Below are 144179 nucleotides of genomic sequence, written 5' to 3' on the forward strand. Positions count from 1 at the left end.
AAGAATTGGCCAAAGGGATAATAGAAGACCAGTTCTCAACAAAACGTTCGCCATTTTCACGAAATAATATACAATACCGTCCTTTAAACTTCCTTCTCGAAAGCATACGTTAAGTTATCAGTGAAAGTTGCACTCTCTTAACCTTATGACGGCAAATCACAAATTTATGGGGAAGTGAAAGTTTGGAGCAAAACTAGGACCTGCGAGTTTTCATTTTTCACCCTTAACTTGCAACTTACAGTCGCAAAAGTCAATTTCATCAGCCGAAGACACCATGGATACAACATGCAAAGCAGTGCTTCTCATTGTAAGCATTCAACTTCTGGGTTGTAGTGAAAGGGCCCTCTTTCCTGTTTACGTACATATCTACGCAATAAATGTGGACAACATAAAAGTAGAGCATTATGGGAAAGGTAACACTTTGAAACGGGCTAAATGTACAATAATCAATTTTACACATTCCCACTTATTTGCTTATTCTAGAGATATAACAGAAGGAAAATAAAAATATATATATATATATATATATATATATATATATATATATATATATATATATATATATAAACATCATATTTACATACAAAAATAATTATGTTATATATCCGCAGGTATACATAAGATTCACACGTCAAATACCAACTGAGCTAACGGATCAGTTCAAGTTGGTTTAACGTTCGTCTTCCTGTTAGCCTTTTTCTCTTCCTCGAAAGAGACCTCTGATTTCCACTGGTTATTCTCTCGAAGGAGTTGTTTTAAGGAACCGTAAATATATAACTAGAAACGTGTTTTGTAATATGGCAGGTTCCCCAGTGTTGTGTAGCGTGGAAATGTAATGTAGAAACTAATGAGAAAATCACACAACTACATCTGTGTCTCTACACTGCAAAATGTTTGGAGCTTGAAAAAATGACCCATGTAGGACTTGAACTGAATTCTTGGGATGTGAGTTCAAGTCCTATATGGGTCATTTTGTCAGGCCCCAGTTCACCCATTGTTGAGCGCTAACAGTTTATGATGAAACTATTTCGCAACAAAGCTTGATTGTGCGGACTCATCGAAGAGCCATTCTAAATAGATGTGTCTTTTTACCATGATCGTCCCTACTCTGAATCTATGCAAAAAAGAATCGAGCAGACCTTGAAAGTATCTGCCAGTAAACCCCTCCTGGACACACACAGTAGTATGTGATGTTTTCTGAAATCGATGCTTTACAAAATCTACCATTCATACACGGCATACTATTGCACACAGTCACTTCTTGAGAACAGTTTTGACCAGTCAAACCATCGTTGCATTCACAAACTTTGATATCATCTTTTTGGTGACAGACTCCGTTATTGCTACACCCATCGTCATCACAGCTAATGAGCGTAAATGCTGTATGCGACAAATATGAGACTGTGTTAAATAAAAGCCAGCTTACAACTCTCATAGGCAAATTGACATTGTGAAACTTCACGTGCGATTCTCTGCGATATTCTGCGAACACGGTTAAAAAGAGTCGATTTCTCACGAATACGTTGGTTGATTTTGCTTGGCGATCGTCATGTAAATAAATAGGACATCGAACTACCTTCACAGTGTTTAAGATTATCATTTAAACTCATAAAATACTCTACTTGTAGTGATATAAATGGCAAAAATTAGTAGAGATTCTGACGCGAAATACCGTCAATGTAGTCCTGCTCTTACGTCGCTTTTAGCTTTGAATTCATGACACTGTGTCACCGTTGCACTATCTGTCAGTCGTACATTCCATACCAAATATTCCATCGTTACCCTTCCCAAATTAAGATTCCTGTAATTCTTCATTCTGTCCTCACCGTCGAATCATGGTAATGTAAGAAAATTTCTTGATGATCAAGAGAATGTTCAAACATTAATACTTTTTTTAAAATAACGATTTTTTTGGTGTTAAATCTGTCTGTAACAGTGTTCATTAGTTCGCCATTATATTCGACTACTATAAAAATGCTGTGCATTCGGTGATTGAAAGCCTCCATAAAATTAGAGACTATACATTATCATAGATAAGACTTTCCCTTTAAAGGCATGGTTCAGGCGTCAGATTGTCTTGCCAGGAAATTTACTTAGTATAATACTAGATTACAATTTCAATGGGAAAAAAAGGTTATCACATCTCCATAATCCTTTTACATACTAGAACAAGGGCGATCCCAGGGATCGTCAAAAGTGCTTTTAAATATTAACAGAATCGTCCAGGTTTACACATGAAATACTGAATGTGATTCACAATTTCAAAATCGCACCAAGCCGCGCTACCCCTCTGTCAACAATAAGTGGCTTTGAAGATTTTCATCGCAGCTCGTGGCAGATGTAGAGGAAATCTTCCTTTAAAGCCCGGGCATCTTAAACAGGCTGATCTTCGGTCACGTGATCGTTAAACAACAAGCACTACAATAAGAGGATAACCAGACTATCCCACGGCACAAATTTAACATTAAAAGTTTGTGCGGAATTAGTATCACTGAAATCAGTCAAAATCAGATTCGTAAAACATAAACAACTACTATTAAAGGAGAAGTTACAGGACCGTGGGCGCACCATGGGGGATTACTGATGGCGAGGCTATTTGTTTACACTGGGAGGGAGCTTTTGAATTCTCATAGCATCGCTTTGACCGTATGATAAATTTGAATAATCACATGAGCACTTTCGTGACATATGCAAAGAGGGTCAAATGGTCGTATAGAGAACACATTTAGAAACATATGCATTCTCCGACAAAGAAACGGAACTTTTTTCGGTTTATTTTCGCCTCAAGTTTAGTCACCATATATTCACTGACATCATATGCAAGATTCAATGACAATGAACACCTGAAACATGGCAATATTATGGAACTTTTAGAAAAACACGGCACGTCCAATCAGTAGCGTTGCTTTGTTCTATTTGCATAGATTTACAATAATCCGGCTTTTATAGTGGAATATTTTTTTTTTAAGGACAACCAGAATATCTCATGACAAAATTTAACATGAAACAGTTTGTGTAGAATAAGGTCGCTGAAATCAGTCAAAATCAGATTCATATTAGATGTAGGTTTAGTCACTTATGTTGTAATTTTTTGACTGAGCACATGTAGAAAAACCTCAATATCATTTCATAACTGAAAAAGCTATCCAAGTGTAGCATGTTGTGCACATGTCGGTGACGTAAGAATTATAAAATTTTCTGTGAGCAGTCAGTGTCAGCAGTAAATACCTAATAAGAATGCTTGAAGAAGACATTGGAGGAACTATGCTTTCATACAATTTATTAGACTGGAAGATCCGTCGCTCGAGGGCGCTCTCTAGCATCCCCCCCCCTCGGGGAGCGTAGAGAGCGCCCTCGAGTGACGCATCTTCCAATCTAACTATTTACCAGATCACGGTACATATTCAGGGAAATAATTCACTTTGGAAATTCATCAAAATTGTCAAAGCAGCCAACGAATTAAGTATTGAAAAGTTAAGCGTCAGTGATTTCTTAGCGCTGTGGGATGGCATACGTTTTACCTGTTTCAGTGAGCGGAGAGGACATTTTAAAAATTATTTGCGGAAAGGAAACTGTTCCTTCATTCGGACGGCGACAGATATACAGATTATTATTGTGTGTGTCAGGAGAAGGGAGAGTGAGATATATGGCTGGGAGCCGACATTGGTGGGCTTCAGTACTACATGAAAGAAAGCATCAGGGAACTTTTCAAATGGGAATGTACTGTAACGTGTAAGAGCGTGGTAACTACACGTTGGCACAGGGATACAGGATAGAAAATATTTACACAAGCATGTTGATTTTAACTTCACCAATTTATTACAAAAGTTGAATAAAGTTTGATGTACACACAGACACGTCTCTTGACTCGGAAGCAAGTATCATGGGCTACGAGTAATTATATTAAGCTTATGTGTACCATACGTCAGAACGTCGGGTGAAAATTATTTTTTCGGAAATGAAGCCGAGCTATCATCTTAGTCAAAAAGCAAAAACGATGACAGAAATCATGAAACTAAACTATATTTGACTGAAGTAGTGTTCACTTGAATAAATTCGGTTTAGCGATAAAGTTCAGTCAGTAGGAAACTCAGCGTTATTATCGACGATGATCCAAAGATGGCGCTGTTATCCCGCTCATTCTACCAAACCAAGTCGACATTCCGATTTCACCATCTTCTGGGTCATCTCCATCTGACGCCGCTTTTCAATTTCTTCTGGAGTCCAAGGTCGGTAATTCTTCTCCCATTCTTCTTGCGGGAAGAGTCTCTCGAAATGGTCACCGCGCCCGATACCAATCTGAAAGAATTATTGAAGACGATTAGAATGTTGCTCAACAAATATTGAACATAATTGAGTTACGGGGATTGAATATCATGGACAATAGGCATTAACATATAAGTGTTTTATCTCATCATTAAAGCTGGACTGTGATTGGATGTATCTCAAACTTAACTGATGATACATTCAACTCATATGGGTAAACAAAGTACCGGATTTTTCTGAGAGTACGCCCAGGGCCGTTAAACAGAAAATGGCTACATTGTCTGCTTCACACCTGTAGCTAAATAACGGCCCAGGGCCGTAATTCGGTAAAAATTTACCGCCAATTATTTTATCACTGTTGATCACAAAACCAAAAATAAATGACGGTAGAACGCTGCAAAACATCCACTCATTTTTTTCTCGAGAGTTTTGTTTTCTTTTTCGTCATTGTGCGCTACAAATTCTAACAGATCCATCTTCAACAAAAAGGACACAATGTTGCAATTTTCTGATGCATCATACAATAACATAAACTGAACTCATGCACTCATTCACGCACGCATAAAACTAAACTGAACCCAAGATACGATCAAGATTTCTTTATTTGTATATCAACACAAATTGCAATAATAATTATACACATCTCTTTGGAAAATAAATCACACATGGAAAAATAAATTACGAGTCAGGTAAAAATAACGCATGGATAATCTACGCACAACCGTGACAACAAAAGGTCCCGTTTAGCTGTGGGTCCATAGCTGTGGTGTTTTCAGACGGGATTCATGCCTTTTACGGGCTGGTTTTGACTTTTACGATTTTAACCCCGCCACCACAGCTATGGGATATTCCATAGACTAGCGTCCATGTTCCGCCGCAAGCACCCTTTGCGGAAGTTTGCTCGACGATATCTCGAAATATTTTCCATCCAAATTACAAATTGCCAACACTCATCGACAGCTTGGTTATTAGGGACTAACCAGACCAGAAGTCCGCTCAAAATTCACTGAAATATCGCCTTTTTTCTAAGTTTGCCCGACATGACTACACGGAGACCGCCATTTTGCTAGCGTAAAACTGTTGGTCGAGGATCCCTGCAGTACGTCACTACAGTGACGTAGCGGTGACCTCTCAACTTCTAAAACAAACTGAGAGATTCTTCTTCGTGTGATATCGATGACCATCGTTCGTCTTATGGACATTCCCAGTCTCACAAAACTGAAACCAAACTTTTACTTGGGGGGGTGGGGGAAAGTTCAGTCCTAGGATCTATGATTATTCGTGGCGCGCGGATGCTGGCCGTAATCTCTTGGTTCGTGTTCAGAAGTTGAGAGGTCACCGCCTACGTCACTGTAGTGACGTACTGCAGGGATCCTCGACCAACAGTTTTACGCTAGATTTTACTTGCCAATAACAAAAAGGAAAAAACTTTTTAAATTTTTATATAGACATTTTTTTTTATATATGCCTCCATGGTTTGTCGAACGCATTCAAATTTAAGCGAAGAAAATCATTGATCAGATTTTGACGTGTGCACGTGTTCTGAGGTTGACCTAGTTTAGCCGTGCGTACGATGCTGTGTGTTCCGCTACAGCTAATAGCCCCGCTAGTTTGTAAGTAGTGGAACTTGTGAAAATAGATACAGTGTTTCACATTCGTTGCACGCAAAGAGGTCAATAATCGTAAACAATTGTGGATCATACCATTTCTACTAGGGATTACTACTACTGTTACGTTTGTGAATGCAACAAATTTACACGAAGAAAATCATCAGATTTTTGTATCAAAGCGAAAAAAAACCTGAAAAATAATGATGTACATTAAATAAAAAAAATAATGAAACAGAGTTATTTTTATGATAGTCATTTTATTTATTTCATGATCCCCATCGTGCAGAATGGAAAATTCCTGGCTCCTGCTTCATCTGTCAATCATTGTCGGCATTGTGTGGCAAACTCTAACGTTGACTTTGCGTTCTTCTGGATCATTCCACCTGCATTTTAGTAGCATAAATAGGGGGATACGGACATATATCGCCGAAGTAATTATCTTAGAAGTGTAACTTATTTTATTTTGTACGCTATATAAAACTTTTTGACCTTTGCGTAGGTAATTTTTTTCAAGGGGAGTCAAGTTGAAATGCCGTAGACAAAGGTTGAGATGAAATTTAAAATTCTTAATAACGGCCCACCCCCCAAATAACGCCCATGGGCGGTTTTTTCGAGTGGCGTACTCTCAGAAAAATCCGGTAATAGTCAGCGAGTAAAAATGGGAAAAAACTAGGATTGATTACTGCTGCTTTTAAATGTTTGTTATTGCATTGACAGCATAAGTAAATTTTGCGCGATCTGTGAGTGAAATATCCTGGAATTATAGTTCGTAGGAAAGCACGATGTACGTCGACTTGACTTAGAAGGACAGTTCTCAATCCCTGGTTCTCGCAGTCTTCGTTGTTGACATTGACTATTTGTGTGATTGTAGTCCTTTGTTCTCCTTTGAAAGTTATGCACAGTTAGTCAATTTGCACAGAGATAAAGCTGATAAAAAGGTGCCCCTTTAAAAGACACGTATAAGGAACGGTAGACTTTTGTCGAGTGACCTTTACTGATGACAACATACCTGTCTATGAAGTAAATTCTTGATTTTGTTGGTGAATCTGTTTGGATTGTTATCGCCTTCAAAGATCTTCTTGTCAGCTCTGACCACCAAAGATCCGCCGACATGCAGCTTTTCCTGAAGCACGCCACGTTTGTAGGAGTAGTAAACACCCTGGGGAAACGCCGTGCATTTGCAGTCACGTGGGTTCATGTCACCTGGTTTGAAGAACTCGGTCACACTCATCTTGGGAAATCTGCAAACATACAATAAAAACATTTACAATTAAAACCCATGTAAAGCAAAGGGCATAATAGAGAATTTTTGAGATATTTAAGCGTTTCCTGTCACCATCGACTGAACCAGTTCAACTTATTACAAAAAAGTAGTTAGAATAGCAAATCTCTATTTCGCACATATCGAATTATGGAGGTTAAAGAATATATTATTTTGATGTAAGACAATTGGCAAGACTGTAACAAGGTTTTTCAATTCTCCAAAAGGTTGCTAGCTTAACTAGCTTCTCTTTACACTCGTCTGGCCAAAGGATTTAGTGGTCCCTATACGTAATGATATTAACACGATTGTACATGATAATTTCCAAAATTCGCCGATTTAGGTTATCGATCAATATCATGAACACTTACCGATGGTGATTGTCCTCTATGGTAACAATTAACAAATTCTCCTGGCTCATGAAATAATCATTCTTCAAAACCCATTCACGTGGCAGTTCATAATAATATTCCGCTCTTCCCGCCATCTTCTCATCGCCGCCTGAAAAGTAAGGACCATGAAGCTATAATTAGTTTGATTTCACAGCCAAGCTGTGCATTGTCGCGCGTCCAGAATACCACAATATATTACTAGCATTGCAATATACAATCTTCTATATGTGTATCGTTAAAATTTGTTTCTTGTCGGTCATTATAGGGAAAATGTTCAGTCAGGCCACTTGTATCTAAGGAAGTTCTGCGATAAAGACTTAGCGGGAGAATTCACCACAGAGGGATCATGGAGGTAGAAGGAGGTCTCTCCTTCTACCTCCATGGTCTCCTTCTACCTCCATGGTGGGATCGGGTAACTTACTTGATTGACTTATTGCATCCGGTCTGAGTACCATGACGTCACACAGGTATCCCTGTCCCATCTGGTACAAGGCTGATGTTGTACTCACGCGTTCTGAAATGAAAATCCAATGAAACTAGGTCAAATGAAATTGACACCCCTTGTTTAGGTAATCACAGATGGTTTAATTGATATTACAGTAAGCTTGTCAATATCATAACAGGGTGAATTGAAGGAGTAACCGGCAGATGTCTGTCGTGTTGATGATTGGGTAATCGCGAATTTGAGGGATTAAAACTTCAGAAAACTTTCGAGAGCGTACATGGTTGGTTGAAACATGGAGGTAGTACCTCCATGGTTGAAAGCAAATGAAGTAGAAGCCAAGGTGAAAGCGAACCCAACGCTTAGATCGAGCCAGTAACTAAAGCGAATGACCGTGAAATACCACGTTTCAAGTGGCAAGTCCAGATATACCAGGAAGGACTTACACGAGATTCAGGGAATCGTTGACGTGTTTTGAGGTTCTAAGTTTTCATCTTTATCATGGTCAGGTTTACTATGCAAGTACTTACCTAGCATAAACTTTGAAAGTTCTTCAGCGTCGAGTGACTGGAACGTCTTCCTAGGCAACTGATCGTCGTCGTAGCGGGCGCCAAGCATGTGGCTGAGAGTGCGGACGTTGTAGCGGAATCCGTGGATGAAGCCCGAAGCGGCCCGTCTGTCACGTGACTGCATGACAGTGCCGATGAAGTAGAGATCAGGAACCGTTGACTGCCAGTGTTCATCAAGAACAACATATTTTCCTTCAGTGTGAGTTTCTGAAATTGAAAAGCAAAAAATGGACAAGGTTATACACTAGGCACACACGAAAATGGACCACCAAAGACATGATTAAATTCGTCAATGTTATGAATGGTACTACCCATGCATTATTTTGTAAACACTCACGTACCTGGTTTACAAGTTTCATCAAACATGTCAATGTTGATGAACTTCCATCCTGTGGCCAGAATAACTTTGTCATATCCTTTGCTGGTGAAAGTCGCAGTGCCTGGTGGATTCCAGTGTGGCAATTCCATCTCAAAGGTCTGTGTGATGGTACCGTCGGCTTCTCTGACGAACTTCTTGGTGTCGCACTGACGGAGAGCGTGTAAGGATTTCAGATGATACATGTCGAGGACGTTGTTGTTGACGGCTCGTAGATGTCCGACGAAGTGAGAGTCCCATGCCAGCTTGACAGGTGTACGCGTACACATGTGTATCATGGCTGCACTGCCGGCTAAGTGGTCGGCACACTGTTGTAAAACAAAAAAATTACGTATCTATAATGAATAGGTAAAATACAGAAAACTGGTGGATGTCCATGACGAATAATACAATAATATTATACTTGACTTTCCACAAATCATTTAGTTTGCTTTCAATCTCGGCAAGAATGTTCACAAAAAACGTGAAGGCGAGCCGAGGGAGCATTGGTTGCTGCGATTCTTGTAAAATTGACAGTACCGCTGCCAACGAAGAGGTGGCCTGGATAGCCCCGGAAAAAAAACCAAACAGTGTTTGTCACCTATTGTCTTACCTCAAAGGCGCTGTTTCCGCCTCCAAGAATTAACACCTTCTTATTTTCGTATTCTTTCAAATCCAGACTGTGTTCTTGATAAGTGTCGGCTACTTCGATACCCTCGATATCCGGATTATGCGGCAGGACAGGACCAGTACCGACTACCAGAACTTTACAGGTGAATACTTTCCCACTCTGGTCGGTGATGGTGAACCGGGACGGATGTCTTCTGTCGAGGACTGCCTCACGGTGTACTTTGACGATGTTGGTGTTGAGCCGCACTTTCAAGTTGAACTTCTTACTGAAGTCACTTAAATAACTGAAAATTAGTTTGAAAAGAAATGTTATTCATCAATTGTATAATCACCACAAAAGGAAAATTGAGAATGGTCGAGTTACTGTGCTTGGAGGGATTTTGTGTTTACCAATAATGAAACATGAAGGGAGCATGGATATAAAAAGAGCGAGTCCGTACTTGGTGTAACCACGGTTCCTCCACAAAAGAGGGACTGTGGTGTAACCATGGAGCTTGCTACCCCATGGTGTAGCGTTATTGTCAACATTTCTACAGCGAGGTTTGGAAATGCATTGAAATCCAAAAATGCAAAGTTCAGAATGACGATAGACATCTTATTGGTTCGCTGCAATACGTATTTCGTTTCCGTGTCTTTAGTCGAATAACTCGTTGCAAAACAACTTAAATTTTCAAAACAAGATGACAAAATCATGCTTACTCTACTAGAAGGCCTGCGTTCGGGAACAAATCGTCTGAATAATTGAAGAATGACATGTCATCTTCATCACAGAGCAGAGAGTTCCAGTCATGACGAAGATTGAACTCTTTCTCCTTGAAGTAGTTGTGTTTCTTGTTGATGGAGATCAGAGTACGATGACGTGGGTATTTCTGGTAGAAGGAGCCAACACGGTCGTTTCTCTCGAGTACGATGTAATCTTTGCCAGCCTTCTCCATGCAGTAGGCCATCTGAACACCGGCAGGACCGGCTCCGATAACGATGTATTCATAATCTATGGATAGTAGATACCAGGACAAAACAAAATTAGAACAGTTGATTTAACTCTTTGAAATTCTAAGCGAAATATTTGTTTTCATGGGCCATCGCGGGGCCGAATCATTTAGGGTTTGTGTGCAAGAGTCAAAATGCCACTGTTGGAAACGTTGGAATAACTATCGCTCAGCTTACCTGTTTTATCCATGATAGTTTTCAGTGTCCGCAGACTCAGAAAGCACTGGTAAAATCGATCCTGAGGAAATGAACACACAGAAATGTCTGACTGATGATTCACCTCACACTGTGAGGAAAACGCATGAAACTTTTTATGGAGCATGTTTCAACCACGGTCCTGGGCCGTGTTTCAACACAGGTCAAGTCACGCAAGAAATATATAAGAGAGCGGACGACATTAATACATGGCTCTCTCCATGGAAGTATCACAGATGCTCACACTTACCTGTAACTAGGAAGATTGATACGTCAGTGTGAACGATCACACAGGAGATGTAGTGAAGAAGCGAGACTGAAACCATTATATACATACCTGAAGTCTAAATGTCACATTTACATAATCAGATTATTTTACAAATCTAGAACAAGATAGATTAGATTTTTCTGAGATCACGCGTCATGATCGGGAATATCACATCTGTCAATCAAAAGTTAATCCTCAAGATGCATTTTGGGATAGCATCATAACACAAAGCTGTGACAAGCTGTCGATCCAACGTCTGCAATTTACCATGGTACGAGTGGCTGTATAATTTCACACGGTGGCCGCAAACATACTCGGCAGCAAAGAGTGATACTTATCGACTTTGAGGTAGCTCTCTGTGCGAACTCAATGTTGACAAGGAGGCAGGCAGAGAAAACCAAGAAATAACGACGAGCTGTGAATGTATAAAATGACAGAAGAGCGAAGAAGCAAAATCCAAATGACTTCCGCCAGTAGCTAGAAATCATTGCCATAAATTATATTTTGTTAAAGTATATGAATATGAATCTTCTGAAATAAACATCTACAATCACCGTCCCTCCACAAAATAACATATTTTTGATGTGGAAATGTTTCATGTTAATGAATGTATTTTGAAGCAATACAGGCATTTACCTTTAAAAAATGTAATATTTCGATGTTTTTATACAGTGGATAAACAATGAAAGTACAGACTCAGTTTGTTTTTGCAAGGAAAGCCAACCGATCGTTACACTTCTACGCCCATGGTTTAGAATGTCGCCAGCCAGTTTTCGAACTATACATCAGTGCGGTACGGTACGGTACGGAACAGCGATACTGTAGATTTGAAAAGAGCCTTGTTTCAATGTGAAGAGGAGAAGCTGGGTGTGAACATGAGAAAAAAGTACATCTGCTGTAAAGCTCTGTTAAGAAAGAGCTTTAGTATTTGTTGGATGGTGAGGCAAGTTGTATCCCAGCAACAATTACAACAATAACTGCTGATACAAAAAACTTTTTGTTCCATCTGGAAAAAAATGCCGAGATGCGGCCTCCTTGAGGCGATTTTCTTTCACGCTTGAAAATTAATTTACGAATCTGGCATTGTAAAAATACCCAGTTTCCAAATGGCTGGAGAGCTCTACATCTTTTGATTACACACCACTTTTCTATAAGTCATTACGAGCTATGGCCAATATTTGCCGATTTAACATTTTTTCATTTACAATCTGCACGAAATAGATTCTTTACATGAAATGTCTGCACGAAATACATTCTAAGATCGAGGCCGGGTCTAGATGGCTTGTACGAAATACATTCTGTACATATAATACATTTAATACATTTTTTTACGTTTATTTCACGATAGATCTACACGCAAATCGGGACCGAGTCTAGATGGGCTTGCACGAAATACAGTCTTTATATTTAATACATTTTTTACATTTTTCACATGAAAAGACTGCACGATATACACTCTAAGTTCGAGGCCGGATCTAGATGCGCTTGCAATACATTCCGAAGTTACATTTAATACATTCTTACATGTTTTAATCGTGTACATGAAAGGTCTGCATTATAAGTTCGAGGTAGGGTCTAGATGGGCTTGCAAAAGTTCTAAATGGGCGAAAACTGGAGATAGGTGCGGAATTGTCTTTTTCTCAAAGCCATTTCTAAATTACGTGTATTTCGTATGGAAGCTAAACTGGCTAAAAACGATGAATACGGCAAAAACCCCTGACAGTTATCGCTTTCTATATGGCGTTCTAACTTTACAAATTATCTATAGTTTAGAAAGTCGGGCCTCGGATGAAATTTTTTTCCAAGAATGCATCGGATAAAAACGATAATTATCAATTTCTAAATAGCGTTCTAATTTGGAAAATAGCTGTAGTTTAGAAAGTCGGGCCTCAGGTGAAAACACTTTTCCAAGGATACATCGGATAAAAACGTTAATTATCGCTTTCTAATTAGCGTTCTAAATTTAGAAATTAGCTGTAGTTTAGAAAGTTGGGCTTTTCGTTCAAAAACAATATCCAAGAATATGTCGGAAAAAACGTTGGTACACCATTTCTGTTGTCATCTGTATATTCCCAAGTGTTTTATGGGAAAAGTGAGCTTGTAGGAGCTTTCTTTTAGAACCCGGAAAATATAGGCCACTTTGGTCTCATGTTCCTCGCACTCTTTAACGTAGACATTTTAGACGATATTATCCGATAATAAAGAAAAAGCCTATGTCGCGCCTTCATGTGACTTGTCCAATAGACCAAAACAGTAACCATACTGTCTATGGTTTTAATGACCAAGGTGTGTTCCATGACGATCGCATCCATTTGTGCAGATATAGTGATGCAAATTAATGCTAATGAGGCTTTGATAAGGCTATTAGCATTAATTTGCACCACAATGGACGCGATTGTCGTGGAACTGAGATATTCTATACCTTATCTGTGTCTGAACACACCTTGGTCATTTGAATTGTGGCAGTATGGTTATTTACATTCGTCTTCACGTCACACATCTGGTTTATTTGTCATAAACACTAGCGGTGGCTATTCGACAGTCTTTTGTTTTTGACGGTCAAAAAATAAACATTCACCATTTTTCGTCATCAAAATATTGTTTTAATGCTTATTCAATGCCACATTTCTCTACTTCATGACATTCAATTCTTGCCAATTGTAATAGTCAATTCAATACGAGGTACTTTTCTCGTGGGTCTATGGAAATAGTCACATTTGAGCTTTGGATTTACCGCTTGGGAAAACTGATATAGTATTTTGCTGGTTCTATCCGATATATCTATCCTTTGAAAACTTTTTTCATTAAAGCCCGACTTTCTAAACTACACCTAATTTCTAAATTTAGTAGGCTATTTAGAAAGTGATAATTATCGTTTTTATCCGATATATCATCTGAAAAATTTTTTTGAATTCAAGACCGACTTTCTAAACTTCAGCTAATTTCTAAATTTAGAACTCTATTTATAAAGTGATAATTATCGTTTCTGGCTAAACTTTCTAAGTTTACATTTAGATTTAGACAATTCTAATTTAGCTTTCTAAACTTCTAGCTAAACTTAAATTTCTAAAAACGATAAAAACACAATTCCGCACCTTAATGGAAAACTGTTCAAGTACAACGTACATTACCGCTGAGCGATGGTTGGAACAAGTTTAACACGACGAAGTGTTACTTAATCTAAAATTAAATAATAATTAATAAATTGTTATTCAGCACGAAGTCCAGATTGTTAAACCATGGAGGTATTTCTAACGTGCATTTCGTGCGGAGATTTTTATGAAAAAAATATGTATTAATTGTAGAGGATATATTTCATGCAAGGCCTGCCCAGACTCCCGACTCCCGATCGTCCCTCCCGACCAATTCCTAATAGTTGAGTGTATTTCATGCGGACATTTAATGAAAAAATGTAAAGAATATGATTCGTGCAGACCTTTCATGTAATAAATGTAAAGAATGTATCATGTAAAGAATGTATTTCGTCCAAAGTCCCGATAGTTAGGTGTATTTCATCCGAACATTAATTGAAAAAAGATATTAAATGTAAAGAATGTATATCGTGGAGAACTTTCATGTAATAAATGTATTAAATGTACAGAATGTATTTCGTGCAAGGATAAATGCAATAATGTAAAACGTGCAGAATTCTTGACCACTGGCCATGGATGGTCATTACGATATTCCATTCTCACTTCATAAAGGTAGAATGCCCTTTCCTGGAAACCCACCACCTATCATATATTTCTAATGATTAGCTTCAGCCATAGAATTCAAGTTAGATATATTGTTTTTTTTTTTTCTTTTAAATAAAATATTCTTTATTTCTCCATCATTCTAAATATAACATATCACTCTTACATTTCATTTCATTAGATATATTGCTATAATCTTCCTGATTTGCTATATTTCAAAACGTTCTCACCAACAACATATATTTGACCCAATGGAGAATTTACTGAATTTGCCAAGGAAAATCTCAGTAATTGTGTGAACACACACGTGTTGAGAGTTTCACTGGTACAATAATATTTCCTGAAAATATTCTGTACCTTTCTTGAAACATATGAATGGTGACGGTACAACACAAGACTTTCTGCGTACTGCGAAAACACATCAATTAGTATTTCATTTATCGGTTGATATATTTCTTTACTTTTGTGCAAAACAAGACAATAGCTAGAATGAACACCAATTAGCATTGCAGGTGTCAGGGCGTTTTCTTTTTTTTTCTTTTCCAGGTAGGATTTCGACGCATAATACTCAAATAAGACATCCATCAACAGTAGTTTGATTAGGATATCGACAGTATTGTTTACCGTGTATTCAAAATGAGGCCTCACGCGACTGCGTGCGTCTTCACACGTGGCATTTCTTTATCTGTTGTGTCTATTTAGATAAGGGGCGGTGTTTTAATGACTTGTATCTAGTTTCAACTTTGGTGGAGGGACTTTGTGTGTTTCAACATTACCTTTTTAATCTGACTGAATTTTTCTGGATTTTATCAATCAACATGGCCGTCAAACACTCTCCTCAGTTATCTATGATCTTGCTTCTACCACGGTCCCTCCATCACTGGTTTGGAAACTGTATGGTTTCTTTATGGCAGAGCTTGATATAAATAAACATCATTAGTTGATGAGGTGCATGTTATCATGGATGTATTCACATTTTCACGCTGTCCTTCGTGCTGTTGGTACACAATCTCGCAAAACTTGAAACCGTGTTACTTTCAACATACTTCAAACTATGAACATTTTAAAGTTTTGATAACTGCACTAACATGTAATAAGTAAAGGGGTGACAAATTGTTTCGTGTGGAATCAAACTGGAAATGAGAGTGTTCCCTGGCATTTTTGACGCACATTCATTACATTTTTAAAACCATAAATCACTAATTTATCCAAGGTTGGCAAGTTCTTCACACACATTCCATATCACGCCTTGGCAGCAGTTTGGAAAATTCACAACGGGCGTTTCGAGACAAGTAATAGGAGGTCTGTACTTCTACAAGATGGTTCTACCGTGGCAGTCTCGCCTATACCTCCAACGTTATTTCAATACATATTCTGACGAAGTAACAATGTTTATTTCACATGACACATAGAACGCGCCTCAGGGACAGATAGTAGAACTCTCAAATTTCTACAATTCTTTTCTGATCTACCACTTGTGGGGGCTCATTTCAAAGCTCTTGGAGAAAGAAAGACTTTCACAGGCTTAGGTATTCGAAAATTCAAAATTTAATTTTCCCCATAGAGTTAACACAGGAATGGCGGCTATTCTGAATTTGAAATATCGCAAAATTTTGAATACCTTGTTTCACTAGTTCCAAACTTTGCACGATGACCTCTGATTTTTATTGTTGATATGATAAGAGAATGGTCAAAAGTTTCATTCAGGAAAGTTTGAACAAACGTTTAAGTTTTTCACTTTCGAGGCGCATACCTAAACTTGAACGAGTTTGGAATGGCGCTAATTATCATCTTTTATATTCTATTATCCTTAGTAAAAGTTTTCACCCAGTACGGAAGGCTATATGACCGTGAGTTAGAAATTCAAAACTTAACCACGGTCCCTCCACAATATCGATTTAACATGATAATTCCTCAGTTCCAAACTTTGAGAGTTCGATTTGAAATTTTTAATCCTTTTCAACAAAATTCAATGCACGAAATCAAGGAACTCTTACGATGACCTTGTTTTTGCAAGGTGCTCCCGTCGACCGTGCGTCGACCAATTGAGAGTTGGCGTTATGGTAATAGTACAACTTTTTTCGCCCCTTTTTTTCTCCTTTATCGATCGTTCAGAGGTGTCAAGTGCGTCCCTATCGATCGTTCAGTCTTCTAAAAAGTAGGCAATCAGGTTCATGACGGAATCTGTTCTTTCTTATAGACACAAATTACTGCCGAACCCAATGTTTTGATTTTGTCGACCTTTCGAATTCTCAGACCGCCAAATTTAATCTAGAAACCCTACAAGTGTCGCGACGTTTTGGTGACATGACGTCCCCAAGCCTGGGTGCCCAACTCTCCGCCATGGATTTTCCTGATTGAGGATCAAGTGAGATACAAATCATGTCGTGTATGGGTTTCGTATGTTACCCACGAGAGACCGTGGTCAGCCCCTCGATGGGTATTTATATACAAACTGATTGTATCGGTTGCTACACTGTGGACATTGGAAGACCACGCAAGGCTTAGGTTTTGCAGCAATACGTGTCGACGCAGGATTTTTATCTTCCAAAATGAAGTCCCAATCAACATGGGAGTCGTCAAAATTGACGAAATCGTCTCCGAACTTGTACATAGTTCACGCTGCGTGACTCCACGATGATCTCTCTTGGAAGACAGGCAGGCAGATGTAAACAAACTTTGACTTTAGACGCATGCGCAGACAATAATCAGAATGCATTCTGGGAGAATTAAGTTTCTGCTTACGATAATTTTATGCACGTAACTGTTAACACCTTCCGCCGCGTGAGTGATAATCCGGGATTATCCCCATCAGTAAAATCAACAGAAAGCCCAATCGAAACCCGGACTATAACAAAAGAAACTGGTGGCGTTTCTTGACCGTTTTGTGGAGGGACCGTGATTTAAGGTAGTGACTCAGTTTGGTTGACACATATTTTCAATCAAAAGTTTCACATAGAAAACAGGGTCTCACACCCAACATGTGGTACATTTTCTAATAGGTCTATATTTGAAGAAGGTAAAAATTTTGTTTAGTTGTCAAAACATGCATTGGTATGTTTGTTTAAGTCAAAAACATGTGATTTTGAATTTTTTCACTTAAAAGAGTATAAGTAAGAATTGGCAGCACCCCTAAGTGATCTGTTAACGGCACTAGACAGCTGGATATACAGGGGGAAAAACTGTGTTTTGGATTTTTGAAATTCGCTTTTGTTTCTGCACAGTGAGCCTTCGAAGTGTGAACTGTCGGATTTTCGCATAAATTATCGGCTTTTGTTCACGTTTGTCAAGTTATCGTCACTTCAGGGGGGTTTATCAAAAATCTAAGACACGGTTTTTCAGGTCTATTCATGAAGTGTTAGCATGCGAAGAATCGGGGAAATCCGCCCACGCGTCGCCGACTTACACTCATTTGAAGGTGCGGATACATAGCAAAAATCGGAACTGAGAAAATCGACGATTTGTGTAAACGTCCCATTTTTCACACAAAATCGCCGAAAAAAGTCGGATTTTTGTGCGTTTCAAAAAAAATTATTCGATCTGGGTCTAGGTTAAATATTGGGCATCAGGTTAGAGAATTTCTGACAAGTCCTAAAACATTAGTTCGCCTAAAAATGATGAAAATTGTGCTTAGAAACGTGAGGCTGGTCAGCGTAAGCGGTGGGTACTATTTACACGATAAACACTAGAGAGATAATTCAGGGCATAATCTGTTTGTCAAATACGTATCTAGCTTATAATTATATTAACTGTACACTGTTTGGTAACGGTTAGAGTCTGGTTAGAAGACGAGAAAAGTTTTAAAAAATCATACAGCCGGAATGGTTACAGGTCTGCGTTCTGCCGACGACGCGCGCTCGCTCTCTCGCTAGCGCTCGACTTCCGGTCTCACAGCCCGTAATTTATGCACGTACCAAGTGTGAAATGGTTGCCCAGTTCATTTTAGTGCCGATTTTTGTGCCTATAGCTATAGTACAAGCACGGTCCCTCCACAAAAGAGACCGTGGTACAAGACGTCACTTGCTTGCTTGCTTGCTTTCGGAGATGAGACGACCAACTCTCGATGCTCTAAAAAATTCTGTAGTTGAGAAGTTCAAGGAATGCGGGAAAGTCGCACTTGTTTTTGTGGTTTTCACATGTGATCTGCTGCAGTCCTTTTGCTCACCATAAAAAATGACCGGGTTTTCGTGCGCTATTTCGCTTTCCACTGTGACATGTACTATTATGGCCTCGGGTATAGTATGAAACCAAAATCAACTTCAGTTACACGTAAAAGCGATTCTTCATGACTTAAAATAAACGACTGAGGCGATACTCGACAGATTCACTCATTGTAAAATTGAAACGGCGACATATCGCGACACCCAGCGACACTCTCTTGACCACAGATAGAAATTGACAGGCAACGATCGTGAAGCGACGTTTCGCGTACGTTGCTGTGCTCTAGACCGACATAACAGTGTCGGATTGACAAATTGGACAAACCATGCTTCCTACATCCATGGACAAACTAAGTCCAAGACAGGTGCAGCCAACGGAGCTATTCATCGAAAAAGCTATTCCAGGAGCAATTTTTGAGGGCAGGGGAAATTTTAATTTTGCTAGGGCAGGGGACATGTTTTTAGGTGGTAGGGGAGCAATTTTTTTTTTTGTAGGGCAGGGCGGATATCGGTTGATTGTCCTGGGGACAGGGCTTGGCGAAAAATATTTTGAGGGGAATTGTTTCCAGGGCAGGGGAAATTGGCAATTTTTTTTTCGCCACAGGGCGAGGGAGCTTCAAAAATTCACAGTGGGAAGGGGAAACAGGCAAAAATAAGTGGGGAGAGGGTAAAAATGAAGTTTGAGAGTGGGAGAGTAAGTCGAAAAATTTCTGTGGGAGGGCAAATTATGAACAGCTAATTAATTACCCTCTTGACTTAAATTTAGTCAGTTCACATTATTTGTCATGCACAATGTATTTATCATAGTAAGGACCTTTTTAAAACTGCGTTGTTCGTTGGCTGCACCTGTCCAAGATATGGGCTGCTTTTATAGAACCATATTTTCCAGTGAAGATTAAATAGATTCTCTTTGGACGGCAGTGTAATCTATAGCCCGGCGTACGATGCTATGTGTTCCGCTACAGCTAATCGCCTCGCTCACCACAACCCTGCAAAGACCCGTACGTAGGGTCGGTGACTTCAAATCCATTTTGGGACTTGACGTAAAAAGCCAAATTACTGTCGAAATTCAGCGTTCTTGGGCCCAAGTCGTATCCCTGCCGACCTCAGCTACTCGATCGCTTCCAAAAATGCCAGTCTTTTATTCACTTTTCGTAAATAACCGTCGATGTCGGCAACTCTCTCGCTAGCCCTGTGTACGATGCTGTGTGTTAGCTGTAGCGGCCAACACACAACATCGCGTTCATCAGCTTTCCATTTTGCTTCTTCGGCCCCCGTTTGCGTTTTCTACACTGCTTATACTGCCGGGTTATACTGCCGGCAGTCATCAGCCATGTTGGATAGCGTCTCTTATGAAGACGTGCGCGCATGCGCAACATCTTGCGTAAAAATTTACATAATCTGCTCAAGGTATAACGATAACGCTGACAGTAATCCGGACCGTTAAAACAAAAAGAAAATAATAACTCGCGCAGTGGTTAGAAGGCCGTGTTTCACTAAATTTAAGACATTTTCCAGTACAATGTTACCTCACAGTTTTCTCTAATAAAAAGATCATATTTCAGGGGTTCAGAATATGAAATAATCACAAAATCGCTAAAATTTACAAAGGAACCCCAGTCACTACCTTAATTTAAAGCGTTTAGCAGCACAGGCAGCACAGGAAAAATATATTTAAGAATAAAACGCCTGCACAAGTACCTAACTCGGTCTTTAAGCTTATGGTTGTGGAAATGCACAGGACCTTGGGAACCAGAGAATACGGTGGCAGCGTGCAGATCGCTTCAAATCGGCACCTTACATGTATGGCACCTGTCTCACTTCCCATGCGGTACCTGTGAGCGGTACCTGTTTAGATTCGGAATTGTGTCTTTTGCTCAAAGTCATTTCTAAAGTACGTGTATTTCCTATAGCAGCTAAACTAACTAAAAACGATAAACACGACCGAAAAACCCCCGATAATTATCGCTTTCTAAATAGCGTTCTTAATTTAGAAATTAGCTGTAGTTTAGAAAGACGGACTTGAAGCGAAAAACGTTTTCCAGGGATAATTCGGATAATGTACATCATTTCTGTTGTTATCAGCTTTTTCCTAAATGATTCAAAGTAAAAAGTGTGAGCTTGTAGGAGCAGTCTTGTAGAACCAGGAAAATACTATCAATTTCCCCAAGAGGTAAGTTTTAAAATCCAAAGCTCAAATGTGACTTGTCCCATAGACCCCCGAGAACAGTACCTCGTATATAATTGGCTATTGCAACGGGTAAGAAGTTGAAAGTCACGAAGTAGAGAAATGTTGCGGTGAGTAATTTGAAAAATTTGATTTTTTTTTTGACCGTCAAAAACAAAGACTTTCATATAGCCAACACTAGTGTTTATAACAAATAAATCATATGTGTGACGTGAAGACGAATGTAAATAAAATGTAACCATACTGCCACAGTTCAAATGACCAAGGTGTGTTAAGATTATCTGTTTCACGACGATAGCGTGCATTTGTACAGATTAAGCAGTGGTGTAAATTAATGTTAATGGCCTTATCAAACGTGTTGCCGGCCAGGCTGCCACCTCCCAGCTGCCTGCCAGCGATAATTATCGTTTTTATCCTATATACCCTTGGAAAACATTTTTCACGCTCGTCCCGACTTTCTAAACTTCAGCTAATTTATAAATTTAGAACGCTATTTAGAAAGCGATAATTATCGTTTTTATCCGATATATCATCATGAAAGAAAATGTAACCCAGCGAACAACGTTCTAAACTTCAGATTTTTTAGAAAGTTTGGAACGATATTTAGATCAAGCTCGATGTAGCTAAATTTTCTAAGTTTAGATTTAGGTTTAGACAATTCTAATTTAGCTTTCTAAACTTCTCGCTAAACTTTCTAAAAACCATAAAACACAATTCCGCTCCTTCTATGCAACTGTACAGAGTGAAGTTTCACACTATATTTGCTCTTTTTTATGATTAATTCGCATCCATGGCAAGAAGTCAAGAATTCTAATCATGCATAAAATACATTTTTTTAATTTAATATTTATTTGCATGTTTTACATTTTACCACTGCACGATATACATTTTACGTTCCGACATAGTTTGGGCCATAGTTTGGAGGGGCGACGTATGAATTCAGTCAGATTCAATATGTTCCTAATAAAGGCATGTGACTGTTGGTATATGAATTAATGAAAAGAAACTGCAAAGAGCATTTTAAAGTGGCATCTATTATTGGCCTCATTGTGTTGTGAATTCCAAGGCGTAAGTTCATGAGGGACCGTGGTAATGTGAGAGATTTTACGAATCTCAATTTTACAGAAATTCTAAGGGACAAATCTAGAGCAACTAGCATTTTTTTACCTCCATGGCCTATCTAAACAACGAATGTATTTCGAATAGATTCCCATTTCTTTTTATAATGTTGCCGAATGTAATGCTTAAGATAGATCGCGCCTCAGGAACAGATATTCGGACTCTCAAACTTTTACAAATATTTTCTGATCTACCACATGTGGGGGTTCATTTTGAAATTTTTGGAGAAAGAAATTTAAAAACTTTCAACGGCTTAGTTTTTCGAAAATCGAAAATTTTACTTTATTTTTTCTCTATAGATGGTGGCCATTTTTGATTTCAAATATCGGTAAATCTTGGGTAATTTGTTTCTCTGGTACTAAAATTTGCATGGTGACCCCTGATTTTTATTATTTCTTTGAAAACGAACGGTTGAATGATTCCGTAAGGAAAGTTTGAGATGGAAAGTTTATGCAAATGTTTAAGTCTTTCACTTTCGAGGTACATACAACCTTAAATGTAATGCCCTTCAAAATTATTTTTATGTCGGTAACCGTGATGAAATTGAATGTTCCGGTAACTTAGAGTTATTCACAAGCAGTGTGCAATCCCATGAATCGGGATTGCAGCTTTCGAATGCCGTGACTTTTATTACAACACTGTCGACCTCACGTGTGTTGAGATACTATGTAACAAATAAATACTGACTGTCCTGAGACGCAAATTTAGTGTATATCTTGTTTTCTCCTCCTGTGATTTCGTGTCGTCTACAATCTATCGTAACGTTTGTAAGTTTTTCTTATCACGAAAACCTACTAAAGTCGCAGTATAGTGTAATCCCTGGCCTTCCATACTATTAAAACTCGGAGTCTGTAGCATTAATCCATCCCATTCACACTGCAACAATAATGAGACCACCGAATGGCCTTGATTAGTCTCCGGGATAAGCCACCCGAAGTCTATCCGGTTGACAAGCCTAGTGTAAATGGGTCGATTGTTTATCCAATAGCTTTCCACCACCAGCGATAGCTTGAAAATGTAAGGAAGGAATAAACAAGGACCTCACGATGGAGTCCCCATCGTGAAAAGTGTTTCATGCAGACGTATTTGTAAAAAATGTACTTCCAAAGGCTTTCCTAGAAGCTAGCCCATGACGGATTGCATCTCGACGAAGTCCAATCGTAAAATGTATTTCGTTATTAAATAGAATACATCGTATTTCATACACAGCCCCTCCACACACTGGAGGGACTGTGGCTTCATACAAGGCTTTTCCTGAACTCCGAGCGATGTCCGATCGGCCCTGCCGACGGATTTATGTTAGAGAATGTATTTCGTGCAGGCTGAATTTCAAAACTGTCTAATATGTCTAATATACTTCGTGTAAGGCTCTCAACTACGAAGTAACGATTTTGAACAGCATATAAATTTAAAAAATCTAAAGATTGTAAACAAATTGTAAAACGTAAAAAATTATTTCGTGCAAGCCCTTCAGACCTGCAGCCCGATGCAAATCTTAAATACTGAATGTAAAAACTGTATTAAAATGTATTAAAATTTATTAAATATAAAGAATGTATTTCGTGCAAGCCCCTGCACATCCAGCCCCGATAGCATGTATTTTGAGAAAACCTTAAATGTAAAAAATGCAAAAAACAAAAAACAAACAAACAAAAAAAAACCCGAAAAAACGAAAACGTGTTTTAAAAGGTAAAAAATTTATTCCATGCGATTTCCTCCAGACCTAGCCCTGACCTTGAAAAGGATTTCGTAAAAACTGTACATGGTTCGTGCAAGACCCTCCAACCCTAGCCCACTGTGTATGGTATCATCCATTGTCTAGGTTAAAATTTTATACTAGAAGGGTAGAAGTTGCAGAAGGCCAAAAGTTCCGTTTTTTCACAAAATATCCGAATATAGGCTAAATCGATAATATTGCTTTTCTCTTCAGGTAGAAGAGAGGAGGGTTGTATCCCGTGATCGAAATCGATATATATCGTCTGACTTTTAAGTTTGAGTCAAATATTAGAATGGGTTTTTGTTACATGCCCGACATGTGTTTGTCGGATAATATCTGATGATAAATTCGATAAAATAATCTAACTTCTAAGTTAAAGCCTAATCTTAGAAGGGGTTGGCGGTAAATGCCCGGAACATCTCCTTCAGTCTATAATATCAGACTGTCACTCAGAAGTTAGACTGTATATTCGAATATACTTTTCAGATAATGAGACTCTTACTTTTAAAGCTCGAGTCTGACATTAGAAAGGCATTTCGGTACGTGACACTGATGGTGTTCTATCGGAAAACACTAGGTTCAAGTCGGTGTATTTTAAAAAAATAAAAGCATTTGTAATAGCTTCTCTTGTGTCTCTCCTATTTCATACTAAGCTATTCGGAATTTGGCAGCCCAGGCCTGATTTTCCTATCGACTGAACGCGTTACCTTCAATTAATTTAAACACTGAGTTAGTTTCTGCCGGATTCACAGCCGGGTGAAACTCCCCTGTAAAGCGTTCACCCAACTCACGCGTTTCACATGAAAACAGAACACAAATGATCGCGTTCACCCGACTAAAAAGACTTGAACCAAGTCTACCTGTAACTTCTAGTTTGGAATGTAATATTAGAAGAGGGAGATGATGGCAGAAGCTCGATATGCTATTTTATTTATCAGTGTTAGTGTGAATTAGCGCACAATTATTACGAAATTGTCTGATGCTGATGTCGCGCCTTCGTGTTTCGAATAAAATCGTCTTGAGGTGAACGCTATACAACCGAGTTATGACATATGGTGGATTTAGGCACGGTCGCTCCATCACATACAGGTAAACCTACCTGTATCGCACTCAGCGTACTGCGCCGACTCCGCTGAATCATCGATATTTGTTTAATGTTTTCTAGTATACTTGGTTGCTGGCAATTTTATTAGATGTTCTGATCTGTACATGCCGTCTATGATGTCACAGAAGATAACGTTGAATATCGGCTAGTCTCCTGACAATGTCGCACATCAAAATATCATGAAGACCTCGTTATGTCTCCATAGTATCAGACACTGTATCGGATATTTTTTTACAGATATTTTGTAATAATCGATATTTTCTAAGAGGCCTTTCCTAAGACAAATCACATAGTATGAATTACTTTGATATTAGACGAGATAAACCCGATACTGCCCGTATGTGAAATGTCGCTCCTTGATTGACATTATCTGACAGTCAACAATTGTTCAAGCATGGATGAATACACCATGGAGGTAAAACTGAGCTCCATGATAACTGTCTACAAAAGTTCATCGGAGCCCCTTTCTAGTTGAATTATATATTGTTCTCCCGTTTGACCATGGAGGATACTTCCATGGTTTTTCCCATTGAGGTAAAAACTTTTACCACCGTGATTTGATATACCCATGCAGGTCTTTCTTTCTACCTCCATGATACACCGTAGACCACAGTCCCTCTATCCGCAGAGGGACTGTGCGTAGACAGTTGAGCGGAAGACGCTCCGCCGTCGATGGACTAACAACACTAGCGTATAGTTGCTAGAATAGGAAGTATATTTTTTGTTTTAACTTGTTTGTAATGATAGCAAGTTGCTGTATGAAAGAAAGTGACAAGGCTATATTCTTACTGAGTATACGTAAGTTACAAGCATGCAGAGTGTTCAAATTGCATGGTTGAGACTAGAGTATCGTAGGAAATAAAAGAATGTGGTAAAAGAGTGGAAAATACATTTCTGTACTCAAAGTTACGGGCAAAGCTATACATGACTAATCATTGTACATATGTCAAAGGTGAATGTCTCGATTTTAAAGGTCACAATTAACATATTCGTCATCCGTCGCGTCGCTTTCTTTCACGATCACGCTGCCAGCGAAAGGTTCCCTGAATGACAAGATAGAAAAGCTCTGCGCTGATTGGTCGAAAGCGCTGAAGTAAACATTTCGCAACTCCGCCTATCCAAGGATTACTACCATTCGTACAACTCCTAATGTGTTAAACTCCGCCCACTCTGGCTTAGGAAAATCCTATTTAAACCCCAAGTTTCTCTACACTCCACCATTCGCCTTTGGAACATTCACCTGTGCTACAGAAGCTTCTCATTCGCAACTTCTCTCAGACTTACCGGCGACATAGTCATCGTTTCTTTCATAGGTAAGTTTTTACAGATCCGTCCGCTTGGATTTACTTCCATTCACTAACTTCTCAAATTCATCAGATTGGCAATGTGCACGATTACATATGATTCTTCACTACCTTTCTCCTTTTTAACAGGACTTTTTGGTGTTTTCGGTTTCCTGAGAAATGGCTGACAAGACAGGTAAGTTGTGTAACTTTTTACCTATTTTACTGAAGTTCGCCAGCGGCGATTTCTATTGATTCGCGTTTAGCGAAACCGTGCTCAGGCGACGAACCGCGAGATAGATAAGGGAAAGTTCCCTCCTTTGGCTGTTTCAGACCGTACAGATTGTACATTAGCTAACGCTTATAAAACTTGGCGATTCAAAGTAAAACCGTTCATTCCCCCGTATAAGAGTCCCTCTAAATGCCACATTACAAGTTGATTTCAAAGGAAAGTGAAGTATAGTATGACCAAGATTCTTCAACCTAAACCTGAATGCGACGAACAGACGCAATTGACTCGGAACTGAAATTTTTCATCGGCTGTGTTGTCACTTTCTGTGCCTTGCATTACATAGAAAATCATCTTGCATCGGCTCATTATTCTTTACAGATTTTGAGTACATCGTTGTTGGCGCTGGCCCTGCCGGTGTACAGATGGCTTATTACATGGAGAAGTACAAGATGGATTATCTGGTGGTTGAGAGAGCCGACGGACCTGGTTCCTTCTATCGTAAATATCCCCGCCATCGTAAACTCATTTCCATCAACAAAAAATACAACGTCTTTCCTGAGCCTGAGTTCAACATGCGACACGACTGGAACTCATTGCTATGCGACGAAGAGGACCCGCTACTGTTCACTGATTACTCGGAGGATCTGTTTCCCAATGCTGGACTTCTCGTCAAGTAAGTATATGCATTCAATAGTTCAAACCTCGCTAACACTTTGATATCTCAATTTCAAATTTCCTCTTCTTGTGATGATATCATGTTTGTGAGGATTCATTGATTCGTCATCAAAATTTATCAGTATTTCCAGCTATACGTAAAATGCGACACCTGTAGCTTGAAGGAAGGGCAACTGTCCCCTGTTCTCATTACTCGCACCATAGACTCTCGAAAACGTTATTTCGAGGGTCTATGCTCGCAAAACATGTCCATCCCCATGAGAATAATGACTTTCTGTCGCTCTTTTTTCAGATACATTGAAGACTTTTGCAAGAAATACAAAACCAACATCCGTTACAACACTAACATCACCAACGTGCACAGAGATGAAAAGAGCGATGGCCACAAGTCCAAATCTAGGTTTACCTTGACCGATGAAAAGGGTAACAAGTTCACGTGTCGTGTTCTGATGATTGGTACTGGTCCCATTCTACCTCACGAACCAAAGATTCAAGGCGTTGAACTCATCGATTCCTACCAAGATCACTCCTTGGATTTGGAGGAATACAAGAACAAGAAAGTGTGTATTCTCGGAGGAGGCAACAGCGCTTTTGAGGTTTGTACTAGAGAGCGATTAACATATGCTGTTTGTATTTTTGTACTTCATTCGTTCATTCATTCGCAATATTGAGGTTTAGTGATTTTTGACTGACTTGTTTGGTTATCACTTTATCACAGGTTGCTGATCATCTAGCTGGTTCTGCTGGTTTAATTCACATGTTTAACCGACATCCCGTCAAGTTCGCCTGGGACACTCACTTCGTAGGTCATCTCCGAGCCGTCAACAACAATGTCCTCGACATGTATCATCTGAAATCCCTCCACGCCCTACGCAAGTGTGAAGCTACCAGAGTGTGGAAGACTGAAGACGGTAAATTCAGCATCGAATACGACATGCACCTTCCCAACTGGGATCCACCAGGCACTGGCCGCTTCGTCACCAGTGGATACGACAAAATCATCTCCTGTACTGGCTGGAAGTTCATCAATATGGGAATGTTCGATGACTCGTGTAAACCAGGTATGTTTTCCATCAAAAAGATTTTGTGAAGTTCGCTCACTATTTTGCAATTTAAATTTACTGCAGGAAACACAACTGTGAATGTAATATTCCCCTGCTTTGTCAATTCAAAATTTTCAGAAACCCACACAGAAGGCAAATACCCAGTACTGGATGAACACTGGCAGTCCACGGTACCTGACTTGTATTTGATCGGTACCCCTATGCAAGGACGGGACAGAAGAGCTGCCTCCGGTTTCATCCATGGCTTCCGCTACAACGTGCGCACTCTCACTAATATGCTACGAAATACCTATGATGGGAAGGAACTCAACAAGGAAGTCTTCAGTCCTATCGACCAGGATGAAATCTGTAACTGGGTTGTCAGTAAGTAGTACTTTTCTTGACTATATCAATGGAAAGAATTTTTCATGTTATCTGTTTCTTTATAAGCCTTTCTTGTCTCGACTTGATGTCAAACAGAAGCTGTTATACTTTGTCTTCCAAAATTAAAAATCTGACGTCACCTACTTTGTTATCCACTATCATGGAGGTGCTCTCTACTATCTACATGCTATAACGAATGACGTTACGTATTTGATCGCTTTGCAGAACACATCAGCGTTGTCTCAGCTCTCTATCAAATGGGTCAAGGTTATCTCTGTGACGTCATGCTCGTTGACAAGAAGGGAGACTCCAAGACGGAGACATCCACAGCCGGAAAGATAGAATACTTGCGGGAGCTTCCACAGGCCTGGGTGAAGAAACAAGATTGGTTCAGGGATGCTAAGCTGGCTATCATTGTCACTATAGAAGATACTATCAGCAAGTAAGTTTTTCTGTAACTTGTTTGCTAATGAAGAATTGCAGAGATTTCGTAACCTTACTCGGTACATGCACAGGTTTCATTACAGTACATGTAAACAAACCATAAAAAGCATTGCCTACGACTTTCATCTACAAAACATCCGGGCGAAAAACTTTTTTTAAGCTCTATGCTCATATTAATAGCATTGTGAGCAAAAAAGAGTAAATGTTTTAATCCTTGAAGAGTAAATACCTGTTATGCTTAGGAATATGGGAAATATTGGTTCGGGGTCATATTGGTTTTATAACTTTGCAGCAGGCTTTAAGTTGAATTTCTTAGTGGCAGGAACAACCAGCAAATAATTCTTCATGTTACTCTTTACAGATATCCGAACTTGAGCGCCACAGAATTTTTCACACCTGGCGATGTCAACGTCACCAACAGCAAGTGTTCTCCCTTCCCACAAGCTGTGTTCAGAGTTTACAAGAACGGCGAAATGGCGGAAGAGCTTTACATCGGTGGCTCGCTGGTTGTACGTGCAGACACTAGAAATTTCGACGGTGATACCAACCCTGAGAGATACGTCAACAAAGTCAAGAACCTCTTCCATCGCCATGTAAGTAGCATTGTTTACTAATGTAGGCATTTCCATTAGACTAAAATCTCTTAATGCTTTTGACGCCGATTAATTCTAAGTTTACTTGAATGACACACTGAGATTTGGAACTAACTTATTTGGACATCCTTTCGTTGCTAACATTATGGCAGTCAATCCACAGAATGTTTAGTCGATGAATTATTCATACATGCAACTATTCCAACAAATTTGGCAGGTATATGAAGATACACGGTATTCTAGTCACTAATTGCATTGAAGTGTTTAAGTGTTTTCTAACACGAATCTCTGCGACAATGACCATTACGCAAACTATCACACGGAAAACTTCGCAGATTGGGCTGACATGTTTTGATTTGTCTCTTTTTCCAGACTGGTATCGGCAAGGACGGATTCTATGAGCAGTTATTCACACCAGACATGTGGCCTAAAGTATATCGTCCATGGACGCAGGAGGAAATCGCTGAACAGACAAAGATGGAGATGGATAAATTGAAGAAAGCGTCGCAATACGAATGCAGTATCTCAATCCTCAAACCAACAGTTGATGTCAGCGATATGTAAACAGTCATCGCCAATCATCGAAACCTTTACGGACTAGCATTGGCTGCAAATTTTACTTTTGCTATGACGGGACACTTTCATTTACAAACCTACTTACTCTTGTAACTTTCTATCAAACGGCACTTCGAATAATTGTGTTCTGAATATCAGTACGGGGTTTTCCTTTTTTGTGAATCCCGAGGCAATGAAAACAGCTCAATGGCAGTTATTTCTGCATTCAAACTTATCCGATGTTGTTAATGAAATAGTAGTTCTAATAAATGTTTTAAACGTATATATCGATCTTTTTGTTGTTATTAAATGGTGGTATGATAGTTGCATTTTGACAGGTATATACTCTAAGACTCTAATCTTCCCCCCCCGCCCCTCCCTTATGAGTCAACGATTTTTTTCGTAGTTTGTGTGACCATAATAAAAGCCCTCTTTCCTGCACAATTCTCTCAGCATAACCAACACACTGACTGGCTTTTATTGAAAATTTACTTTACAACAAAACAATGCATTTGGTTTTCGTCTGCAGTATGATAAACATTATCTTTGTAGAAAAAAAGATAGCACAATAATATATACTTGAAAATATTGTCTCCCGAAACCATCTTAACGTTCACAATTTTTTAAAATTAACCATTTTACAATTTTGGTATAGTAACCATACTATATGGAACAATCTTTGCTCTCAGTGAGTCGTGCATGTAACAGCAAAGGTTGAGAAAGACTCTAATGTATTGGGAATTTTCAGTGACTAAAACCTTATACAAGTCGGCTCAAACACCATTGGTTAGGGTCACCATGAGCATTAATTATCATATTTTGAGTGACCGCGATCTGGCATATAGTAGCTACCGCAAATGTCCATGAAATGTGTATTTCGAATATTCCAAACAAGTTCTGATTTTCATGCGTTTTTACAACAAAATTACATGTAATATTGAATAATAAAGTACACCCAGCGACGGTATACCACGAGATTTTGACCAGTCCACGACATATGTGCACAAGCGATAGCGAGTGCATATATGAAGTGAACTGGTCAAAATCATAACAGTATATTGAAATTCTGGTATTGAACGTCAAAAACGGATTTTTGCTCAAGCTGAGAGCTCGCGCGTGTGCCAGCCTTGGTATATCGCCAGCATATACGGTTCTTTTCGCGTCTCGACCAATCAGGTCGCTGTATTTGCGCCATCAATATACTGGTATGATATAATACTTGACAATGAACAATTATGCTGGTGGTAAGTTTGTCAGAAATTGGTGTGTTGTCATCATCCATACGGTGTACACAGGTGCAGACTAACCACGAACGGATTTATATGAACTCCCTTTTATTGATATTAGACAACCAGAAACAATGACGTTACTATACTCACACTCCCCCCGACAGTAGTCAGTGGACTTGAAAATTATTTCCCGTCAGCGTACACCATACACAGCCCCTTCAAATTTGACATTATTTTGTCATGTTGGATAGTGAAATGATTCGGTTTGGTATTTTCAAAGGAAAAGGTTAATTATCTAAATTTAACATATTTTGAACTGTTATAATACGACTGGCCAATATTTTGCAGCAATGCCCGAAAAGGATAAAAAGTCACTTTGCTATGGTGGGTTTCTGAAAAAGCTTGCATTTCGATAGGCAATCGTGACGTTCTAGAGATTTGATCTTCGTGAATAAGCTGTGTGAAATTGCTAGAAAGAGACAAAGCTGCTTTGATAAGTGATAGAAGTAGATTCTGGAATACCCTATAAGTGACGATTTAGTTCAGCAACTCGGAAACTCATGCCCTGAATTCCTTTACGGTTACTGAAAAATGTTGCTGTCTACAATCTTGGCAAAAAAAACCTTTGTGAAATATATCATCGGTAAAAGGGAAAGAAAACTATGCTTGTAACTTTTTGACACAACTTCGTTCATTTCAGAATAGCATGTTCGTCGCTTGAGAGACCGGAGAAAAGAGTCCACAGCATCATCAATGTTCGTTTCTCCATGTAGCCTACAATTTTGAAGTTAATTTGTGATGAAAGTGGCACATTTCGAACACTTGTTTATATCTCCATCTATTAGAAATACATTGCGGAAACGTTAGACTTTGTTCAAACTTTACAACCAATGAAGGTTAAACCCGATTCTTTATTTGGCTAGAAGAAAAATATAAGGGATCCCCGATTACATTTCGATACAAGAGAAATAAATTACATAAACGTTACCCACGTTGGGAATTCAAAGTGCCATCATGTAAAATAAGAAGTTTTCGTTACGCCCTCTAAAACGGGTAATTACGCGATCGATTGTCCCATTTACGATTTCAAAGGACTGACGCCGCTCAACGGCAAAAAACCAACCCCAGCGTTTTGAACACTTCATGCAGAAGAGCAGAAACTGGAAGACATGGCAATTCTGCCTATATTGCACTTCTGCAAAGTCATGTTAATTATCAATGTTGTCGCGTGCCACTGAAAGAATAAAGGGATTGCCAGGGCTTGCCGACTTTGATACTCATCTTGTTATTTATCTTAATGTATAAATCCATATACTGCCCCGTGGTAATAATGGAAATTATCATAAATTTGGGGAGAGCATAGAGTATATAAAGTGACCCAGGAAAAAGGACAACTCTAGATCTACCAAAATGTCACTAGTTCAAATCTGTACCTATACATCACTTGCATCGTTCTGTGTAAGTGGAAATAAACAGCTGTTTACAATACACACGTCTACTATTTATTAAATTTTGTGTATAAGTGACAACTGGTAAATATTCCTTTCCGAGCTGACTGATCTGGGGAGTGCTGTACTCCTGATCCCTCAGAGTTCCTTTCCTTCAGGCTGTCATAATAGTACAGAGCCGGAAGAATACATGTTTAATGCTGTAGTGGACAGATGATAGTGCAGTAGTCTAATAGAAGTGAAGTGATGTTGTAGTTGTCAAAGTCAGTAAACTTACTTGTATATAGCTGTTTTTCTTCAAGTCAGTAGGCTAGGCGTATAGTTAACTCTTTCTTAAGATTTTCAGGACAGGCGTCATGTTCAGTTTTGTTATCTGAAACAGAACTTGTGTTTCTCAATGAAATTGTTGCATTTTCATATTTTGAAATACTCGTTTGTTTTTGTTTCTTGCTTTTAAAACTAGTTTGGCAATAGACAGTAGAGGGTGGAAGACCTCTATCGTCTATGGTTTGACCTAGTTTATGCCGGCATGTGTTTTGAAATTTTCACTATTTAGGCTACAGAGCAAATAATGTGTGACAGCTTTAATCATATAGCAAAAAACTTAGAAATATGTCAACCAGTCTGAGAGTCTATCATTGTAACGAAAACGTTTTGTATAATGAAATTCAAGATCGGACTTTTATAAATGCTGAGAAAAAAAATCATAGGACTTGCCGCAGACCTCATAGAGAAAAACTAGCCTGCGCGCCTCCAGAAAAAAATATCGGATTTTCCAGTTTGCTGATTTCCAGAACATTGGCGACAGTTTTTTTTTTCTTTTTTCTCTTAGAACATTTTTCCTAAGCCATTAGAGGATCAAATTAGTCTATTTTTGTTTCTCCTACACCTCAGTGCTGATTCCCCTCCCCCCAATCATCCACTCCCACTACCCGAAGTGGTTCTCCCCTGAGGAGGGATCTCAGTAGGCCTATTCTTGCGCGTCTGAAACACATGCAGGCGGCCCCCTTGCACCTGTGGTCTGACACTGCGGCGTTTCTGACTCCGAAAGTGGCTGTTGCTCCGCATTTGGCAGGAAGGCCGTGATGTGATGTGTGTGGCGCAGACCTGTCAGGGTCTCCGATGAAAGATTTACAATTCGATAGTACCTTCACGGATCATTTAGAGGCGCGACGCGACGGCCGCGCTGCGCTGCAAGCTCTCTGTAGCTAGCTGTGTATGTGACGCGCTGAGACCTACTCATTTGAGATATCGTAAGATCTCGCGCGATTTTGAATAACATGCGAGAGAAGAATGAAAACCTTGGCGGGACGACCCATTTTTGTATGGGTACGGTAACTGTATTTTTCCAGTACATTGCACACATATTACACACTGGGAGACGTAATTTTCAATTACTTTTATTGTTATTATCACTGCCAGGTGAAATAAATCAATCTAATTCGATATTACATCGAAACAAGGAAAACACGTGAGATATTTTATCATTGGGGAACCTTACCACCCCTGTACAATTATACATAGTACCAGAGTGAGACTAACTTCTGATCCGCCATTTTGACAAGAAGATTCCTCGAAATATTTATATTTAGAAGGTATGTAGCAACGGTTACGTATTTGCTGTCATCATTCGCTTATGACATTACGTTTTGACTGGGTTTTTAACCCCAGTTGTGCAGCATATTCGTGTTTTACTGAATTTTATACATTTGTGTGTCTTTGTTCTCATTGGTCGCGCGGGTTGTTGTCTGATTGGTGCAGACAACGCCATTTTCTAATTGGTCCAGCTTGAAGAGCATCCCAGGTCACTGAATTCAAAACCTTTCAGCCCACCTAGAACACGTGAAATCTACCCAGAAGACGGTCTTAATTCTTCGCTAAGCGATTGAGGATGAGACTTGTTCTATTCCGCAAGAAACACTGCCGAGACAGACTACATAAGTACGCCATTTTGTTGGCAGAGAGCGACCAACAAAGGAATGCTAACGCAATTCAATATGCCGTTTGAACAGTGGGTTTCCATTCTTGCTCTCACAATGTTACATCGTATCGGACCAAATTTTGGTAATAGTGAAAAATCAAAAACTGAATTTCTTGCTATCAGTCATTCTTAACCTTAGAAACTGAGCAAAATGTGTAGAATTTCCATGATATTTGCAAATTGTCCCTCGTCACAGATGCATGTTGACAGAAGCCATATTTATTCTCTGATTTATTGGCTGTGTTGTTGCGCACAGCTTGCCAACGGACTTACGTATGAAATATGCCACTACCTCCATGATGGTGACAAAAGCAGACGCTGTGTGCTTTAAAATGTACACTCATGACTCAGTCAAGGTTTGCAAGTACTCGTAGAATCACATTAATTAAAATATAGACCAAAGGAAGTTTGACCTGCTAGTTTCAATTGTTGAAAAGGCCTTTTCTGCATAATGTTAGGGAAATTGTCAACCAGCGGCCAACGTTTCGACACAGAGAAGACATTTCAAACTTGATTTGCTTTACCTTTAATTTATTTGTTTAGGAGATGATGATGATAACAACAACCATAATAATAATAATAATGATAATAATAATAATAATAATAATGATTTGCTATTGATTTAATAGTATGACAAATATTTTGTCCCAGAAATATATTTTATAAATAATAATCGGTCATGATTTTGAAATTATATTAAAAGTCATGTATAGTTTACATCTGACTTTGAAATGTCTACATCGATCATGTTATAAAGAGGTAAATTTCACAATTTGCATAGTGTCTGGTATGTTGACTTTGATGACTTTAAAGATGCACAACATTTGTGGATAAATTCTCCCAGGTAATGGGCAATGATTAATGCCAGACACAGAAATTTTGAATTTCTTCCTAATGAGTAATTCACATTTGTCAGTAATTTATTCTGTCAGACATAAGGACCATAGTTGTTTTAATAGTTTAATAACTAATAATATCATTGTATATGGTCAGTGATATTATATTTGTTCTGTACAATAAAAGCACTTTCTTATTTTCTCCTGATAAAGTAGTTTAATGACAAAGTATTATTTTTGATGACATGATGCATTGTGTACAAAATGTAGTATTAATAATTCCTTATCTTGCCAAGTTCATGTGCCCCATCAGGTCAAATTGATTAAAATTAGTGAGGCACAACCAAATCCCACATGATGCATTTGAACAAAGTCTGGAATATCTTGAAGGCCCTGAAAAAATTGTCTGTAAATCTTATTCTTACCGACCATACCTGTTGCACAGGTAACATACAATTCCAAGTAGGCGCTGTTATGTGGATTTGGTTCAACACTGCTTTTTACTGACATGGCAAACAGGGGAAGTGATACTGTTTTACAGGAGTGGGTTCAAATATTAACTCTTGTCAGAACTTGAGCTCAGATTTCAAAAGTACAGCATTGCCACATTACATTACAAGCTGTATTAAAAATTACATCAAACCTATGAGTGGGAATTTGGAATGGACAAAGTGGCTATCTCATGTGTGTGTCATGAAGTGCACTCTGAAAATAGATGTGAACATAGACAGTGTTAATTGTCCATGATAGAAGTTGCAGGTTGCAGTACATTCTGTATTTAACACAATTGGAACTAATTTGGGATAATTGGATGTTCATATTTTTCAAATTTCTCAAAAGTGTAATGTGCCCTATAGCCGATTGTTGCACTATTACAAATTACTCATAAAGACAAGTGTATAACTTAAAAAGAAAAGCAGATGAGCGTACGTTTGCAGACTAAACCGACATTAATTCACCAACCAATTATCCCAAATTAGTTCCAATCGTGTTATTTTATCAATTTGGTAGTGTTGTATCAGAACACATTGCAAATTACAATGTAGTGGTACATTTCCCAAATCATACGATACCAATACAATCACGTAAACCACATATCATTTTCACAGATACTGCATCAGGTAGAAGATGTCCGAGGCAAGTTTCCAGGCTAACCCCACAACAACCACAGATGGAACTAGCAGCCAGGAGGTGCAGGCGCAGCTTGCAAGTTTTTGGCAGAAACAGATGGAGGAAATCAAGGTTATGAAATCAGTAAGTTGCGCTGCAGTAGGCTTCCCATCATCCAATGCTTTACCAGGGTTTCCTCTCGACTGCACGATTGCACCAATTGCGCATTTCGAGCCATTGTCTGCCCTGCAAAAGTTACTGACAGAGCTGAAATTGCTCACGAAACAAAGCAAGCATAGACATCCCGGTGTATGAGGGTGATGCAAGCGCATAGTGTAGCAACCTGTGAATTTGCTGGGTTTTTTTCCTAGTGATACTCCCTCGGAAAAGACAAATATCACCTGTCATTCAGCTTTGGTGACATGCATTACGTGGAGAGTATGCATCGAAAGGAAGAGCCAACGACGTAGACGGTTGCGGTTCACTCTCCATGGATTCTAATGCAATTTTATGTTAATGTTTTGATAGCTGCGGTAAAGTTTGAAAACAGAACCTGAAACTCTGTATCAATGATTGAATTATTGAAAATTCCAACTTTAGCATTGCATTGTGTAGGCACGCTGCAGTGACGATGGACATCGATCGCAATAATGAAACACAATCGTTTTCATGGATTTAAACCCCCAAAGTCAGACCAAATTGTTTGCAAGGTAACAAATACGTCAAAGTCTGAGTCGCGGAAATCTGTGGTTGACAAATTGACAGAAGATGAAGAACTGCTGCACATCACAAACTGACAGATATTATGATGTTAGTATGGATGCTGCATATGACATAGACGACGAAACTGAACTGGGTGACGATCGATATCGGAAGGATATTGAGAAACGCTTCCTAGGAAGGCAAAATCAACATCAACAGTGACTGCCCCTAAAATGTCAAGTTTGCCCATAATTTCGATGAATGGGGCACAGATTGCCCCTTTCAATGAATATGCAGAGAAAACACTGCTTTACCCCATTTTCCTGTGCAGAAGTCCAGCTTTGCCAATGAAAACATTTGGAGTGGGCCAAAACATGATGGCAAAAGGGTAAAAAACCCTTGTGTAATACTTTGAAGATTTTGCTGAATGCACGTTCGTGCAGTAATTTTTCTCTTTCATAATCTACGCACCTTTGCCAGCACAACGTCAACATGTGAACAACTACTTTGCACTCCGTGTGGCTGTTGTATATGTGCAATCCCAGAATTTTAATCAAATTAGGGCAACATGTTTGAGAAATTTACCATAATATTCAAGGTCATATAAAATTTCCACCAAAGTGATGACAGTATTTCAATATTTCGAGGTCACTGAACGATTTTTTCAAATATTTATCTTTGATGCATCAGGGAAAGAAACTGTCAAAGACCTTTATCATTGCATCAATTATTACTTGGACTAAAGGGTAACTTGCTGTGATTGGATTGTTCTGGGAAGTGGTGTAGATGATTGGTACTTTCTGTGATTAAGGTAGCGGTAAAGGCTATTTTTGCACCAATTCTTTTCTCAGAGTTAATGTCAAGTTTCAAGTGTTAGAATCAAGATATTTAGTTCAAATTTTCAGGATAACTCCCTTAGTTAATACTTTCTCCAAAGAATATAAAAATTGTATATTTGTAGCCATGATTTTGAAATATGACACCAATCAATATTAAAATTTAATTTTTCATATTTTTTTACATCTTTAAATTTAATAATAAATTAATATTACCAAATTAGTTATAAATATGTTGACACTATTAATTGTAAGATTTGTACGGCAGGATTTGTAAATAAAATTTGTTTTTATGATTTTACAGTGGTTTACATATCAAAAAATTATTAAAAATTCTTTCAAATTTCAAAATGTGATTTTTCAAAAAGTACTTCAAATACAGGAAAATTGTGCCGTACAAATCTTATCTGTAACCTTGTTAATAGGCTGTAAAAATTCCATGTCCATATCTCATTTCAAAGGTTGGATTTAATTGGTATAAAATTATGTAGGAAAACTGTTATTCTGTCAAAATTGTTGAAAACAAGCCATATTTGCACCCCTCTTTTGAAGTCAAAGAGCAGTCTTTTTGGTTAATCTCACTTTTGACACCTCTTTGACACTCAAAGAATCTAAAAATGCATTTATAATAGCAGTCACGCATTCTGAATGCAAGCACTGCCTTGTCAAACTTTCCTAAAAAACAGTAAAAAATGACTTTCCTTTCAAACATTTTTTTAAAAGCTAGGGGACCTCTACCATAGTTAATACACTAAGGACTCCCCAACTTCCTCTTATTTGGTCAGTTTTTCAGAAGTTTCAATGGGCTATAACTCTGCAATGCTTATGACCCCAAATGTCTAGTTTTTTTTATTCCACAGAGAATGTTGACTTCTTTCATGTTTTAATAGTTTTATTGAAGTTTATAACTGACGCTCTAGCCTTTACCGCTACCTTAATACAAGTATCCTTGTTTTCCACTGGGAGGGGATGGTTCGGGACAACAGGGGGAAATTGACTGCAAATTGTGTCCAGGGACAGGGAAATTTGATCAAGATGATCTTATTAATCCTAAATTATTTACATGTAGCCTCCCCTTTTCCCCCACTTTCTGGTATTTCACATTTGTTGTATTTTATCAAAGTTGCATTTGTAAATTCATGATTGACATTTTGTTTATTCACAGGATGATTTCAAGCAGCAGGAATTACCACTGGCTAGGATAAAGAAAATTATGAAAATGGATGAAGATGTTAAGGTAAAATTACTTTCTCTATACACTCAAACTTTAACTCTGTCTTTTTGGTCTTCTGCTTGTGTTCACCCATTTTGCAGTGTGTGGAGTAAATAAAAGTTTTCAGTCTCAATTTTGTTAAAATCTATAGTACTGTTTTCTCAACAGGTTATAGCATATATTTAGAATTTCAGTATTGATAAATATCAGATAATTTGTTTCTCCAATTCCCCAAAAAGCCTGGTGACGCTGATTTTTATTCTTGATTATGAAAGAGAATGGTGTAAAATTTCCTTGCAGACAGTTTGAGACAAATGTTTCGTTTCTGTTTTATGGCGGGCATTAAGGTGATTTAATATCAAATGATGTGCTATTTCCCTTCTTGCTTTGTAGAATATGGCACAGAAAAAAAATAAAGATGCAAATTTCTGATTGTCAACAAAGTTGGAAATGTGACTGTCTTCTATATGCTGGAAGTGTGACATGATATTGGTATTAATTAATGGACAGTGAATGAATACATTATGTACTTAAATTAAAACTGACCCATTATCAATTGTGCATATTCAAACAACATAAAGTGCACATCATATTATAAAAAGATTATAAGAATTCAGTTATTTCATCGTAGATTGTAGCCCAAATTGATGCAAAGGTGGTAGAGATGTTTTGTTATCATGAAAAATACCGTGCTGACATATTGTACTTTCAGATGATCAGTGCTGAAGCACCAGTGTTGTTTTCAAAAGCTGCAGAGATCTTTATAAGTGAGCTGTCTCTCAGGGCATGGATCCACACCGAGGATAATAAACGTAGAACTCTACAGGTATGTGATTTACATTGGTTCTGTCATGTATGAGGAAACAAGACATGTGAAAGCATAGTGCAATAGATATCACTATATTCTCTTCTGCTTTGCCACTATAATGATGAGTTCTTATATAGCACACGTATTCACAAGTACTTGTGATCAAGGTGCTTTACAATTATTATTAGCCCTGGTCACTGGACCTTTGATACCACTCAACTCCGTGGGGAGCAAACAACAGCTCACATGTGTAGCCAATCTGTGCAGCAGAGCTAAACACACACATTACAACCACTGTCCTACCAGGTACCCATCACTCCTGGATGGGGAGAAGCAATGAGGAATAAAGTGCCTTGCTCAAGGACACAACACCATAGCCATGCCGGGGCTCGAACTCACCATCCGGAGATTGCGTCCACAGCTCTAGCCACTGGCCCATGATGCCCATGTACATATAACTATTGTAACTCAAACAGATGTCCACTGATTCACAAGAATCATTACTTTGGTAAATGAACACTGAGATTGTACAATAAAGCATGGTAGTAAACACAAGTAGACTCTCTCTCAATAGATAATCTTTTCTGTTTTGTTTCAGAGAAATGACATTGCCATGGCAATAACTAAATTTGATCAGTTTGACTTTCTGATTGACATTGTGCCTAGAGATGAATTGAAACCTCCAAAGAGACAGGTGAGTTTGCTGTAAATGGCTTCTACCAGGTATAAGATAGGTATTTGTATTATTCTATGGTCGTATCAGTGCATATTATAACACACTTTATTCGCTGTCTGTGTTCTAATTGCTGATTGAAATGATAGTCAAGAAATTTCTAGGTTTATTCCACTTTCTGATGGTTTCCATCAAGGACTTGAAACAGACAAAAACGATAATCAAAGGTGCATTGACATTTTGCAGAAGTATTGCAATCCTGTTGGGAAAAACTTTCTTGCTGAACCACTCCAACATATTACATGCTACAAGTTTTGTGTATGGTATATTCTTATGCATGATTGCGTATGAGGTGTGCTATAAAACACAAATTGACTGGCCATGAGGGCAACAGCATACGTCTTTAACCCCTCGGTCCTGTGAGTCACCGAAAAAAACAGACTCTTTCCCTTGGCCTTCGGCCTCGGGAAACAGTCTATTTTTGGGGGTGACTCACAGTCCCTCGGGTACAGACGTATGCTGTTGCCCTCATGGCCAGTCAATATGTGTATACTGTCATATATACAAGACAAGACTAGCTCTTTGTATAGGGGTACAAAAGAGACCCAAAGGTTATTAAGGCCAATGAAAAAAAATTGTGTTTCTGGTAACCAAGCCAACCCCAGAAAACCTGCCAATCCTAGATATGTTTTTAACATTTTCAAAAAATTTTGAGTAAATTCTCAAAATTTTACTGTAATTTATTAGTGTCAGCATACAAAAAAATTCCTCTGACCTGCCTACCCTAATTTTCGTAGGCATGTTACTGGAAACATAAAATTGTTTTTTTGTCCTGAAGGTGTTTTGCTTTCCTTTTCATTCTCTCTTTTTTTGAATTTTTTGAATTTTGCTGTTTTTTTATCTTTGGCTTACACTGCAGTCACTTTTCAGGGAGGTTTATGTTGTTCACTGTTTTGCTTGACTTGTCATGTAGATGTACATGTCCATGCCAATGCACTTGAACTTGGTACGATACAATTCACCCTCTGTCACACTTGAAGCCCCACAAATACAGCCCTGTTGAACAAATAGGGCTGTATGAGAGGGGTTTCCAGGGTAATGGGGAGGGAGTGCAGTACGCCTTTCTGTATCTTGTATGTCTTTGCTGCTGTGCATGTCAGAGGTGGGGGCAAGGAGTGATAGGGGTGTGAGTTATGCAAGGAAGCAAACGTCACAAACTAGAGCATGTTAGGCAAAGAAGAAAATAAGTGATTAAATTTATTAAAGCAAGTGTAAGAGAAAAGGGATGGCACACAGAATTATGTGCAAATAATGTTATGTGTCCATGGTGAATGACTTGGCGTCAAGTAGAATCTGAAGGAAGATTGTAAGGTGCATAAAATGAGCAGAGAAAGTAAAACAAAGATGCTATTAGATCATAGATGTGAGAGAGAAACAAAGGACAACATACAAAATTAGGTTTATAACTTTATCTTTCTTGAGCACCGGTGCTGATTGTGTAATCTCCTTTGAATGGAAATTGCAATCACGGTAGACCGAGTGATATGTGTCATCTTATAGCTGACACAGAAGCAGACAAATGCAATGGTGATTGAGACCAACAACTAGAACTTTCAGGACATGGTTCCCAAAAATGAAAACGGTACAGTTGGTGAAGTCAAGATTTTACATGAACGTAATACCTGAGAGACAATTTCGACAAATCCAAGATGTCTGGACAATTCTTGCAAGTTGATGCAAATCAGTAATAAAGCATAAGAGATGTGAACAATTTATATTTTCCAAGTTAGTGTAGGAAAAACATTGTTCTGGCTTCTGGTTTTGATAGCCTTTTATAATCTTGGGTGACGAGCCATGCAAGGTTCCCCAGACTTGAAAATGTCTGCATCTCCCAATAGTACTGGTATTCAATTATGTGCAATGACTAAGCATTCAATTCAAGGCATGCTGTGTAAAAATGATCTTTTATCCACTCCTTGCAGGATGACCAAGTCAGACAGACTGCCATGATGCCAGACCAAGTACAGTACTACTTCCAGCTGGCACAGCACCATGCTGGACAAATGCAGCAACAACAACAAGCCACCACGCAGGCATCGGCACCGCAGCAGCAGCAGCAACAACCAGCAGCAGCAGCGACGACCACAACCACTCAAGCAGTACAGACAGTCCAGGGACCAATAATAACAGGGCAGCCGGGCCAGGTGAGTGCTTTACTTACTTTCAAAAGAATTCAGAAGACATCTTACCACATCAGAAAATGTTTCGATTCATAAACTGTTCTAGGGATAATTTCAAAACTCTCTTCTGCCTGCTGTCAGCTTACAATACAGCATGTTGTCTGGAGCAGAAGATCCATTTATTGAGGCAGGGCTGTACCCTTGCAATAGGAAGGGTACAGCCCTGCCTCAAGCGACAGATCTTCCAGTTTCCATGTTGTCTGACTGTGAAAGAGATGATTTCTACTTTTTGAAACCCAGTGAAAGAGATGATTTCTGCTTTTTGAAACCCAGGCTGCGGCAATAAGGTTAAATACCTGCAATATCAGTTACTGCCACAATGATACATAATTACCAACAAATAAATTGAACACTATGTGTGAGTACATGTGTTTCTCATGGATACAGGCCAATAGCTAGCCATCCACCAGATCTACTGATAGGCATTCAATTCTGTTAGAATGAAAGATATGCGGAACTACTGTTTTCCCACCAAACCAATCAAAATCAGTCTTGATGGTTGCCAGGCTAGAACCGCATTTTCAAAATTGATAATAATTTAAAATGAGATTAATCGATTTTGAGAAATATGGCAAAATTTGATTTTTGAAGTTTTTGGAAGCGTGTTTCTGACGGAATTTACAAGAAGAAGTGAAAGCAGATTGTTTCAGTGAGTTAAAAAATCATTAGAAAACAGCATGTTTATGTTAGATATTGATATTTGTATAACAGTAGACGTATCAGGCCAAGACAAGTGAAGATTACTGTAGTAGACAGTGTTTTGCATCAATCATCAGTAAATTTAGCGATCAGTGTTAACCTTATCCTGCCAAGTGTATATGTCACCATCAGGCCATGTTGGATACTATCAATGAGGCATAACAGGTTTCGTATACTGTATTGTAACAAAACTTCAACATTTTAAGTGTGAAACCTAGATACTGTAATGTGATTTTTAGTGACAAAACCTGCCATAACATACCATGTCAAGTAGGTGAAAATACATATAGATTTTACTCAATACTGCTTACTGCCTTGGCAGATAGGGAAGTTATACTGTCTGGCAGCATTACAGTGAATCGATAGGGTACATTTTATAGTTAGAGACCCTCCATGGAGAACCTCTAAAATTTGTATCCAAAGTTTTGTGTCCTCTGTTCTCAACTTGTACTGACATCAAGGAACATGTAGCTTTAAAAATTTCTCTAGGGGATAATATTGTTTTGATTTTTTCAGATCATTACACTGGGGCAGGGAGGCCAGATACAGTTCATTCAAGCACAACCAGGGCAGCAGATCCAAGGAGTTCAACAAATCCAAGTGACACAGGCCCAGACCACTCCGATCACAGTGGTAAGTGGTGGAAATACATGCCCGTATATCAGCATTTTTCATTTTCTCATAAACAAAGTGAATTAGCCCAGTGGTTACAGACAAGATCTGTAAATGGGAAAACAATTGGCACTTCCATTTTATTTTGGTGGTACATGTATGTTTCTCTCTTGCCTCTTAGGTCTTGTAGATTAGGGCATACATACATGCATCCATACATGAAGAAAGTGAGTGGTTAGACAGTCTGCTGTCTTCATTCATGCATTAAGCTTCAAAGGGAGGGAGTCATTCTGTCCGCTGCTGTGCGTAAGGTACATATACAATGGGTCTGTTGCTATGCTCAATGTATCCCAACATTCTGTGTGCATATCCGAATTATTAAAATGGCAACTGTACCGAAACTGGTGACTACGGCGACGAAGCATTTTCATGTAAACAAAGGGACCAGCCAAAGTTTATTTGGCAAAGTTTTGCATTGATTTGAAAGTGATAAAACTATAAACATGCATTAAATGCTGACTTTGCTTTACATTTGCTGGATATTCATCACCTATTTCTGGGAAGCGGCAATGTTTATCAAGAAAGTGGCACAGCTGTAGATGGGAACCCCTCTCCCTGCAGCTATTAGCAGTCAAGCTCCTACCTACATAAAATTGCAAATTGAGGAAATATGATGTCTGTTTTTATATTAACTTGAATGCTTAATGACAAAATCACCATAAACAAGTTGAATGGCTTCAGTATTTTTACACCATACATGATTATTACACTTTAGTAATACATTTTATGTGAATTTTTTTTATAAATAGTGCTTTTTATTACCTTCTCGTGTCTATTTATAGACAGAGAAGGTATTAGAGTTGAAAACCAATATGCTGCTGTCAAGAACTTCCGTCTGTCAAGACTTCCGTCTGTCAAGATCCGTTGACGTCATGCCATTGTGATGGGTCATATCATAAACTGGTGGGGGTGTTCATGGCTCAGGTTGAGGTGTGGGAGATACGATTTGAGCTATGACAAAAATCAAAAGGGACTTAGCGGCATAGCCACAGTGTTAAGCCTTTCTCCAAGTTCTTAGTTGACTACAATCTATTACAGACTACTGAGCTGACGTTAGGGGTACTCACTTTGTGTTTGCTCACTCTGTGAGCGCTAGTGTTTGGTACTGAGTTGCGTGGATATCCCCTCATGGCCTCACGTGATCTGGGCCTGTTGCATAATCTGCAGAGATGATCATATGCCTCCGAGTCTGAAAACTGTCATTGTGTAAGCCTGTCGGCATTTTCCTTGCATTTTTTCTCATTTAATTTTGCAAAATATCGGCGAGTACCTCAATATTTCAAGATAACCCTTTCTTCCCAATTGTTTCCTGGAGTTTCAGAGTCATATGAACGAAAATGAGTGAAAGTTTTAGACAGGAAAATCGGACGTCGGCCATGTTCAATGTTTACAGTACAATCAGAAGTTTACGTGGAGGAATTAACCAACAAACACAGGAGTGTTCATGATGCCCGCCCTCTAGAGGCAGACCCTCCTATATGAAGTACCACATTTGATGCTTGTGGAAAGCTTGACCACATAATGGAGCATTTAAACTTTTAGAAAATGACAAACTGAATAAAAAGGTATTCAGAAAATGTCAAATACTGAGGAAAAATGCGCAAATATTCAAAATAAACAGGTTAACTGATTGGTCAGCTATAAAAAACAATGAAAATGTTTATGATCAAAAGTTTTTGAGATGCGCACATTTTAACAAATACAGAAATTATTAACATTATAAATATAAGACCAAACTATTTTTTCAGGGATGGACAGGTGGGAAATGAGGAGTGAGAGACAAAGGCACACCTATTGCTGCATGTGGATGCAGCCACACCATTTCATTTACAGCATACTTATTCACTGTGTTGTGTTCAAGTTCCATATTGTACTGACTGTCATACAAGGATAACATAAGCAAATCAAATCAAATTAGAAAAGGATCAATGCTGTTGTGTGGATTTTGCTGAACATGGCTGATATTTCGCCCTATATATTTGGTATCCAGCAAAGGCATATTTTGATGTAAAGTCAAAATTAACACTACATTGCTGACAATATATTTTACCGTTTCTGCATGAACTTTTCTTTTTTAAATTATAGTACATTAGTACTTCAAACAGATTAACAGTTATCGTGATGTCAACCCATAATTTTACATCACAAAGACTGTAATTCTGCCAATTTTTTTTGTTTTTCAGTCATTTTATAAATTTTGCACTGCACAAGATGATTGAACAAATTGCAATGTTTGAATTTGTAAACTCAAAGAATAAAAATCCTTTGGTCACAAATTAAATTATTTTTTGAAAAGAAATGTACTCTTAAACACTTTTAGCATATATTCTTTACACGGTCATGTATTTCAAGGAAATATGCCTATTGAAAACAGTAATTTCTTCACTTTCAATTTTTTTTCAATACTATGACAATTATCAGCCATGAGGTTATACAAACACAAGACCAGATAAGCGTTTTTCATCATTTCCACAGGACTCTTTGGAAAATCCATTAAAAACAGTTAAAAGTGACTGGAAATGATCACTTGGTATACATTTAATTTACAGATGCCAGGTTGTGTATTTCACATGCACTCAGGTCAGTAAGGAAGTGCGTCATTACTATTTTGGACTGTTAATTCTTATTTCTGAATTGTTTAACTTTTTTCCACATTGAACTATCTTTAGGCAGTTTATACTGTAGCTTAGAATTTTTTTGATTGATGTATTTAATCATCTTTTGGGTTCTTTGGTCCATATCCCACCTCATGCCCCTACATCATCAACTATTTACCAACAACTCCATGCCAACAACCAATTACCTGACCTGGCCACACATTAGAGAAGGTACAGCGTCATTGACGGTATTTTTTTAACTTTCCCTCAGACTGTCACGCCTGTGACCAAATGTAAGACACAAAATGTCTTAGTTGTCATACGGTATCACTTGCCTGTATTGTATATGTCATGTTGTTTACACCATTTAACCCTTTCACCACCATGGTTATCCCAAATCCATTGTTTTCTATGGTAAAGTTGGACCTGTATACAGGGAACTGGGGGTGAAAGGGTTAATGTTTGGATTGAATGAAATTGATGAACATGGTTTCTTCACTGAAGAACAGTGAAAATCTCTCTTTGAATGGGTTGTTTTGATGGTACACATTATATCATCAGTCAGAGTTAATTCTAGGACGCACCATTGCGCAATTCGCGCAATAAAATCTGGAATGGCCCTCATTTCTACGTTTGATGCGCCACTAAGGGCGCAACATAATGTGAATGGGTTGATCACGCAGAGTTCACGCAGTTCATACATTCGCGTAGCTCCCCGAAGGTCATTACCTCAGTCATAGTGTGAAATGTAAAACGATTCAGTTACCCATCGACCTTTGCAATTAAATACCCACTACAGCATATATGGTGGTGCATAGGAAGCTGGGTAGAAAGGACCGATGTAGGGGCAATGGTCTATTGGAGCCGTACGCATGTGGCATGGCCTATGAATGTAAACAACGGTACTGGCCGCTGCGTAATGGTGAAAAGCTAGTCGCCACTCGGATTTTTAACGCCGGTAAAGTTGATGAACCCAGAATGATCGGGCAGTCCCTTAAATTGAAGCGTTTGCAACGTCTACCGTCCATACATACAAAACGTTGAACACTGCAAGGAAAGCATCCGTGCTTGGCCGGCCAGATGATCGTTTTGAAGAGCAACAATACATCAAATATGTTTTAGGTCGGACATACATGTATCTCGATTTCCAGAGTAGCCAGGTCTATGCATAGAACAACACCGCTGTGTAAAACCCTTTGGTCAGAACCAATGATCGTAAATTTGCTAATACATACAAGTTATGTTTAAAAGTTGATGTATCGATCACTTTATTTAGGTCGTACGGGTTACACTCTCGTGCTGTATCAGTGTATGAGTAATTGTCGATGCGTGCAAATCGAGGGCCACTCTCGGAGAAATCCTACCGGTGCGCTAAGCTTTGATCATGATCGTTTCCACAGTCAAAATCACAGTCCTTAGCAATTTGTACAGTTGTTCAAGTCCGACATATCAATAATTCATCACATAAGTCACGTAAACAATTGAATCAAACTAAACGGTTAGTTTGCTGTTGCCATAAGTCACGTAAACAATTGAATCAACTAAACGGTTAGTTTGCTGTTGCCATTGTTGGGCCTGTTGCGTAAGTACGGGTAGCTGCTACCTCCATGGTACGGGGGACAACTTTGCAGTACACTTGGTTGGTAACAAGGGCCCGATCTCAATATTCTCCCTTTCTTGACTTGATAGACTATAGTATTTTCTGCAGAAAATTCAAGGTTTTTACATGTGTGATAATGATGGCCCCCGATTTTCTAAAATGGCCCTTGGGACAGGAGTTGGGGCCCACAGTGGCCCCTTGTTTTTACATCCTAGAATGAACACTCATCAGTGATGATGTGTCTCTGTATTGAATGTAGAGTACTACAGTGGGCAGTGGAACTGACACACAGCAGACCACGCAGCTTGTTCAAACTCAGGCAGGACAGGTCCAACTGCAAACAGGACAACAGGGAATACAACAAATAGTGACAAATACTGGAGAGGTTCAACAGCTTCCTGTGAGTATCAACCTTACATGATAATATTTTCAAAGATAGCGTTTCTTCTTATCTCTGTGTGCTGTAGGAACCATTAAGTGTCTCTTTTTGACTTTTAACACGCCCATTTTATTGAGTATTTTTAAAATTGTATAAAATTTTCAATTGTAAGAATTCAACCTGTCTGTACTAGCTGTATAGACTCTGGTTGCAAAAGATTAGTAAATGAATAATATTGTGTAGAGTGAGTACTCACATACCTGAGGCTGATGATATTGAGTGGTGTACATACTAGCTTACCTGAGGTTTATAATACTTTGTCATGTGAGTACTACTAGCACACCTTAGGCTGATAATATTGTGCCGTGTCTGATAATATTGTGAAGTGTATCCTGAGTGGGTGGAATTTGGACAAAAAACACTTCTTCAGACCATGGAAAAATGCATCTAGCTAGTAACAGCTGAATGGAGTTTGACTGCCTGCCACCAACGTTAATTTAGATCTCAGTGAATGTTTGGTGCTGAAGTTAATATTTTTAAGAAGGCAAAGTGCACATGCATGATAAACACTTGAAGTTTGATGCCGTTTTCCTGTCATACAATATCTTTGCTTATGAATATAACTTGGATTTTCTGATTTCTAGAATGATTATGATTGACAAGAAGAACAAACAGAATATTTATTGCAATACACACACACTGCTCTTAGCACAGGCAAAAATTAAACATTTATACAACAAAATAAATGACCCTTGCAGTTTAGTCATATTGCTCCAGGCCACTATTGTACATGTAGGTTGTATTGTGTGTTAGATTTTTTTGCCCGACCATAAAAGCATTAAGCAAAGATTTGTCTCGGAAAATTTCAAAATGTTCTTGTTGCCTTTTGACTTATCTCCCAGTATTATGGTGATTTATTCTTGTAAATTGTTATATGAAAATTTTTGTCATTATGGAAATGCTCTTTGTGTTAGCATTAACCTCCCATGCCAGTTTGATGGGGCCTGTTTTAGCACTGATCGTATTACTATTTTACCACAGCCAGTAGATACACCAATACAATGTTATATTTGTTTTTAATACGTTCTCAGTTTAATCAGGCCCAGATCCAGTATATACAGCAGCAACAGCGAGGTCAGCAGGGGCAGGTACAGACGGTTCAGCTAGCGCAGCCGGCACAGCAACAAACGGGACAACAAGGGGAATTCATTTCACAGATAGCACCTGGACAGGTAGGGTATCAGTTGATGAGAGGTTGCTGTTAGCTCTCTTGGTATATCGTAAAGTTATTGGTACTCAATTGCCACACCGGGCACTGTTTTAGCTACCAAATTCATCACCAGGTCTATGTTTTCGTACAAGTGTATGAAATTGTGTAGCTTGTTATCAGAATATAACATTTTTCTTTAAAAAAATAATGACTTGTACAGTTTTCAACCTGAAGCTGCAGCTGAGCCTTGATATAAATCATGAATCAAGTAGATCATGACTGTACAAGCCAATATATCATGTACGTACAGTTCAACAGCATGTTGCTCTCTTGTTTGATGTACATGTAGTGTTGTGTTGTATGTTGCAATAGCGGTTCATGTCAACTTTGACAAGTTAGCCAGTGCCCTGTAATGATCATGTTTGTTTATTGAACAAGCCTCTCAATCAAAATTTGCCATAAAACTGACTATGAGATTGATTCCTATTCACATGACAGTTCTATCTTTAATAGGTGTTCAAAAAAATTGACACGACTTTCAGAAACTATTGAAAGAAAGGCAGAATTGCTACATTTTTACTGCTGATCATATGATTGTCACTGTAAAAATCATGTGTCAAAGGATCTGACCACTAGATCGAGTGATGAAGGCAGATGCACAGAGACAAAATTTGTCCAAATTTCTGTCGGCAGCAGCAAAATATCACGGAATGTTTTATGTAGTAACATATCCACATTTACAGTCAGTGCCATTCCTATTGTCATCTAGGCAATCAAATACTCCATCATCACCCCCTGCCTTTACTGTTTAACTTGACACTCACTCATAGGACTCTCTGTGTCTTTTCCCAGGCTATTTATCAAATTCAGCAGGGAGTGCAGCCACAGATTCTAATACAGCAGCAACAGCAGGTTGCGGGTACGACAGAGCAAGATGCACAGCAACAACAGACAGTCACAGAGCAACAAACCCAGTAGGGTCCACAGGTCTTATCTCTTCTACAGTTCTCTACAGAGTATACAGTAAAGCAGTATTATTCACCTTTGACCTTTCAGGAGTTATGACCATATAAGGAATTTGGCATAAATATCGCCAGAAAATTATTCTTTTTTACTGTTGTTGGAAAGTAGTTTATGTCATGTTAGTTTTTTGTCATATGCAATGAGTGATGAGTATCTTGACCAGTTCAACCCTATTCTCTGTAAACAGGTCCACCATCAACTATCAATAACAATGGGTTTGGGCCAAAATCATGGTGGCTAAAATATTGAGATTTCAAAAAAGTGCACAGCGCCCTCATAGTCATTTGGAGAACAACGTACAGCTCACATTCATACTTCTGAAAACAGATTAGTCTCAGTTACCCAGATTGCTCTGTTGTGCTCTCATCTGGCTGCTCCTACACAGTCTAGGGAAATCGCATTCAAAAATCTGCCAGCAAGATGGCGCGATGTGGACGAGTGATGTATCCAGGGAGCAATTGATCTACGGTGTAATTGTAATGTTGTCATGTCTGATTGTTCTCAAATTCTAGAACTTATTGTTTTCTTTTGTAGTTGCCTACTCTTTGCTTAGCCCATCTACCACCATAGTTTGCCCTAAAGCCATTGTCATCATTGGTGAGAGTGGACCTGTTTACAAAAAGCGGGGATGAACAGATTAAGGAAACTTGAAAACCGTCCCTTTCATAATCATAAGTGATTATCAGGGATTAATATGTAATCTTTTTGGATTAAAATATACACATACCTATATTTGAAATTCAAAATTGCCCCCAACCCTTTATTAACGTCATTGGAATATTGACTTTCACAAAAACAAGACTGAAAGTTTAATTTGCTTCACGAACTTCAAAGTTGGTCCTCGCAAGCTGAGAACTGGCAAAATATTGTGAACATGTGAGAGTCAGAATGTCACTACCTGTGGCACATTCATTGTGACAGAAAATAATAATTCCATTTTATTCAAAGAGAGTTCTCAAATATGGGTTTACTCCTCTCATGTGAATTCATAAAAAACAACAAAAGATACTGCTTATTATTTTAGAAATAGATGCTTCATGTCAATTTTTTGCCATAAAATTGTTTTCTTCACAGGCCTGTTTACTAGATCAAATACCGACTGATTTTTTTCCAAATTAATAACTGCCATATTTTTAGCTGCTTAATGTTGCCTTTATTTTATTCAACACATTTTGCAAAACTTTATGACCAGATGATCTTACTTACAAAAAAAATATCAAGTGTCATATTGAAAATTTATACTTCGTTCAAAACTATTTATGTACGATAACACGCGATGAATTTATGTAATCGTTTAAACTCTGAAACCTACTTAGCAGTTAAAATTTTGCCACTTTTGGAATATTGTGAGTTGCGCTTGTTAGTGTTCTTTCATAGACACTTGAGCTGAAGTTCTTTTTTCGCCAAAATTATAACACGCTTTAGAAATTTTTCTTTGTCGGATTTTTGATTCTTCAATAGTTCAAGGTTTAGTCTGCTTGAATGACATTTGCTTGAATGAAATTCAAAAGTATTTTATGTGTGTATTTCTTCTATTCATATAGTATGTCATCCCAAAAAGGGGACAAAACAAGAATATTCGAGAATATCAGTGATGGAGCTTTTGGGAAATTAGTACCTTAAAAAACTGAGCAGAAATTACTGAAAGGTTTGGCATGTTTCAACAATGTGTAGTCTGATTTTGACGTTGCCATGTATGATAAAGAGAAACGATATGTGTTATGTTTCAGACAAAAAGCCGGGAGAATTTGAACCAATCACACACTTTTGTTAGAGTTAGCTCACGCCTCAAAATTGAAAGACTTAACTTTTGGCCAAAACTATTCTCAAAGGACTTTCAACCATTCTCTTTCAAAATCAAAAATTTAAATCAGGGTTCACCATGCAAAATTTGGTACTAGAGAAAAAAAATTCCAATTGCTATCACTTGAAATTCAAAATTGCCACAATCGTAGTGTTAACAATATGGGGGGAAAAAACCAAATTTTTGATTTTCAAAAGACTAAGAATGTGAAATCACTACTTACTACAAGGGCTTCAAAACGAACTTCCACAAATGGTAGATCAGAAAAGTAGTGGCAAAAGTTGAGAGAGTCTGAAATATCTGTCTCCAGGGTGCCTTCTTCCTGAAGATTACACTCCCAACATGATGTTACTCCCAGTAACTGTATGAGGTAAAACCCTATTCAAATAAAAAAACACACAGCTTTAATTATAACCATTGTGCAAAATGGAGACAAGAAGCAGTGATGAACTTGTATGAAGATAATACCCGAACACACACGCTGTAAAATTTCACATCACTCAAGACAATCAAAGTTTTGAATGTGCCGAATTGAATAACGGCCCTAATTCTTCCATGACATTTTAATTTACAAGCCAAGTGAAATTTTGTCACTGTGAAGAATTTATACTTTTCAAAGCAAGGGGTCACATATTTATGGGTATCTGAGGAAACCATGGATATTTTATACATAGTTCCCTTTTTTCATCGAGTTAATAGTATGTTGCTTCTTTGTAATTTATAACAGCTAGCACATACGGTAGTGTGCACCTCAAAAATAAAAGGCTTAACCTTTCGCTCAAACTTGCCTCAATGAACTTTCAAACCTTCTCTTTCAAAATAAGGAATAAAAATTAGGGGTCAGTGTCCAAATTAGCCAATATTTACAGATCTTTATATTTCAAAATGACCACCATCCCTGTGTTATCTCTATGGGGCAAAATAAAATTCACATAGTTGAATGGATTAGTTGTAGTGTAAAAACTAAGTTTAATTTTGCCAATAACGTCACTGTATACCAGAATTTTTTTATTGGTGAATCACAGTTGTTGCAGCTGATAATAGAAACAGCAACCAACGCTGCAATGATCGCCATGTTCACCAGTTATTCAAGACCCTTGAAAGTTATAGCCCCCTTGTAAAAGATTTTAAAGTATGTGACTCTCTGGCCAAAGCGTACAAAATTTTGTCATTTCTTCATAGACCATTTTCTCTAGGGTCTCTGTTTTCTGCAACCCTATTTCAATAAATAGGAAGTTTGTAATTGAAAACATCAGGGCTCACAAAACTTTTGTTGGTCTAAAGATTGAGAACCATGCCATGCATTGTATTTCTGTCATTAATATCAGCAAAACTTGAAGTGAAAATTGCCGAATAGCTATCAGTATTTATGAGGAAGTGACATGCCAATTAATCACATTAATAAATTAATCCTTCCTGCTATTATTCCCAGTGATACCATCTATGGACAGAGATATCTATGATATGATATCAGACAATATCAAAAGTTTATTTGATTAATGTAACTCATGTAGTGTGTACATTATTCACCTCATATTACTCCCCAATATGACCTATGAACCAGCGCCCTCTATCAGTGTAATGGACAGCAGTTTCTGCATGTCTTGTTCTCTGCCCAAGGGAACACTGGGTAATATGATACAATTTAGAGTTCTTACCATAAGGGCTTTTGCTTTTGCTTAATCGCATTTCTAACCAAAGCCTTTCAGAGTTGCTCAGGAAATGGTCCAAGTTGTTTATTTGAAGATTCCGATTGCTGAAATCATGGCATAGTGTAAACCCAGGGTAGATTTCCCAAGTGAGTAAAATGTTCAGCTGTTTGAAACTACAGCATCTTAGGAAGTCTTTTGCCATCCATCCACTGTCACCGTAAGACAGGCATGTTACCATTAGAAATGCTTGATCCTTTACTATATGTATGTAACACGTTTACTAAAACCCATTTAAATCCTGGAGAGAACCATAGTCTCTGTGGGAAAACTGAATCTCAGTTTCTGAATTTCAGTCATGTAGCTCTCTGTAGCAAATGTAAGATCAAATACCAGGTTAATGTGTATAAAGTATTCATGATGACATTAACTATTGTCAGTCTTAAAAAAAATATGAATGCAAGCTATTGATAAATAAAACACTACTGTACAGCTGTTGATCCAACTGACAAGAAACAGCCCTGCGTTTGTCAGTGTTCAAGTTCATAATTGTATTCCCTGCTCAAAGATACAGAACATGAAAACAAGTGAATTGATTCATAGTTCATATATGCAGTCCAATATTTGTATTATCAGTTTTTTTACTGTATTGTGCTCCAATAAGGCAAATGTAGATGTATATTAGCCCTGCCATAACTGCCATATATTTTGCTAGTCATCATATCCACATTGAATTTATTAAATATTATAGAAATTGCTCATTATTTCATCACACTCTTGGAGGAATCTTTCATACTTACTGTTCTGGACCCGTCATTGCTATCTTCGATTTCTCCGCTACTTACAGGATTCTTCATTTTAATAAGCAGGAAAAAGTAGTGCCGTATTCAACTGTCATATTTTTTATATTTTAAAAGTGGAATCTACTCATAATTGACAATAAAATATATGCCATAATTGTGGCTTGATCAAATGACATTGATGTGTACACGGTGTTACTGTTGTTTCTGAATCCACATTGTTATCCATTATGTTGTTATGTCGACATACAACACAGGCAAACACTACTTCAAAAATTATTATGAAAGTCCCTTAGCTCAACTTTTCAACAGCCTGTCCCTGTATGATGTCGATTGATATTGCTGGCCTATTCACAAACAATGTTGGCATTTTTACATCTGTTGTCATCGATGTTAGACATCATATTTGTTTTTTTGTGGTACATGGTCTCTTATCTAATTTTTCAATTACATGTATTTTGTTTTCTTTTGTGTATTCATTCTTTCATCTATATCACATGTAGTTGCGAAATTTTTCTTTAAAGTGATAATTTTGTTTACAAATACCCTCAGTTTATTTAATGGCTTTTAAAACAAAGAATGCAACTGTTATGGACTTGACTTCTTTTTGAGTCTATGACATAGCAAGTAAAACAGGCACCTCTCCCTTTCTGCACGACTGGTTTCACATTTGCTTGCACCCCAGTCTCTAATGTAATGTACCCCATAATGCATCATCAAAGCCTGATGTGGTAATCTTATCAGAGGATGTCATTGATGTGTCAACAGCACGCGAGATAGCAAGGCAACATTTTGGTACTGTTTGCAATAGAAAGAGAAACTACAGTATCTCTATTGCAGAAGAAGGATAAGACTTTGAATTGAGCTCTACGTTTTCAAGAAGGCCTCCAAGACGTCAAGTAATATCTGGGTGACAGAAATAGTAGACGGTGTCCTTACACACAAAAATATGCAAACTCAGAAATCAACATAAATTTTAAAACAGTTCCAGTGTTGTTCATGCGATCTATGCACACCACGTGACTATCGAAAAACCAGGCCCACATGAAAGGGACCGTGCAGAGTTCTCATATAGTGGAAATTTAAATTTGTAGGCAGAAATAGAGATCTGATATTGTTTTAAATCACGAATTGATTTTGTGGAATTTCAGTGAATTGTCTAACGTTTCAATCGATTCATAATCAAATGCTGTCATAGATTATGTGTTTGAATAACATCAGATATTTTTAAAATGATGATAAAAGATAGCCACATATGAATGACGTCATTTAAATAATGCGCACCTATTTTGCGCAGGACAAATTGTCGTCTGCAGATGTTCGTTGCATAGTAGGTAGCACAGTGTGACGACTGCACAGCGCAATGTAAGGGACCGTCTCAGATTGTCGCAGAAGTTCAAAAAGCGAAATTCATTCGTTTAGGGGGGGAGGGGATTTGACCTCCATTCAATTAGTGAACTTCACTTTCGCACTTTTATTTTGTGATCACAAGTTTTCGTGTGTTTATTTTAAATTAAAGACAAAAATGCACACTCGTGCCAACAACTTTGTAACTGTTTCCATCTCGTTCGTTCCCCAAACACAATTTACCGATAGTAACATTGTATCCTAAACCTTTCATTCATCAAATTATTCAAAGACAAAAAGTATTATTTTTTAAAATGTGCTATTTATAAGCGTCTGCTCTAAACTAGATGTCTTTATTCTCACTTGTTATGCACCTGGTCATAGTCGTTTTAATATGATTGAACACGCCTGGGCCCCCATGTCAAAGTTTCTCGCCGGAGTGACTCTAGCTATATGTCTACCTGGTGAGGAAAAACCACCATGTAAACAGACTCAGATATAACCGAAGCCATATTCGCTGTAAGGAATCAAAGCAAGTGTCTGCGACAATGCAATCAAAGAGTCAATGTATACTGGAACGGCCAGAACTGGACAGGGTTTCCTATAACAAGTGAGGGATATCCGTATATGGGTAAATCGCCTGAACCGTATGACGATTACTCAGATGTTACTGCATTTGCAAGTGCTGGCATTAGGGCATTGCAGACCAAGCCTCGGTTTCTTTAACGTTGTAATGTGGCAAGGGGAATACGTCTTTAGTAGCTATAGCAAAATGCAACATTGTACTCTCAGGCAGACATGAACATTTCGCACTTTTGAAGTTTCGTTTAGGGGGAGGGGGGAGGGGGTTTTGATCTAAACGAAGAAATTTCGTTTCTTGAACTTCTGCGACAATCTGAGACGGTCCCTAACGACGTTGGAATCAGATAAGGTGAGTCTTTCAAAATTCAGAAGTGGAAAATATACACAATTTAGCTGACGAGAACATCAATGGTAGAAAACTGCAAGGACTTTACCGACAAAGTTTACCCAGCCCCATACCCCGTCACAAAATCACTGTTAGGCCAAAATAAGGTCTTTTTTTCTCATCTACAACCGCGTTTGATATAGATTGGCAAAATAGTTTTCTTTTTCGTTCCCTGGGAGAAGTGTCCTAAATTTTTAAATGAAAATGCGCTAAGCAAGGCAAAAAATATTAGTATCTGTAAAATTACTTGAACGTACTGTGCAGTTTTGGACAGATGAAAATTATTGTCGTCATTTTGCTCCGTGTCAGATTTACTGCTGCAGCCGTGGCTGGTTTTGGTATTTTCATGCCTGTACATAGCTAGACTTGGTTCAAGTCGGTGAATTTCAAAAAAACAAAATCATTTAAAATAGTTTCTCTTGTCTCTCCTATTTCGTACAAATTAAACCTATTCCGAATTTGGCAGCCCTTGCCAGGTTTTCCTAGCGATATAGGCCTAATGCGTTACTTTTGAGTCTGCGCAGTAGTGAGTTAGTTTCTGCCGGATTCTTGTGATTCCGGGTGAAACTCCCCTGAATAGCGTCCACTCCACTCACGCGTTTCACATGAAAATAAAACAAATCGTCGCGTTCACTCCACTCAAACATTCACAAATCACAGACTTTAACCAAGTCTAGCCTGTAGCTAGAGCTCAAGAATACAATAAAGGTAAAACAATCGCGTTTTGTAAGGTAATTAGAATCAGAAACACACCCTATGTCTTGGACTTCATGTAAACTACAGAGAATTCGCCACTCTTTTTGGTACGGCCTCAAGGTAGGATATTGTGACACATGCAACAGAGGATGGTATATCATGCAGAGATCTATTATAGTAACTTCTAGTGTTAAACTATAGAAATGGGCGACGATAGAAGACTTTGGCAGACTCACATGCCAACTATGAAATAATTCTGAGCACAATATCAATTTTCATCCAACACAGGTTCCGCGAAATTGAGCCAATTATTTGACATTTCTGATACAAAGTAAGGTCTGCCCACGCGTACTTGATCTTACAGAAATTACCCCATCCTTTGGATATGAAGTGTCTGTGATGTTGATTTCCACCTAATGATATGCAACATGTAGACTCGTCAAGCTCTGCAAGGCAAACCGGACACTCGATCGAATTCCACTGTACAGGCATTCTTTTCCAATTTTGCTGGTAAAAATGCGTCGGGAACTTCGGGAGTATGACTTTTCCTGAAAGCATTTAACGATATAACATTCTGCGCAATGGCCATGCCACCATGCAAGCCCATTGTAGTACAATTTCTACTCAGAAACAAGCTCTATAATGTAGCCACAAGTTCTCCGACTTTATCAACTTATCAACTCTCTCGAGTCAGAAATTTTCTTTCTCTACTTTCAGGCGAGCAATGCCGTGACGTGGTGATAGGTATGACCGACGAAAGAAAGCGCAATTCCAATAAACATAATTGGCAGTTTAATTAATATCATAAATTCTCTCAAGTAGACAAAACAACGTTATAGTGTATCTAATACCTCTGGTGGGGAAAAACGTACCGATTTCTTTCATTGTTTCACAGAGCAATAGTTCCAATAATAATTCTGATCGTGATATATTTCTATCTATCATGATATCTAAACACTTCTGATAGAGTATCTAGCGGAAAACAGATGACTTCAATCTAATAGCGAAAAACTCTTCAAATGTGTCAGTGTGCGTTGCAAAGAATTTGGAACTAGAAAGACCGGAACAATATCGCAAACGACAATAAATAGGCCCGTGCCCTTGGTAACCCCTTAAAAATATTACATAACTTCACAACAGTGAACACAAATGTTATTTTCTCGGTAAAGACATTCATAAAGGCAAACCCATTCTGTACATCGAGGCATATTCAAACAGAGTAGTGTTTATTCACTGCACTCCGCAGTGAGTGACCGTATACGTAGTTGACTCTTGCTGTTTCATTCTGTGACGTCAGACTATTTTTCGTGATGTAGACATATATATATATATATATATATATATATATATATATATATATATATATACACATATATTTTATATATATATACATACATATCTTATGTATGTATCAGTGTGTCTCTGTCTGTCTGTCTGTCTGTCTGTCTGTGTCTGTCTGTGTTTGCGATGTGTGCCTGTCTTTCTCGTTTATCATGTGTCTGTCTGTGTCTGTGTGTGCGTCTGTCTATCTGTGACTGTCTACTATTACCCGTATCTTACTCTTACGTTATTTCTGCCAATGTGAGGTTAACGATCACCAGAGAGAACAGTCACGTGGGTCTGGCAACATTGTTACCATTATTACATCATGCTAACACCGAATGTTCCTGGGTTTATATTTTGGAAAGTTGTGAAAAGGCAAATTTAGGCCTAAATCTTAGAAGGATTTTAGATGAGTATTTGAAATTACATTGATTGATAAATGGTTTCTATTCGTCCGAATATTAGCCTACAGTCTTGATTCTGTTCGAGAAAGCTGCGGCTTTACCCGAAGACGAAGCAACAGGTGGTTTCGTCACAATCCAATCATTAATGCCATACATATATTAAACTTTGTTCATGTTTGATTGATCTGATTTTTCTCCTCGAACGCGCCGTGTTTATTTTTTATATTGCTGAATTTCAAGGTATTTGAAAGTATCAAAATCATCTTTGTTATTCAAGTCATTTTTGTATTATTCGGCTCTACTCATGTAAGGTACGCCGACCGAGTCAAAATAGAGGGCGCCACTCTGTGAACATGAGTACTTGTGCCATACGCGTACGTGAGACCGTGGTATCGTGAGGAGATCGCACAAACGAGTATGTTAACACTGGTTAAAGTTCATTTACCGTACAGCGTGGCCGGTAGCAGGACACGTTTATCGATGTTCTATCGGTGATCCTTCATCGATTTACCCTTGTATCGAGGAGCCCGCATTCTGTGAGTACTCGGTGAGTATTATGCAATTCTCACTTCCTACCATTCGATATCATAGGTGCGCTGTATATGATTGTGTACAATGCAATCGTTTAAATACAAATGTTCAATATCAGCTTGTGTCGAGCAAAAAATCTATATCTGGCATAAGCTGTTACTGGGTAATACCTGACTATGTTTATTAATAATTAGTCTGATATCAGAGTGCAGGGATAAAGTACGTTTCGTCCTTCAGAACGGTAGCCATTTTAAGTTCTGACCCGTTCACAGACAATCGTTGACAGATCCTGTGACAGCCGTTTGCATGGAGTTAAGCAGCTGTGGCAGCAGATATATGAGTATTTCACCGTCATTTCCCCCATCCTCTCTCCGCCCAAGGGCTACTACACTGTCCCCATTCATAGCAAACATCAAACTTGCCATGGCTGGCCACCCCGGGGTCGCGTGCGGCGTCTGTGTCCGGGATGTGTGCACACACTTCATGTGGAGTCGGTTTCTACCTTTCTGAATGTGCAGATTTTTCGTGTCACACACGCATCGAAACACACAATTATTATTCTTAAAAGTCATTATAATGAGGTCGTGTTTCCTAATGCTTGCAGTATGACCCCTCCCGAGGAGTTATCTCAGGGAATCAATACCCTTAAAGTCCTGAGACAATGTGATATTTCAGTACGAGGTTAGATGCCAGGCCTCTGTCTTCTTTGTCATTCCAATGAGCCTCTTTGTTTGCACTTTCAAGAGCATTTGTGTTCAACGGTACTGTGTGTGTAGTTGGTTCGGATTGTGGATGGTTTCCCACGGTCTTCCACAGCTGTTTGGACTCGCATGTCCCTATCTAGATTCTGGTCTCTAGGTTTATATTTCCCTGAATTCAGTTGATTTCCACTCATTGAAATTAGTTTATTCTATGCCTGTGTACACATGCACAGGTAAACAAGCGAAACTACAGTCGACCACCGCAACACCGTGGTGGCATGTCGATGGCCAGTGTATCCGTCGATATCGAAGTTATATTTATGTAAAGTCCCTAGAGATTAAGCTGTACTGACCAGCTGAGCTACTCAACGTCCCGACCTCTCCGGCATAGTGTATAAAAGCTGGGAGTCTGAGGGGTCAGTTGAAATGTGCCAGACGTGATCGCTGGCAAACACATCGAACAACGCTACGATTGAGTCTCGGATCACAAAAGTGCGTTTCTGACAACGACGACATAATTGATGTGTTGTTTGAATCGGGCGAACAGTCGGATGTGAACCGGCGTCGCTGTGGAAATATCTGTGGACAAACAATTGTCCAATTGTAACATAGGGGCTCGACCTCTCTGGTAAAACTAGGACTTTCAGTCTACCTTCACACAACTTTATTTACAAGCAGACGTCGTAAGCATACAATACTTGTGGCTACAAGGCAATGGCTACAATCGATTTCTTCCGCATAATCTCTTGTAAACAGGCGATGTTACTCCAATAGTTGTTTTAAGAAATAATGACCCTTGAAAATAACTGACAACAAATCGATGCAGTAACGGAGGGGAGGGAGGGGCATTATGTAAGGCCATTCTGTAAAGAGCACGCTCAGCAATAATCGAAGTTTTATCATCATCTCTACTGTCTATGGTTTTATATATAACAATGGAGGTAGGAAAGAACTGCATCCGGGTCCGCGATATGAAAAATTTGCTGGTCTAGGAAAAACTGGTTTAAAACTGTTAAATCTAGATTTGTTATTTATAAGGAAAGGAAAACTTAAAACACGCACTGTGATGATTTGACAGAAAATTGATGTAGAAAGCGGGATTTTGAGGACACCTAAAGCGAGAAAGTACATTTCTGGCTACCAGGAATACAAAAATACCATATTCTAGTATTCTGTATTTGTATGTGATAGTCAAAACCCCCAAAAGATAATTCACTCAACAAATGAACTAATTGCACCACCCCCTCAAGTCCTAGTGTTCATTGTGTGCGAAGAGATTCTTCAAAAATGCAAAACATTTTGGTCAATTTCGCAAGTAATATTTATTATAGGCGCGCGTTTTATACAGTAGGTATTGTGTGATACAATGTGTCCATTGTTATATTTACTTTCTTTATTAAGAATCATTTGTTAAGGCTGATTTCCTAAGATTGATTTGCTAGATGGCTTTTCGACTGATTAGGGGCTATTCATTGGAACATGGAGCTAGAAACATTTTTAGCTCCGTGATTGGAAATAGCACCTGAGCACACTGACGGAAACTTCGCTGGCGCTCGTTGAATCTCGCCGGACCTTGTCGGAAATGAAGTCAATTTAACACCTTGATTCTATAAATAGACCGCTAGTGACAATATCCCCACCACGGTAAATAGACCGCTAGTGACAATATCCCCACCACGGTATAGTAGTACTCTCTTCAATAAGAGCTACGTCACGCCCACACATAGTCTCATTTACACAAATCGTTCACTATCTATGATTGAGTAACAAACGGTATTTGGCAGTTTGATTTCAAGTTGACAGTGAAATAGGATATAGCCATGCAACAGTTTTGATGTCCTTACAGGGCTTGCGAACCTTATCTGCTTTCCACAAACATTGAAATCTGCTAGTTATCTCTTCAAAGTTTATTTAATGATTGTGCATCAGAGCATGGAGGTAAATCTCTCTTTACCTCCATGGTCAGAGGCATTAATACCAGTCCGCCATTTCGATCAGTGCAAAATAATAGTTGGTATCGGAAAGTGATCCAGTAAGACTAAGACCGTGTTCATCGCAAAGCTACACGAAATCATAAACTAATTGTCACTGTGGCATGACACGGACCATGGACGTAAAATCGGACCTATTTAATTTTTGTTGACTGAATGCGTGCCCGGAGAACAATTCGCCGAGTTTATTTTTTCGACAATACGTGTAAATTTTTGTGAATTCGAACCTGGGAAAGAAATGAACCATGCCAGATTTTTACAAAGCTAGATTAAGGAGTTAGATCATGCATCATTTTCCAGCCTACCTACCAACGCCAGTTTATGGCGATAGTGTAAGCATGCCTGTGTGTTACTCCATGGTATGAGCTATGCAAGACAGACAAGTTGCGCATGCGTTCAACCGGTACTTGACTGTTATCTTACATCTATCCGGTGGCCCAGCGACCTCTGAACACATTTGAGGGTTTTGGCGCCAAATCTACCTGTGCATAGGATGCTAATGTGACTTTTATGGTAACTGCTGTGCGTTTTCAAGACTAGTGTACACTGGTTCTGTGACTGTGTTCAAATTGTGAAAACGTCTTCAATAATTTATTACGCGATTTCCACTCTACCCACCTGTATGGAGAATGGTACAATGTGATTGTGTCTACTTGCTTGCAAGTTCTGAATTTGCCGTTTGCAAGTCCTGAATTTGCCGCTATATGCTACTCCTTTTTAAAAAAGACCTCTCCTCGTTTCTCTAATTTGTCAGACTTTGAACAATGATAGTGTCTTTCGCTTCATTGCGTATGCTTTCAGAAATAAGTGTCACCAACAAGACGCGGGAATTGCCTTCCAGCCAGCAGTCTAAAGTGTGATGAAAATAGCCTCGGCGCTTGTCTCAAAGTTATAATCACAGCCGTGAATTAGAGGACGACACCAACTGTCTATCGCTATAAATTTGCACCTTTTTGTTTCGCTGTATCGGCGTAACATTGAACACTGTCATCGATCGGCTTCCGCCGATACTACGCAGCTCTTTCTTTTCGCCTTTTCGCATTTAACGCTATTATCCATTCTACGCATAGGATGAGGTTGAAAACAAATAAAGCCTCCCCTTCTGCACTGATCAAGATATATCGATGTGCCCATTCACATGTGCAAGACGCCATGCTGTTGTTGCACCGTATGAATGACTGTACTTACAAAGCAAGTCAGCAGTCTCATATAACTTCATTACCGTGTCTCAAGAATGTATTGAGGTGGCACTTATTTGACAAAAACGCCTAGGATATCAACGTTGAGAACTTAAAAGACCTTTGGAAAGTTCTATCGCAATACAAACCTGATTTTCCTGGCATTGCGCCTGGTGCATACTGAGTGTAGGTGACCATACTCTCTCTCTCTCTCTCTCTCTCTCTCTCTCTCTCTCTCTCTCTCTCTCTCTCTCTCTCTCTCTCTCTCTTCTCTCTCTCTCTCTCTCTCTCTCTCTCTCTCTCTCTCTCTCTCATGCTTAACTACTTAACTATCACATTCCATGTCATTTTTGCTCATATGATTCACTTCTAGAACCAGTGGCACAGTGGAGTCGTGTAATAGTGTTTTCAACAGTTCAGATTAGTTCTTCATGTAATTTTCCATGTTGTTGTTAGATTGATGACAGGTGTATTGCCATTGCGTAACATATACTAGTGATGACGTCATGTTAAATATTTTGTCATTTGATTATTACTGTCAAATCCTTTAAGTTGTGTTGCCATTACATTTGCACAGCCTGTGACAATCCGTAAACCCAAATGAACTCTCGTTCGGTGCATGATAATTTTGTTACTCTGTATGCCGTAGTGAATTATAAATCTGGGTCAACAGTAAAATGGGCTATTCAAACAGAATATGGCAGGTTTCTTCGCGAGGTCACTGACAAACTCTTTAAGTCGTGCACAATAGATGAATTTAAAAAGTGCACGGACTGGGTTGGGAAAAGCGTTTGTGTGGAGAAATCGCAAATGGTTCAATTATCCAGACACTGGCGTTGGAGGTAATTTAAACTATGTGCCTGTTGGCAAGAGTTATCGACAATAACTGCTCAGTGTTAGAGTCGCCAAAAGCCCATCTAAAACGCCGAAGATAACATCAACAGAGTCGGTCGTGGCGATGAATTGTTAAACACCTTTGAAGGTATTTGTGAAAAATTCACACTCATTCGCAGGAAATAGCAACGCCTTGCTTGCGAACATTTGGTTGGTCAGTGGTTGACACGGGTTCATATTTGATGTGCTTGCTTTTTTGTAAACAGAGTCTCTCTTCCTTGTTTCGGGTCAGGAACGATGGAGTGTAATGGGAGCATCAGTGAAAATATACACTGACAGTGTTATTGGTTGTTCGTGCTCCTCTGCTGTAGAGTTGAGTGAGGTTCGCTAGTGTTTTATTTCTGCAATCGATTGTGCTAAGAGGGAATTGGAGTAAAATACAAACATACAAAATATCAATTTTTATGCCAATAGTCCACTGTTCTAGGAACTGAAACTGCGGATCGTTATTTTTTTATCTGCACATCAGGACGTAGACTCAACGCCGTTAGCTTACTACTTTCCAGCATATCTGCTTCATTCAAAGATTTTCCAAACGGTTGTGAGAAAATTCTGAACAGATTTGTTCCATAAACAAGGAACCTACATAAATCCATGGTGTCTAATACTCCTTCCCGTGTTCTGTACAGCAATCTTGGTCAACCCTCAACGCCCGAATCGGTTACGTTGGTTAAACGGACTGCCTATATTTACCTATGAAGACTTTTGTCGGCCATATTGAAATGATTCAACCCGATTGATATTTCATGAACTTTGGTTTCACACACTGAAATTATTTATAAGGATTGACATTTTCACCCCTAGAATTTTTATGAAGGATGTTTCCATGCATTCAGGTATGCAAGCCATACTTGTTCACCTAAACAATTATAAATAATCAGTAAGCAAACACATGCCTGTCTAGCTGTGTCTAACGATCTCGCCTCTATGTGTTTTCCTATAGCCTTTTCTCAGTTTGATACAGAGATAGTACATTTTCTGAGGATTTTTTGACTTAGGTAAAATATTTTCTGGCAACAGTACATCTATATTGTAATAGTACACTTAAGACGATAGGTAATATTAAGGCAATCTGAAATTGTCCATTGCTTTTAATCGAGAGAAGACCCGCAAGACCACTATAGAACTTTCCTTTTGAGAAAAAGGTGCATATTTGGTTGAATGAGTTCATGAACATGATAAGTAAAGAACTTTATATATCTTGATGAATTTCACTTTCAATAGGAATAGTTCCATTGTGTGTTTTCATTTCTGTGTTCAGAACAGTCGACATGCTGCATAACCGCTAGCATCCCTAATTACCATTAATGGACGTGTATACCTATTAATTTGGTACAAAGACCGATTCCCTTTGCTCATATCAAACCAGATGCATTTAAATTAAAGCTCAGACCAAGGTGGGCCTGAGATTATGAGGAGGATTACTAGAAAAACACTCTCTGCTTACATCATTAGTCAGGGGTAAAATTAAAATGCCGAAGTCATTAAGTTGTGAATCAGATTCAGTTACCAATTTGTTAGCAGTTAGAAGTAATTTTGTCGTATATCTGTACGCGCAACGGTCCAAGGTGGAATATTTCGACTTACGATGAGTTAAGATGCACAACGAAATTTCAGAACTATAGAACCCTTTCAGCAGGTTGACGATTGATGTGATGCACGAGTTGCCATCAGCTGTTACAGAAGCCCTTCAGTCAATATTTAGTTAATGAGTCCGTATAGCGCATTCACGCTATGGAATAAAGCGATGAAAGATGTGGCCATATTTGAACGAAGTGTAGCTGTGAGTCCATAGCTGTGGTGGTTTTCTGACAGGTCCGGAGGTTTTTAGAGTTAAAAATCAATGATAATCGAAATGTAAGAGAAAAAACCCATGTCGGAAAACCACCTGAATGCTTGTGGCAGTCATTCACCATTATTGTTATGCTTGTTATAGAGTTGTTAATCAACTTTAAGTCGACCATGGAGACTGTGTTTGCTTGCTTGTTTTGTTTATTTACGAGCTATATTTACACGTTACGAATATGTAACGTACGTTACGCATGTCATGCATTACAGAGCACATCAGTGGCGTGTCTGCCGTGAGTTGTGCATTAAATTCGAGAGGCAGCTACACTTCAAGGTCGAGCTCATGTCCATAGCAATACTTATACAAACAATTCCCTATTTTGAAAATGTATCAACATTTGAACAGAAAAAAAACACGCAAACCATTATTATATATATAGGGCGTTTCATCATGAAAAGGGTATCAAGGAGAGAAATATCGCATGTGAAAGGGGAAAAAACAAAAGAAAGGAAAGCAGACGAGAAGAGAGTCAAAGAGCGTTTGTCTTGATTTTGTTTCTAACGCGTAATTGTAGTACCGATTCCTCCGTGCAAACTCGTCTGATTGGTAGATCGCTAATTGGAGCGCTGGTCATTTACAATGCCTCCAAGTGCAATGATACAATAGCGTCATTATATGCACGTAGCCTGCGGTGAATTATTATCACGTAATATTTTTTTATGTCCACACAAAAGACCACAGAATGTAGCTATACAATCACGTCATTACATGAAATATACCAACTCACCATTTGTATGTTAGGATTTACTTAAAGAGACAATAGCGATAACTTTTGATGATAATTTTACTTTGTACAATTTGCAATGTTATTGTTAACAAATTAATTCTCCTCCGCAATATGTGCCTCGGACACAAATATTCGGGCTGTCAAATTGTTCAATTCTTTTTCTGGTCTACCACTTATGGGAGTTCATTAAGGCTGTTGAGGAAAAATTTTCACCGTCTAAGTTTTCGAACATCAAAAATGTTATTTTCCCTATACAGTTAACACAGGGATGGCGACTACTTTGAATTTCAAATATCGGTAAATGTTGCGTGGGTGATTTGTTTCCATAGAACCAAAATTTGCCCAGTGACCCCTAATTTTTATTCTTAATTTGGTGAGAGTACGGTTGAATGTTTCATTTCGGAAAGTTTTGGCGAAGTTTAAGTCTTTCAATTTCGAGGCGCATACGATAACACACAGGCCTTGTTGAAAATTTGAACACCACTCATTTCAACAAGATATGCGGTAGTAAAACAAGAAACAGCATTCCAGAGTAAAATACAAGAAATCACACAACAAATCACGATATGAAACCAAAACACGACTCCTGCAACGTCGTTGTCGTAGAATGTCACCATCTCTGTTCTCATCCGAGCAGTTTAGCAATTATAAAATATAGAGGCGCTTGAAAACCTGTAAGATATGTTGACTATTGAATACTCCCAATCTATATATAGAATCGGACAAATCAAGCACACACTATGATTGTGTGGAATTTTTATTAATAATCACTCTTCGCTCTTTGTCTGTCACAATCTTTAAATTCTCATTATCAACATATTTTTCTCAGGGTATGCCTGACTGCCATATCAATTTTAACTAAATTGCCCAGGGAGGACATTCTCTTCATCAAATTTACGGAGACGAGTGGTATTTGTCGTTCGAAATTGATGGACTGCCTAGTTAAAATTAAACCATATATGAAACAAAGTTTAAACATTGTCTGCGTTTAACGTTAACTCTTAACCCTTACACCCCTTAAATTGCCTGGTAACATGGATTTACAGTGCAGCTATGATAGAAAAACCACATGTACATTTCTGTCATGAGTACAAAGCTTTGTGGTTCATGTCGAAATGTAGAAGTATCTCTAAATTTTACAAGAAAAAAGAGTAAACATTCAGTCCCAATCGCCATTATAATATCAGCATTTACAATATGTGATCCAACCTCCTTGCTATCAATATTCATAATTTGTGTAATTAGGACTCAATTCCTGACGCCAAATGCCATGGTGCCCGATAAGTGCATTTACCCCTAAAAAAGTGTAACAGATGCCGTGTGAATTAGACCACCATAACTAAGCACTAATTCATTCAAATTATTTTAGAGTTTGTTCACGACGTTGCAAAAGCGGAACGTTTATCAGTTCTGTTAAGTTGTGACAGAAGACTTAATCTGTAATTCTAATTTATGGCGACCATAGACACCATCATGATGAGCCCCGTTCTCCCTCATGGACATTTTATTCTCAGAATATTTATATCCAAGTTTCGGATGGCAACTTCGGAGATGTGCAGCTCCTTAATTTGACAGTATAGCTGTGCACTTGGTATACGAAAGGGCGCGGGCAACTATACAAAGGTCGAGCGCAAATCACCGGTATGACATCGTAGCATGAATGAATACAGACTTTGAGAAACCCATAATTACCATATGGTATACGATTAATTAGTTGTCTGTTCTATATAAAAGAAACTGCAGTTTTCCGATTGGACGCCACCGACGAATGAGAACAAATCCACTACATCTATTGTTTGTCCCCGTTAAAGGAACCGAACCTTCTTCTTGTTTAACTTACTATTATTTGTGTTCGCTGTGTAAAGATAAATATTCTGCCAATGTGCAGCATTTCTTGTACACAACGCAATTTTTTTTCCGAAGACGTATACGTATCAGAAATTTATACGCGGTCATTACATATAACGGTTCCACATACCGCCACTTTGTAGATTTCCGGCCAGTCGATGACTTGGCGTACTTCAGTTTGTAGAATATTGATTTATTTATCACTAAAGCCAAAAATAACCAAAGTAAGGTCAACAGACTCGACCTCGTCTCTGTTATAGTGGTAACGAACTAAGGATCGCTCCTCGGGGACAGATATTCGGACTCTCAATCTTTCACAATTCTTTTCTGATATACCACTTGTGGGGATTCATTTTAAATTTCTTGGTGTAAGAAAACTTTTCACCGGCTTAGTTTTTCGAAAATATAAAATTTTATTTTTTTCTCCATAGAGTTAACACAGGGATGGCAGCCATTTTGAATTCTAAATATCGATAAAGCTTGGGTCATTTGTTTCTCTAGTACCAAATTTGTATACGATGACCCCGATTTTGATTTAGTAAGAAAATGGCTGAATGTTTTATTACGGAAAGATTAAGCAAAAGTTTAAGTCTTTCACTTTCGAGGTGTATACTATCTTAAGCATGAAAATTCTCATGTTCAGCATGAGAACAGAAATATATTTCCTAAAGTGAGACAGGATGATGAATATTGTCAGGTCCAAAACCTATTGTAACAGTTCTTTCTTTAAACTTTAAAACCAGTTGACGTTATCGAAAAGAGTCGGTTTTAACGGTTTAGGAATAATTCAAAATCAGACTAGATGACTTATTTACACTCACAGTTTATTACAGAACAGGTGGACGTCACCTGCAAGTTCTGTATCATATCTCTTTGAAATACGGACAGAAGGTCAGAAAAATTTGCCAAATAAGTAGCGTATCTGAAACAGGAATAAAGTTAATGTCAAGCAAGACTATGTCAAACAAGTCCCTCATCATAAAAATAGCTTCACCACGTCTAATTCTTTATTAATTGATAGGGTACATACAGTCTACTTCTAACCGAAAATAATAATTCTTATCTCGGTCTCCAGGAATTGACATGTTTACACTTTTTGCACCAGAAATGGTCAAAATAGAAGGCATTACTCAGTGTCGCACCGTGACTAACTAAACGAAACGCTGTAGTTATCACAATAATCCCCAGTTTGAGTCAGCATTATTTACACGGTCCAAGGGAGTGTCACTTGGTGTCATCTGTTTAAGCATACTGGAGTCATTTGCCCGTATTTCTGTCTGCGACGATATCTCTGATTCATGGTGGAAGTTTCCAAAGTTTATGATGATTGAGAGCTAGGAACCAAAACCCAGATCAATTGATCGGTGTCATTATTTATAGCAATGTTTGCTTTGGAAATACAATGAAGATTAAACTGAAGAGTTTCTGCGTGATTCAAACCATGGATGAAAGAGAAATCTAACGTACCGGATGAAGTAACGATGTGTCCGTACGATGAGCCCGTTGTCTGTCTACATCTAGGGCCAAGCACACTTGTGCAAAACAAAAGAAGGAAAAACAGTCATATTGTGTCATTGGTGTTTTGAAGATGCACTGGACAAGGTTTACGTATTAAAAAAAGTCTCAAGGTTTGTGACCACACAAAAGTGAATGTATTGCCAATTATATGTGTGTTGTAGTGACATGATAAGAGAAATCAGTGTTCCCATCTCATTTCTTGAGATATATTGCATCGAAATCGTCTTCGAGTATATTTCATTCCGTGTAGCTCACACTGAAGCAAGTCATATTCAAATTTCAACCTTGAACGAAGTAGGGAGCTGATTGAAACTGAAAAACTGATATCCTTTCATCGGTTATTTCTAAAACGTTCCTATTAGATTGAAAATGGGTTGCTGAACAAGCGATGAAATAATGCAATGAAAAACTGCTGAGTCAGACTTTGTTTCAGTCTTCTTTTTGTTAAGAAACAAACAGTATTGTCAGTTTAGCATGGTGACATCACTCTTTGGACACAGTTTTCAAACCGCTGTCTCTTGCCTATGCTTTGGGGAAAGTTTAAAGAAAATCAGTTATTACGTACAATGACATGTCTTGGCATTTATCAGAGCAAGTCAATGGAATAGGGTGATACTGCTCTTCCCATGGATGGTTCCCCATTGGCTCAACAACGACGAATTCAGTTTATTGACAGGCTATCAAAGAATCTGCTATATGTCTTTATAAGGTTAAGCTGTTGCTGCTTTTTAAGGCTTAGCACACGAAGAGAGTTGAAATGCCCGTTAAAGCCAGAGTCGCATTAGCATTCCCGGCTGTCGTTACTTTTTAATGTAAAGAGCTTCGAAGTAAAAAAAAAACACTGGAAGGTGCTAAGATATCCAAGTCCACGTTGAAAGTTGATTGTCATCAGTCATGAAGGTCCTTACCAGTCTCCTTCGTAGTCTTGACTCTTTAGTTGACTCTCTGCTGTTATCATATACATCACATTCAAGCTACGCAAAGCGTTCTCACAAGTGATGAAAATCTGATCATCCTTCACACTTGAAGTAAAATACGAACGATCAAAAGACCTGTCCAAGGTGTTTGTATGCTAAATAAATTGATGTCACTGTTGCTCGCTAACTCTTTCGCTTCCTCACTCACCTACTAACACAATCGATCAATCAATCAATCAATCGCCCATCCATCCATCAATTCATTTATTCATTCTTTAGTTCATTGATTTCATTCTCAGAAAAATGACAAAGACAGTACCCCGGATGTCATTGGTGGCTTTGACATGCTAATTTCCATAATCAGAGTGGAGGTAATGCAGGGGAGGATTTCTAGAAATAAAAAAAGAAACATCACCAATCTCACTATAGTCATGGTATTAACTATTGTCTTTATGGAAAGACACTGTGATTTAAGCTTTGCTGAATGACAATTCACGATAGCTAGACCAGTTTAACTTAGGAATCCAGAACTTGCGAATCTAAAACGATCTTCACCGAAAATTATGCATTTCGCGTTTTCGTTGTCGTGAAAATACGAGCGGGCAAACATGCCTTTTAAATGCATAATTCTTTTTTTTCACCTATTCATCTGTAAACAAACTAAATGATAAAGAATGGAGTCGTAAGGACAATTCATTCATTCATTCATTGCTCAAAGAAAACTTTAAAAAGTAAAATCGCAACAAAATGCTTTTCACGACGCATTCGTGAAAAACTCTTGTACAGCACAACATTTTCCTAGCTATATCTCGATAACAGATATTGCGTTGTTAGATCATGCGGCGTATTCGTTGATTCACAATATGACGCTGCCAGATAAAGTATCGAGTGTCAAGGATTAACAGTTAATGTTAATTGAGATCACAGCCTTTCAACATTTTGATTATGTTCGCATTACTCTCGGTCAGTGAGTATACCACAAAGCTGTCACCGGGCATTCAAGAATAATTTTCGTGCTAAACCGTCAGCGGTATTTGTGTGTAAATAGACTTACCATTACTATTGCGTGTAGCAAAACATTGTATAACTTAACTGGGTGGGCTGATTCAGTACTGGGCGAACAAAAACAGTAAATTGACATTAAACAACTTTCGCAAAAAATCGCCGCTTTTTGGCGAAATGGTCGAAACTTGCATTATGAAGGGAAGATAGTATAGCAGTATTACAAACTTGTATACCTGGTGTAGATACAAACGGCTCATATAGAAACTGACATCTAGAGACTAAGATTAAACCTGTAGACTCAGACTATGAAATATGATGTTTACAACGCTGTAAGTTCCAGAGTGTTTGCTCAGGCTTCATTATCAGCAATTCCCCGTTACGGCAACTTAGTCTTCAAAATCCGACAAATGATAGCTTTATCCAGTAGCTTAGCTAGGTGAGATGGGTCAATTTTTTATTGCGCTTATCGTGGAAGAGATAGAGAGGAATCTGAGACGATCAGCTAAGCAAGATTAGTGATAAAAACCGGACGTGATATCGTATGGAACTATCAAAATGTCGTTAACTTCTGTGCAAACAAAACCCTGTAGGAGGGCAGCAAATTTCGTTGACTACTTTGTTTAGGTCTAAACACATCGTTTAATGGCCTATTAGATTTTAGTATTTTGAAATCTTTTGTAATCTGATACCTTACCGGGTATATGTCCTCAATATAAGTCATGCTCAGTTGACCACGTGCGCTAAGTGGTCCTTCTGATAACAAAAGAGTGTACTTGAAGTTAGTGGATACACTCCAACGAGTTTACGGTATTTTATAGGGCTAAGGCCTGTCATTATGTACTGTCTATACCTGAGACAGGTCACACGCTACTTTGACATGGGTAGTACTCAGGTACAGCCAAAGGTTTCCGCTAGCGGTTTCTTGACTTATCGTTTGGAAGAGTTTGGTAATAGCGGGCCAGGGTGGGTTTTTGGTCATCTGCAGGCGGGGAAATAACATCACTAAGTAGACAACTCAGAAAGAAAGGCACAGCTGAGTAGGATAATGTTGTTGTCGCGGTAAGGTTGGAAAAACAATTAGTAGGGGACGGGGAGTAGGGGCTTTTGATTGGGAGAAAGTGAGCTCAATTTTTTGCTGGTAGAAAGAGGGAAGGGGTAACACAGTGGAAGTCAAGGGCACATTGAATTTGTCACATCACAGTGGGGAGTTCATAGGGCTGTTCCGAATAGCTGTCACTTTTCCTTCCAAATTTAGATTATGTTCAATATTCCCCCAGTAGTTTACTTGAATGTAAAACACCTGCTAGATGTCATGGTTTGCTGTTCATGGTGTTGAAGTATTTTAGAAAGCGACATTATTTTTACAGTATGCGTGTAACACTTGTCAGAAACAGACGATGGAGTAACAGATGACTTGGATATCCCTGTAGTACTTCATGGCTTCTTCTAAATTCTGTGTTTGAGACTACTCTCACTCGCTTACTGTCTGCAAATGTGCATTTCTTCTCACGACTTCTTGTCCACGAGTGTAAAGCGTTCAACTTGGTTGAAGAAATCGGCGACCAGCTGTACATTCGTATACTAAGTACATCTCTAAATGTGGAATTCCGCCTAGGGAACAGCTGAAGTGTTGTTCTATAGATCACAAACCTCTCTACTGAAGTCTTGACTCCCTGAAGAATTGATAGAATGTAAACGAGCATAATTATGAATTTGATGACAAAACATTTTTTGGCATTCGGAATGAATATTTAGGATTCTATATTAAGCTGGTCGCTTTAACAATTTATATTATTTCAAAGTATTGGACCAGTCGCCATGTAATGATGGATGGTGTCAACCGATGAATGGTTTTCAAGCTTTTAATCCAGGTTCTTTTACGCAGTTAATACCTGGTTTGTCGATTGATACCAGGTATCTTGACACTATGGCCTTGGTTGACATCAACAAACGGTTCTATATTGACAAATTCTATGATGAATGACTTTAAAATGTGCCCGGACAAACGGTGACCTCTATATTGACCTAACATGACATTTTCGCTTGAGCTCACGTGATTAATAGCGCTGGTCTAGACTGTAGATACAGTTTTTGACACAGTCTTCGATCGCCATATTGGGCATTGGATTAACCAATCTGTTGATACAATTAGGAAATTTACAATGTTTATTGAAGTATCACGATATTGGGCTTAATACTGAAACCAACTTTTAATAGTAAATCATTATTTCCGGAAATTATAGCACTAAATTTAACCCGTACACGGAATGAGAAAATGTTGATGGCCATTGTACGTGTACACGCGTCCGCGAAGCAAACACGATTTAAGGCAGCCATGAGTAGTCGGGGCAGAATTTTCAAACGTCGACAGGACACACGGTAAAATTGCCTACTGCGGGGGAGCTCTGCTGACCACCGACTCCCGATGACTGTTTTAAGTCTTCCGCTAAATATGGGGTCCACATATTATGCAATGACATACCATTACTGGTAGCTTGACTACAAAGGTGTCATTTCATGCAGTCAGTATAACATAGTAACTCAACAATGTAGTAAACTTTATTCTTCTCATTCTAAACGAGAAGTATTGTTGAATACTTAATTTCAGACTCTAGTTTATTTATAGTACACGTTGATTTAGTGAGTTTCGACATTATTTTATTTTACGGTTGTTTTCCACACAGAGTTACTAAACTATGAGCAATATAACGGTCACTGAGACTCGGCAAGTCAATGAAGACATTGTCCGTCTTGAAGAGCTAAAGTTTTTAATCGCTGATATCTCAATGAGTTCCCTATTAGAGCGAAACCATGTCTTCCTCTTCGGAGAGTATTTGTTATGGTTATAGACTAAAATATCGATGATACGCCTAAGCAGTTGAAAGTAGTGCTGTCATTTGTCTAAATCGCTAATCACTATAGATGCTTAAGGATGTATTCGAAACAAATATATGACAAGGTGATAAATAAAATGGTCATTTGAATGTATATCATTGCCCTTAACGTGGCATTTGAGAAATGCGGTGTAATTAATCACAACCAACAACACATCCAATTACTCTTTCTTTGTGACGTCCGACTGAATTCTAAAAAGGTGTGATCACCAGGGAGTGAGGTTGTAGTGTAGTTCGTATATACAATATACAATTTATATTATTTCACCAACGCTTTTACAATATAAACTGGAGAGCAATAATGGTATTTAATCCACTAATATCACTGGAGAGAATATCAGTGTTGTTGTCCCACTTTACCTGTACCGGCTATAAAATTAAGTGACCATTAATTCCCTCGATTTTTCTGATTATATTGTGATTAAGTCCTCTATTTGAAATTTTCTGAGATAATGAAACATTGCCAGATGGGAGTATGGTGTGCTTGCCCAGAGCAGTTTGTCAAATCAGAACAATTACTGTTCGTGCTTTTTTGTCATTAACACACACTACATATGCAAGCCTGTAAATCAGCCAATCAAACTTTCACCTTCACTATACATACACTTCACTACATTACATAACGCAGCTTATTTTATCCTGATCACAACGCACATTTTAATCAAGATGTTTATTCATTTACCTTTTATCTATATACAATCACCTTTGTGAAAGGCAATCCACAAATATTGGCACGTACTTGTTCTCAAGGTCTAAATTATACAGAGTCAAGCCATTGGGCCGATAACACAGTTTACAACAATCACTTATCTGACACATATGTGATCACTTAGAGTGAAACGTACATCGTCAACCCTTTCGGGACGGACCGTTTTATCTTTCGAAGGGGTGGTCAAGATGCTGACAAGCAGTTTTTTTCGCGTTTAAAATTTAGTAGATTATTTGAATTTTTGCGTTGGATACTATACTCAAATTTACACGTTTTTATTGGATTAGTCGATTCTTATGTGAATATTTTCTTCAAAAATCTGCTTAGCTGCAAAGTTTCTCGAGCAATTTTGCTCTGCAGACCCCGTTTCCCTGTTTGACTACTCTCAATATCTAATGGTCTATCCCTTAACTTAAAATAGAATACGCCTCGGAGACAGGTATGCGGACTTTCAGCTTTTACAATGCAATTTTGGTCTACCACTAATGGAGGCTCATTTTGAAGCTGATGGAGTAACTAAAGTTTACATCGACTTATTTTCGTGAATTCGAAAATTTAATCCCCCTATAAATTTAAGCCAGGGATGGCGGCCATTTTGATTTTCAGTTGTCGATAAATATCGAGTTGCTCGGGTTGTTTTTATATTTGAACATTTTGTTGGTAACAGTAAAGAGGGGTTACAGCACTTGTTAAGGCGTAACAGTACAGTTCTCAATTATCATTTATCGTTGATAGTATTTTAATCCATTCACAACAATGCTTCTCTAATTAACTTGTCTTTTTCCAGAGCAATTTCGTATATTCCAGGTTACGCTGTTGATTATGCTTCACTAGTAGACATTAGAGAGCAAATGGTGGTTTCCTATTTTTCATGTTCATTGCATAAATAAATCGCTTTGCTGTAAAGATGTGATCGTAAATTGCTGGAACACCTGTGTCTCTGAAAAGTACATCATGAAGGCAAGGTCTCACCACAAGAAAAGAGATTCTTTGTTGAAATAATAAAAACTCGCCATAGAAGGCTTCAGAAAATTTACATGAGTAAAGCAAATGGCCTAATGTTTCGTCTATGCTATTACAGAAGGCTGAGATGGGTGTTTAGTCCGTACCTCTTCTATAGAGATCACAGCTGTATGCAAGATATGATGAAGAATATTTAATTGAAATTCACGAGTGATTGTATATCTATAACCGCTTTGAATGGCTACTGTCACCGTACCAAATTGGCATGGTGATCCTAATTTTAAATCTTTATTTTAAAAGAGAACGCTTTAAAGTTTCGTGGGGACGTTATAGGAAAAGTTTAAGTCTTTCGAATTCGAGGCCCGTACTGCCTACCTAAAACATGCTTTTCGCGATCTTGTCACAAATTAATGAGGTTATGTGAAAAAGCTAAAACGAACGAGTAGGCTCAGTCAACCAATGATTGTGTATTTTAATAGTGTGACTCAAAAAAGTGACAACAATGGGAGAACAGAGAGATAACATTTTATTTTAAAATACTCAAAAAATATTTGTGTGAGGAAGCACATGATGCTTACCAATGACACTGCGGTTACAAGTACATGACATACCTTAGTGACTCAATTTTAATCTATCATGTGGTTCAGTGATTTTCAAATCATGGAATTAAATGTTCAAATTTGGCGACATCCCGTTCTGTCATTGGGTTTGGTTACCGGAAGTGACGATTTATGAGTCAGGAAGGATAACAGAAAGTTGCATTGTTCATTTAACGAATAACAGAATTGCTTGGAGTCACCCAGTAACGTGTATGGTGTAAGAACTGCAGCATTATTTAAAAATTACAAATCTAAGCATAACTGAATCAGGACAATATAAGTAAAAAGGCATGGGAATGGATCGAACCTATCTTGGTTGTCGTGTAAAATGACAGGTTCATGTATATCTGAAATTAATCGATATTCTTTCGTTAGCATTGACAGTGACACACATACTGTGGCATGATTAGATTGCACGAATTCTCTATGGCAACCGAAATATGGACTGTGTAATTTTTTTTACCATAAACCCATACGAGAAGCGGTTGGCTGCTTTTTGATAACCACGCATGACCTTTGCCACTAAATTTGCGTCACTCAAACACATTTTAGTCAGTGTAAACTCGGGTCAACTTGAATCTGATAAAGTTAGCGCCGCGTACACCCATTGAGACTCACTGAAGGCCTCACTTAATTTTGTTGAACAAATTTACACGGAGAAGACGGACACACTCCAGAGGTAAAATGCATATTTACTGAACAGTGTTAATTTGTAAAGGGCTGATTATTCGGTGTCATAGTTATAACCACTCGCTGTTGGTTGAATTTCGTTGTTCTTGCTGGTAGTGTTCGTTGCGAGTTCACTGGTAAAGTCCCACATCTTTCAGTGGTTGTTTGACAACCAGCAAGTACATGCTCTCATATCCCGGAGTAAAAATTTACTATATGGATAGCGCCTGCTATTTATAAAATCCACATAATGAACGTTGCACAAAACACGCTTGGATGTGAATTGTGTGCGTTTAATAATAAGTATCGGAGAATTAAATTTTGGATTCATTTATATCAAGATAGTTATGATCCGACATTTTCTTCGATTTTTTCCCAGTGTATATACGCTATCAGAATGCGACCGGCATTTCCCACCCTTAGAGAATTCGTTGCTTTTTAAAATATTTCGTCTACCTATTAACACCGTCTCGCCATTTTTGATTGAAGCATTGATAAAAATTAACCTCTTGTCAGAGTGGCAAGTTTATTTTTAACTCGATGTTGTTCTTTCCCTTCTGCAGGTCACCAGGTTACAGGTACTCTGTACCTGGACAAACTCCTTCAGGGTGGACCATGAGGGCGCCCTCTGCTCTTGTTCTTCTTCTACTTCTACAAGCTTCACTCTCTTACAGCGATGACACGGCTCAAACTTTTCACGATCCCAATCTCTCATACTCGGAATATCGCCCATCATGGCGGGCATCTGATACGCAAAGCGTTCGGTTTGACTTCAGGACGTTGCTGACGGATGCCATGCTTGTTCGTCACATTGTGAACACGACCATATCGGCGTCTCAATATACCATGGGTGTCGCTCTGCGAAAGGGACAGCTGCAAGCGATGCATGTGTACGGACCACACTCAGACATGTAAGTTAATTTATCCTCCCTCTCCCCCCCCCTCTCTCTCTCTCTCTCTCTCTCTCTCTCTCTCTCTCTCTCTCTCTCTCTCTCTCCTCTCTCTCTCTCTCTCTCTCTCTCTCTCTCTCTCTCTCTCTCTCTCTCAGCTGATTCAATTGGCACAAGCTGTTTCGTGCACAATTGTATTCATTATTGTCAAGCCTTTTAAAGTCTCAGTAATGTTAACTTTTGATGATAATTTCACCATTTTTATTTTGAATGTGAACCATAATTCCTTAATCTTCTCCTCAAAGAATATTGATATACACAGTATCCAGCTTGTCAACTCAACCCCTATGGTTGTAAACTGCATTGTTATTGTTTAAAACTGACTTCTGGTCCGGACTAGAATTCAAATGTAAACAATAACCATGCATTTTACACATATAGACGCTAAGTTGACAAGATAAATAGTGGATGTTTCAACATTCTTTAGGGAGTAGAACAAGAAGTTGCAATTGATTTATAAAATAAAAATAATGAAAAAATCATCGGAAATTAGCATTACTGGGGCTTTAATGCATCCGCTGCCATCAAACTTTGAACTACTCGGCCTTACATAGACATCCTCATAAAATGTCATGTAGCACAAAGCAACCGTCAGTTATATTGCACCAATTCTCTTGGGCAGCCGAAACATGGACTTCGTAGTTTTCAAAGTGTTGAAATATTCTAGAAATATTATTTGAAGTGGTCAGTCACTATAGCGGGACGACTTTGTGAAAGTGACTGACTGGTTTCATGTGGTTTGCGACGTTAACGTTATCCATGCATTGAATGTTACATTTTCGCGAGATCTCTGTTAACGAAAGTTTGCAGTTGATGATCGCGCAGACCCTTACAAACTTCATGCGGAAATCCGTTAGCTCGTTATTAACAACTATTTGACATGTCACAGGATTTTGCTTGGCAAGGGTCTTCACCATGACGAATGGCACAGTGTCACTCTCACAAAGACACCATCTGGTAACTTCAGCGCAACACTCGATGGCGTCACCGAGTGGATTCAGTTGAATGACGGCAACATTAGAGGAGCAGCGGCCGAACTAGACAAAGTAGAAAGTGGCACCGTGTCTTCTGTTTTCGTTGGAGGTAAATTTTATTTTCTACAAATTTAAGTCATAAGAGACACAAATAATAGATTGTGTATTTTTGTGACTTGTTCGCTCGAGAAGCTTGTAAGATTCGAAAACGAGTATAAAAGACATTTGCGACGATGTACGGGAAACAGAGTAACCTTAGCGCCACCACTATCTAAACCGACTTCTTTCAGTCTCGTCACATCGATATCCAAACGCATAATCAAACATTATAATCTACTACAATCTAGCAACAGAGATTATCTGTCAGAATCTCCCTTAAAAAGAACCAATAAACAAAATAAAACACAATCACTTGCCTGACTAAAACGGAGTTGCAAACCGGTATGAGCAGATCAACTCTCTAGCGAGCAGTTCTTCTGTATTCTTATATTTTTCACCATTCTCATCAACTTCTAGGAATAAAGCGTCGTGATGGCGACAATACGGGTTTCTCTCTCAACCAATACATAGGCTGCATCAAAAATATACAGTTTAGTCGTGATGGTCATAACTACACAACTTCGGATTACGTATCAACAGGTATGTAATCACATAACAGCATGTCCAAACTCTGTGAGACAGATGAAATACTCATAATAGAGTGAAAGGGAAATATTTGCAAAGCATGTATGTATGTATGTATGTATGTATGTATGTATGTATGTATGTATGTATGTATGTATGTATGTAGTATGTATGTATGTATGTATGTATGTATGTATGTATGTATGTATGTATGTATGTATGTATGTATGTATGTATGTATGTATGTATGTATGTATGTGTGTGTGTGTATGTATGTATGTATGTATGTATGTATGTATGTATGTATGTATGTATGTGTATTTATGTCATATATATATATATATATATATATATATATATATATATATATATATATATATATATATATATATGTATATATGTTTGCTGTTGTGTACATTTTCCATCTGTCATATCTCTAAATTAGCGTGAATGTGTAAATTAATTATTTTACATTTGGCCCATCGTATTTGTGTATGTATTACTTTTGTGCTATTTCATGTATGTAATTGTTTCTACAACACATCGCTCCCCTGATTAGCCATCAATATGAAAGTGAATCTCACTGTTTTTTTAAAAAATAATAATTCCAAGAAACTGTGACTAGTTTTACTCGACCTTGCCGTAACTGACAAAGTGCTCTCAGATCAATGTCCGCCCATCTTATCTATTGTCGTGTACCTCATATTCATTCGATGAGAACTTAAAGAGGTTAGCGAAAAGAAATTTTGAGAAAGGAAATACCGGCTTTTAAACAGAACACTTGTCCTAGCGGGCGTTAAACGTTAAACGCATAAATTTTGTATTGCCTTGAACCGAAGACAAAGCACTGGTAGCAGAGCACGAAAGAGTATGTAAATATTACTTGAGGCGATGGATATACTGTGCAGAGCATGTGTTATACGAGTACGCTTGACTGACTGTGTACTCCCACGGCAGCCATTACCTGTCCTAGCTTAAGTCATGTTTTTAAAAGCCCACGGCAGAGTGAATGGCGCTCTTTTCAGGTTCACAACGAGACCTTGATAGATGTACTAAAATTTCAGCATTCTAATAGGGCTTGGTCTAAAATCTATCCTCGAGGTTGCTCGTTTCTTCTCTAAATAGAGCACACATTTTGATGTTCGCACTATAGTTAATGTAAAGGCTGCACTTTTTTATCTCCACAAGCATTCCTGTTCTCACTGCTCATCGAATGAAAAGAAAAAACACAAACAGCCGACAGACAGACGTCCACATACTTGGTCAATCATCCGTACACAGGAAGACCCCATGATCCCATACGGACCGACAGTTTGCTGTTGATTTATTTCATCATGCACTTAGATAGTATGCACCTCGAAATTAAAAAACATAAACGTTTGCCCACATTACCACAATGAAACATTCGACCATGTTCTCTTACCAAATCAAGAACAAAAATAAGGCGTTACCGAGCAAAGTTTGAAAAAAGAGAAGCAAATCATTAGTTACCCAATATTTACCGACATTTAAGATTCAAAATGGCCGCCGTCAGTATGTTAAATCTGTGGGGAAAAATAAAATTCCCGATTTTTGAAAAACAGAGGGCGAAAGGTTTTCTCACTCTAAGAGCTTTATAATGAGACCCAATAATATATAGGTAAATCAAAAAGGAAATGTCAAAATTTGAGAATTTAAAAGTCTGTCCCTGAGGTGCATTCTACCTTAACTGTACTGAACAGCTAGGGTAATATCCAATTTTCCCTTCGTTATTATTGCTATAAAAAGGGGATATGTAAAAACTGACTTTTTTGTGAAAAAAGAACAAGAATAGCTCATGTAGATGCGAGCCTGAAGTAAATTTACCCCTTGCTGTTATAAACGTGCTTGTTCATTCGATACGTAAATATTACAGAAATAACGGACGACGCGCTGACCATTAACGTTTATTTGTGGGCAAGGGCGAGAGGAAAGCCAAAAATTAACGGGCGAGGCTTGCCGAGCCCGTTAATTTGGCTTTCCTCGAGCCCGCGCCCACAAATAAACGTTAATGGTCAGCGCGGAGTCTGTTATTTCCATTATATTATCAGCGAACCCAAGAAAACCGTCAAAATATCCGAAAATTTCAGGAGCGAACGACAACTGGGCCCCAGAAACTGAGCATTACGCGACGCACTATCACGCGCGCTGTAAAATATTGGCAAATCCGGAGATGTTTTCAGAAAAAAAGTATCTCAACTTCACCTACAAGTGCTCCATTTTATTTTGTGATTGATTATGATTTACGTTTGAGCTGTACAGTTACGATACTTTGAGTTGTTAGTCTTATTATTCATATTCACGGGCATATAAACAGACCATTACTGTGTATTTGTGGTCAGTCACGTGGTTCAGCTCGACCAATCAAAATGCGATAGGCAGTGCATGGTAATATAATGACTTGTTGCCAAACCTGACACGTTAACGGATTTTGTTTTGTCCAGTTGGAACGAAACCAGGATGCATTGACCAGTGTGAGGTCCATGATGACTGCAAGAATGGTGGAGAATGTTTGAACCAATATACGGGAATCATCTGCGACTGTCACGGCACTGGTCACGAGGGAGCAAAATGCCAAAACAAAGGTGAGTGCTAACCTGATATCTCGTAGAGGGCGCCAGTTCCGATGACTCGCAGCGTGTTTGCAAGGTTATATCTGATTGGTTGATTGTCACTATTGACAGCCACTTAGGGAGTCTATTTGTATTGTTTTCATTATATTGGTAAGATTCAGCCACCCAATTGGATAACAGCTTCGAAATCGCTGCGAGTCGGCCCCGCCAGTTCCGATGCTTTAAATCACGTATCTTGGCACCAAAAGTCGCCCGAAACGGTTGGACTGGATTGACTTTACTCTGTTTCAGTTTAGTATTTGAAATACTGTGATCAGTTCTTAATATCAGAAATGACTAAAACATACTGCGAGGAAACTAAAAAAGCACGATTCAGAGACCTCAAGCGGGAGAAGCATCTTGCGCTTCCCCATGCCTTGGTGTCACTTAGATCCATATTCATTTCTACATCAAGTATTCTACATGTACATTTTATATTCATTGAACACAGTTTAGACTTACATCCACGTATAGGATGTGGTGTCTTTTATTTCAATGTGCATTTAAGATATTCAGACATTAAGACTCTCAAATCATCACAAGACGATGCTGCAGGGTCTGCCTTTTGTGAGGACTCTTGTGCAGTAAATGTCGTTATCGCCGTCTTTTTGCTTAGTGATGATCGAAAATTTTCCCCATCACCCGTTTGTAAAGGAATAGTGGCCACTTTGGAGAGTCAAAATCAGTTAATTTTAGCTATTCATCTCTTGAGTACCAAATTTGCTAGACCAGACCTATCCCTCCATTGAAAAAACCCCGAATGATTCAAAGTTGCTTGACGAAGCTTTGAACGAAAGATTACATCAATAATTCTTCAATCTTTAGCCAATATAGCAGCGTCTATCTCTACAGAGTGAGTGAAATGTTAAGTATTTAATATTTTATAAGCCTTGCTATGACATAATCGTTTGCCATATCAGGACAAATCCCTACCATAGATAGAGGGACATTACATCAGTAGTCACCATGAAGCTTCCCTTATTCATAATAACCAGAATTGTTTCATGTTTTGTGAACAGGCGAGACGACGCTGACTTTTTACGGATCAAACTTCGTCGAGTATTTTCCTTACAACGCCTCTTCTACGCACCATTCTTCAAAAAACAGAGTCAGTTTGCAATTCAAGGTAAGCCAAACTCGTGTGAAAGATTTGTGTTTTTACTCGTCCATCCTAAAAACCTGCTGTGTTCCATCCTAGCCGTTCAATCATGGTAGTCTAACTTACTGTATGAACTCTTCTTGTTTCATTCAACAACATCCCCACATGAATCGTTCTTAACTATACTCAAAGATGTACACAATTGTGACATAAGTATGACTAAATCAGTGAAAATATTCTTCTTTTTTCACTTTCTATTTCTAAATTTGACGACGACTGTATAAAAGTAGTCTAAAATACGATATGTTCTTTTCAGTGGACACGCTACTCAAGAGCTGAAATTCTAGCTGGTCAGTCTTACATTGAAAAAAGTCGAATACGTTGAGAAGTCTAGAGAGCCAAAAACGATTCAATGAAAACTGAGTCAACAAATCCGTTTGTATATCAAATAAGGATAGACTTTGTAGCCTGTCAAACGGAATGCAAAATTTTACCATTGATTGTTTGGTAGGATGGGATGGGAAGGTGAACAATTGAAGCTGGAATGCTATGTCAGACTTACATAGATTAAAATCTTTCAAATTCTTTTCTCTTTTCTAAAATGACAAATCTTCTTAGGCAAACTAATTAATATGCAAAGCTTATTCAGATTCTCTCAGAATCATGGTGGACTATTCCTAAAGAACTATGATGAATTGCCATGTCAGAAAAGTGCCTATTTAAAAGACAGAGTACTGCAACAGTGTTTTGTAGATCAAGTGCTTGTCAGTGCAAAATGCAATCGGAGTTTGATGTCTGAAAATCTGATTTATGTAGCATTGACCGTGCAGCCAATCCGGCTTTCCACCCTTATTCCGAGGGAAACGGTTACTGAATATGCTGAATGCATTTACTACAACTGGCCCAGGGAAATCTGCAGGAATCTTACATTCTCACGTCCTAGATTTGATAATCTAAGCTGAACAATGGATGAAATAGGATCAGCGTCTTAGCAAAGTCCACACTTTCAAACTGAGGAGAATATATTAAAATGTAGACTGAAAGATCCGTCGCTGAAGGGCGCTCTCGAGCGCGGCTCTTTCATCGTAGGTGAGTTGCTATATCATTTAAATTAATTAATTGTCGGATCTATCTATCTATCAATTCACTTTTTAGATGGGAACACAGGATCAGGATTCGGGTATCCTCTTCTACAATGTTGGTACACCTCCAAACCCAAACCATCTAAGCATTAGTCTCATCAACGGCCGACTCAATGTCTCATTTGACTTCGGCGACGAAGTGTACCGCTTAATAGACGGATCAAAACTGAACGACGACTCGTGAGTATGATCCTGCGTCGTCATTTCAAGGGCGCCTTCAACGATGATACGTGACGATTTCACTTGTTGTCACTTAGAACTTGTATGTCAATCAAACCCCATAGATTTAAAGTGATATGTCGTCGGTTTATCCTATTATCATAAGCACAGTCTACAGTTTTGAGTGCAAACGGCATTGCAATTAAAATATTGCTATGAGGTAGAATGCACCTCGAAAGTGAAAGACTTAAAATTTTGCTCAAACTTTCTTTAAGGAATTTTTCAACCATTCTCTTTCAAAACCAAAAATAAAAATCGGGGGTCACCGTGCAAATGTTTGAACTAGAGAAACAAATACCCGCCATCCCTTTGTTAACTATATGGAGAAAAATAACATTTTCGAATTTCAAAAAACCCAAGTCTGTGAAAAGTTTTCTTATACCAGGAGCTTTAAATGAACCCCAACAAGTGGTATATCAGAAAAGAATTGTAAAAAATTGAAAGTCCGAATATCTGTCCCCGAGGCGTGTTCTATCTTTACTCTACTTGTAGCATTAGTTTCATTGACTCATCTGAGGAAAGAAATAACTCCTTTTGTTTTCAGATGGCACACAGTGACTGTAGAACACGAAGAGCGTGAGGTCAGCTTAACATTGGATGGTAACACACAAAGTGTTGACATCACAGGCGAGAACTATCATTTGTTCATGAACCCAATCCTGTACTTTGGGGGAGGCATAAACATGGGGCGCAATCAAGGTAAGCTCACAACATATCTAGAACGATTACATGATTACCATCACTGATCATAAAAGCTATATCCTTGATAAGTGAACTCGAATGTCAGAGTCGACTGATGATATGTGGGAACTGCAGAAAATGGGGAAAAATAGAGAGATAACCAACGAGAGAGAGAGAGAGAGAGAGAGAGAGAGAGAGAGAGAGAGAGAGAGAGAGAGAGAGAGAGAGAGAGAGAGAGAGAGGGAACAAAGTAGAGACAGACAGAAAGCTAACATGTTTGTTTCCTTCACAGGACTTCCTACGGGTAAAAATTTTGTCGGATGTATGAAAAACGTTCATGTAGGCTCTATTAATGTCTTCGAACTATTCTTAAAAGACGACAAAAGAGTTGCTCATTTTGGTGGAGAGCCCAGTTATGGATGCAACACAATAGAATTTTCCCCGATAACTTTCCCGACATTTAAATCACAACTTATCTTACACTCATGGCAGTATCCATCGGATTTGAAAATGAGGTATGTTGTATATGTTGTAATCCTGTTGACTCTAATCATACCTTTTAAATTATTCATATGTATTCTCATGATTGACTTCACAGTAGTTTTGCACATCACAAACATTTACGTTCCGTAGTTTGATAAATGGTCTACAACAAAAATTGAATGTACACCTTACGAGTAGCAAACATGCGTTAAATTCCTGAAAATCTTCTGTAATTGCAAAACAACACCAGAATAATGATAGCAAAACGATTCACTTACAGTTTAACCAGAATGGATAATTGAAGGTCCGTTTGCTGCAACTTTTTATTACATTTTGCTGTGTTTCTGTTCTGTGTAAAAAATACTTTCTTTTTCTAGCTCAAAAGTCATGTTCAATATGCCAAGTGTTTGCCTGTATGTGTGAATTGTCCAATGACAAATGGATTTAGTCCGAACTAGAACACAAACGATACACTTCGAACGGACTGTGTTTTGTCGGCAACGCTAAAACTTTGCATTTCCCCATACTTTCGGATGAAGAAAAAATTGCGTTTAAATGGATAGCGGCTGTAACGTTAACTTTTGATAAATATTAACTAGACCATGGAGATCGATGGATTTATAGGTAGTGTACAAACAAGATGGCGCAATTATTGCTTCTAGATATTCTTGATTTTATCATACTTTCTGTGGTGAGTATGACATTTATTTTCGGTCAAAGAGGTTGATCTGTACAGTTTTAGTATTTAACAGTCATGATCTTGTTTTCTTTAGTTTTCAGTTTCGTACGCAACAACGTGATGCTTTGGTTTTAATGGTTGGCATTCGCGTCGGTAACGATACGAAGACTTCCGGCTCAATTAGAGTGAGTACTGCCCTCTATCGGTAGCTCTATCCCATCGATCTCAATTTTTAACCCACTCCAAAACCAAGACAGGTGCTTACGTTTGTTTTTGGTGGTTTCTGAGGAATGATGGTCTGCCCCTATACTATCTCTCATGTTATTAATATCATATATCCACCGTTACATATGCCTCTGCAGGTGATCTGTTCGTCAGGCCATCTGTCCGCTGTTTTCTGCGTCATTTTCTGAGTATCAACTTTATTGGTCACGCTAGAATGACACGACAAGCACATTAACTCACGGTATATTTAATCATTATAATTACAGCTGTTTATCTTCCTCATGTTAACCATGGTTAACTGTACACACGAAGATTCAAGATAAACAGTGTAAAATAGTAGTAATGATAGAAATGGTTTCTCCTGTTTCAGTTATTGTTAAAGAACGGTAGAATGCAAGTTCACCTAGATCTGTCGTTGGAAGACGGTGATGATTCGTTCGAATATTGGACGTACGCTGGCAAAAACCTTCACGACAAAGAATGGCATTCGTGTACCATCGAAGCTATGCTAGTTGACGGGTGAGTTATTCGTCGTCTGTCTGTCTGTCTGTCTGTTTGTCTGTCTCATTCTCTGTCTTTGTCTGTCTGTCTGTGACTAAGTCTGTCTTTCTTTCTATCTGTCTGTCTCATCTCCTCTCTCTGTCTCTCCCTCTGTCTGTCTGTCTGTCTGTCTGTCTGTCTCTCGTAATGATGAATCGTTTACACTAGTTCTCTACTTTATCTAATTTAATTGCTGTCATCCTTCTCTAGTGGAGTCATTTTTACAACTTCTTTTAGCCCTCATTGTATGTTGAATCTTAAATCAAATGGCAATGGTTCTTCCAGTGAAAGACAAGGAATTATTACTTAGTCTTGTTATTGCCTTTCGCTTACGTGAAAATCTAACATTGTTTATTTTGCACAAAATAATGAACTCAGTTGTTTGTTGCCATTATGTGGAAATGTCTAAAGCAAGGTTTTATCGGCGATGTCACCCACAACAACAAATTGCAGAGCTTAAGATTAAATGATACCGCCGTTCGTTCTTGTTCGTCTACAGTGAAGTAACTCTGCAGTTAGACAACGAATTTGTCTTCATAAGAAGTGATCGTGCTTTCATAAGAAGACGTGGCGGGATATATCCGGTTACAGATATTTATTTAGGTGGAGGCTTGCACAATCAAGAACGAGGTAACTGAGAGATTTGGATTGTTTGCTTGAAATATAAATAGCATCAGTCTGTCGAAGTCAGCAAACGTTGCTATAGGGCCTGATGGATTATATGTCAGGTTGAATACAGCAAACATGTGTCTTCGACGTGTCATCAGATATGACGTAATCTTCTCTCGTCGCAGGGTGACTGATAATCGTGAATACAACATAAACTTTCAGTGTGTCTGTGTAATAATCTTGTTCTTCGTCAGGACAGATGAACTACGTTCAGTTACAGCCAAGTTTGACCGTCTTTCGACGTCGCTATGTTTTCATTGAACTCCGATCTACCATATACAAGTGTTGCCATATGAGGTTTTGTGGAAGGAATGTCTTCGACTTTCTCCTGGCCACCACTGAGTTGCAGTAAACTGGAAGCAATGTAATAGCAAGTTCACCTGAACAGAATGGAGTGAAATATAAGCTATTACTTTATTTACAAAAAAAAAACTTACCAGAAAAATCGTTGTCTCAAAAGAATTCAGACTTTTATTTTCGACGCCCCACAATAATTTCAAAGCACTTTCGCTATGGCGGTTGGAAACAGCAGTTTGACAGACTACGCTTTTGATTTCGATCAACTACATTACATGTATATATGTAAGGGATATCTCTGTCTTAATCTTGTAGGGTTTGTCGGCTGTGTACGTCATCTTGTCATCCAAGGAAGAGAAGTGAATCCGTTGGAAACCATATCCAGCGGCGAGGCAAACGGTGTGATCCTAGACGGTTGTAAAATGAAGGACCTGTGTGTGGGTGTCACCAAGTGTGAGCACCAATCAGAATGCATCCAGGACTGGTATCAGACCTACTGTGACTGTGACGGCACTGGATATAACGGAACTGTGTGCCACTTTCGTAAGTATATGGCCATTCTCTTCTTGTATGGTCCAAAAATGATTTTCTTCGAAGATAAAACGGATAAATTCCATATGCCAATGATCATCTTCATGTGGTTTTTTAACAACGTGGCTATAAGCTTATAATGCAATTTCATCATTTAAAGCAAATCAAGGTGGAGATTACCCGTTATGGCAATAAATATTGCGTCACTTTCCTCCCGACATCTCAACTCGAGCACTATAATAAGCATGCAATTATACAATAGACCATAAAATTTTTAAGCTATATGGTTATAATTTCTTCCTACTGTACTGTAGCGTATTGTCTCCTTAGTTGTGGTTTTTCGATCGAAGACGTATGTAAGTTTGCACCTTATGTGCGATTCTCTTTAAGGTGATAATGTCAGTTCATCCCTATGGTTGATGTTGATGTTTGTGTTTGTCAAGATACTGTCATTGATAGAAATTACCGAGCAAAATATGTCAATCTGTCCTCTCTTGTATTCTTTTTTCTGTGTGTGTGCTTGTTTGTCTGTCTGCATAACCAGAAAAGGACTTCTTTTCGATAAATTATGCTTTCCGTCCATATTAGTTAGAGAATTCCCGCTTTTTGTCACTCAACATAACTCTATAAGCCTTTTTACTTACTCAGCTACCGCGAAACGTTCTTGTGAAGATTACTATCAGATGGGATTCCGTCAGTCCGGCGTCCGTCGAATAGATCCTGACGGTGCCGGCCCATTGCCACCATCGTACGTGTACTGTGAGATGCTGGACCAACCAATGTAAGTCTCGATAGATTCATGTGTGATTTTAAAGGCACAGTTGCTGTAACTTTTGACGATACAGTCAAACCAGTGTATAGTGGTCATCCAAGGGCCCAAGAAAAAGTGACCACTAGGAGGTGACCTTTCTACCATACTTAAAGTTTCTGTACACTTTCAGTGTAGGTGGTGTGTTGAGTAATGAATGTATATGAAAAGATAACAGAAATAATAAAGTTCAATATCAAAAATCTCTTGAAAATCATTATTCATGCATTTAATATCTGAATCATTTTGCAGCTCTAAAATCAGTTTAAATAGACCCGGACCATTCTAGCTTTCCATTCAAAGCATTTTTGTAGGCCATTCAAGGTCAGATATACTGACCATTACCCCTGATTTGTGTGGCCACTGACCACCGATGTTAAAATCCGAAACAGTCAGCTTTGTTTCTGAGACCGAAGTCCGAATTTCGATACACAGATAAAGCATGGGTATGAAACTCACCCCTTGGTGAAAATAAGTTGGGATTGATGATGAAAGTCATCTCCGAAGTATCACATTAGGGTGTGATGTACACAAATCATTACATTAGGGCAACAGCGCACCGTGCACTTTGCTTGGTTCAGCGGGAGTCGGACGCGACACACCGCTCTTTAAAGTGAAGCTAGTATTCGTTCACATACAAAAATTGACACTTCCTCACAGCACGGTATGTCACATACTCTTTCCCAAAGTTTGTACTATACCAGACCAGGGTGTTCTAACGATGTAGACCAAGAATTTCAAATTCTTGATTGATTCACAGTGGATATGCGGGAACGAAGACAATCATCGACCACAACCTGCGGAATTCCACCTTAGTTCGAAAATTCGGACAGATGAATATGAAAAAAGTGCTTGAATACCGTGATATGAGCTCAGAATCGTTGGTGCATCTGGTGGAAAACTCAATCAATTGTACGCAGGAATTGACATACGAGTGCCTGAAGTCACCACAATAGTGAGTACACCTTGTTCGATTTCTAATCACTGAGTGTACCATTTTACAGTCTGTCTTGGTTCTCAACCTCTTAAATCACACAGCGTCAACTTTTCACAGCCTAGTGACCGATTCTATCATACCACTTGTATCTCTGTTCAGTAGATGTGAATATATTATCACATTTTCGCGGCGAACTTTGGAACTTCATAGGTAATAATATCATTATACATTTATCATATACGCTCTTAACATTTAGTAAATTGAGAATCTGTTTGGACACGGAGTAAGCTTATTGTATCATAAAGGCAGTATAGCTTAAAATTTCGAAACAGTTTCCGCGTACAGAAAAAGTAAAATTAATAATATCAGATCTCAAATGGTTTATTTTCCACAACATCCGTCCATGGTAATACGATGATACTGATCGTTACAATTTTAATTTACAAGCTAAATAAACATTAACTAGAGACGATATCTTGTGTTGTAACGTTTTAGCCTTGGTAATCAAACCTGGTACTTGGCTGCTAATGGGAAATTATTCGACACAGATGCCGGTTTCACCAAGAATTGTAACAAGAATGATTTGAAGTGAGTGCGAGGTTTTTCTTCTTTTCTATTACACAAAATATACTTACTCGATATTTAAGAAGATTTTAGCATTTATTGCGTCTTGACAAGCTATAGGTACATCGACTTATCTGAGACCCTATTCAGTTACAAATACCTTGCAAAATATTGTACCGTGAGCAGTAATATTTATACAATCCTGGAATTCATGAACTTCTATACTTTTTTGCAGCGTTCGATGTTCCTTAATGACTTATGTCTATAATCATATTGCATTTTGTTTTTTTGTTTCTTTTTCAATTTTCTTACCTAGGAAGAGGCAAGATACGGCGGTCCTTGAGAATCCACTTCACGTGCCCGTTACAGAAATGTTTTTCATGCAACAACGTAACAAAGAAGTTGCGGAAGGAAGAGTGTCTCTGTCACCACTCACGTGCCTAGGTTCAAGTAAGTTTTTCATCAGACTTCGAAATACAGATCATCTATCTCATCTTAAGGACTTGCGTTTCGGAGAAAGAAATGACCGATATAGATGCTGAACTGAACGGCACAAATCATTCAACAGGTCTAGGGTGAACAGTACGCGAAGCAAAGTATTTCTGCAAGCATCGAACATACGATAACTGTTTTGACAATTTCGTTACGTACACAACCCGTGCTTGCTTGGAAAAACAAGAAATTCATCACGCGAATGTGATGCAATGATTGATCAATGTTTGAAAGTCAATTATTGTGTACACAATCAAGCTTCCACATCAGATATTAAACTTACGATGAAAAATACAGTTATGTAGGCTGATTCCAATTTAGACGGGTGACAATTTTATTCTGTCTGAAAACATTCTCCTTGTATAATTTGAAGAGCTTTACGACCCAGAGAATGCGGTGACGTTTACTGACGAAAGTTCAAACTTGATGCTGGATGCGTGGGAATCTGGTGACTTGAGTTTCAGCTTCAGGACCTTACAGCGCGATGCGACCCTGCTGTTCCAAGAACCGCCAAGACATGATTCAGACTATGTGATGATTGAAGTGGTCGATGGTAAGTGTCACAAGATATATTTGTGATCAGATCATGATGAAAAAATCGATGACTTTGATTTCGAATATGAGCACCGTACAAATACGTTACTTGATCAGATCGAGCATTTGGCCGCGCCAATCGACCTTCTGCCCCAATCACTTATCCCGGCAACATTACGTGCGCTGAGTGTATGTACTAAGTTTGATCGAAGGTTGCTGACCTTGATTGAGCAAAAACTCCCATTTATATATTTTTCGTCAACACTCGAGTGTCTTCTGTTTCCATTCGTATCACTGGAAATCCTTATTTTAAAATTATTTTTCATAAAAATTCGTTTTGTGGCAACACATTTTTCGCCCATTCCCACCTTACTTTTCACAAACAGGCGGACGATTTTATTGAGCTGCTGTGGTTCTAAACCAATCAGCAAGTACTTTTAGTAAAGAGAGACCGACTTCATATGTTGTTACAGTTGAAATGGGTTGTTCCAGTGTAGGCATATCAGTTTACTCAGTGGCAGCTGCCTGCTGAGTTTGGTGGATTTCTTATCAGTCTTCAGACAATAAAACAGACTCTTGTTTAGGTAAACGCCAGGTCAAATAGCAAAGTGTTCAGCTAAGTTGCTGGGTAATTACCTAATTTGGTGTTCCGATAAGTCGTACGCACGCTGTAATACACTCAACTGAAAATGAAAGTTATTTAAAGTGGAACACGTTCACCATGGGGTCCTGACGGTAATTGGTATTTTTTTCGAACTCCTCAGGATCATCAATAATTTTCAAATTCAACACCGGTAAGCGAGAAGCCAACGCCACTGTTCGCGCCAAATCGTTAAACGACGGAAACTGGCACTATGTGTCAGTAGAATACAACCAGTATCACGTCAGGTTTACGGTGGACACGGTGACGTCCTGGTTTAACCTCATAAAGGACGAGGAATTCGGTCCTTTCACAGGACCGCTATATGTTGGCGGCATGAGTAGGTAAGTATAGATACTTAGCAAATTTTACGTGCTTTTTATGTGTTTTTTGCGTAAAACGAAGGGAAAATGAACAAAACCTTCTAAAAGATTATGAAATTCTTCAATTGTCAGTCAATAATTGTAAATCGCTGATAATATTGGCAGTCAATGGCGTAATCACATTATAGTGATACGCTCAGGATATATAGGCGAGCCATCGACAACGCCGAGCTTAGCAAGCATGAACGAGAACTGATGCAGCGAAAGACAGAAAACGATTCATACACATAAAAATGAAATGAATTTGGTTGATATATTTGTTTTAACAAAAGGAGAACAAAGACATTTCCGATAGTCTAGTAAAGACAGACATGGTAACATTTACTTCTGTAAGACTTGTCCAAATGTACAGGGTTAGCACGACTAAAGTATGACTGATCATTGAAATTTTCTACTCTAGTGAATATGCAAATGTGATACCTGGTCTTGAAGGATGTTTCCGGAATCTTGTGATTGACAACAAATTAATTAAGTTACCAGATTTCATCGGAATCGGCGTTAATGGGTAAGTCTCGTAATCACTTGTCGATATTAACATCAACAACGTAATGCATCTTTCGTGTCAAGGATTGCATTCTATCCGGAAGAATATAGTATGAACAGTATGAAACAATCATATAGCAAGAATTTCGTTTCTCTAGTATTTCTGGTATCGTAACAGATAAGAGAGGACTTCTTCCGACCATTCTGCCTCAAATTTGATCGACAAAATAGGTCTGATGAAGTGTTATGTTATATATAACTTTTGCTGATTAGGTTCTAACCGACAGCCAATTTCTAATTCATATCTAAGTCGTCGCTACTTTTAAATGCAAATTATTTGCCAATAAATTGCTTTCTTTTGGACTAATAATATCATTCGTAAATGAGAAGCGGGTGTCGCCATCCTTCCACTTTTGTCAGTTTAAAGTGGCACTCTCACTTGGTAACATTTTTAAAACACATTTTTTAGTGCCAACGGTCGATATTTGACGTGGCGACTGAGCGCGCATCGCGAGATATCGATAAAACATGTCTTCAAAAAAGTAAAAGTTTGAATTCCGGTGGCCCACCTAAATTCAGCTTCCGAACATCGAACGTTCGGCACTGGGGCCATTGTCAACAAAGCTATGGAGTACGAGTCTACACTGACGCTGCTGTACGCCACAGTACCACTTGCCTCGGTGATCGGTCATGCCCCGTGGGAGAAAGCTGAGTCTTACTGACTTGGTGATAAAACGAAAAACAATTTTTGCTGATTCCACCAGAATTCGCATAGGTGACTAGCCCAGTTACGTGCGGTTGATACATAGCGGCCACCGCGTGGTATGCATAGACCGTCCGTGCGCGGCGAACCACACATACTGTGTGGCAGACGACAAAATGTAGTCATCGGAGGCGGCTAATATTTAACACGTGAAAACTGATGTTTATGTGGTATTGGTTAAAAATATAATACAACTGATTTAGAATAATGAAAACGACAAAAGCTGAGAAGAAGTTTTCAAAAACTGACCTGTGGTAAAGGCATAATGCTGTATATAAAGTCTTCGCAGTGGGAGGTAAAATTGCGTCGTTCGAACTTATGGACTGAGTCCCTAGAATATCGTCAATCAGCACAACAACAAACCTTCGGGGCAATTCGCGTCATAATCAGAAACGATCGTAAAACTTCGGGATGTGAAAAATACGCTTGGGAAATGACATGTTTTTATCGATATCTCGCGATCCGCGCGCAGTCGCCACGTCAAATATCGACCGTCGGCATTAAAAAACTGTGTTTTAAAAATGTTACCAAATGGGAGTGCCTCTTTAATGTAACTATTTCCCGACGGATTTAGGTGTACTTAGGCCTACATATTTTTATTTGAGATTTATTTGATTGTATTTACATATTTTTATTTGAGATCTTCGGTGACCGAGGGCGTGAAGAAGGATGTGAGAGATCGTGTGACCCAGATCCATGCCAGAATGGTGCACAGTGTAAAGAACTGTGGGGCGCGTACATCTGCGACTGCGCAGATGTTTCTCACAGAGGGATTCACTGTGAAGAAGGTAAGAAGAGATCTCGAGAGCAAAGTGGATGGTTATTTTTGTATATCTCAGTTACATTAGGTTATCGTCACGTTTTTCTGAAAGATAAAGTGGTGGAGAGCTTTCCTGTCTTACCAATGGTGATACAAGTAATATGTCCACTTCTTGAAATAAATATAAATCAGTGTCATTCACTTTTAAAACAAATAGTGGAACGCACCAAAATCGGGGTTTATATATACTTTTGGTCAGAGAATCTTTGATCTGTTCTCAATGTAAAGAGTGAAAATCAGAGGGTTGTATGAAATGACACTTAGTGAACCAAACTTGCTGCAATTTTGTCAACATTCGAAGTAAAAAATTGCCACTGATTTCAGTGATGAAACATTTAAATTTCTTGCGTAATAAAAAGGACGAGCAGTTCGCTTCAGTAAAAATACCGCCTGGATCTTACGAATATAGTAATTTTAGAGACTCTTTACTCTTGAGCGTTGTTCCTTAGTTCCAAATTTTATTTTTCAGATTATTTGGCTGACATAGTGGCATTTCCAAGACCGGACATCTTCCTTCAGATGGAGGAAGACGACAACGTTATCCTAGATGGAGATATTCGATTTCAGTTCAGAACGAGGCAACCTGACTCACTTCTCCTCTACGCTAACGACAATCTTGGCAACTTCATTCAGGTTGCATTTCTGAAGAACGGGAAATTGGAATTTAAATTCAATACAAAAGAAACTATAGTACTTTACTTAATGGACACAAACCAAGGTATGGATGCATCCCGTCAATAGGAAAATTGAATCGATTTGCGCTAAGTAGGAAAAACAGTTGAAAGAGATAAGGAACCCCCAATAAAAACAAACAAACAAACAAACAAAAAACAAAAAAGACAAAACAAAACCAAAAAACAAACAAACAAACAAACACCCGGCATTTAGTTCAAAACCAGCACCTTTTCCTTATAATAGGGAGAGTGATAACATCTCAAGCATCCTCAAGGCTGATGCAAATTGCACATTGGGGGGGGGGGATGGGGGGGGGGACTTTCCAGCGGATATACACCTTCTTCTCAAGGTAGTAGGAAGTTACGCAAAATGTAATTTGTAAAGGGTCAAACATTTTTGACATTTTACCTATTCTCATTTCACAGATATAACAAATGGAGACTGGCAAGACGTTAAAATCCTGCGGGAAGAATCCAGCACAAAAATATACCTTAACGACCAGATAGAGACTATTCCGATATCAGCTGAACTGTTGGCGGAGTATATACCAGCACCAAGATTCATTAATGAAGCCGACAGTGAGTAAAGAGACAAGTTGGCATGCTTCTGCCACTTTATGGCAGTACGCTCCTCCAAATTTATAGTCTTAAATTTTTGCTTACACTTTCCGTTAAGAAACATTAAATTGAAGTCGCCTTGCAAATTTTGGTAACAGAGAATCAAGTTACCCAAGTCACCAACCCTTGAAATTCAAAATGGCCGCCATCCCTGTCAGTGTGTTAACTCTAATTTGAAAAATAAACTGATCGATTTTCACAAACACAAGACAGTGAAAACTTTATATACTCCATGATGAGCTTTAAAATGAGCCCTTGCAAGTGGTAGACCCCTCCAAAAGTACTTAAATGTTTTAGAATCTGAATACCTGTACCCGAGGTGCATTCCACCACAGGGGCTCATAAGTGGTTATTGAAGTCAATCTTACTGAGTTTTTCTTTCTTGTTAAATGTTACAAATAAACCACTGCAGCTGAAGAGCACAACATTTGTGTAGCTGTCTTTTGTGTAGCTTGTATTGGCATGTATAGTGCGCCCTCAATGGGGAATGTGATCATATGTAAATACGACCTTTAGTTCCGTGACCTCTGGTCATGCCTTCTGGCCACGTGTACAGACGTCGCTGTGTTTGTACAGTAAGCATAGCAAGGGCAGGGCAGGAAGTAGGCATGGCTAGAGCCTAGAGGTCACGGAACTAAAGGTCACATTTACGAGGACGCACTATACATGCCAATACACGCTACACAAAAGACAGTTACACATTACAAGTGTTGTGCTCTTCAGCTGGATTATTTGTAACATTGAAAAAGAGAGAAAAACGCTGTAATATTGACTTAAATAGGCACTTATGAGGCCCTGTGATTCCACGTTACGGACTTGACACTCGGCCAATAGAAGAGTAACGTTCCTTCACAGGGTCGCGCTTGTATTGTTTTAATGTACAGCGATGACACTAATCATATCTTTCTTGATTTAATAAGGGACAAATAATAAAACTGTTCGCTCAAAAGCTGTAGCCATTTCTTGGCGGGCGATCTGCATTTTCCCGTAGCACTGAGATGGAGGGGAACGGGCAGGCGGGAAAGTTTGACTCGTCAATGGGCGAGGAGTTCTTTGGCTCAGTGGTCAGCTTATGAAAGCCCCTTTGGAGAGCAGGGAGTATGTGTCAGTTGGTTTGGAACGTTTACGAAATCCCATGTGACGAAAAGAGGACATTGCCGAGCTTTGTGATAGGGAGATGATAGTGCGGAGATAATGGGGAGGGAAGAAGTAGGGGCAGTTTCCTGCTTGGGAATGGGAAAGGGCCAGAGATAATGGAAAATGTTGCGATGTTTCAAGTACAGGGCACTGACAAACAATTTTCCCACCTATAATTTAATTTGTTTTAACAATTCGTCAGAATAGAATATTTATATGTCAAAACACCCTTGGTTACTCTTTCGACAAAATTTTTTTCATAAACCTTCAGCTGGACCACATGGTTTACTTTATTGGGCGCAAAGGACGTGAAGAGGTTCGGATTGAACTTGTCAGTGAATTATGTAAGAGAAAAAAAGTTGATGTAGTGTCGGTGTTCCCTATAGTTATGAGTGATTACTCCCCAAGTCCCAGTCAAACAAATATCTCAAGTAAAACATTACAGGTCTGACGTAATCTTGCTCTATTCTCCACTAGATAATGTCCATCCGATGATACCGCCGCCTTCGAAGAACCACACTGGCACGTACACCTACATCTATCTCGGAGGCGTGGATGTTGCAATGATTGACACGAAAGACACAGACACGACTGGCCTGGAAGGATGCTTGAGGGCGTTCTTTGTGGATGAAGTACCGTACAATTTGCAGCTCCTATCTGCAACAAATGAAGGTATGTGTAGTATAACATTATTAGCTCTCGTCAATCAAAGAGTATTGTTAGGTACTATGTGGTAGGTAACGTTAAAGGGACAAAGTCGGCCATTTTTCATGAATTTTGTTTGATACAAGATACTACTTATATTGTTTGACATGTTGAAAGATACCGAATGAATGGGTGGGTGACCATGCATATATTCGACCCCGGTTTTAGACAAATTAAATGAAACCATGGCGAAAATGAATTAATGGTCATGACCATTAATTCATTCTCGTGTTGGTTTCATGTATCGTGTCTAAAACTGGGGTCGAATATATGCATGGTCACCCACCCATTCATTCGGTATCTTTCAACTTGTCAAAAATATAAGTAGTATCTTGTATCAAACAAAATCAAAGCCTCGTCCGAATAGTGACACTGAAGAATACGACATCCCCATGTCTGATTTGCGTACGTATTCCTCGATTACCAAACACCGGCAATTGTTTAAAATGGCGAAGTTTGCGCAGTAAACTAAATAATACCGTTGAGATATATATATATATATATATATATATATATTATATATATATATATATATATATATATATATATATATATATACAAACACCGGCAATCGTTTAAAATGGCGAAGTTTGCGCAGTAAACTAAATAATACCGTTGATATATATATATATATATATATATATATATATATATATATATATATATATATATATATATATTCTGGCAGGCATAACACCTAAAAACTTTTTATAAATGCGTTCATATGGTATTAAGCATTAACCCTATCTTGGAAGATCACCGGAGAAGATGTTGCTTTCAAGAATGTTCCAGTTATATTACACCCAGGATGTAGCCGTTTTAAAATACTTTGAAAGTGAATGAGGCAATATTACTGTGCAAATGATTACTAGTATTTCATCGAATAGGCTCGTGTCACAAGTCCGTTTTGAAAATCTCTCCACCTTATACGTTGTACATGCACTAAACATTGTACTTTTTGTGTCGTATGTTTTTAGAGGCCCTCGATTATTGCACACCACAATGCATGCCAACTACGTGCCTGAATGGAGGTGTATGCAAGGAAAAGTGGGATAGCTACACTTGCGACTGTGAACGGACGTTGGGATTTAAGGGTGACAATTGTGAGATAGGTAGGTCCATTTAGTTACGGTACAAGTTCCTTGCCAATGGTAAACTTTTCACAACACGTGTTTCTCGCCTAATTTTCAAAACCAAGAACTAGTATCAATAAGTTAGAATTAGCAATTCATTCTATGTTTGTAATCGATGCAACAGCATATGTCTAGCGGTTACACAGTCTACTTTACTGATTCAACATATAATTTATTTATAAAAGAGAACAAATATCCCATGGTTCGCTGCAATGCCGCAAGATAGAGGTGGTCCAACACCTCAGGCCGTTACATATGCTCACGGTTGTAACAATATCAATTCTTCAACATTTAAAATTTTCATAGCCCTTCGAATATATTTTTAACTTATGCTACTGATGAAAACGTCAAATGTTGCGACTGTCAAGTTGTGTATTGAACTTAAGATATCCGATTTCAAAGTCGTCCAGTCCTTACGTAGCAGTCAAACCTTTGCACGCAGTGGGGTATCTATATTCGTTTGCAATAATTGTATCACAGGCAACACGAGTCATCAGTTAGATGATGCACGCCCTTGATATGTATTGTATAAACGGAATGCGTGCAATATTTTCAACTTTTTAAACAATGTATTTAGCACTCCTCTGGTTTGTTGTTGTATTGATTTCGCGAGATCCGCGCAGAATGGCAAGGTCAAATATTACTGTTGGTATTTAAGTAAGATATTTTTACAAGACGTAACAAAAAGACGATGTCACTATGCTGATGATAACATGCATAATTACCGACTATCCTTTTACGCATCGCTTCCATTGATCTGTAGATGTTGGAGCAAACTTCAAACAAGACGACTACATGATGTATAAATACAACCCGGTGAATTCATCCACTGCTGCCAATGATGATCAGAAAAATGACCACCTCGAGTTTGCATTCATGGCCAACAATGGTACATTTGGTGTGCTTGCATATGTAAGAGGCGATCCAAATGACAAGGAGGATGAGTACATCATAGTTGAGCTGAGCAGCGATGGTTATGTCTATGTCGTCATAGATCTCGGTTATGGAAAGGAAGGTATGCGCCTCGAAAGTAAAAGACTTAAACTTTTGCTCAAAATTTCCTGAATGAAATGTTCAACCATTCTCTTACCAAATCAACGGTAAAAAATCGGGGGTCACCGTGCAAAGTTTTGAGCTGAAGAAAAAGATTACCCAACATTTTGCGATATTTGAAATTAAAAATGATTTAGGGGATAACTGTAGGGGAGAAATAATATTTTGTATTTTAAGAAAAAACTAAGCCAGTGAAAGTTTTTCTTTCTCCAGGAGCTTTGAAACGAGCCTTCACAAGTGGTAGATCAGAAAAGAAATGTAGAAATTTGAGAGTCCGGCTATCTGTCCCCAAGGCGCGTTCTACCTTAAGTGAACTATAAACAAAAGGGCTACTTGTGTCAATATTTCAAATTTGTCTGTCTTGAAATTTGAACTCTTGGTACGTAGGTTAAGTTCGTAACATATCTTCAAGCCAAACGAACTTCAAAGTCGAGCTACCACAAGTCAAAAAATGCTTATGGCATTTCTATTTTCTCTTCTATCCAACACTTTAAATGCTCATTCTTAACGGCAAATCGTTCTTTCAGAATTCGTGGGTCCAAGGAGCTTTGGAACGAGATATAACGACGGTCAACGGCACTGGTTTTTCTTCAGACGTAGAGAAGACAACATTATTTTAGACGTAAGCTGTAGCAATTCTTTGCATTGTAAAAGGGATAAGTGTTAGATGTTTGAATTATAGTTTTATGTGATTTTAGTACAATACGTTTACCTTGATTTTTGTGTCCTTTCTTTATTTTTATGATTTTGTGGCCTTATTTGCATGTTGATAATTGGAAGATATTGTACTATTATTGCCGTTTGTGCTACTACAACTGGCAGGTACAGAGATGGTAACATGTAAGAAGAGGTAGCCACACATTTATTGTAAGAAACATTTAAAGTGATAATATCACCAATTTGCAAAAGAAAATTTATGATTTTGCTCCACTATTCTAGTTTCGTATATCAATTTTAGTTCTTGCTCTACTCCCAAAAATAATGTTGAAACACTCCTATTTAGCAGTTTATTCATGTGCAGGCTGAGTTAAGTAGCTGGATACTGAGTATCTCAACATGCTCAGGGGAGCAGAAGAAGAAACCGTTGTTGGCACTAAATACAAAAATTTTAAAAACTTAAGTCAAAAGTTTCAGCTACTGTTTCTTTAATGTTGTCACTGCTATGTGTCATGTAACACAGTTGATGTATGCATTTGTTAACCTGATTGTCTGAATGACACATTGTAGACTGATAATGTAATTGACGAACGCTATTGTTATTATTCATTTTTCCTACCAGATTGACAACACCCAAAAGTTAGTCGAAAAACTCAAAACAAAAGCGAGAATTCACTTTTCAATAGCAGAGACGCTATCGTCGTCGGCGGAATTGAGGATGACGTCGACAAGTTTGGTTTGGATACATTTCACAAGTTTGAAGGATGTATCTCAGGTACAATCTACAGAAATATATCCATTCAAAATTATTCTAACGATATCTCCTTTCTCAGCGCAGCTTTACCCATGACATTTGAGATGATTCATTAAATGAATAATGTTAACTTTTCTTGTCATTTATCTCATTGCACTGAACGTCATAAGGATCTTTCACAGTAGACATAATGTTATGCTAGCACTGTGATCGACGCATAACTTGGATAACAAGCTTGTGGTTTTCCATGATAATGAACAAAATTCAAGAGCCGAGATGGAGCTTTAACGCCTTCATTGCTTCGGCTGTACCTTACGGTTTGCAATTTCTTCTAAATTTCAACTCACATAATATGAGAGAACAAGATGAATTCGATGCAATTTTGGACTTGACGAAAGACCCTAAAGATTGAATCTCTGCGCGTCGCAAATGTCATTAAATTTTTTCAATGTCATTTACTGAATGTTCAGAGATAGATTTAAATCTCATTTTGCTACCACCAGAAGTTCATTGTAATAGTTTGATGTTTATCCTTCTGTCAGAATTCATGTACAACGGAATCAAGCCAATTGACTTGGCATTTGGGGAGGATTCATCCCATATCGACATAAAGGACGGTGTGACTAAAGGAAGCTGTTCTGACTATGTGCCACCACCTGTAGTGGTTGAACCAATCACTACGACCCCTGCGGCACCAACAACAATTGATCCCTTGCACAAGGTAATATAAATCTGAACATTTTCTGCACTGTTAATTTCATAATTATTTTAGCCGTATGTTCTCCCTTTCGTCCAGTATAAATCAACTGAAGAATGAAAGTGGATGATACAGCTTCCTAATTTTGATTCTTACAATTTTTCAGGCTTTAACTTTTCCTCCGTGGGACGTGGAAGACGCTGACACAGTTTACTTGGAAAGTGAAAATCCTGAAATAGGAGCTTTAGAGTCTGATGGTTCTCTCGCTACAGGTATACTTTAAGTCGTCATTGTACAATTTAAACAAAAAGCAACGAGAATTGAACCCATGTTATTCATATATCATGAACAAAACAGTTTTCTCTTGTGCAGAACATGTATGAAGGAAGCATATGCCCATAACTGAATGTGTACACAAGTTAATATACACGAGACACTTCAGTGACTTTCAGTCCTGTACACACACACACACACACACACACACACACACACACACACACACACACATATATATATATATATATATATATATATATATATATATACATATTTTTTTGATGTCATAAAATAACATTTAAAGAACCAGGACCCCCCCCCCAAATAAAATTAAAGCCCCAGTAGCTGCGAATTTCATGCATTATTTTCATGATTTTATTTTCAAACCAAAGTTGGTTCGTTTAAATATCCTAGCTGAAGGAAATGTATAGCAGTAAAACTGTTCGCTGATTTAGTCAATGCCTACAGGTTTGAACAGGTTAAATACTAAACAGGTGCCGCATTCTTAAAATGGCGCCCCACATAAAAGAACAAAAAATGCGATATTTTCTGCACATACACATCGTGATCATGCTAGAAACAAGCATGGTGCCATTTACTTGAATGCATAACACACGATGGCCAACATTTTGTTGTTGTTATCTTTATTTTCTCTGTCATATGACAAGTTTTTGAAAATGGCGGGGAATCTAAAATGATGTTAAAACCTTTGAATTTACATGCCACTTTTGACTCTTGTGACAGTGTTATACAGTTTTTCTGTCTTTAACGGGTCCTATTCAAAGCATACTCTTGAAAAACTGAGGATACTTTGAAATCGGTTTATTACACATTATATTACCATGCCCATTCCATTGCGTTTTAATTGGTCGAGCTGAACCACGTGACTGCCAACAAATACACAGTAATGGTTCGTTTTCATGCCCGTGAATATGAATAATATCGTAAACGTAGTAACTTTACGGCTAAAACGAAAATTGTGATTTGTACAAAGATCATAATCAACCACAAAATAAAATGGAGCATTTGTGGGCCAAGTTTAGACGCTTTTTTCAAAAAAATCTCCGGATTCGCAAAATTTTTGCTGCGCGCGCACTACTCACTGACAGGTTCTGGGGCCGCGTTGTCGTTCGCTCGGGAAATTTTCGTAAGTTTTGACGGTTTTTCGGGGTTCGTTGATAATATAATTGAAATAACAGACTCCGCGCTGACCATTAACGCTTATTTATGGGCACGGAAGAGAGGAAAGCCAAATAAACGGGCTCGGCAAGCCTCACCCGTTAATTTTTGGCTTTCCTCTCGCCCTTGCCCATAAATAAACGTTAATGGTTAGCGCGTCGTCCGTTATTTCTATATATGCAGCTATTGGGACTTTAAAAAACATGTTTTTCATATGTTGCATACTAAATGTGGCGTTCTCTTTTTAGACATTTGACACTGTGCTCAGAAGCAGTCAAGTACCACAGAAAGTTGGATCTTAAAACATAATCATGATACGGTCTTGTGATTCGTTCCATTTCTTTCAGTTGTTGTCGTCATCCTAGTGGTGGTGTTCGTCGTGTTGCTACTGGCCATCGTCGTCACTGTTCACAAAATGAACAAAAAAGATGAGAAAAGGAAGGCGGCCGGCTACGATAAAATTCCTATGAAAGACATAGAAAACGGTTTCGGCCAACCCGGTAAGGGAAAATCAATACCACTTACCCTGACTGGTGGGTCAAGTTTAAATAGTTGAAATTAATATGATCAGGATCGTCTATCGATTATTATTGAAACATTACTATGACCCAGAAGTGAGGTGAAACAAGGATGGAAATAGGAAATTTTGTCATTTCTCGGCTTTAGATATCACATAGTAGTAGACTTTATATATTACATAGTAGTTAATTATTCGAAAGAAACTAAATTCAATGTACAAAAAGTTAACACTTGTTTCTCTATTTATTTCATATGACGTTGATATTCTTCTTCAAAAGGGCAAGACCAACGACCCGTCGAACCTCCACGTACGACTGAACCACCACCGCCAAAACCTCCACACAGGAACTTCAGAAAACTATCGGAGGAAGAAAGCGTGCCACTTAAGGTAACTTACAATCATAAAGTGTACCATACAGAAAGGGTGTAAGTAAGCGTACTGATACATCTGACAATGAGCCTTTGGATGTAAAGGAAAGGGCCAATTATTACTGATGGACGGAGGAAAAGAATGACAAACAAACACAGGACTGAGGCAGGGATGTCTGGTAGACAGACAGGTAGAAATGTAGACTGACAGATTAGCAGACGGACAGAGTGAAAGACGGAAACAACGAAGTAAAACAAAAAACAGGAAAGGCAGATGAACGTTGAAGAAGAGAAAGATGGGAAAGAAAGAGAGACACAGAGGGGAATAGATACATATATAAGTATGTATTCATTAAATACATGATGAGATGAAACATAAGTGACAGGCAAATAGATAACAAGAATCAGAGATACATATTTAGGGATAACAAGAATATGTGATATTATATATTATTGCGCAGCAGGAGACAACTTGCCCTCCGATCCTGGTGTCGGGCAAATTGTCACCTGCTCTCGGGCACATAAACCCATGTATTCAGGCAATAATATATACTATTACATGCCTCTTCACAGTTAACGCTATATGATATTTAGTTACATGCAGGGCCTTTTCAAACAATTTTACCATTATCGACAAGCATCAAACAGATTTTACCGAAAGTCAAAATAGCAGCGCGCATGGATATTTTACATCTAGCGTTGAGCGTCTACTTTGACGTCGAAAATGTCGAAGGGCTTCACTGGACCGGTAACCATGGAAACCGGTCAGTACATCGTTCACCGGCCCGCTAACATCCCGGATGTTCCTATTCAAATCAATGCACTGATTTGCACTCATATCGAGGCATGTAATAAACAGTGTTTTATTTCTTTGTGTTATCCAGGACGCGATAGTAGCTGATTCAGAATCATCTATCGCTGATTCTGAAGATGACCGGTTACCCATTCAGCCTAAAGTAAGTCACTGATACATAGCCATCGACATAAAACAAATTAATATCAAAATCATATATGTGCAAAGTTGTCTATCTGTTGTCTATCTGTCTGTCTGTCTGTATGTATGTATGCGTGTATGTATGTAGTATCTATGTTATCATTTTCGCGCACAGATTAGCAATAACAATTGAGAAAGATAGTTGATGTTAAATTTATTAGGACGAAGAACTAGAATGGGATCCAGCAGGGGACATCACAATTGTCCCAGACGATCCCGAACATTCACCGAGACCCGCCGGACAGCCACCAACGGATCCTGAAACTTCCAAAGGCTCTGAAGAGCATGTTCAGCTTCACCAGCAGCCAATCGAAATGATTGATAAAGAGTCAGAGCCTGAACCGGAAGCGGAAAAGGAATCCGAAGCAGAACCAGAAGATGATCCTAAACCGGAACCGGAACCGGAACCCGAACCCGAACCAGATGAGGTACAGCTTATACAACTCGAAGACGACCCAGAAGCAGATCTTGAATGGGATGATGAATTGTCACCCGAGGAGCAGCTTATGCCACATGAAAGACTTGTCTCCCTTGAAGATTCTCAGCTGCAAGATAAGCCGGATGAAGAGTCAGAAGAAGAAAAAACTACAGGTAAATGCTAGAATCTAATCACAGTACAGAAGGTGCTGTTCTTTCTGTGGAAGCAAGGTGTTATTCTCGTCCCACGTTAAATAATGGAATTTCATCTCTTAATTTTTTGAAATTGAGCAGAAGTTTAATGAAATTTCGCGGCGTGTACTATAAGTAGCATTGTATGCTCACAAGATGTTTTCCTTCAAACTCATAAAAATGATCACTGATCCATTGCAAAGTATCGCGATATCTACCAAGAAAGGCCTCTTTCTAAAAATACTCAGCTATTTAATGCTATCTTGTAAAAAAGATGGAGGGAAAAACTACCAGCGCTTTAGAAGGTACACGATCATTATGTATGGAGCTGTTTTATCAGCATTTTCTGTTCTTGGCATACTGACACAAGTAACGTACATTTTTGGCGAATGAGAGTGTAATATTCACATGATCGACAGATTTCAATAATGAACAGTGTATAAGCTTTCACTCTTTTATAATTTTAGTCACATTTTTATACGGTTTGAAATGAAAATCACTCGCCTTATGAGATATGTTGATGCACAGTCCCTCTAAGGGACTGTAGTTGATGCTATTTTAGTGCAATTTGCAGCGTTCGACACCTGTGAAAAACAATGAGTCACGGTAACAAAAACATAACACTAGTCTTAAAAATCACAGATCAATAGCGTATTGGTTATGGGAACTAAACATTAACCCTAATCAGAAAAAATGGTTTACAATAATGAACATAGCCCGCTACCCAGCAAATAACAAGACCATCATTTATACCATGGACAGTAGAAGCGAGATCTCGCTTCTACTGGCTATGTTTATACTATCAATATCTTATGCCAACCTTGATTACTAGTTTTCCCTAATGAACAATAATACAGACCAATATTGTAACAAACGAAAGCTGGCTTCAAAGCTCGTGTGCAGCTTGTAATTAGCAAGCCTGGTTCCCAGATGTGGTTTTCATACGTGCGACCGAGCGTGTGTGCAACCTTAGACAATAAGCTTAGAATTTCTATGGTGCAACATTCTATGGACGCGATCACAACACCGCAGCCTGGTCTAATCTGCTCAAATGTCACCGAAACTTTATGCAAATAAGTAGTCCACGTCAGCAGTCTGAACACAGGGATATATTCAGGGACAATAAATACTAATATGATAAAAACTAAATAAGTTTCGTTGCCTACAAGTTTTTCTGTCTGCCTTTCTCTTACCTATACGCTCTGCTCGCTTGAGATGTGACGGACTGCGCAGTGTCATATATACGTTGTAAAATGCGCCCTCTTTCGGTGAACTCTTGCTTCCACGCGTGACCTGAATCCGTTGTCGGATTATCAAGACTCGATAATCCTGCAGACTTGATAATCTTGCAAAATATTCAGGTCACGCGTGGAAGCAAGAGTTCACGGAAAGTCGGCGCATCCTACTACGCATATATATATATATATATATATATATATATATATATATATATATATATATATATATATATATATATATATATATATATATATATATATATATATATTATATATATATATATATATACAAACACAGTGCACAGTCCGTCACGTCAAGGACAGAAAAAACTTGTTGTAGACAACGAACTTATTATATATATATATATATATATATATATATATATATATATATATATATATATATATATATATATTATATATATATATATATATACAAACACAGTGCACAGTCCGTCACGTCAAGGACAGAAAAAACAACTCGTAGACAACGAAACTTATTTGGTTTTTATCATACTAGTATTTATTGTCCCTGAACATATCCCTGTGGTCTGATGACCAACGCTATTTCTGAATCGATGACCTACATGGAGTAAATCCAATATTGGTAACTGAAGATCTCGTAGTGGTAAAAAAATAGCGTTCGTTACAGTAGTGTTTCCGACCTCTAGTCGTGACGTCAGCTTATCATATGAATACTTAATATCAATAGAATTAGTACTCATTGGACCAGTTTGTGGTATATGGCACTCAGCTCGCGCGCGTATGCCCAAGTAAAAACGACAACTGGGCCAGTCTTGTGATTACCAGGCTTTTAATTTTAAATACAGTTAGATTTACTTCTAGTAATTTCAACTACACAATAAGCCGCTAAGTAGACTAAAACTGATACTCTAAAACAAAACTAATATGGGCAAACCTTCTACTAGTATCAAATATGCAAGATATATTAGAAAAGCAGCTAGTAGTTAGTCCTTATTAGTTTTTCACTGTATTGATAGTATCTCCATAAACTATGTTCTGGATTGCGTTAAAAGAATGGCCCCAACAGTGGTACTGTTTGCTCTTCGGAGATCCAATTGGTGAGTTATGTGATTTTATGGTCTTAAGTTCAAGGACAAATGGACCTACATTATATTGTCGGTGTACGTGGGAGGTTTCAATGCCTGGTATCTATGTATATGTTTTGCAAATTAACAAGAACCTTTCCTTGTCTCGTTCTAATAACACAATGAAGTTTATGTATACCGGGGATAATTCAACCACCTTCGTGTCTGAAATACCGTGTCCTTCCTTTTTTCCCGAAATTTGCAAACTCTACACCTAGCACTCTGTCTTTTGCCACATAGTTTGCTTTGAACTACATTAAATGCAAATACTTCTTCATCTAAGTGTCTTTCTGTCTTCTCACCATTAGCATATGGTACACTTATGCCACTAAATCGGATATATTGATCAGAATAAAGATTCTCGCGCTTTTGTTTCATTTCGTAAGATTGTTTGTCAACTGAGATCTTTTTGCTAGATTCTTTTCACTAATGGTATACAGCAGCTTTTTCTCAACTGTTAACTAATCTAGCTAGTATGTAAGCATCGCTACAACAAACATTGCTTATTGTTTCTTTTTTTAAAACTATAAAAAAGCAATAGTTGTCCGTATGAGTTATTTTGAAAAATAATTTTACTCGATTCTTGTACGATAAACCAAGCAACATTAAAATTATCATGTCTTGGTTGCCTGGAATTTGAGGATTTCTTCTATATTTCACAGTTTTCGAAGCGAATTCGTTCCGTTTATATGCAAAATGTCGAGCGGACTGGGACAGAACAACATAATATATATTTGTCCAACCCTTACGACCAGTTTTTAAGCTAATGTTGCATGGGTATCTCTCAAGGGCGGATATTTAGTAAAATCAATCCCGGTTAATTGAATCAATAATTGTACATAAAAGAAATTTGAATTTCTGGGAAACACTTTTGTCGTCTGCTCTGTACTAAAACTCACTTTTGTTTCGGGCTCATTTCCCCCTAGAAACAACTCCGTTGCACATTGAAGAAGATGAAGATACCCCTCCTTTAATACCATCGAAAGATGAGGTGAAATACACACCACTTGAAAATGAACCGGACGACGACGAAGTCGATCATCGTGCTCCGCCAACCCATCCTGAACAGAACTCTGTCGACCCGGAAGTAGAACCGGTAGCGGAACCGGAAGTAGAATCGGTAGCGGAACCGGAAGAAGAACCGGTTGCTGAACCGGAAGAAGAAGAAATGGTTCAAGCTGACGCTCTTGAACATTTACCCCCTGAGCATGTCAGTAAACAGGCGGAGCTGAAGACACAGGAAGGAATTCCTGAAGATGTGTTCGTAAACGATGACGATCACACAAATCAAAGTCTAGAAGATGACGGTAATTTTGTCCTTCCAATTAAACTAAAAGAAGCAATTGCAATATCCTCAGTGCGCCATTTAATCGTTTTCGATTCATTTAGACGCAACAGACCAATTCTCAGTAACAATTGCTGATAAAGTGTTGAAAGTAAACAATGGAAAGGTTTCGAACCCATGGTTGGACGTAACAAAAATAACAGAGGAAAAGGCCATACCGACATTTCATAGCATGCATGGCCATAGCAGAAGGCAAGACCTTAATTATGCGCATTCAAATCAACAGCAACACTATTATCTGAAAAGGATAATTAAAGAGGATATTTCTATGCATTGAAAGAGTTAGTATATCAAACTATTAAAGTAATTTTAGCAAAATCATATTTTGACAGTAAGGTGTAATTGAAGTTGGCTTGCCAATGAGGCGTAAGAATTGAGTAAGAGTGAAAATTGGTTGACACAGACCTTGGTATACGAAGTAAAGGTTTCTTTTGAGGGCCCTATCTACTTTCATGTACTGTATCCCCAGCACTGACTGACATTACTTCTTTGTTGGTTCGTCGGAATTCCATATATCTTTCTTTCATGACTTTGACTGTGTTATATGATCAAGTACCTCGTTCATAATCCGAGTGCGCCGTGCTTTTCTGTGTTGTGCTATGCTATGTTTGTCGTATACAATAACTGTGAAATATGACTATGTTTTTGGACAACGGATGGGTGTGATTGCTGTCAAACGACGACTCCGTAGGTCTGTGGTGATTAATGCGAAAAGTGCCCACCAAGCTACAGTAGATGCTCAGTAACGGGTATGATTAATCCTTATTAGACGGTCAATACGCTATACATATGCAACTCATCGGTATATGTCTGAATGTAAAATGATGAGACTTTTACTACTCGTCTTCAGTAAGGAAAATAATATCACTTTTAGGCTAACTTTTAAGTTTGTTATTTATTTTTCCCAGATGTGATGCCCGGGGAACCTGCGGAAACTGCGGATGATCATGAAGTTCTTACAACTCCACAAAGGAAAAAGAAAAAGACAAGGTGCGATCAAAAACATTAAAATAATTATTCTGGACTAGAGTTCAACATTTCTACTTTCCTTGGTTTTGTTTGAAAATGCTTTCGAGTCAACAGCAAATGCTTCAATTTTTAAGTTTGTCGTGGTGCTTACTCTGTCAGCATGTCTTTGATTGTTTACAACACAATGAATGCATGTATAGAAAAACATAAGTTGGTATTTGTTTAATTCTCGTGGCATAAATTTGCAACAATAAGACATGCAATGTCAGAGAAATTAACTCGCAGGTTCGTAAAAATAATTTAAAAATCACTCACCTTATTTTTTGTCTTTCCAACTCAAATAAAGTCCGAGTAGCTTTGTCTTTTACTCATAAAAACGAAGCTATTCTATCAATATTTACAAGTTATATTCCAATTCGGAATTATTTCTGTCAAGAATGTCATGTTCACGTCCATGTCTACCATGACATAGAGAAGTGACTGACCACAGTCAACGCCATCGTCCTATTGCAAATACATAATATTAGTTAAAACTTTCGAAGTAATATGCATTTGTGGCGGATATTCTCAGTATTGTATTGAACTCGAATAAACAAAACGTTTGGTACAAAGAGTATGTGAAACAGGTACCCGGTTATGGTACCATTTTTTTCGTTTGTCAGCGAGTCTCTTAGAAAGAATAAACACTTACAATGGTGCGATAACTTAAGTTTTCCTTTGTTTCAGAACAAGTCGGCGAGGGTCATCGATTTCAGCGCAAAGCTCGGAGAGAGTATGATCCAAGTAGTGTATTGTGCCATGGAGAAAACTGTGTCACAGAAGATATACCCAGAGCGTAGCAAAAATGTATATTTCCTTTGCCAAAGACAAAGACACACACATTCTTCAGTTAATTTTTGGTGCCATGTCATATGTGTTCTTCTATTGATGCTATAAATTATTTGATCAAAAATCTTGCAACACGATTGAACTTTAGAATTATTTTTTTCCCTTCGACAACAACGCTGTAGATCAAACTTGGACAAATTTTACTTTCTTAATCAACCCATTGCTGCATGTTACAGTAGTGCATAGATGTATCCGACGTGGATGATAGAATCGCAGGCTTTCCCTGTCCGACGTAAAACGTGTAAAACGTGTTCTCTATGTGAGGCAAAAACTGCCATTTGTCTGTATATACTACATCTCTCTGGAGCGGTTCCAAATTCAAGAAGTGATTTTACACTAAATTCATGAAAACAAAAAGTCCATCAAATGGGCTTTTTGAAGGCAGCTGTGCAATTTAGTCTGATTAGTGGATTTTGGTCTTCATGTCAGTATTTTTATGATGTTTTGGTTGTATGTTTGACGATAATGAGTGGTCGCTGTTAGCTTGAACATTCTTCCACCTTCTCCATCACTTTGTACCACAATAATACTTTTAACCCTCACCTTATACTCAGTATATATTCTCCGAAATATCCCATCTCCTTGCCTCTATCTTGTAGAAAATTTGAGAAGTCCTTCAAGTTTTTTTTTCAGATTGATAGATCTCTCGCGTGTAAACTATCCCAAACCTCACTTAATGCACTCACAGGTAACAGCTCCTGTTCTCTTCATTTCTGCCGTGTCACATCCTGTTAGTTGACAGTCCATCTGAAACCAGAGATGTAAAGTGACATCCGAATGCCATCCTCAACACAGGAGCGCAACATATTTCCATAACCCACGAACTCGCACACTGCATACGCAAGCGTGTCACCTTATCAAAACAGTTTAAACAAGGAAAGCATTCGGTGATAGATTGCAACTTTTAAATCTAATCGTATCCTAAGGTGTTTTAGTTTTTATAGAATGCTCCCTAGGCACTGTTTCATACCGCAGTGCCGGTACAGACATTTCATTCCGATGATGTATCGTGAATATGCCAATATCAGTTATTTAAAAAGAAGAATTCAGCTTTTACTTAAAAATTGCAAATTTGGTTTGTTTAAGAACAAATAACAATAGCCAGTTTCATGTTGGTGTTGTGCGTTAGCAGTTAGCAACTGTCCCGTAGCACGTAACTCTTCTAATGTGTTGCACAACAATTTGTTCAATGATCAAATGCATAGATCAGAATCAATACAAAGGATTGTTTCAATGTTCGTAAAGGGGTCATTTTAGCACTTTCTCGCACGGCATTCTCTTTCTGTTTGAGCTTCTGAAGTGTTTTTAGATTGTGTTTGTTATCATTTTAAAGCATTTCTCTCAGAGACGCGTCAACATACTTTCGCCTTTCAACAGTAGACGTAGCAATAATGTAGTGTAAGCCTCAGTTTGATATTCACAGGGAAAATCAAGTTTAATATTTTAAAGAGAAAGTACTATTCTCATAATGATCTAATTTTGTATCAAATTTGTCGAGAAACGTGAACCAGAATTTATATTATGTAAATTATATTTTAATAAAGTAAATGAACCTTTAATTTATGTAATGGGGAATTGTGTAGTTTTTGCGTAGAATGTGTGCGATGTGGTCTGAGATTTTCTATGTTAGCATACGTAAAATAGCCTATCAATTGATCAATTGTTGAAGTACAACTTATCGATACATACCCATGAATATTGAAAGGGACTTCAACTTCGAGCGGAGAGAGAGAGAGAGAGAGAGAGAGAGAGAGAGAGAGAGAGAGAGAGAGAGAGACAGACAGACAGACAGACAGGAAGATGGGAGGATTGAACAGAGCAATAGAAGTGTTGTACCTTGAGAGCAATGACAGTGTGGATAAGTATTTCTGCTGTTTGGCTCCAAGGATGTCCTGCATGACCTGTTTTCCGTGCTGATACTCACTAATGGGACAGTTTGAAACAAACAAACAAACAAGCTAAACGTAAACAAGATTTAAACAGTAACTGTGTATCGAAACATACTGGTAGGTTCATTCCAACTTTTCCCCACACAGAAACTGGGCAGTTTGGATTATTCATACCTATCTTAATCCTACTGTTCGTAATGTTTATGTCGTAAACACATCTATCGCACACTTTAAACACCTTTCCCGGGTTCTTGAACCCGGTTGGTCAAAATTGGCTGTTCTGGCCTTTTTGATCACCCCTCTTAAAATGCTTGGATAGTTGACTTGGAAAACAATTAACATTAAAAGTTTCATTAGCAATTGAGCCAAACACCGGAGACATCATGAGACACGAACAATCGCAACAACACCAATTCAAAGAAAAGTCAAATTGGACTCCACGAACAGCAAAAAATACAAAAACCTGAAAGCTATCTGAAGCTGCTAAACTCGCACTTCTAGAGATACCCTTTCAAACAAGGAAACAAAACATGTCGCGTGCCCAAAGAATCGCGATAAACCAGCTTGCAAACAGTAGACCAATTACCATAAAAACCCTTCGACAAGGGTCGGGTTTTGTCTTTGTCAACACAAAAGATTACGTACACGAATGCGAAAGGCAATTACGCAACACTAAGTATTATACACAACTAGCCAGTGACGACACAGAACAAACAGTAAACAAAGTACACGAACTATTAAACAAAATGTACGAGAACAAACACATCGATCATGATACTTGTAAGTATCTTGATCCAGAAAACATAAAATCCGTATCCCGCAGTGTACTTATTGCCTAAAAATTCACAAACCTCGGCCAAAATTCTAAAAGACACACTATTCAAAACAAATTTACTGAAGTAAAGAAACATAGAACAAACAAACTGAACCACCAAACGGACTCACAACGAGACCCAAACCACAGTCCCTCCATTTTTGTGGAGGGACTGTGCCCAAACATTAATATACTTGCCGCGCTACTCGAAGAGCAAGACCACTAAAATGCATTAAAATAATTTTTCACAAACACAAACTAAGGAAAGAATCTACACTGCGATTGATGAGAAACCACACTCGGGTTTCGAAACGCAAGCGTCAAAGGGCCACTCTATCAACTCTGTAACACAATAGGTCCGGCTGCGTCTCGCCATAAGCTTTCCCCACACAAACAAAACATTACCGTACACACTGATCCAAACTTCCCTACAAATATCCGAGGCGAAACAAACATTTTTGTTAACACAAACAATCGGATAAGAATGTAGGAACACATTTTTGAAACGAATCAAACACAAACTCGACACAAAAACATTTTGGATAGTTAGGTGGGAGCCTCTTTCACACCTTTTACATTCATTGCTCTTGTGTGGGGGTTGTCAACCTGATGTAATCGCAAATCCTCAGATTTCCATCTGATATAAGTATGTACGTAAACAAGAAAAGTAAACTTATGAATTTTAATAGACGGGGTGGCTATGACCAATTTCAAGCCAGATTGGTCACAGCCACCCCGTCTAAGTCTGTGTGGGGAAAAGTTGTCATGGATAGTATTCAGGGAGTCTAGTTTTATTTTTCTTTGAATTGGTGTTGTTGCGATTGTTTGTGTCTCATGATGTAGCGTAGTCTCATTTTACGACTATGTTTACTGAAATCCTGAAGTAGTTTTATTATGTTTGGTTTTGTTGGTGTCGGAATGAATTTTAGGCCTTTGCCTACTGCTATTATTTCGGTGTTTGTTAGTTTGAGCGATGATAGGTTCTTGATGAATTTCATGTTGTTTGTGGCTGAGACTTTGTTACTAGCAAAAAGGAAGTTTAACACCTCAAAAGTACAAGGGCCATACAAAATTATTGGAAGAGCCCTTTAGACCAACCGAGTACAAGTTTCCCGAAAAGTGCCAAGTACATCGGACTAACCCAATATTTGAGGAAAAACATTGGGAACAATAAAACTAGTCCATGGGCTATAATCCCAAACTGGTCAATTTTTGTGTGGGCGCGGTGCTGGAATGATCATATTTCGAACATCGTGTATTCTGGTCCTAATCTTGATAGTTTTATTCACATGCAAAAACATGGTACCATAGTCATTAAATTGTATTACTCAATTTTCTTTCATTTTAATAAACATGAAAGATAGGGAAAGCAAAGCTCAAACACAATCCTGCACTTTTGTCAGTGATGTCCGTGCTTGGCACTCCCCGGACCTGTGCTTGCTTTTGCATGACTAGTCTACCGGCGAATATTTTATTCCTCTCCATGGTGTTTACATAGGCTGAGACAACAAGTTTAAACGACAATCCTAGACAATTGCCAATCATATTTTGGTTATCCACTAGACACGTACACCCAAGACCTAAGGAAGGTAGTGTTGGGTGGCCAATTATCTGATCAAATGTGATGTATTCCTTCTTATACAAATAGTGACACGCTAGTCAAAATTGAAACATAAACCTCAGAGATTTTGCTCAGCAGAAGACTGGTTTAACAAGAGTCTCAAAATCATGATTTTACAATACCCTTCAAAACATGACTCTAACAGCTATTGCATTCTAATATGTTTTCTGTTAAAAGTCTATTTCATATTTATGACGCGTCCCGGTAGTAAATAAAAGAGATTTCATACAAGGCAGTGCCTATTATTATATTTCTAGGTAAAAGGGTTGTAGAATTTGAGATAAGCAGTGACATTAATTTTCAATAAAGTTTTGAGTATGGCTAAGTTTTGGTCATATTTATAAAAACAGTGGAAATATTGCATATTACAATTTGTCATCTGACGAAGAATAAAATTACTTTCCAATGTTAACCCCATGAACCATCTTATGTTAAAATATAAGCTAAGCAGATGACTTACAAGGAGACACGCTTAACAAATATTCGCAATACTTTGACTTTAAGGTACCCTTTAAACATGACTGTAACAGCCATTGCATCCCAATAGTTTTGCTGTTAAAAGTCTTTCATATTTTGACGTATGCCTGTAGCAAATAAAACATATTTCATGCAAAGCATTGCCCTTTGTAATATGTCCAGGTACAAATTGGTAGAATTTGAGATAAGCAGTGCCAGTAATTTGCAATGTAAAGTTTGGGTATGGGGTAAGTTTTGGACATATTTTATAAAAACTGTGGAAGATATTGCAAATTACAATATGTCATCTGAAAGAAGAATACAATTACTTTCCAATGTTACCCTATTAGTCCGGCAGCCAAATCCACTTTTTGTCCTGAACCTTGTTTTAGGGTCTTAAGTTTTTTTTAAACCGGATTTTGCTAGTCAAGATAACCAAAGTGAAAAAAATTGTTACTGGATCTCTGTCAGTATTGAGCAATTTTAGATAATTAGCATAAACAAAATGGCCGCCAAATTATCACAAATTACCATTGGAAGCAGTAGAAATAGGCTTTATATTGTTAAAGTCTGCTAGTAAAAGCACATTTCTATTAGTGCTTCAACTAAAAAAAGGTTAGTAATCATAGATGAATAAATTTAAATACTAATTTGCATAAATTAACACAAAATTATTACAAATTACCATTGGAAGCAGTAGAAGTAGGCTTTATATTGTTAAAGTCTGCTAGTAAAAGCACATTTCTATTAGTGCTTAACTAAAAAAAGGTAAGTAATCATAGATGAATAAATTTAAATACTCATTTGCATAAATTAACACATAAACCATATTTTATAAGAAAGCTTGAACTGTACCAAAGTAGATTATAAACAATGCTACAATGAATGCTAAATGAATTGGTGCGGCAAAGGGGAAGGCAGCTCAACACACCATACTATTTTTTGCGGATATTCAGTGTTTTCCTATGTTACTCGTAATACGTTTAATATTTTCGTCTTCTATAATTTTGGACACAGTGTTGGGACACACTGGCGAAACAAAAAGTCTACAACGAGGTAAAAGTAGGCTCCGTGTTTCATACAGCTCTCTCAACATTATACATGTGCCCGAACACAAATATAACCGGTCCAATAACTGGCAAACGAAAATACCACAACAGTCTTACAAGGAATACAATCTTTAACAGAAAGTGACAAAATACAACAAGCAAAGAAGCTCCTCGGACGTTTCGAAGAAAAAGTCAAATAACAACTTACACATAAACTCAAAATATAAGTTGTTACGTACAAAAAACTACTTCCCCAAACCAAACCAAAGGGCTCCTTTTCAGGGCCACCAAATTTTTCAGCCAAAGAACTACCATTGAAATACGATGGCCAGGCCGCCATCATATTCAAAATACACACAGAGAAAATTTAACAGATTGAGGAAATCTTCTCTGATAATGGAAGCAAAAGAAACGAATAAATTAAAGAAACAAACAAAAAATAAGATGCAAATAGGCGTACCAAATACAAATCCCTAAGAACTCTAAATATATTAAAATATCTCTCGGAATATAAACAGCACGATTGGAACTAATTTGGGATAATTGGATTTTCATATTTTGCGAATTTCTGAAAAGTGTTCGGTGCCATATAGCTGAATGTTGCAGTATCGCAAATTACTCGTAAAAACAAGTGTGTAATATAAAAGAAAAGCAGATTAGATTACATTTGAAGATTAAATCGACATTACGTCACCATCCAATTATCCCAAATTAGTTCCAATTGTGTTAAACTATTAACTCCTGAAATAACATTGAGTAGAGGCTTAAAATTTATCCCTGGAAAATTCCAAAATTCATTTCAATACAATCAAATCTAACATAACATAGGCAGAAAAAATGCCATTAAAGCATTATCAATTTGAACCATAGCATTACCATAAAACCATTAGATAAAGACAGGGGAAATGGAATAGCAATATCAAATTAAACAGATTACATTGAAGAAAGTCACAGACTTTTAAGCCAAAAGAGATTACGATACAAAAGTGCATGTAAATGACAGCGACAACACAACCAGAAAACTACACGGACATGCACTAAAATAAACAGATAGACAAACGATAAGTTCAAATATCATGATCCCTTGATTACACATAATATGCACACCAACGTATTATCCACTCCAAAAATTCAAAAAAGTCACCAGCATCAGCAAAATTCATTTGTCGTCACGGTCCAAATTATTTATGGCTGCTGTAGCCCAACACACAAAATATCGGAATACATAAGATAGACTATTTCTTAAAACTGATTGTACAAAACCAGCCAATGTACATTAAGACGCAACGAACTTTACCAACAAACTAAGCAAGATAACAATACAACATAATGCATTACTAGTCACTCTGGATGTAATCTCGATGTACACAAATACTCCACAAACTGAAGCAAGCTGTCACAAACGCACTTGATTCAGTATCAACTATCAATTACAGCTGTAAAATATAAAGAAAAGATCGAAGCGTTCCACTAAAGAATGACTAACAATATTTCTGCAACATAACACGGTTGAATTTAACAGAAACGTCTACCAACAGATTTGTGGCTGTAGCCTGGGTTCACCAGTTTCGCCGGAAATCGCTAATACAACATTCTACAACCTTGAAACTGAGGTCATTAAACTACACAGAAGCAGACTTTCCTTTTGGAAACGATTCAGAGATGATGTTTTCATGATCTATACGGGAACAGAAACTGAGCTGAATGTGAATTTATGGCTAACATCAATAAGTTACACTGAACTTTCAAATTTACAATAGAGTATTCTCCTCAAAGTGTCATTAATGATTTACAAAGTCAACGATACAATAAAGGGAGAATTCTCGACACAAAAACTCACACCAAAATAACGGACCATTTCAATATCTAGCCAGAAACTCGTGCGACCCAAAAAGGTATTTTTACTGGTTTAATTAAGGTAAATTGCTGAGATATGCCCGTGTAACAACATATAATAATAACCAAGACTTTGACAAGAAAGTTGAATTTTCAACAAAAAGCAAAAACAAAACAAAAACAAGGTTATAAGACCACAGAAATCGCACAATCAGAAAGAGGAAGTTGGACACACAAAGTGCGAATCGTACCTCAAACTAGGGAAAATCAATAATAACAAAACTAATATACGTACGCAACCAAATACAGTCCACAAATTAGAACAAACGATATAAAAGTACTAACAACGAAATGACAAATAATTGAAAGCGATGAACGTCTTCAGTTTTTGTTCCCTGAAAAACCAATAATAGCATACAAGAGAAACAAAACTTAAAAGATGAACTACTTGCAGTAAGAGCCAAAATCAACGCAAAGGGTCAACGAAAAAGAGAAAAAAACAAACACATAAGTAATAAATAAATAAATAAACACATAAGTAAAGAACTAGAGAGTTCAACAACATCCAAAGGAAAACAGGCCATACACAGACAATAGAAATATACAATCTCACACTGGATTGGATTCAGATCCAAATATATCAATAATAGTTTCGTTACTAAATGAACAAATGTAATTCTAGAGGTCATACACGAACAAAATAAGGATAACAATATTAAGAGACTGAAGAAGAACTCACATTTAAGAGTTTCGAAATGCACGTTAAAATGGATCACAAATGATTTTTGACACTACAGACCGAACGACGAATCGTCATAGTACATCCAAAAATAACCCCCCCAAAAATACACATATTAAGAGTAACATACGAAAAAACTTAACATCCTCAAAAATAGTATGGTGTGTTGAGCCGCCTTCCCCTTTTTACCTTTAGAGAACCCGAGTAACTTTGGAAATATCTTCTATAAGTCATTGTACTCCAAACCCATAGTCTTTTTCTGATACACAAAGTGTGACTAATCATGGATTCAATGTGACGTCAGCAGATTCCATATCAACCTCGAAAGTAGTGTAAATCACAACGTTTTTTTCTTAAATGTACATAAAATGCATTGATAGTCGAGCTAGGAAAATGTTCCCACCTTACTTAATCATTGTTTTGGTTAGAAAATCACAACTAAGGTTGGTTTTAGCAAAGGCATAAAGATCACTAACTTACTTAGAAACATAACAGAGGCTCTTGGGAGAGTGAAACACAATTACCAGAACACTGTCGGCATCAGTTTATATCTTTTTACAAGTAAATAGACATGTACTCGACAATGGGCGAAGGCTAAACTAGTCGGCTGCTTACATGTCTGATTATCAACATTAAATTTGCAACAGAAAAAGAAGTTTATGTACGTGCAACTATTAAAACAGTGATGTAAAAGCTACTGTGTTAAAATAAGTGCACAAAGTACAGTAAATGATAATAATGTAGAGTTACGCTTAACAAAGAATTGTTTACAGCTGGCCGCCATCTTGAAATTATGCAAATTAGCATGTCATTCAAATAATATATGCCAACATTTATGTTCCTGTTTGCCGTTAGCAACTGCTTGGTGATTAAACGAGAAAAACAAAGTTACAGTATGTATAAAGCCATTTGAGTCTTCTTTCTCATACAAAGTGCAATAAGCTGGCAACCATTTTGATTATGCTAATTTTCTCAAATTGCTCAATGCTTACATAGGGCCAGTAGTTATACTTCTTTTTGTGGTGGTCTTGGCAAACGAAATCCACCAAGAAAAAAACTTAAGACCACAAAGCAAGGTTTACCCCACTGGCAGCTGGCTGCCGGACATGTTTACAGCTAGCCGCCATCTTGAAATTATGCAAATTAGCATGTCATTCAAATAATATATGCCAATATTTATGTTCCTGTTTGCCGTCAGCAACTGCTTGGTGATTAAACGAGAAAAACAAAGTTACAGTATGTATAAAGCCATTTGAGTCTTCTTTCTCATACAAAGTGCAATAAGCTGGCGGCCATTTTGATTATGCTAATTTTCTCAAATTGCTCAATGCTGACAGAGGGCCAGTAAATTAAATTCTCTTTTGCGGTGGTCTTGACAAACGAAATCCGCCAAGAAAAAAACTTAAGACCACAAAGCAAGGTTTACCCCACTGGCTGCCGGACTATATAAGCCATGTTATGTTACAAATCGAGCTCAGCAGATGACCTACAAGAAGACAGGTTTAACGAAAACGCATTAGAGTTGGCAATACTATAATTTTGCGGTACTCTTCAAAATATGACCAGTAGAGCTATAACATCCCAATCTTTTTTTCTGTCAAAAGTCTATTTCACATGATAAACATGTCCCTGTAGCAAATAAAACAGATATCATACAAAGCATTGCCTTTTTGTATTATGCCGAGGTAAAACATTGGTATAATTTGACATTAGCTATAATTTGCATGGCAAACTTCGGGGTATCGGGTAAGTTTTGGTTCTATTTCATAAAAAATCTATGGAACATATTGCATATTACATATGTCATTTTAAAGACGAATAAATTTCCATTCTAATGATACCCAAAAAGTCAGGTTAGGTTAAAAAAAGCTTAGCAGATGACTGACATGTAGTAGTATAACAAGACAAATGCACGTGGGTATGCGCAAATAGTGATTTTGCGGTACTCTTCAAAACACAACCATAAACGTTATTGCATCCCTTTTATCTGTTAAAATTTTATTTCGTATTCTACAGATCCAAAGGCTTCTGTAAATACAGTTTGATATCCTAGAGGTGCATGTACCCCTCTAGCCAATGGCCTAATATTTATTGACTGCTGACATAGTGTCGTCCTTTGATAGGATCTAATATTGTACATTTTATGCATAAGAATTGTGTTTTTGTCGGTATTTACCCGTTTAACAAGTCAGACGATTAAGAAAAGTTGAAAAAAATTGTAAATTACTCTTCCCATATTTTCTAATTGAAAATATTCAACCCAAAATTACTCAACGTGTTGTGCATTTGACATTTACTAGGTGAGAAATACCTTGTTTGGCGGCCATTTTGAAAAATGGCTGCCATGGCAACGCTTCAACAGATTTTCAGTGGCTCGGTATCTGAATTTGTTCAACACATAATAAGACACATCTGAGCCAAATTTGGTGCTTTTATCAAAAAATGCACAATGGATTTGCCATGCCGCACCACTATGGGTAAATGACCACAGAGCTACCACATATGTAAAAATCATCCTTGGTGAACTTCCCCTCTTAATAAAGCCCTACCGGGAGCCCTACACTGCAGGTTCGATTCCGATCGAGAATTTACCGAATGTTTTATGTTATGAAGGAAGTTTATCTTTGTTCGTCGAATGACTTGATGTTTTGTGCCTTCTATGTCGCTTTTCTGAAGATCATATGGTACATATTTATTCGGTTGAATTTACGTTGAGGTGTACAGCTTTTGGGTTTATCGTCCACACGGAGCCGTACGACTGGAGCCGCGACGTTACTGAACTATTAAACAGATCGACGGCACCCCTCATTCAATTCTTGGGGATAGCTAAAGCTTTAGCGACTCGAAATTTCGTGGGACATTCCTTCTATCTTTCGATCGCATCAATTTTCGAAATTGTCATGGTGAGACCGAGAGCACGGCAGATCGGTCTGTGCTCGCAAGCGTGCGGGAAAAAATCCGGCTGAACTACTAAGGGTTTTTTATCCGTCCTGCTCTACGTCACACGTGTTGCGATCCGCGCCGGTTCTTGAATTGTGAGAATTCTCAAATGTTTTAACTGAAAACGGGCTGGAAGACTAGTATTCAGGTGAAGGACCTCTGAGTGGCGTTGCAAGTAGTCCCCGGGATACCGGAAATGGGGTGGTGTGGTACTCCCATAGAAAAGATGTACGGGTATGTGCCGAACGAATGGGTCACTTTTTCACGGCAAAATCCCTAAACATGGGTCGAGTTTTCATCCGAAAAAAAACTGAACATCGGTCGATAACAAAGCAAATGTCCCATGCTTTAGGAAAACATTAACTTCTTACGGGATAAAGGTGGAAATTCCCGAAGTTTGTCAAAGAAATCCCTAACATTGGGTCGTATTTTGGAGTATACATGTGTAGATGTTTTCGACTAGGGCGGCACACCCCTAAATGAAACTATCAAGCGCACCACCACCCCCGGGGGGCAAGTAGCATATGGGGAGCGCTGCGGCGTGCATGTATAGACGGCACTAGTGTAGGAAAAGAGTTCCGGTTGATGACGTGAAACGGGATAATACGAATTTTTTATCTGTCCTGCTTAAGTCACACAGGTGGGGATTCGGGCCAGTTCATATGATAACAGGCATTTCTCTGATTTCATTAGACATTGAAATGGTCATTTTTAGGCATTTGCAATAACACCATTGGCATTCATTCGGGCATTCCCGATACCTTTGTACGCATTCAATCAATTATACGTAGCATTAATTGAATAGACAATTAAACTGATTGTTAAATGCGTTTAGTTTATTTGGGGCATGTCAATCACTAATATAGCCATTTGCATAATATTGTAAGGATTTTTATAGTGTTATTCCACCGTTCCATGTGGCTGATGTTTAAGGCGTGTACTTAGCCATATCAAGAATTTTTGATAGCCAATTAAGGCTTTTAATTAATTATTTATCAGTTCAAAAAAATTAAGGCATGTACATAATGATTTTAGGAAAACAGCGAGGTATTTGTTAAGATGAAAAAGTCATTTACCTATTATTTAGGGCATTTCCAAAACCTTTTACTGGCATTGAGCACACTGTTTTTAACATTTTCAGTTCATGTTTGGCATTGCACTTATATCGTAGGCATTAATATCAACATTGTAGGGTTTTGCATTGATGTTTATGGCTCTTAAGCTAACGTTTTAGGGCATTTAGTCGGCATGACTGTAAACATTTGCAATATAATAATAGGCATTTTAATAATCTTTAATAATCTTGAGAAATTTGCAATAATGTGATTGACATTTATGGAACGCCGTAGATGAAATCATAATCTTTATTTCTTATATAGCGCATTACATATTTAAATATCTCGATGCACTTGACATTGAAAAAGTGAAAAATGGCAACAGTAAAAATAAACGTACTAACAGCTTGTAAATATCATGAAATAGTTAAAATAAATCAACAAATAAAACTCAAGTATAAAATGACTTAAAAACGTAAGGTTTTAAACCGACTTAAATTATCAAGTGACAAAGTGCACGAAGGTGGGACGGTAAAGAATTCCACAAACGAGGCGCTCAAATTGAAAACGCTATATATCTTCATAGTAAGCTGTGCGACCAATGGCTTGATGTAACTTAATTTCCCGTTTTGAAAATGAACGCAAGGATTGACTCGTACTACGTCTAATCAATGGCTCATCAAGGTAAGATGATAAATAAATGCACATTAGACATATTGTCATTTCCATTTTCAGAACAGATTTCGCATTTTCAGAACATGCTACGCATTACTGTCGGGTCAGTGGGCATTGAGATGGTTATTTTAGGCATTTGCAATATCGTCACCAGCATTCCATTGTTCATGGTAAGAATTTCGGACAATGTTAGGCCTATAGGTAACTTAGCTACTTATGTAATGCACTTGATTGTTCACTTTGCATTCACTGTTATAGGCACCATCAACAAGAGCCATATTGCCGACATGTTATTGCAAATGCCTAGCATTAACTTAAATAAATGTCTAAAATGTTGATGCCAATGACTCCCATTATACCCCTAATGTCATGTAAGAATGTAAGAATTTCGGACAATGTTAGGCCTATAGGTAACTTAGCTACTTATGTAATGCACTTGATTGTTCACTTTGCATTCACTGTTATAGGCACCATCAACAAGAGCCATATTGCCGACATGTTATTGCAAATGCCTAGCATTAACTTAAATAAATGAGTTTGTTTTTAGAACTGGTGTCAGTCCAACTACAGTAGCAGGTACTAGGTGGTAATGAAACTTGGTCTTGAGAGTAGTGTTGAGCGGATGAATAAACAAGACTCTGTTCCAAAATAGAGTTTATTTCTAAAACTTCGACGTTTCGATTCCACACAGGGAATCTTCATCAGGAATCTAAAAAACAACAAAATTACAGTAAATATGGGACTAGTAAAAACGAAAAAGAGCAACACTGGCGTAAAAACATTAAAAACTATTCGAAAAACTGAGTTGTTGGTTTATAAAAGGAACTATAGCTAAAAATCAATCTATACAGACGAGAAGAAAAAAGTTTTGAACACTCAGTCTAAAAGTAGCGATGTTGACCGGCCGGATCGTACAAAGCCAAAGGCGCGAAATACAATGAAGGGAGGGCTAAATAAATGTCTAAAATGTTGATGCCAATGACTCCCATTATACCCCTAATGTCATTGGCATCATTGCAAATTTCTGAAGGTAAATAAAGATGATAAAAATGCCTGTTATTGTATGTCAAATATACACAGTGCCAACTAAATGCCTAAAACGTCTCCTAAACTGTCGTAAACATCAATGCAAATCTACATAATGTTGATGTCTATGATATGAGTGCAAAACCTAGCGTAAACTGAAATGTTTAAGACACTGTGCTCAACGCCAACAAAAGGTTTTTAATACTCAGGTAAATGACTTTTACATTATCACAAATACCTGGCTGATTCTTAAAATAATTATGTACATGCCTTCAACATTTTGTAGACTGGTAAAATTATTTGTAAAAAGCCTATTAAATTGTCAAAGAATTCTTGATATGGCCAAATAAATGCCTTAAAATAATCGCAATCATACCAATCCATAATCCAATGACATTAGGTCAGAATTCGTAAGACAATAGTTGTAAACATAGACACAAAACAGCACAGAACAGACAGTAAATAGACGGTACACAAACAAAGTCATAGAACGCACCTTGGGGACAGATATTCGGACTACGCTCTTTGTGTAAGAAACTTTTCATATCACATTTGCCCACAAAATGGATGGCATATTTGATATCAGCGCCCCAAAATTACCCAGTACTTGTAAGTTTCATGAAAATTGGAGCTATTATTTTTCGCGTTGTTATTGCTGTACAATAGTTTATTATTATGACTATGCTCCCTTGTTCTAATACGGATAGTTTTCAATCGGATTCGAACCCACAACATACGACATCAGTCGCCTAGCTGAGAGGCCACAGACAAAACCACTCGGCTAAATCTCCACTCCCAAAAAAGAGTGGTTCAATAGCCGGCTAAGTTGTTACATTTTTCTGACTGAGACCGCTCAACACGTTGTAGAGTTCGTGAAGCACTCACGCACGCATGCTCACTATCATACATCGCACATACACACACATCTAAGAGATGCCTTTGTCGTGCTCAATGTCTTTGTTATGCCAAGTTGTCTGTGGCAGAGGTGAAAGTGTTGACGATTGGTAATTTAGTCACAATTTGGATCACTCGATCTAATTAACGATTCAAAAGGACCAGATCCGGCATGCAATTTCCTGTACGAATGAAAGAGTAAGAACAAGTATTGTATTAGTATGCAAATCAACGAATGAGTCAATCTAAATGGTAAATTTTCATTGGGTTATGAGTATTATATAAGGTCCTAGTGCGTTCTACATCTCGACGATAAATTCAGATGTACATACCAAATACTGACAGTGCAGCCTCTCATCGCTTTCAGCTCAGAAGGACACGAAGATAGGTGAGTGACTTGTTAAATTAGGAGACAAGTAATTGTCAAAGTTTTTAAATGAGTGGAATATAGGCTGAGTCAAAAAGCGATACTTTCTTAAAGTTAATCCAGTCTAAGCTTCATCGACAGGATTTATTTATTCTTATCTTTGCAAAAGTTGTTCATGTTTTCAGAATTGTATTTTAATGCATCTTCATTCCGTTCTGCGATTGATTGGTCATGACTTGATGTTGGCAGTTACTGATATGTTTGTGTGTTATATTACTGATGGCATTGCTTTTATCAGTATGTATTGATACGGCTGAAATACTCTCATGTTGAATATTAAAAATAATTGTACCTCGTGATTTTATGCAAATCACAACATTCCGAAATCTTGAAATCTGAACTTCAATGAGATCGTCGTTTGCAGAGGTTTACGTTCGGAGCAGTTACGAGTCTGTCTTTTTCAGAAATCCATATAGTTCTTGAGTTAGTAATGCTGTCTTTTATATCATTTCTTTCCGATATAGGCCTAGACTTTTGTTTTTGATAAATTTTTACCGATAAAAAGTTCGGAGATGTCTGTGCTAGAGATAGTCAAGTCCTCTGAAATCTGTTGTCCTATTTATTTCATCGTCATGTTTGCCGGCTATAGTAATGCCGATTTTGTACTTTGTATGTGGACTCGTATTGACCACAGTAACTGTATCAATACTCTGTGTATAGTGATGGTGTCAGCAAGGATTCTGGGTGTGGTCACAATACCAGAACGTGCTTCAGTAGCTCAACAATTTTGAACTTGAACACACTCACTGGCAACATCGTCCTAAAATTGTGACCTTTTCATATCGTCATTTTTCATTCATCCATTTCCCATAGATAATATTCTTAAAAAGTTGGATGTCAATTTAGGGATATGTTCTTGACTTTTCGTTTGTGGAGAATGAGCATATACTCAGATCGTCGGTCGTTTTAATTTTTAAAAATATTTAGTATACAGCGTAGCCAGGAAGTTGTCTAATCGGGTCGATTCCAGTGCCTTGAACATTTCCATGTACAGAAAACGTAAAAGCGGCGAAGTAGTGTAATGAGTTGGGGAGTGTATACGAGGGCCACGCCCTTCCCACGTTTGGTGTACGATGATATCCACTTGATATATAAGCGTTTCTCTAATGGTCAAGGTTGAGAAATCTCTTAGATGAACTTGCTATTGTTATATATCTTCCATTACTAAATTCAGTAGCAGCCTTGATATTTAAAGACGCTACACTCCATCAGACAATCCTGAGAATGTAGAGTGATGTATTTTAATATAATCACTAACAAGCTCTGCCTTTTTAGAACAGCTTAATACTCAGGCTGTTTTGACAAGCTTTAGTTTGGTTTTGGACACTTTTGACTTTCTTCTGGTACTTATGTAATTAAAGTAACAAGTCTTATTCATTCATTACAATATGTAGATTCGGAAATGATTTAAAGAAGCAATTTTCAATCTCTGGTTCTCGCATTGGTGGTTGTTGACATTGGCTGTTTATGTGGTTTTAGTACTTTATTCTCCTTTGATGTTTGTGCGCAGTTAGTCTTTTTGCTCCGTGATAGAGCTGATAAAGGATTTGCCCCTGTAAATTGTGTACTAGTTAGACAAAGGATAGAACCTAGCTGGTAGAGGCATCGGAGAAGTTGACTTTGGAATCGTCTCCGTTTCTGTTTAGTGACGAAGATTTAATGTGGTACATATAACAGACAACTGGCAACTTGGTGTCAGCTTCAGTTACTTGAAAGCGTTACGATCCCCGATCAATACTTCTCAACTATATCGATCCGTAAATTAGCAACGTGACAGTAGTACGTACGCATGGAAACGCATTGCGTGCATGTATTGCCCTATTGCTTTAGCTGCATCTAATGCTCCGTATCCTCAATAATTACATTCATGTAATGCACTGAATAGCGCTGTTATGAAAATCACGCAAAAGTTCTACCGATGTATGATTAAAGTGGCACGGATACTTTGAACATGGAGCTACAACACTGCCTATCCTAATCCATATATCTCTTTCCCTGTCTCTGATTAGATTTATTTGGCAAACGTTTGATTGAAGACTCTTTACAAGATGGAGAGGACAAGATTGGCATTACTTTTGTGTTTGGCTGTGATGATGAGTCTTCTGATAAGCGGCTCCGAAGGTTGGAGAAGAAGAGGAAGCGGTGAAAAGCTTAAGGATCGCAACGCGAGGGAATTATTGATGCGGTTATGTGAGTACAAAATTTCTGCAAGCATCATACTTGACCTAGACAAAGGAAGTTGAAATAAATTACATACACGACGATAGATACAATTAGTGCTTAGAGCAGGCTTATGGCATTACTTGTGTTGTTCGCTGAGACAGTGAGTTTACTGCCCAGTGGATAGTATGATACTTTAAAGCCCCAATAGCTGTGGATGTGCAATAAACCAATAATATATATAGGGCTCAGCCCTTGGTGTCGCGCCAGGGGCTATTAAAGATTGGCAATGTTATTTGTATTGATTCATGATAAACTGTAATTGTTACTTCATAAACGTTTATATGACAACTATGCCCAGTTTCTCTCTGATGAAAGCAGTTCACGTACGTACACGACGTCAAACCCTGCAGCAGGGCAGGTATAGATTTTCTGTAGCGTGTAAAAATTTTGGACAAAAATTGGCAATTTTTACAATGATAACAGCCTATTGCGATAAACAAGGGACGTATTATGCAATCATTATCATTGCAATGGTAACCGCACTGCTCACCTTCCACTTGCAAGCTGAAAACTATAGCGTTCCGTCTAAAAACTGGCAATTTTTGAATCTAATTATTGACACAGGGGGCGCTCTTCTATAATTCAATCCCAGCATTCTTTGCGTATGCCCCCCCCCCCCCGTTCATATGCACGACAGTTTTCTCCCTTTATCTATATTAACGATATTTGTATCAGCGACAAGGTGCATAATAACATTTACTGGCTAATAAAAGAGGTATATTTTATAAAAGGCATGTTATATAATGGTAATTTGTTTCGTTTTTGTTTATTTACGAGTACTCAAAAAAAACATGGCGGCGCCCATGAAAGAAGGGTACACTTCCGGTTACTCGCATAGTATATTATGAATAAGCGCATGCGTAGTCAGTAAGCCGCTGGCGCGACTATTAAAATATCCCCAGTTTACGGGTTCAGCGCCCGTTTATTATTAACTTGTTAAGATATGTAGTCGTGGTCCAAATCAGGCAGCAGTGATACGTCTATACATGTCCTTCAGTCAGCACATTTACACGAACCAACATTGGTTTGAAAATAAAATCTTGAAAAATGTTCATATAAATCTTCTTGTACTCTCGCAAAATAGAAATCGTTCTAGAACAGAAAATTTCCATTACTTTTGGCAGAGACGAGGTGAGAGAAGAAATGGAAGAACAGCTGATGGGAGAAATGGGAGAAAGAGACATGAAGGAGAATTTCATCGAGAAAATGTATGAAGAAATGTTAGATTCCAAGAAGTAAAAACCAAAATCACTAAAGTGGACGAAAATGCCACTCGAACGTTATAGTTCATAATATGTAACCGATAGTGAAATTTAAGGGTGATGTGACATCGTAATTATCGTCGCTTTAATAGACAGTAGTTCGACATCGGTGGCAGGGTTTTTCATTTGTTGACATTTTTTTGTACTGAGAATTTTCAACGCCTTCGCATATTTCTTGTCTTTGATACAACTCCAGTTAGGTTATCGTTCCCAACGTGAAGTTGTGGCTATGACGTTAATCTCGTTGGAGCGCCGGTACCTTTTGGATTATAATTAAATGCACAGCAGCTGCGCAAGTGTGATAAACCGATCTCAAAACATTCTCAGTTTTCCAAGAGTTTTATTTGAGTAAGACCCATTAAAGACTGAAAAGTGTATAACACTGTCATAAGCGTCGAAAGTGGCATGTACATTCAAACGCCTTAACATCATTTTAGATTTCCCGCCGTTTTAAAAATCCAATCATGTGACAGAGAAAATAAAGATTAGCCTATAGCAACAAAATGTTGGCTATGATGTGTTGTGCATTCAAGTAAATTGCATCATGCTTGTTTTTTTATGATTATGATGTGTGTGTGCGCAGGAAATACTGCATATTTTGTACTTTTCCATGGCGATTCCATTTTACAAGTGCGACACCTGTCTATTATTCAGCCTGTCAAAACGCGTTTATGGGCATGGTCCAAATCAGCGAGCAGCGATACTTCTGTACACACCTTCAGTTAGTATACATTTACACAAACCAACTTTGGTTTGAAAATAAAATCACGAAAATAATGCATGCAATTGGCAGCTATTGTGGCTTTAATATGCATGATGCCATTATTGCAAAACATAAGAAAACGGATATCGATAACGATACTAACCGCATAGTTAGGATCTGTGAGGACGCAAATCCATTTTGTGATTATACAGAGCTGGCCCCCATTGGCTCCTAATTCAGCGGTGATTTCTTGTCATTTACTCATTTTCTACATAACATCCCGCCTTCTACGTCACAATTCATGAGCTATAGTACATGATACTTTAGCGTTATCGAGCCTCTTGGGGGAAGCAAAAATGAGAGACCAGTTGGTTGACCTTTGACCTCTTTCTATTGACCTTAGAGACACAGTCATAATGGAGGTTTAAAAGCCCGAAACCTGTCATCTTCGGAAAACAAAGGTTCTCTTACTGCATCAAAGGGTCAGATAAGGGGAAAACAATTCGATTTCAGAGGTGGGGATTGGGTTGAGGAAATGGGGAGGAAATGTTTTTTGTCTTAAGCCATTACAGGATCAGATTATTTCTTCTTCTTCTGCCCCTGCCAACAAATCCTGTTCCCCCTGAACCACCCATCCCCACACATCAAATGGTTCCCCCGTCAGTATCATTCCATGTATTATAAAATGGATTCAATGAGCAGCAAGACTGATGTATGGCGCGTAATTAAGGCCGATATTCGAACTCCCAATTTTCAACTATGAACTCCACATTTTCAACTTTCGAACTCCCAATTTCCAACTATCGAACTCCACATTTTCAATTTTCGAACTCCCAATTTTCAACTATCGAACTCCACATTTTCAACTTTCGAACTCCACATTTTCAACTTTCGAACTCCCAATTTTCAACTTTCGAACTCAACATTTTCAACTATCGAACTCAACATATTGGATTCGTATTCCCTATTTTCAACTAACGAAGTCATAGGTCCCCTAGACCACTAGCCAGCGAACACAAGCCAAAATGAGTCAAATACGACTTTAAAAAATCGTCGGTGTCATTTTACATGAAACTACTTATCACTTTGTTAGGGAGTCCCAAACACATGGTGACCTCGCAGTTAATTTTGAAGATGGACGAGTTCGTTAGTGACCACGTCCGTGGTAGTTTGTCTAGGCTGCTACTTGACCTTGACCAGCCCGACAGACGGGGAGATGTGTCACGTACGTGTGAGAGTCTAGTTAGACTTTTGTCACAGTTAAGTGGCATTGGAATGTGTAGTGAGCGTATTGTCCAGCTAGTGCAAGCCGCTCAACGTGAAATACATGATGTTGAACATAGTGGTCACGGTGTAATAAAGGGAAAGTGGCTTCACACATCAGCCATCTCGTCTTGTATGTGCTTTGGTGTGTTTAGTGTCTGAGTACGGCGAGCCAAATCTTTCAAAAATATTTATCGATTCAGTGCAAAAATAAACTGTCTTTCTCGATTGAAATAAAAATTCGGTGTCATTAGGAAGGAAATAAGTAAGAAAAGTATAATTAAAAAACAAAAGACAGAAATGTCATTTAATACTTCATTTTTACTTGAGAAAAAATCTTTAAAGCGTAATTAGGAAATAAACAATTTTCCATGATTTGAAAAAGTCATACATCCATACTTATCGACATATATACACGTATAATAGTTCGCGTAAAAGGTGCAATGAGTGCTGATTTTACAAAAAAGTAAAATATGTTATACAGTGGTACGTCCACAAAATTCACAAGAAAATCACTAAAAACCACTACTACCACATGGAAAAAATATTACAAAAAGTAAAAACGTGAACCACATACAGAAAATCATTATAAAAGAATAAGACAAAAAAAAAGTCATGCATACATAAAATTATTTATGTACTTAAGAAAATTAAAAAGCACTACGTCTCATAATAAACGTATTATAGATAATCAAAATTATAATATGAACCACCAGCCGCTTTGACAGTAAAGAGAGAAAATCAGAGAAAAAATTCGGCAGTGATTCCTCTATACAAAAGTGGACATCATCTACAATAAAACAGAATAAATTTAAAAATAAAAAAAATAAAAAATGCCATGAACACAGGAAATACAAAAAAACGCGTGGGCCTGTGGAAAGAAAAAGCAAATGAGCACTCGCCACAGCAAAAGAAAAAAAGAAAAAAAAAGAAAAAAAATGCACTCGCCACAGAAAAAAGAAAAAAACAAAACACGGGAAATTACAATTAATTTATTCAAAAAACTCATGGTTCACGTTTCCTTCGATCGATGAATCCCCAACAGCGGGGAATCCGATTACCACATACTCCAATGTTTGAAGAAATATTAATTGAGCATTTCAGTGATAACTTTGACATCTTGAAACCTAGCTCTGTTTGGCTGGGCCCTGCGACGCAGAGCTACTTGAAACCGTACTTGATGAAGTGAAGTGGGCAATATCACCTAAAGAACGTCCAGGTTAACAGTGAATAGTTCCAGAGAGTCAAGTTAACTGAGCCAGTTTTAGGCAGTCCACAGGTCTGATCACGAACGAGACGTACAAACCCATGACCTTTCATAGCAACACTGCGAGCATATCGATGCCTTAGGCGCGGTATGGCAAGCCCACTGCAGGACTTCCACCGAGCCGCACTGTCATCGCCGTTACATGATTTGTGGTTCGATACATCGGGTTCCAATACCATAATAATAAACCACCTCGTTGTTTGGTAATTCCTCGTCTATCCATAAAGATCAACCAAATCATGATAAATAGAATAGTTTTGAAGAAATCTGCCGCGTGTTGAGAGAACGTCCATCGTTTTCCGTGTTCGACAAGATGAGCGACGCAACTGTACAAGCCTTACGAGTATGGCGAGAGTAGAGAGGTTTAGTTACACGTAATTACGTTCAGAACACGTAATTACGTTCGATCAGTACGCGTAGCGTCTTTGTCACGTGATAACCAGACGTCGCGTACGTGTAGCACAGACGTTCCGAACGTGAAACAACACTTCTACACGTAGTCATAATTACGTGTAGTATTTTTGAGATTTTCTCAATGATTTCGACGAATTTAGACAAGCAAACTCAAAAGGTATCATTGTAAATTAGCAAACATCTTTGATATCAGAATATTTCGTAGAGTTTGCAACTGTACAAGGAGTACTTGCCATAATTTCCTTACATGAACGAAATGTTGCAGTCGCATTCCACTTTTTGGTCTGACGCCTTCTAAAAGAATTCTCTAAACCACATAAATAACTGTATCAAAGAAAATCGGATGATTTAAGGTAGTTCGAGGGTACAACGAGCTACTATAAGAGCGGTCCTCACTTATCGAAATTCATGTTTCTTAAAAATTACACGAATTTTGCATGTTTCTGAGAAAAATATGCAGCAAAATAATCGGGAACGCACAACTAAACCTCTCTATTCACACGTGAGCACGGATACGCGTACGCCACTGCGCGCCGTCAGACGTACAGGTAATTACGTGTAACTAAACCTCTCTAATGTCCGGCCTTCGCAACGCCAGACACTCTCACTATACTCGCAGGGCTAGACCGGCACATACACGACATGTCGATCCCCATTGCAGAAAGCTTTATATCCACACAGTCCAATCTATGGAGCTACGATATTTGTACAGTAGCCTATATACACAGCTCTGGGTGGCAGGGCTGTGAGTTACCGGCGTTACGCGTTATACGGCCAGGCCGTAAATCACAGCCCTGCCTCCCAGAGCTACAGTATACAGAGAAATAGCGGCTGCTTGATCAGTGTTTGTCAAGTCGGGCGCGTTCGTGTTCTACATGTACTACTGAAAACGTTGCCTCGAATTTAAACGGAGTGTTTTAGCCCGAGTATTTTTGCCTCTGCCACACTCCGTTTAGAGGCTAAACCCACGGGATACGTGAGTCGTTCGATACATAGCGGCCGCTGCGTGGTATACAATTTTACTATGCATATCCACATGGCGGCCGCTATGTATCGATGCAGACGGGGACCAGAAGTAACCGTGGGCTAGCAGCAGCCATCGTTTTGTTGGCTTAGGACTCCATGGTTTGGGCACAGACTGTCTATGGTTTGGGAGAGGCGGCCTGGCTTTACCACCATGAGTGTACATTGGAGCGAGGGGACCGCTGGCAGCCGACGAACCACCACGAGTGTTTTGTCCACTCGTAACTGTTTAATATAGAGAGGACATGTCGGTAACTTGGACGTCCAGGAGATGATATTGAAGACTAGAAGCTGAGAGTTATCGAAGAAATGCCCCAAATATCTTGTCCAACATCCGAGTGTATTGATCCAAAACCCTCTGGCTCAAAACTGTAACAATCATGACGTTAACAATTATTCGATTTACATGTTGGGCTTTTTCTCTGGGGTGTCCCACTCTGTTTTTTTTTTCTCGAACGGGCCTCTTTTTTTCTACTGAGTTTTTTTTTTTGGGGGGGGGGGTTTAACCTCGTTTTGGGTTTTTTTTTGAACCTCGTCTTGTTTTGTTTTTTTCAAGCTGACCTCGTTTTGGTTTCTTTTCAGCCTCAACGCCGGCGCGATCTCGGTCTACTTTGCTATTGTGATTCTCTTTCTTTTTTTAGTCAGACCTGATGGTGGTTCGTTGTTTTTTGGTAGTAGAGTAAGTACTATTTGTGGTTTTGTTTTTAATCATTTTAATATTTTGTGTGTGTGTGCTTGATCTTTTTTTTTTGCTTTTTCCCCTTAAGCTTATAATCAGCATTCATTGCACCTTTATATCAAATACACGTGTATATGCACGTCAATAAGTATTGGAGTGTGGTATTTCCAAATATGTGTAAACGTTTATCTTCTCATTACGGTTTAAAGAATATTTTACAATTAAGTATTACATAACATTCTGCCCTTTTTTGCGATAACTTTTCTCGTTTAATTTCTTCCGTATTTCCATCGAATTTTTATTTCAATCGGGAAAGACGGTTGCACGTCATCTTAATCTGTACAGACACATTCAAATATTAATGACACATATTTTCAAATGAATGCTATTTTTATGAAAAGGTACATTAATAGAATGCAATGATATGGAAGAAAAAACTTTTTTCTTTATTATTCATACACGTTTAAGACTTTTTTTAGAAAGAAAATTTGACAGTTTATTTTTACTCTATGACGATAAATATTTTTGAAACATTTGGCGCGCCGTAGTCTGAGTTGTGTTTGGCTGTTAGTGTGGAAATTAACAAGCGAGTCGTTAACTTAAAATAAGCCATGGCATGGCGAGCCACGCACGCATGCTCTTGTCATTAGACGACATGATAACGACCGAATTAAGTGATGGCGGAGGTCGGCGGTAAGTCTTGAAGTTATAACATCACAAGTGTTTCCGGTTCATATTTTTGGACCCTCTAGAACATCACATAGGAATAACTCTAAAACTCCGAAACGTCATGTGACGTATCTATGAAGCGTTCTGACGTAGTATAGCCTAGAAGGAAAAACGTGGGTAACTACAATGAAGCAAGTTAGGGATGCCTAGGGAGAATACGAATCCCAAATGTTGAGTTCGAAAGTTGAAAATGTGGAGTTCGAAAGTTGAAAATGTGGAGTTCGATAGTTGAAAATGTGGAGTTTGAATCTTGAATGTTGAGTTCGATAGTTGAAAATTTGGAGTTTGAAAGTTGAGTTCGATAGTTGAAAATGTGGAGTTCGAAAGTTGAAAATGGGGAATAGGAATCCCAAATGTTGAGTTCGATAGTTGAATGTTGAGTTCGATAGTTGAAAATTGGGAGTTTGAATGTTGAATGTTGAGTTCGATAGTTGAAAATTGGGAGTTTGAATATTGGCCTTGATTACGCGCCATACTGATGAATATTTGATCTACGCTGAGTCGTAAAACAATGGTTTTCTCGGACGAAGAAATAACATTTTGTTCAACGGGCCAGATTGTGTCAATCTGTTGCGGGTTTCTTTTTCTAAGGTGACAAATGGTGAATTGTCAGTCACACTCTCTCTCATCTTGTCACGTGGAGGGAAAATGTATTGCAGTAAAGGGTATAACTAAGCATTCAATAAACACAGAAACTCAGTTTTGGTTTAAAATACAGAGTCCAGACATTTTTTATGCTACTAATAAAGAAAATCAGAACTCTATAGAGCTAACAAGTATGACTACATTTAATACTTTTCATCATTGTTTTCATCGTAGCATTTGAAAAGTTGTCGTGCATCCCATGGCGATTTATTACTGCAGAAAGTTGCAGCAAACTCCAAAACTGAAACTCTTTAGGGCGACTCACCGTCTTCATCGGAGTCTACTTGAATCCTCCTCGGCAGTCAATATCGTATATCCTCCTCGGCAGTCAATATCGTATATCCTCCTCGGCAATCAATATCGTATATCCTCCTCGGCAGTCAATATCGTATATCCTCCTCGGCAGTCAATACCGCATATCCTCCTCGGCAGTCAATATCGCATATCCTCCTCGGCAGTCAATATCGTATATCCTCCTCGGCAGTCAATATCGTATATCCTCCTCGGCAGTCAATATCGTATATCCTCCTCGGCAGTCAATATCGTATATCCTCCTCGGCAGTCAATATCGCATATCCTCGGCAGTCAATATCGTATATCCTCCTCGGCAGTCAATATCGTATATCCTCCTCGGCAGTCAATATCGTATATCCTCCTCGGCAGTCAATATCGTATATCCTCCTCGGCAGTCAATATTGCATATCCTCCTCGGCAGTCAATATCGCATATCCTCCTCGGCAGTCAATATCGTATATCCCCCTCGGCAGTCAATATCGTATATCCTCCTCGGCAGTCAATATCGTATATCCTCCTCGGCAGTCAATATCGTATATCCTCCTCGGCAGTCAATATTGCATATCCTCCTCGGCAGTCAATATCGCATATCCTCCTCGGCAGTCAATATCGTATATCCTCCTCGGCAGTCAATATCGTATATCCTCCTCGGCAGTCAATATCGCATATCCTCCTCGGCAGTCAATATCGTATATCCTCCTCGGCAGTCAATATCGTATGTCCTCCTCGGCAGTCAATATCGTATATCCTCCTCGGCAGTCAATATCGCATATCCTCCTCGGCAGTCAATATTGCATATCCTCCTCGGCATTCAATATCGTATATCCTCCTCGGCATTCAATATCGTATATCCTCCTCGGCAGTCAATATTGTATATCCTCCTCGGCAGTCAATATCGTATATATCGGCCAGTGGACAGGCACCGTGATGAAACTCATGATCGATATCAGGAGGTCACGTAGTCATGTAAAGAGGGTAACAGGCAACCATCGGCCCACCGGAGTCATTACTTATGACAACGAGAAAAAAAATGAAGAAGATATGATGTGATCATTTTTCGCTGCATTTTCCATTTCGTTTTCTGCAAATTAATGAATTTTAAGACATAAAGCAACAGTAAAATTGAAGGATTCGGTGATTTACTAAAATAATCAAAAAAACAAGTCCAATTACTTCGTTCCTGCGGAAATAGAAGGTAACGAACTTCACCTTCACCTCAGTATTGTTTTGTCTATGTAGAACAATGCCTCACCAATTTATACTATAAACCTTCTTGGGCGGTGGAGTCCTCCATTCGCGTCTATGATAACCCCACCCACCCCACCCCCCTCGCGGTGAATGTTCAATCTTTATGAAGAAATCTGGAAAGACTTCAACAGAATAATGCGGTTGATACGTGCAGTTTTAACAGTTTATCGCTATTTGGCCAAAAAGAAAAAAAATGGGTGTAACTATAACGGTGAATTTGCAAGTTTGAAAACAGGGGTAGGTCAGTTGAGATCTTATTTTTTATTTATTTTGTTATTATTATTATTATTATTATTATTATTATTATTATTATTATTATTATTTTGGTTATTTCACGAAACTGTGAATCTAGCTGATGATGATGTTAGAAGATAAAACTACGCATTTTTTTTTAGTCGGGGAAAATGTTAAGAGTTTGATTATATTAAACGCAATTGGCCGATCTGATCACGGGGAAAGCAGTTTTCTTTCTACCTCCACTTTTTCCGTGTCATTTATCCGAACTCCTTTTAAATCCCGCCACGTTAACGCATTGTTAATTTTATCAGAATATAAATCTTCAGCAGTTTTTAGGTTTGCCTCCCTTTTGGTCATGACCTTCACACCTATGCATGCCTTGTGGACTGAAATCGGTCACATTTGTTGTGACCCTTGGTCGGGCCACCACACCTACTGTACTGACGTCTGCTTACCTGATAAATTATACGCCACACAAATCTATAAACCGTTTAATAGATTAAAACTAATGTGTAGGTGGAAATTTCAGCTGTTGTAATGCAATCTACGTCAGCACAATGACCCCGATAAAGATGTGACAGCCTCCCCGGAACACGTGACAAGCGAGGTCGCGACATTGTTACCTGGTCCCGAACTCGTTTTAGGATGGTCGATTTATTGGACCACTTATAGGGACACCAGCCTGTGACTTCTGAAGGGGGACAAATATACCTGTCCGTCGTTTTACGACGAATGGCGCTGACTTTGAATGGTGAGCGTTCACTGTGTTTGTAAATGTTGCGACGAAGAATTTAAATCCGGACGGAGTATGCGCATCGCGAGAACGCCGGCTGAGCCGAAATTAAAAGCTGTGTGCGGGTCTCGAGTAATGTAAACCGTGTAAGCAGAAAAACTGAATTTAAATCTCCATTAGCTATCGCTTTTGATGTGTTTCCCTGTCGTTTTGTTATGTCAATGAAATACCGGTTCTTCTTCAACCCCTAAATTCATGTCGAAATGCCCCCCGTCCCCCCCGGTTCAAAAATACCAAAATACAGACTGTTTGTTAGACTCAATGTTATTGTTGCAAACTTAATTCTAGTCCGGTGTTACAATACAATTCCACACAGTGTATAACATGATTACAGTGAAAGGTGGCTGAGAACGAAATTGATCGAAATGTTATCACACTTGTGCATTTGCTTTGAGAACGTGTTCCTGAATTTGCCACAGGAGTGGAACATATGAGATATATTGACCCACAATAAAACATACACCGGGGAGTATACTGACTGGTACACTTACAGCAGATACAGGCAAGGTTTGCCACTTCGATGCCTGGTATGCATGTTTTTATACACACACTAAACATTTTTCCTAATGACTGGGTTGTTTGTCCAAGTACAAGGGAATAATAAATATCATGTTTCTGTTACCTAATAGTGTGCCTGACTTTAATTTGGATGTGTGTGAGTCAATAACCATCTGGTCATAAAGACATTAATTGGCACCCCAGACTGGTGATAGTAATCTGTTTCCAGGCTTACATGCCCGTGTCGGGTTTTCTGTTGTTTATCCAGTACAAACAATTAAGTCATTAGGTTCCTTCCTGTTAATGATATGAAAACGTTTAGTGTGTGTAAAAAAAAACATGCATACCAGGCATCGAAGTGGCAAACCTTGCCTGTATCTGTTGTAATTGCTATACTGCCCCATGTTACATTACGTAGCAGCTGCCTCAGAGTCAAGCTGTACTCTTGTCTTTGCCTCCCGAGAAAACTCCAGACAAATCACTTCCTACCAGGTGACTGGTTTTGTTGCTATATCCAGTCAATTACAGTGGAAGTCTACTGTGAAACAAAGCTATCCTCTGTCTGTTGAGAGCCGCCACTTGAATGCAAGTACTGGTTCTGTACTAACATTTGAAACAACTTCACAAAGCAGAGAGAGAGAGAGAGAGAGAGAGAGAGAGAGAGAGAGAGAGAGAGAGAGAGAGAGAGAGGGGGGGCAGGGAGGGAGGGAGGGATGCTAGTCTCGAGGTAGGTTAAACGATATTTACAATTAATCAAATTACACGATCCCAGGTGAAGTCTAATTGACGTCATTATCTGTTACTCACAAGTCACATAATAATGAGAAGCAATCGAGCTTTCTCTGAAGTGAACCATCTATTCTGTCTCGACGTTTGTCTGCATACGATACAGCGTCACAGGAAACGATACCGGATTGTTGAAGAAGTTTCGCGCTGAAGGAAATGCGAAAAGTCCTTGCCCTAAGGACGAATACATTTCT

General features: G+C 38.3%; 5 protein-coding genes and 1 long non-coding RNA gene across 10 annotated transcripts; 5 read left to right on the plus strand and 1 right to left on the minus strand.

The window, feature by feature from the left end:
- Positions 1-3851: 3851 nt before the first annotated feature.
- Positions 3852-11018, minus strand: LOC139133046 (FAD-dependent oxidoreductase domain-containing protein 2-like). Its single transcript, XM_070699443.1, has 10 exons — positions 10961-11018; positions 10693-10753; positions 10225-10516; positions 9509-9809; positions 8882-9224; positions 8502-8747; positions 7951-8043; positions 7509-7638; positions 6886-7117; positions 3852-4299 (listed from the first exon to the last, which is right to left on the minus strand). Exons 2-10 carry the CDS (start codon positions 10703-10705, stop codon positions 4138-4140), a joined length of 1812 nt encoding a protein of 603 aa, XP_070555544.1. The 5' UTR covers positions 10706-10753; positions 10961-11018; the 3' UTR covers positions 3852-4137.
- A 14550-nt stretch (positions 11019-25568) lies between these two features.
- LOC139133047 (FAD-dependent oxidoreductase domain-containing protein 2-like) lies at positions 25569-30454 on the plus strand. Its single transcript, XM_070699444.1, has 9 exons — positions 25569-26275; positions 26396-26441; positions 26856-27150; positions 27445-27748; positions 27871-28213; positions 28334-28579; positions 28805-29021; positions 29385-29616; positions 29989-30454. The coding sequence occupies exons 2-9, from the start codon at positions 26426-26428 to the stop codon at positions 30178-30180; spliced, it is 1845 nt and encodes a 614-aa protein (XP_070555545.1). The 5' UTR covers positions 25569-26275; positions 26396-26425; the 3' UTR covers positions 30181-30454.
- A 3895-nt stretch (positions 30455-34349) lies between these two features.
- On the plus strand, positions 34350-55858 carry LOC139133048 (nuclear transcription factor Y subunit gamma-like). Of its 3 annotated transcripts, none has more exons than XM_070699445.1 (10): positions 34350-34443; positions 36775-36919; positions 39479-39550; positions 40239-40352; positions 40933-41028; positions 42990-43211; positions 44463-44579; positions 49075-49215; positions 50286-50426; positions 51257-55858. In XM_070699445.1, the coding sequence occupies exons 2-10, from the start codon at positions 36794-36796 to the stop codon at positions 51380-51382; spliced, it is 1155 nt and encodes a 384-aa protein (XP_070555546.1). In that variant the 5' UTR covers positions 34350-34443; positions 36775-36793; the 3' UTR covers positions 51383-55858. The 3 variants fall into 3 exon arrangements, with proteins under 3 accessions (XP_070555546.1, XP_070555548.1, XP_070555547.1); XM_070699447.1 differs by having other exon boundaries at positions 50295-50426; XM_070699446.1 differs by lacking the exon at positions 34350-34443 and adding an exon at positions 34607-34859 and having other exon boundaries at positions 51257-53607.
- A 4906-nt stretch (positions 55859-60764) lies between these two features.
- Positions 60765-98299, plus strand: LOC139133049 (axotactin-like). Of its 2 annotated transcripts, none has more exons than XM_070699448.1 (22): positions 60765-60964; positions 79974-80321; positions 81250-81443; positions 81851-81973; positions 84421-84561; positions 85608-85714; positions 86843-87009; positions 87593-87747; positions 88022-88244; positions 88986-89076; positions 89487-89635; positions 90156-90286; positions 90938-91165; positions 91802-91934; positions 92722-92916; positions 93394-93486; positions 93779-93912; positions 94328-94507; positions 95253-95472; positions 95912-96016; positions 97398-97545; positions 98047-98299. In XM_070699448.1, exons 2-22 carry the CDS (start codon positions 80026-80028, stop codon positions 98062-98064), a joined length of 3231 nt encoding a protein of 1076 aa, XP_070555549.1. In that variant the 5' UTR covers positions 60765-60964; positions 79974-80025; the 3' UTR covers positions 98065-98299. The 2 variants fall into 2 exon arrangements, with proteins under 2 accessions (XP_070555549.1, XP_070555550.1); XM_070699449.1 differs by lacking the exon at positions 60765-60964 and adding an exon at positions 79285-79420.
- Positions 98240-116063, plus strand: LOC139133050 (proline-, glutamic acid- and leucine-rich protein 1-like). Of its 2 annotated transcripts, XM_070699450.1 has the most exons (17): positions 98240-98295; positions 98678-98830; positions 100484-100678; positions 101689-101823; positions 102608-102859; positions 103425-103519; positions 104177-104329; positions 104851-105029; positions 105172-105277; positions 106808-106960; positions 107258-107367; positions 108233-108304; positions 108504-108933; positions 111227-111271; positions 112225-112605; positions 113552-113633; positions 114339-116063. In XM_070699450.1, exons 8-17 carry the CDS (start codon positions 104856-104858, stop codon positions 114388-114390), a joined length of 1605 nt encoding a protein of 534 aa, XP_070555551.1. In that variant the 5' UTR covers positions 98240-98295; positions 98678-98830; positions 100484-100678; positions 101689-101823; positions 102608-102859; positions 103425-103519; positions 104177-104329; positions 104851-104855; the 3' UTR covers positions 114391-116063. The 2 variants fall into 2 exon arrangements, with proteins under 2 accessions (XP_070555551.1, XP_070555553.1); XM_070699452.1 differs by lacking the exons at positions 98240-98295; positions 98678-98830; positions 111227-111271.
- A 13683-nt stretch (positions 116064-129746) lies between these two features.
- Positions 129747-133791, plus strand: LOC139133051 (uncharacterized). The gene is made up of 3 exons (XR_011552521.1): positions 129747-129882; positions 131931-132111; positions 133269-133791. It is a non-coding gene; the product is annotated as an uncharacterized lncRNA (long non-coding RNA).
- Positions 133792-144179: the final 10388 nt, after the last annotated feature.

Source organism: Ptychodera flava, chromosome 5 (genome assembly GCF_041260155.1).
Source record: "Ptychodera flava strain L36383 chromosome 5, AS_Pfla_20210202, whole genome shotgun sequence".
Lineage (NCBI taxonomy): Eukaryota > Metazoa > Hemichordata > Enteropneusta > Ptychoderidae > Ptychodera > Ptychodera flava.

Bases quoted from the DNA above. Each gene is read 5' to 3' on its own strand.
- LOC139133050 (XM_070699450.1), top strand. From the start codon at position 104,856: ATGTACAACGGAATCAAGCCAATTGACTTGGCATTTGGGGAGGATTCA. The intron at 107,368-108,232 runs GTAACTTACAAT...TGTGTTATCCAG, and splicing joins AAGAAAGCGTGCCACTTAAG to GACGCGATAGTAGCTGATTC. The intron at 113,634-114,338 runs GTGCGATCAAAA...CCTTTGTTTCAG, and splicing joins AGGAAAAAGAAAAAGACAAG to AACAAGTCGGCGAGGGTCAT.
- LOC139133046 (XM_070699443.1), bottom strand. The intron at 8,748-8,881 runs GTACGTGAGTGT...TTTCAATTTCAG, and splicing joins TGATGAAACTTGTAAACCAG to AAACTCACACTGAAGGAAAA. The intron at 4,300-6,885 runs GTATGTTGTCAT...TAATTCTTTCAG, and splicing joins AGAATTTACTTCATAGACAG to ATTGGTATCGGGCGCGGTGA.
- LOC139133047 (XM_070699444.1), top strand. The intron at 27,151-27,444 runs GTAAGTATATGC...CTCTTTTTTCAG, and splicing joins AATGCTGGACTTCTCGTCAA to ATACATTGAAGACTTTTGCA. The intron at 29,617-29,988 runs GTAAGTAGCATT...CTCTTTTTCCAG, and splicing joins AGAACCTCTTCCATCGCCAT to ACTGGTATCGGCAAGGACGG.
- LOC139133049 (XM_070699448.1), top strand. From the start codon at position 80,026: ATGAGGGCGCCCTCTGCTCTTGTTCTTCTTCTACTTCTACAAGCTTCA. The intron at 85,715-86,842 runs GTAAGCCAAACT...TTCACTTTTTAG, and splicing joins GAGTCAGTTTGCAATTCAAG to ATGGGAACACAGGATCAGGA. The intron at 93,487-93,778 runs GTGAGTGCGAGG...TTTCTTACCTAG, and splicing joins TGTAACAAGAATGATTTGAA to GAAGAGGCAAGATACGGCGG.
- LOC139133048 (XM_070699445.1), top strand. From the start codon at position 36,794: ATGTCCGAGGCAAGTTTCCAGGCTAACCCCACAACAACCACAGATGGA. The intron at 36,920-39,478 runs GTAAGTTGCGCT...GTTTATTCACAG, and splicing joins AAATCAAGGTTATGAAATCA to GATGATTTCAAGCAGCAGGA. The intron at 44,580-49,074 runs GTAAGTGGTGGA...TATTGAATGTAG, and splicing joins AGACCACTCCGATCACAGTG to AGTACTACAGTGGGCAGTGG.